General features: G+C 40.8%; 3 protein-coding genes and 1 long non-coding RNA gene across 11 annotated transcripts; 3 read left to right on the forward strand and 1 right to left on the reverse strand.

The window, feature by feature from the left end:
* The first annotated feature begins 7,414 nt into the window (after positions 1-7,414).
* taf5l (TAF5-like RNA polymerase II, p300/CBP-associated factor (PCAF)-associated factor) lies at positions 7,415-31,819 on the forward strand. Of its 4 annotated transcripts, none has more exons than XM_061230899.1 (6): positions 7,415-7,579; positions 17,269-17,356; positions 17,939-18,080; positions 20,157-20,261; positions 24,407-25,167; positions 29,091-31,819. In XM_061230899.1, exons 3-6 carry the CDS (start codon positions 17,942-17,944, stop codon positions 29,889-29,891), a joined length of 1,806 nt encoding a protein of 601 aa, XP_061086883.1. In that variant the 5' UTR covers positions 7,415-7,579; positions 17,269-17,356; positions 17,939-17,941; the 3' UTR covers positions 29,892-31,819. The 4 variants fall into 4 exon arrangements, with proteins under 4 accessions (XP_061086883.1, XP_061086885.1, XP_061086882.1 ...); XM_061230901.1 differs by lacking the exon at positions 17,269-17,356 and adding an exon at positions 28,008-28,050 and having other exon boundaries at positions 29,091-29,217; XM_061230898.1 differs by lacking the exon at positions 17,269-17,356.
* Positions 21,403-93,708, reverse strand: LOC133121602 (piggyBac transposable element-derived protein 5-like). Of its 5 annotated transcripts, none has more exons than XM_061230905.1 (8): positions 93,065-93,708; positions 76,480-76,907; positions 74,303-74,437; positions 68,332-68,512; positions 64,817-65,014; positions 55,952-56,057; positions 23,764-23,839; positions 21,403-22,169 (listed from the first exon to the last, which is right to left on the reverse strand). In XM_061230905.1, the coding sequence occupies exons 1-7, from the start codon at positions 93,357-93,359 to the stop codon at positions 23,812-23,814; spliced, it is 1,371 nt and encodes a 456-aa protein (XP_061086889.1). In that variant the 5' UTR covers positions 93,360-93,708; the 3' UTR covers positions 21,403-22,169; positions 23,764-23,811. The 5 variants fall into 5 exon arrangements, 4 of the variants coding, with proteins under 4 accessions (XP_061086889.1, XP_061086888.1, XP_061086887.1 ...); XM_061230903.1 differs by lacking the exons at positions 21,403-22,169; positions 23,764-23,839 and adding an exon at positions 48,786-49,240 and having other exon boundaries at positions 93,065-93,231; positions 93,441-93,708; XR_009708020.1 differs by lacking the exons at positions 21,403-22,169; positions 23,764-23,839 and adding exons at positions 49,108-49,240; positions 49,903-50,022.
* LOC133121604 (uncharacterized) lies at positions 66,078-68,840 on the forward strand. The gene is made up of 2 exons (XR_009708021.1): positions 66,078-66,187; positions 68,357-68,840. It is a non-coding gene; the product is annotated as an uncharacterized LOC133121604 (long non-coding RNA).
* Positions 93,709-97,668: 3,960 nt separating the features above from the next.
* cog2 (component of oligomeric golgi complex 2) lies at positions 97,669-118,377 on the forward strand. Its single transcript, XM_061231920.1, has 18 exons — positions 97,669-97,888; positions 98,438-98,599; positions 98,764-98,829; positions 99,027-99,107; positions 101,453-101,556; positions 102,450-102,558; positions 104,644-104,823; positions 105,089-105,213; positions 106,750-106,876; positions 106,962-107,101; positions 110,116-110,177; positions 110,402-110,553; positions 111,728-111,913; positions 112,448-112,520; positions 114,910-115,052; positions 115,154-115,293; positions 117,549-117,729; positions 118,079-118,377. The coding sequence occupies exons 1-18, from the start codon at positions 97,823-97,825 to the stop codon at positions 118,172-118,174; spliced, it is 2,193 nt and encodes a 730-aa protein (XP_061087904.1). The 5' UTR covers positions 97,669-97,822; the 3' UTR covers positions 118,175-118,377.
* Positions 118,378-119,891: the final 1,514 nt, after the last annotated feature.

The raw sequence follows: 119,891 nt of genomic DNA on the forward strand, positions 1-119,891 counted from the left end.
TCAGAGTAAAAGCTCTTCAAAAATCATATAAAACCATGCAGACCAAATTGGGATGATATAAATCCTTTATCTTCTTCTGTATAGCTCAGAAAAGAAATCAATCACTGGAGTAATTTTTTCAGTCTGAAACATTTTTTTAGTTCAAAAGTATGGTAAAAAATTATATATTTTGGCCAGGGTAAATTTGTAGTTTTGAATGGACTTCAATAGGGAAATTAGCTTTTTGACACCAGAGGCTTACAAAACTACAATACCTCGAGTAACCACTGGAGTTTCTCAGAGAATGGCAAACCCTGGCCCCCTGCCTGGAACAAATACTATCCCCCTTACAAAAACTGTCTCTCTGTAATGACGTCAATTATATTAATTTATTTACACCATATACACGGCCCATTTGGGTCGAGATTTAGGGAATGTATTCGCACAACTGATAAGCAATCAACCTCCGCCTGTGTTTACAGTCCTTAAATTCTATTTTCAAAATATACAGTTGACGGGCCATCACTCTGTACCAAAACATTGTATCACTGTACAATAATTCAAGCTCATCGGTTGAAAATTTCCGCAGCCAATGCCATTTCAACATCAGCGCGTATACAGAGAAGGGGGAGGGATAAACAGTGTTGTGGTTTGAAGATGTCTGTTGCTGCTATTCCTCTCTTGACCACTAGAAGTCTGAAATTACCTATTGTACCTTTAAGTAGACTGATGACAGAAATAGTGAAATGGAGATGGAGATCAAATCTAAAAACAGAACATGATTATGGGACAATTCTACAAGGAAATTGTATCTATTATTCATATCATTGTTTGCCGAGGGGAGATTTGAACCATAATCACCATTATAGAGCTCTTCACCGATAGACGACTGGCCCCTGTGTGAGAGCGCCAAGTCCTAACCACTAGACCACCAGGAAGGTTATGCCTACCAAACTGGTCTGAACCAAATGAGAACAATAGCATTTGCATCAGTTATTGCCATGATTTGAACGGGAAAAGAGCTGAAAGGTAAAGGAAAATGGATTTATTTTATCTGTCATTATATACACTCAATGAGAACTTCATTAGGAAGACCTGTACACCGAATTATTCATGTGATTATCAATCAGCCAATCATGTGACAGCAGTGGAATGCATAAAATCATGCAGATAGGGGTCAGATGGCTGGATGGGCTACAAAGGCAGAAGACCATGTCAGGTTCCACTTCTGTCAGCCAATAACAGAAAGCTAAGGCTGCAGTGGGCACAGGCTCACCAAAACTGGACAGTTGAAGACTGGGAAAACATAGCCTGGTCTGAATCTCTATTTCTGCTGAGGCATACAGGTGCATCTCAAAAAATTAGAATATCATGGAATAAGTGAAACTTTCATATATTCTAGATTCACTACACATAAAGTGAAACATTTCAAGTCTTTTTTTGTTTTAATCTTGATGATTACAGCTTACAGCTCATGAAAATCAAAAATCCAGTATCTCAAAAAATTTGAATATTACATAAAACCAATCAAAAAAAGGATTTAAAATACAGAAATGTCGACCTTCTGAAAAGTATATTCATTTATGCACTCAATACTTGGTTGGGGCTCCTTTTACACAAATTACTGCATCAATGCGGCATGGCATGGAGGCAATCAGCCAGTGGCACTGCTGAGGTTTTAATGAAGCCCAGGTTGCTTTGATAGCAGCCTTCAGCTCATCTGTATTGTTGGGTCTGGTGTCTCTCATCTGCCTCTTGACAATACCCCATAGATTCTATGGGGTTCAGGTCAGGCGAGTTGGCTGGCCAATCAAGCACAGTAATACCATGGTCAGCAAAGCAGTTACTAGTAGTTTTGGCACTGTGGGCAGGTGCCAAGTCCTGGTGGAAAAGGAAATCAGCATCTCCATAAAGCTTGTCTGCAGACAAAAGCATGAAGTACTCCTGGTAGATGGCTGCATTGACTCTGGACTTGATAAAACACAGTGGACCAACACCAGATGATGACATAGCACCCCAAATCATCACTGACTGTGGAAACTTCACACTGGACTTCAAGCAACATCTGTGCCTGGGACTTTGGACCACTGAGCAACGGAATTTACATTACAACTGACACTAGGAATGCGACACTTGTAGCCAATTTCCTGGACACATCTGTGCATGGTGGCTCTTGATGCACTGACTCCAGCCTCAGTCCACTTCTTGAGAAGCTCCCACAAGTTCTTGAATCGGCTTTGCTTAACAATCAAGGCTGCGGTCATCCCTGTTGCTTGTGTACCTTTTCCTACCACACTTTTCCCTTCCAGTCAACTTTCCATGAATATGCTTTGATACAGCACTCTGTGAACAACCAGCCCTTTCGGCAATTACCTTCGGTGGCTAACCCTCCTTGTGGAGGGCGTTAATGATCATATTCTAGACAACTGTCAAGTCAGCAGTCTTCCCCATGATTGCCCGACCAAGTATTGAGTGCATAAATGAACATACTTTTCAGAAGGTTGACACTGTATTATAAATCCTTTTTTTGATTGGTCTTGTGTAATATTCTCATATTTTGAGATACTAGATTTTTGAGCTGTAAATCATCAAGATTAAAACAAAAAAAGGCTTGAAATATTTCACGTTATGTGTAATGAATCTAGAATAGGTTTTAGGCAGGTGTGAAAAAAATGCTTTCACCCTTTGCCTTCAAGTCAGCATCAGTTCTTCTAGGTATATTTGCAGTTTTTGAAGGAACTCGGCAGGTAGGTTGTTCCAAATATCTTGGAGAACTAGCCACAGTTCTTCTGTGGATTTAGGCAGCCTCAAATGCTTGTGTCTCTACATGTAATCCCAGACAGACTCAAGGATGTTGAGATCAGGGCTCTGTGGGGACCATACCATCACTTCCAGGACTCCTTGTTCTTCTTTATGTAGGAGGGAGGCAAAGTGTGACTCGATTTGTGAGGAGCCTGTGAGCTGGGGCTTCTGGTATGTGTCAAAAGGGACAAAGGACAATGCTGTTTGGATTACCTTTTGGGGAGTTTCAGACCATCGATGCCAAGGAGATAAGGGGTAGATATATGATGGGTGTATGAGTGGTTCAAGGTCAATTAGGCCATGAGGGCCATTAAAAACTCATGGGAAAAGAATGTGCGCCAAAACATTTGTGACCTCTCCCGTGACCCCATACCTGGTCACTTCCAAGGGGAAAGACTCTGGACAGTACCACAGTGCCCTCCTTTGGGCACTGCTGTCATTACCTCAGTGAATGCTCTCCTGGATGAAAACTTCAAAACTGTTGTTGAGATGGTCAATAGACCCAGTAAAACCTTGTAAACATTGCCCATGTGATCCTTGTTGTGTCTTATGTAGTAATAACATGAATTGTATGTAAAATGGATACTCAGGAGGGAGGTTTCATGATAACTGCACCATAATAAGACATTAGGAAAATGTGTTTGGTATGGATGCGATCCGGTAAAATCAAGGAATCGGGTGAGATACATCCCATACCAAATGGAGTTGAATAAACCATAGTTTCAGGAACTCAAGGTAAAACTGGAAACAGTGGAATGTCCTCTCTGGTAAATCATCTAATTCTCAATTAACCCTTGCTTGGCAACCCCTAAAGGAGGGGGCCTAACTTTTAGATTTGACAACTCCACCAGGCTAATTGATGGCACTGCCGCCTGGATCAAACGCATGATTTGGCATAAAAGCAAGGGAGACAAGCCTATCAGGGAAGATCGCACTCGACTTCCCACACTGTGCATACTCTGTATATGTGTGTAGCCAAAGCAGGCTGGGTAAGACTATTTACTCTATATTTTTATTTTCAATTTGTCTATTCTGTAATTGACTATTGGTATTCTAAAGCAAATAACCTACCTGTCTGTGAATAAATTATTTTATTTGTAACTTGTAAAATTCATCTTGTACCTTTTCAGCCTAAATTACAACAGAATACTTGGGGAAATATTGACCAAAAGTCTGAGTGATCAGCGACTTAGTGCTTTCGTGGTTGTTCCCAAGCTGGGAAAGGCAGTCAAGTTCGGCCCATACAAAGGGTTGGTGGAGCATGCTAATCCCGGGAGCATATATTGAGTAATGGTGGCGCCGGTAAGAGTCGAGTGTAACCACTCCCGAGGTTCGCGCATGTTTCAAAACCAAACTTAAATTCTAATCTTAAATGGAGTCAGATAAACGAGTAAAACTATAATAACCACTAAGCTTACAACATGGCCCCGTTTGCGAAAGGAGAATAATAAGAATTTTACTGATCCGTTTCAGGCCAGCCGTAAGCGGGATATGAGGTAGGTCAATCCATATCCAACCCGTGACAACGAACCCAGTATATTCTTAAACGTAATTGTGCTCTGTTCTTGGACGGAGGATGATCATTAAAATCTCTTATTTACTTCACAACAGCCAGGGGGAAAACTCGTCGTCCCTTCACCTCCAGCTATTCCCTCATTGGTCTAGCTGTGTGGGTTCACACTGAAGATAGTTCTTAATGACATTGGCTTTATGTTTGGGGTCATTCTCCTCCTGCAGAATAAATTTGGGGCCAATCAGATGCCTCCCTGATGGGATTACATGATGGATAAGTATCTGCCTGTACTTCTCAGCATTGAGACCATTAATTCTGACCAAATCCCCGAATCCATTTGCAGAAATGCAGCCCCAAACATGCAAGAAACCTCCACCATGCTTCACTGTTGCCTGCACACTCATTCTTGTACCACTCTCCAGCCCTTCGGCGAACAATCTGCCTTCTGCTACAACCAAATATTTTACATTTTGACTAATCAGTCCAGAGAACCTGCTGCCATTTTTCTGAACCCCAGTGTTTTCGTGCATAGTTGAGTCGCTTGGCCTTGTTTCCATGTCAGAGGTATGGCTTTTTGGCCGCAATTCTTCCAGGAAGACCACTTCTGATCAGGCTTCTCCACACAGTAAATAGGTGTACCTGGGTCCCACTGGTTTCTGACAATTCTGAGCTGATGGCACTGCTGGACATCTTCTGACTGCGAAGGGAAATAAGCATGATGTGTCTTTCATCTGCTGCACAAAGTTTCCTTGGCCGACCACTGCATCTACGGTCCGCAACGTTGCCCGTTTCTTTGTGCTTCTTCAACAGAGCTTGGACAGCAAGTAAGTTTTATGTCCGATATTCGATTTTCCGACTTCAATAGCTCTTCAAACAAACAGGCCACAGTGCTAGAAATAACATTTCTGTAATCAGAGGAGCTCAGAGAACGCAGAAACAACACTTTGATTGATGTTTTATCACACTTTTAATATTACAAAATATTTTTGTCAATAACTTCGAAATCACAATTATAACACATCCCTGGAGAAGTGTGTTATGGCCTGGGACCTTCCACCATCAAGGCACAACATTGAATGTATCCATTAAGCCGTTATTTATTTTGTATTAATATTTATATGTACGCAACAATTCTTTGTTTTTGTGGCTCAGACTGCTCACATTTAGGGACCGTCTGAAAAGTGCAGTGTTGTCTGAAAAGTGGTTGTCAAATAAAATTGTCAATAACTTTCTAACCACAGCGCTCAGAGTGCTCAAATAACGTGCTGAGGATCAGGAGGACATGAACATAGCGGCATAACTCCTGGATACCGGCGGGAGTTCATGTTTGATTTTTTACAAATATTCCAATTATGATGTTAATATTTCAATAACTTAACAGACCACATGACCTATTGACCCCAAACCAATAGGAAAGAATCAAGGGGACATTGTGATAAGGGCACAACACTTACATTTTCCAGAGACTTGATGGCAAATATTTTAATTATATCAATATTTAGATAGCTTCCAGGTCACATGACTCACTGGTACCAAAGCAATGCCTGTTAATTCTACTGTTAATGCTTAATTTATATTAGGCTTTTACCTACGCCGTAGTCTATGCACACCTCCCCAGAAATGTAAATACGCATCACAGCGACACAGACCTTAGGAACTGTGATTGGTCCGCTTGGTAGCATTGCATTATGCATTTACGGCTGCTCCGCCATTGATCAGGTGACAATTCCTTCATGTTGAGGGGGACTTTTGACCCTTAAATCTGAATGTGGCCTATACATTATTATGTGCTATAAATGAATATGTTAGCAAACAAACAGCAGAGCTTTACATTTATTTTCGGTATTTGTCGCCCATCAGAAATCAGTTTGCACCATTACGAGCTCATTAAGCACTCACTGTACCACTTTACGCGACCATCTTTACAACCTTGGCACCCTGCTGACTGGGCCTAATAATCTTTTACTCTAGTCCAACAACACTTAACCACTTTATATGTTTCATTTATATTTACTATTGACTGCTCTAGTCCAACAACACTTAACCACTTTATATGTTTCATTTATATTTACTATTGACTGGACAATCAATTCTTCTAAACTAACTCTTCAAAATTCTCATAAACTAACATATACTTCCCATTTAGAATTGTTTTATTAGATACAATGATTAAAAGAAATTAAAAGAAATGATAAAAAAGGACATTATCCTCTAACATCCAAACAAATGGCAAATAAGCAGGCAGTATCTTCCTAGACTAACAGATCAGAACAGATATCCTACATACAGATGGTGAAGTCAGGACAAGTTCTCTTGCTCCACAGAGCTTTGCGTGCAGCCGGGTAAGGCCTGCCGATGGCCACGGTGCATTGTCCAGTATAGGGGAGTCTCTCCAAGTGTAAATAAAACCGCATTTGTGAAAATGTGCCACGTGCCCTTTAGCTGACATCCAACACAAAGGACTGTTGGACACGTTGTAGTGGGAGGCTAACTACAGTGGCCGAAATAAATGCGCAGCGACTTATGTGCCACTCATCGTGCTTCCAGAAAAAATAAACAATATCGCCAGCCAAACTACTTGTGATGAAACAATTAATGTAACAACAAACTGTGTGGTAGACTTGTGCAAAATGGGCAGTGGTAAAGCGTAACCACCGACGCACAGTTCTTCAATGGACGGAAGCTGGCCTCGAAGTTGAACTGTATTGTGTTGCTATTAACCAAATTCACGGGAATAATTCAGTGTAATTAAGTGGCATGTTCAATTTCTCTGACGCTGTAACCCGCCGACGCTTGTTAGCTGGTGCATATTAGTCAGCTAATGTCTAATTCTTTAGCTTTACTTATCATAGTTTTGAATACCACAATAAAACACGCTCCTCACCTGCATTTACCGAGTGAATGCGTTTCCTCAGAAATAGTTTTGATACACACGTCTTTGGAGGATACTTTTCATTGGATAATGTATGAGACCCACGGAATTATTGACCAATAGAAACATGTTTTCTACACACAAGTTTTAATTATTGACCAATGGAAACATGCTGTCGAAACGGTCCTTTTGCTGTGTTGGAACGCCCCTTGTTGGGGACACGCCCCCTATTCCAGTCTGCAGAAACTCCCAACTCGGTGCGGCCTCTTCCTCTCTGGTCAGAATGGAACCGATTCTGAATGATGGAGTTTGAATAGAAGGGAAGAAACAAGTTATCTTCAGTATTTTTGTGAATTTCTCCCTTTTTAAAAATTGACTCTCTCAGCGGGAGTGAGTTGACAACCCGATATGCAGTAAGTGGGGACGTACTTTATTTCATATTTTTCATATTTTTCTTCCTGATAAAAAAAAAAAAAAAAAAAAAAGCCAACAGCTTGGCGTTACATTCTATGTAGGCAGCTACGGAGGGGCCTAACGTTAGCTATGATATGATATGATGATGGTTGTAAGCTTGAGGGAAAGTTAGCTAGCTCGCTATACAGCGAAATACGAGCAGTTTCTCCACTGTGGTAATATGTTTATTTGCAGATTCTGATTATCCACTGTATATTGCTAGCTAATTCACGTTAGGCTTATTCACGTTAATTATGCATTTGGTTTGCTACCTCGCTGGTTAATGTTACGTTGCTGATAGTTAGCGCTTGCTACTAGTCAGCTGCTGGTGGAGCAGTCCGTTAACGATTATTTTAATGAATGTTGTCTTGATTCAGTCTAACGTTAATTGGCTAACATTAGCAAGCTGGCTACATTTCTAGTAAGTTGGGGAAATAAAACGTGAGGACGGTTTGAAAGACTACTAGCTAACGTTAGCTAGCTAACATTCGGTGAATTTTTAGTAGCTAAATTTAGCTTCCATTTATGTCACGTTAGCTGGTTAGCCGTGTGCCCCATATGCTACTGAACTAACTTAGCAAGCTAACTTCATCAAGTTACATAGCTTACGTAAACTATATTTATATTGTAATTGAGTGGTTAAATAAGGCCACATTGTACTTTGTTGCTCCGTTGCTTCGCTGTTATGCTTGATTTTTTCATTGAAAGGATTTGCCAGCTCGTGAACCAGCATCAATACAAGTTTGCTTGCAAGTAAGCTCGTTAGCTAGCTGGCCAGATATATTTAACTTCAACCCCTACCTAGCTACCGTGTTCGTTGTGCAATGGTGATGGTGCCTTTGAGAAATTAACTTGTTTTATTTCGCAAAGTTATCAAAAAGACAAGACAAGTGTTTTTTTTTTTTTTCGGTGCTTTTTATTTTATTTTTGAGCACAAGTAACGGTGAGTTGGCATAACTCAAATGCCACATCAATGTGATGGGAAAGCCTGTGTTTTCTAAATTCTACTTTTCGGACTGAACTGATGGTGTGTTCTGCAGAAAAGCTGCAGCCTAGGGATCAGAAATTGCGCGTTTTTCGACGCTCCTGGTGCCAATAAATACGCCATACATTCGTTTACACGTGCTTAAACGCCAGTGAACTAATTGTGATGCCTGGGTCTACAATGAACCATAAAACATTACTGAACGATTCCAGTGCTGTAAGTTGGATGTAAAAATGTATTTTTTGAACATTTAGCTACATCTAATTTTACAGCTGTATATTTATTCAATTTACTCGACTTCTCTACTGCTTGACACACTTCCATTCTATGGTACTCTGCATTTTTGCTTCATTGTAGTTGCTTGGCTGACGCTTTTATCCAAAGCGACTTACAGTTGATTAGACTAAGCAGGGGACATTCCCCCCTGGAGCAATGTGGAGTTAAGACCCTTGCTCAAGGGCCCAACACCTGCATCGTCACGACACTGGGTATGGCGCTACTTGAATGGGAAAAGTCGCGTGTGCAACAAATTCATTTAAGAGCAGAATTCTGCTTGTTTGCACAAATGTATTCTGCTTGCACTCAAAATTCAATTGCATCAAACCTGCTCCAGCATGAATTAAAGGCACAATAGGTAATTTCATTGACTAGGCATACTGATCTCTGATTGGTTAAGTGCAAAACACATTGGTTTTGTGCAGCAGTACTTGCATCAGCTTCATGTGATGGGGCCTAGCTCCACTGTAGCTTCAGTATAGTCTCCAAATCAACTGCCAGGGGTGTGAACAGCTAAACGTGTAAGCAGTTAGCCGAAACTGAGTTGCAAATATTTTTCAGAAGTTGCTCACGATAACGGAATAATAATAATAATAATAATAATAATAATAATAATAATAATTAATTCTGAAGCTATAATTGTAATTTGAAGATGAATGTTCTTACTGGCATTACTGGGTCCATGTTAAACCATCTTAAATTTATTTGATTAATTTATTTTATTTGATTAATTTGATATGCAGCCAATTTCAATCGTTGATGACGTTGGCTTCAACAAAGTAATGGCATAGGCTACTTATATGCTGTATTCAGGTTACATGGGAGACACAAAGGGGAAAAATGGGACAATGTTTTGCTTGATTCGATGTCTAGCCTAATTTAATGACCGCAGTTAAACATGTAGCCTGCTGCTCTTGTCAGAAATATCTTAGCTGACCATAGCTCCCTCCATTTCTCACTAACATCACAATCACAGCTGCACCGAACCAATTGAATTGGCAATATCTCTGCAATTAATAATCAGGTGTGTCTGCTTATTGGCTACAGTTCTTAATGGTCCCTGGTTTCGATTCCAATATGGTAACAAAAAAGGTTAAGTGTTTAGATCACAAAAAAACTCATTTACCCTACATCTAAGGGTATTATTTCATTAAAATAACTAAACTCAAGATTTTCTTTAACTGAATGTTCACAAAGTAAATGCATACAACAAAAATAAAACTGAGACAGTAGAGAACAGGCTTGTTGCATAAAATATCTTTTTAAAATCCCTGAAATCCATGGATTATTTGATAAGGTCCTAATTATTTTTAGCATATATTTACATTCCCCTACTTTTTCTCACTGTTGTCTTTTCTCTTCCTCAAAATGTGGGCATTTTGCCTGGTACTCATTTTCCCTCACGAAATGAAGCCACACTTGACCGTTTTTGGCAATCCATCGCTCACCCTATGGAAATGGAAATAGAATTTTTTAATTTATTTTTTTATATATATATATTTTTATTTAAACCTGTCGTGTCTACGAAACGACAGAGTCCAAATCTTCAATTTGTCGAAAAACATCTTCGCGAGGGAAAAGACGACACCAGGCAGCAAGATCTTCAGGAAAATCAGACTTTATTAGCAGACGTGCATAAAGCCGGATCAGCTCTCCAGAACTGAACCCCGACTGGCATTTGTACACCCATTTTATACACAGTTACTCCACCTACAACTCCTCCTCAAACCTCATTCTGGCAAATCACCCACACTTTTCTTATCGTAACTCCTCCCAACGCTCCTCCCACAACGTCATTGTGGCAAATTGCCAACGGTCCTTATGCTCTGCCAACTCTGTACAAAGTTCAGGGCATTCTGCCAACTACGTGTCCTCACTTCACCCCGCACCTGCTCTTGGCAAACTACCAGACCTCAAAGTTCTGGATGCCCTCCCTCTAACACGTCATCCATACACGTCACTCTGTATCTTTCGCTTTTATAAGACAAACTAAGCAGCAGTAATCATTGAAAATATACAGACAAACTAAACATTTCATTAATATTCACTTCTAATATACTTTTCTAATATACAGACATACTAAACATTTGATTAATTATTCTCTTCTAAGGGAATAAATGTATGTAGCATTCTTTGCTCTCATTTCAACAGTTTTCACTGTGGTTTCTTGCGTTTTCATAAGCTCAGCTATAATTAATGTTCTAGGTCAAATAGATACACTTCTGGCATAAAACATTGAGAGTCCCGGAGAAGTCAGCTGTACAGTCATATCTTGCTCTGCCCGTGTCCTTGACAGTTTGGTCTACACAGTTCAAGACGGCCCCCCCCTGCCAGCTGGCTGGGCTCACTGTGTAATCCTAGCACAATTTAGCAGTTAATCAGTTTGAAACTATACAGGGTACATATCATACTTTAATACAGATATATTGATAAACTTTTAGCACACATCATCGAGAGTTTTGGAGGAACCAGCCTGCTCACTAAGACGGAGTCTGATTTTGACTCGTGATTGGTTATCATGATTTTAGGAGGGAGATCTTTCGTTCAGTGAATTTTCCCCTACATTCCCCCCTTTCGGGGTCAAAACCTATGGCCCCGAATATCTCCCTTGGCCAATGCACCATACTAAGTTGGGTTCCTGCACATCCCCTGCTGCTATAGCAGCATCCAATTGCCTCAGACTCCTCAATATAATGGCGTTTCCATGGTTCCTCCAACACTCTCTGCACAAGTGCATCCCGCGTAATTTGACTGGCCATAGCCGTATCACAGCTGTATGTATTATCCTAAGTGACTCAACTATTAAAATTATCACACACTTCTTTTAATTTTGTTAACATGTTGATTCGTAGCACAAGGAATTGCCATAGTCCATGTAACAGGTGGGCTCCTGGATCCAACCAGTGGATGTGGTCTGCACGTCCCTCCACTGGTGAGCTGGCTTGATCTTCCAACCAGTGGATGTGGTCTGCACATCCCTCCACTGATGAGCCGGCTTGCAATTCTCGTACTGGGTCCGCTGGGGCACTGTTGGTGCTTCTGGCACTCCCAGCTGTAAGCTGGAATAAAGCGACCCTAAAAACCTAAATCAAAATAACTACATACAACCCAGAAAAAACACTAGGCATGGAAATAAAGAACCATGAGACGCAGCTCAGGACAAAACACAAACCAAAATACAAATACCAGGGACAACGTCCCTCACCCACAAGCTCACACGAGCAAGAAAATAAAAAGAGACAAAGAACCTTTAGGAAGGCGTCTGGCTCTGTGTTACTACTCTGTCTAAGTTCACCAAGTTTACTTTTATTTTTACTTTGATTATCTACTCCAATTAGAATCAGATAAATACCAGCTATCATAAATACTACCCCTACCAGCATCATCAAAATTGCGCTGACTCTGCTGCCCTTTCCACTGATTGGTTTGTCCACCATTCCCTGGCCCTCCCTTCATTTGGTTCCCACCCATTTGTAGTTCCCCCCCTTGTATATTACCTTGCATGGCCACTGGGTGAGGGATGCCGGAGAAGTTGTAGACCACCGCTGGCCGGGGCGCCATTGGGCTGCTCCATGGTTCAGGTGTCGGGGGTGCTTTTGTTCTTTGGCTTCCAGCTCCTTCAGCTGCACAGTAGTTTTCTTTGAATGTCTTTAGCTTGATCTTCCAGCTTTTTTCCTCTTCTCGCTGTCTCTACCGCGTGCGCCACATGATCCACAAACTCCCTGTGTGTCATGGTGTTCAGTCCCACCACCTCATCGAGGCGGCACCCCACTCCTGGTGACATCCCCTCCCGTAAGGCTTTATGGCATTATGGGATCTGTTTGTGCGTCCCTTTCGGTTATCAGCCTCCACCTGCGCAGCACGTACATTGTCAAATGGCCCACTGTCCACTGCTGTAGGTTTGCATCTGGGCTCTGACAACGCCAGCCTGCTCGAATATGTCCAGCATTGTTTCCATCCCCACAACCTTCCCCAGGAGAGCCTTCAGGCCCCCGACAGCCAAGATTCAGCCGCTCATCTCCTTCTCCAGCACCCTGAACCAGTGGCTCACTCCATTCTGTAACTCAGGGAGATTTGTTATTACATGTTGCATGCCCTGAGTGGACCAGGGAATGTATCGAGGTACAGCAACCCTAATTAATAATGGCCCTACTATTTTGGGGAGCTCCTCCTTATCGCAAAACCGTATGGGTTTCTGTGTTGTTCTTGTTTTATTTTTTAAAAATTATAGTTCTGTATCACCCAGCTAAGTCCCTCTGCACCTGTTTTGGCCCCCCCTTCTCCACACTCCTCCTTCCCAAGGCCACACGTCATATGGAGGCGGAGTCGCCTCTTCGCTTCAGTTTCTACCCGCCGCCATTACGCTCTCCTTCTCCTCCGCATATTTTTCTTATCAAACGGCCATTTTGCCACCATTTTCTTAGTTCTTTTTTTGTTTCCACTTATCGGAGATAGTTTCTATCTCCTGTATACATTTAAGATACACCCCCGCTATTATCTCAATCGCAGTTTTCTTTCCCTTTTTCATTTTCATATACTGCCCGTAATACTTTTATATTATCTATTTATTTATATTTTTTCCGCCTATTATTATCTATATTATTATGTCTTTAACCTTTATTTTCCCTATTATTATCTATATTATTATATATTTTATCTTTATTTTTCCGCCAGAGCCTGTATTTTCTCCCGTTAATACTTTTATTCACTCTTTGCGTTTCTTATCTTACACATACATAAATAACGATTTTTACCTCCGTTGTCTCAATACAACGTTATATCCGCACACGCACAAGCATTCTAAGCCTCAGCACAGCGTTACTTTTACCTTTGTTGCCTCAATACAACATTATATTCGCACAAGCCTTCGAAGCATCAGCACAGCGTAACAGTATTTTCTCTTACATCACAGCAATTTTTCTCTTACATCACACCTTGAGGTAACTACCTAGATATAGCTTGCAGGATCCCCTTTTTGGGTTTCTTTCCTTCCAAGTCTCTGACACCTCTTATCACATAACTTCAAATCGTTAGCAGCAACAATATAACTTCAGTCCGCAGTATCAATATACTTTTTAGACTTAATACAAGTTCTGCTAAAAAAACATTTTCCAACACAATTAATAAATTCCCACACCGTTTACTCACAGTTCACCTCGCGCACGTTTCCTGAAAAGTTTGCTACGTTTTTCCCCTTAATTTAGTTGCCGGGTTAGTTATACGAGAGAATGTTGCCGCCGGCGTCCGGGAGAGGAGATCAGAGTCCTTGAATACTTTCATTCCCTGATAAGCTGCAGCTGCAGCCTATCAAAAAGTACTCTCCACCCTGGTCTCCAGTCGCCGGGAGCTTCTCTTTCTCTTTCGTATCCCGGATGAGCCCTCAAATGTCGTGTCTAGGAAACGACAGAGTCCAAATCTTCAATTTGTCGAAAAACATCTTCGCAAGGGAAAAGACGACACCAGGCAGCAAGATCTTCAGGAAAATCAGACTTTATTAGCAGACGTGCATAAAGCCGGAACAGCTCTCCAGAACTGAACCCCGACTGGCATTTGTACACCCATTTTATACACAGTTACTCCACCTACAACTCCTCCTCAAACCTCATTCTGGCAAATCACCCACACTTTTCTTATCGTAACTCCTCCCAACGCTCCTCCCACAACGTCATTGTGGCAAATTGCCAACGGTCCTTATGCTCTGCCAACTCTGTACAAAGTTCAGGGCATTCTGCCAACTACGTGTCCTCACTTCACCCCGCACCTGCTCTTGGCAAACTACCAGACCTCATAAAGTTCTGGATGCCCTCCCTCTAACACGTCATCCATACACGTCACTCTGTATCTTTCGCTTTTATAAGACAAACTAAGCAGCAGTAATCATTGAAAATATACAGACAAACTAAACATTTCATTAATATTCACTTCTAATATACTTTTCTAATATACAGACATACTAAACATTTGATTAATTATTCTCTTCTAAGGGAATAAATGTATGTAGCATTCTTTGCTCTCATTTCAACAGTTTTCACTGTGGTTTCTTGCGTTTTCATAAGCTCAGCTATAATTAATGTTCTAGGTCAAATAGATACACTTCTGGCATAAAACATTGAGAGTCCCGGAGAAGTCAGCTGTACAGTCATATCTTGCTCTGCCCGTGTCCTTGACAGTTTGGTCTACACAGTTCAAGACGGCCCCCCCCTGCCAGCTGGCTGGGCTCACTGTGTAATCCTAGCACAATTTAGCAGTTAATCAGTTTGAAACTATACAGGGTACATATCATACTTTAATACAGATATATTGATAAACTTTTAGCACACATCATCGAGAGTTTTGGAGGAACCAGCCTGCTCACTAAGGCGGAGTCTGATTTTGACTCATGATTGGTTATCATGATTTTAGGAGGGAGATCTTTCGTTCAGTGAATTTTCCCCTACAAACCCTGCATTTTTCATTCCTTCAGCCACTAACTCAATTGTGTGTTTCACATGTAAACATGGCTAGATAATTTAGTTGGCAAAAAAATGTTAGTTGGTTAACCAACTTCATTACTTCAGCACTATACTTGATTGTCACTTGTCATTAGGGGGACAGAGCACATCTTGGCAAAAGCAAACCATACCATTCACTTGGTCCTTTTAGACTGGGAAGGTATCACAAATTCGGTGGTAACATGGCAACATTAGAAAGTCAGCCAGTTCCGGTTGTATCTGTATGGTCACGCTAGGACTCGGAACTGTACTGTGCTCTCGGGTCTTCTTCACACTTGTTCCTGTGTTTGATCTGCACTTCATTTTACGTCGCTCTGGATAAGAGCGTGTGCTAAATGCCTTGTAATGTATTGTAATGCTGTGAAGTAAGAATGCTTTCAAAAATGTTAATAGTTTATTTTTTATCAATTAACAAAATGCCAAGTGAGTGAACAGAAGAAAAATCTCATTCAAATAAATATTTGGTGTGACCACCCTTTGCCTTCAAACCAGCATCAATTATTCTTGGTACACTTGCACAAAGTCAGGGATTTTGTAGGCATATAGTCATGTGTGTGATTAACCAAACATACCAAACAGGAGCTAAGATAACGAAACCTTTGGCTCTCTGGACCTTTTGACCTGTTCTTACTACCCTTAGCATTCAGCCATGAAGAAGCCATTTGTTCCAGTTGTGCTCTGCAGTCATGAAATACAGCTCAGAAATACATTCAAATTTCAGAAAATGCAACGCGTAAGAGTAAAAAATATTTAAAAAATAAAAAATAGAGGTTGGATTTCTCGCAGTAATTGGTCTAATAATGCCAACCAAAGCAACAGTAGCCTATCTGACTTTTAATATTTTTATTTTAATAATAATTTCAATTATGTACAACTTATTTAAATTGTACCTAATTGTTTTTGCTACCAGGGTTTGCACCAATCCGATTTAGAAAGCTACATCTCTTGCTGGATAAGATTACAATCTAGGGTGTCTCGGTGGCGCAGCCTGTAGAGCACTGACCGCATGTTCATTGCGAGCCGGAACGTCGGCGGTTCGAATCCGACCGTCTGACATTTGTCACATGTCTTCCCCCCTCTCTCGCTCCAATTCCTCCTGTCTCTCTATGCTGTATACTGTCCAATAAAGCTGAAAAAGGCCTAAAAAACAATTTTGTGTCATTTCGCATTATGATTACATTTGTCTTTGTTATTTGGTCCAAAATCAATATGGGCCTTCGGCTACCCTGCTCCTAGTAATATAAATGCTGTCAGATTTATGCTCAGGAAACTTGAGGCTGCTTTTATGAATAATAAAAAGCAACTCCTGCTGCTACTACATTTACTGACATCAGCACAATGGTAGCACAAGGGATATAGTATTTATTTTGCTCCAACTGTCACAATGCTTGTGGAAAGCTTCTGAACTTTAGCTAGTTACATTAGGTCAGATCATAACTGGGAAAACGATAGCGAGTTGGGGAAATGGGTTGTGAAAATGAAAAACTGGTGACCAATGACTAACTCCGGTCTCCATCTGCCTTAACACTTAAAGGAGCACTGTCGCTTGTTTCAGTTATTTAGATAAAAATCACAGTCCGTGTAGCCGTTTCCTACATATGTGGCAAAACTTCTGGACATCTCCAGCCTGTGTTTCCCAGAAATTGACGGGCCCTTGAATGAAGAGATTGGTTTATGGAAGGCCACCCATCCAGACAATCACATGATACTCCCAGAAAATACTGTAACATTAGCATACAAATATCATGGAACCTACCTTGGCTTGCCTGAGCAATATCTGGCGGACAGCTCTGACTTCGCCAAGTTAGAGGACGAAGAAATACAACCTTACTGTTTTGAACTGGGATTTACAAAGGAAGATCACATAATAACTTCAAACCTTTTCTACATCCTGCAGTACTTATCAACTTCTTCTGCAGCCATAGGAGGATTAATTAGAAGAACTATCCACAAGCAAGGGGCCCAGGAGGGCAACTAAACAAAGAGTAAGTAAATATCTAGCTGTATCAAAATATTGGTTGTGGATACTTCTTCCAATTAATTTTCCTATTGCTGCAGAAGAAGATGGTAAATACTGCAGGTCGCAGCAAGGGATTTAAGTTAGTATTGACAATGATGCAAACTCCATGTTCGGTTACTGCCAACAGCCGTTGCCCTCGAACCCATTTGCAGCAGAAATGTCAAATTTACACCCAGAGGCACCATCAAATATAATCAAGGAAAATTAACAAAGACAATAAGAATAAATAAGAAAATAGTGTCCTGATGGAAGCTAATCTCAAACCACAAATCCAAGCAAAGTTTGAAGAGCTATTCCCTGGGGAAAGACAAATGGTGGGTTTTTCCAAACGGAGGCACCAGAGACAGAAATTGCCAATCTCTGGAAAATTGGAAGTAAATCAAGGATACTACTATAAGCGACAAAGATCAGCAAATGTAAACACTAAAGCTTAAGATGGATGGTGTAGTACTTGGGTTTGAAGGAGGCCATATGAGAACCAGTTGATGTCTCTCAGCTTTTGACTCTGTCTCTCTGTCTCTCTGTCTGTTGGTGTGCACCTGTGAAGGCAATGAAGAGGGTGCGGACTGAGCAGATCCAGTATACAGTGGCTCAGTACCTGAAAAGGCGGCAGTATGTGGACACTGAAAGTTCCCTGAAGGGGGCCAAACTTTCCCAGTCTGCTGAGGAGATGGCGGCTAACCTCACAGGTATGTGCCCACCCGCCTACTTTGCATAGTCCCTTTAGCCATAGGCTTTACCCTGAATATCTTCCTTTCAGCCAATCTTTTTTAAATTCCAGTGTGAAGTGATCTAGCTCACAGCACACTTGCTGTCTCTTATGCAGAATAAGACTTGTCTGTGGAAGAAAATAAGGGTCAATTTCTTTATTTAAAAACGCATTGAATTTGACAGATTTCAATTTTTCATCTGTGAATTTTTTTTTTTGTTTCAACTTAACAGTGAACCATCAAATACCCCCCAGATTTCAGTGCCCATCAGTCCCAACATTTAGCAATAGAATCAAACAGTCCATAAGTAAATTAAATCCCAAACCAAAGCGAAAATCTTTTGATAGCCTATCGGTATGCTGCTCCAAACTAAACGCATGTCTCACAATAAAACGCACTTTAGGAAAAAAAGATCCTTAACTTGCTGTTATCTACGCTAATTTGTTATTGTTCATGAAGGCGTGTCTGGCAAGTTGTTGTTTTATGGATTCTGGACTTGCATGTGATTTATTGTGTTTGAGAATATTTGCAATAAACTAAGTCTGTTAAGACTGACACTATGACTTACCAAACGGTGTTTCCTGATTAGCCTACACTAATTGATTTCTGAACGGTTACAGGAAGTGTTGAACAGTGTTGGCCCACTTTACAGTGTAGCCTTCTACTTTATTTCTAAGAATAAAATTCTACAACAGAAGCCTAATAAGAAATAATGGCCTGCCTCGAATACAAGCCTGCCCCAAATAAAGGCCTGTGCTTTGTGCAGCCTAAGTAAATAAAAGACCCCGGCCACAATTTGAGGATTTACGGTAGTAAAAATTCAGTGCAGAAAATTGATCCCGGTTACTCAGGAAAATGAGTAGAAGCTAAGATGTTACCACTAGATCACATTTTATAGTAAGGTTTATAAAACTTGTCTGCATCGTTCTGACAATTTCCCATATTGCTAATCTTTATGAATTCTAGTGGAGGCTTTGCATATGCTGATTCCAATGGCCAATGTTATAACTTATGCATATGAAAAGGAAACAAACAATACAAGTTTAACAAACTTCAGCCTATTTCTGTGCAGTCCTACAGATTTTCAAGATATTTTCACAGCATTAGAACAGTTGAGAAATGTGACTGCTGCAAACTTTTTTATATTTTCTTTGAACTAAAGTCACAACTTTTTATGGATATTTGAAAGGGGTAGAAAAAGGTCACACGGACAATTTGGTAGTCTTCACAACGAAAATAGGTTTTTTTTCTGGTAATCGGTAAAGCAACTGCTGCTGAAGCAAGCACACAAAGTTTATTGATAGACTTGACATTCTAGTTTCAGTTATTTTTTTATTTTTGTAGAACATTTTTTAATCTGTTAAATTCTATGGCTGTGTCCGAAATGGCTCACTACTCACTAACTAATACTAGATTGGCCGTTCTAGTGTCCAAATACAAAAATGAAATTTTTGTGACATTTTGAGGGCACTCAAATGCACCGTAAAATGTAGTGAACAACCGTGGTCACTAGAAAGGTGGATAAGAACCACAATGCTTTGTGACCAGCATTTTCTCTAACTTTATTATACACAAACCTTTTTTCATTCTCATTTTAAGCTGTGAGAGATGTAATATAGCTAATGTATTAATTATTCAATCATCCAAAACCCTGTTCGCCCAATAAGTGGCACTGTTTGTTAGCTAGCTAAAACCCTATAATTATAGTTGACATTAACATTATTTGTAACAAAGAAGTTACATCCAGTCTATCGACAAAAGGCGCCAACAGTATTCTTCTAGACCCATGTTCTGTTCAAATGTGTTGTGAGGATGTGTTGTAGACTCAGTGAAAATGTGTTCTTTCACATGTCCCGCACATAAAATTAGCCAAGGCATGCAATTTCTTTTATTTTATGTTTTTTAAAATAAAAATGTTCATTACAAATTGGATGCCACAGGGTTAGCTAAGTGAGCTGCATTTATTTAATGGACATCCATAATAATGGATTAGTAATAAATAGTGAGCCTTTTTGACCCTCATTTTCTTCCATACATCTTTCTTCCTCTGTGCAGTTCAGGCGGAGTCTGGCTGTGCCAACGTGGTCTCTGCAGCTCCCTGTCAGGCAGACCCACAGCAATATGAAACTCAGTTTGCCAAACTGCGCAACTTTCTGTCCGGTGAGTGCCATTTTGCAGCAAAGATTAGACCCCCCGCCTCCATGGCCATTTACCATGGGTTTACCAAGGGCAACCTGTAGCATAATGGAACCCAGAATGTTGATAGTTCAAGCATGCAGACTTCAGACTTATGTTTTTGGTCAATGCATTTGACCATCAGTTAATTTATCATCCATTAATTGGATAGAATCGGAGAAACCCAGGGACTGTGATGTTTGGGTAATCTGGACTTTAATGGGGTAATGCTTGCATTTGCATTTCATCGAATATCCAGTACAGAAATATTGAGATGATATCGAAGGGCTGCATGCTAACTGCTACCGCTATGAAGGCTGCAGATGTGAGCAATGTTAGCTTTACTAATAAGTGACAGAAATACACCTTCTCCAAAAGCTAAGTTATTCAAACTTGCATCTTGCATGTTAGGTAAGAATACAAACCGAAAACCAAATTTAAGTTGTTCTCGAGGCGGCTAAATTCTATACTATACTAATAATTGAAAAATAACCATGTATCCTTGCACAAGGTGCAGTACTATTGGAAACGGTGGGAGCGGTATGGGAGCGCAAGTTTGCAGTCTGACATACCTGACAAACCCCCAACTCATGCTTGTTTCTGTCCCTTCACTCAGCAAAGCTAACGTTGCTGCTAACGTCTGCTGCCATTTGTAGAGGTAGCACAGTTAGGATGCAGCCTGTAGATATTGTCATGATATTTATTATTGGATGCACAGTGTAGGGTCCTTGCACGGACCGCCAAATAACGTAGGGATTTTACTCTCTATGAAACCGGGGTGCGAATTAATGTAGTGTAGCAGTATAACTGCAAAAAGTAATCAGTCTCATAAAATTACTGTTATCAGAAATATCTAATCACAAATTTAGTATTTTAATTAATAATTAAAATAACCATTATCAATGATTAAACATACCGATAACCTGAAGGTTGGATGTTCTTCGAAAAACTGCTTTAACTCGGCTCTCATTTCTGTGACGCCAAAACAGACACCGGGTTTAATAAAATATATTTATTAAACAGATGTACAAACACAAAACAGATACCGGGTTGGACTAACGGGAGGTTAGTTGGGTAAGTTGGTAGGGTATGTGTGTGTGTGTGTGTGTGTGTGTGTGTGTGTGTGTGTGTGTGTGTCCCTTGAACAAAGGAAAAGCAAAAGTGGGAGTGTTAGCTGGGGAAAGAGAGATTACTTGTGTAGTTTTACTCTCATTACATATGCGAAAGACGGCGAATCAATTCAGGTATATATGTGGCTAACAATATGCATTCAAATGATCAGTAAAGCGAATAGAAAACCACTTTCACAATATCAGTCAAAACTAAGCAAAACACTGGCTATGCCTGAATGTTTGTTGTTGAGTCTTACTGAGTCCATACGCTTTGCTGGATCCAAAAGACGTGCTGTCCTTGTAGAAGCGGCAATGGTAATGTGAACTGTGGTCCTAGGCAGAGGCGTAGAGCTGGGATGTTCCCGTGGGCTGTGCGTTGTCGTCAGGTCTGTTCGGTTCTGGAAAAATGTGTCCGCTGGTCCTTTTTCCGTGTGTAAAAGTTTGTTGCTGTGGTTTGCAGTGGTAAACTGATGTAGCGTTCCGCGTACACCAGTTTCTACTCGCTATAGGCTGCTAAGTTACCGCAAGGTAACTAGGTGTGTCTGTAGGCCTAGTAGTGCGCCGTGTAGAATTCAGCCTCTGTCTGATTATCGGAGCAGATGAGGTGAAGAGAATGGCCCAAGCAGGTGCGTCGAAGAAGGGGCTTTTCCCAAGAACATACCTTGCTCCTATTTGGGAAAGTTTATTGCTCCCACCATTACGGGATTGACTGAACCAAGCTAGACATCATGCGGGGTGGATGTCGCGGAATTTTCCTGTGAGATTGCGGGAAATGTGGATCCTACAACAGGAATGAGATTGGTATCAATCATATTGTCTAACTATGGGTAAGATGGCCAAAAAGTGAATTTCCCAAAAAGTAGGACTGTCTCTTGTAGAGCAGTTAGCAGGGAAGGAGAAATATCAGATTAATTTATTATGACACTGCAGGCTAATCAACATTTCCTTTCACATTTCTATTAGAGGGTGATTTTGCAATTTTTTTGTTTTTGGCAATATACGATGCATTCCACAATATTAATGCATTCACTGAAATTGTGTAATGGAGTGATTTTCAATCAGTCATATACTTAATCTAAACCAGTACCACCCGAATAGTTGCAGGTTTTACAGAAAAAAATCATGGTGCAAATCAAGTAAATTCATACATAGTTTAAATATGTGCAGTTAAAAAAAAAAAAAAAAGAAGTTCATCAAATATTTTTCTTGACAGAAATGACAGAAACGGCACTTGCATACATTTTTACAATAGGTAATTTCGGACTATGTTCGTATTGCCTCAGATGGATATTTGTAAATTCGTCAATCTAACTATGGCTAATTTGCTTGTTGCTACCGATAGCGAACTGGTATTGTCTTATAACTATATTATTTCATTACATTAATGGCATTTGGCAGATGCTCTTATCCAGAGCGACGTACAACAAAGTGCCTACCCATAACCAGGGATAAGTGCGGTGAAGACCCTAGAGGGAAGTACAATTTCAACTGCTACCTGCACAACAAAGATAAGGACCAGGGCCTATTTTAATTTTTCATTTATTTTTTTATTTTTTATAATACCGCAACCCGCAAATGTATGAACAAACTCCTTAACTAGCCAAATACTGCTTACCTAGCCAAACTGAAACATCCTGATGCACAAGTAAATCACATAAAGACAACAATTAAGGTTTACAGGGAGGTAGGGAGGGACAGGGAGAGGTGCTGCTTGAAGAGGTGCGTCTTCAGTTTGCGTTTGAAGATGGGAAGAGATTCTACTGTTCTGACCTCAACGGGGAGTTCGTTCCACCACCGTGGAGCCAGAACAGACAGTAGTCATGAGCGTGAGGTGGAGGTTCGGAGAGGGGGAGGTGCTAAGCGGCCTATGGAGGCCAAACAAGGAGGTCTGGCAGGGGTGTAGGGTCTGATGATTTTTTGGAGGTATGCTGGGGCAGACCCCTTAACTGCTTGGAAGGCTATCACCAATGTTTTGAATTTGATGTGAGCCAGGACAGGCAGCCAGTGGGAGGGAAGTAAGCAGGGGGGTGACATGTGAGTGTTTGGGAAGGGTGAAGACCAGACGAGCTGCTGCATTCTGGATAAGTTGGAGGGGTCTGATGGCGGATGCTGGGAGGCCAGCCAAGAGGGAATTGCAGTCGTCCAGGCGGGACAAAACCATCGCTTGGACCAGGAGCTGGGTTGAATAGGGGGTGAGAGAGGGGCGGATTCTCCGTATGTTGTATAGGAAGAACCTGCATGGCCAGGTCTCCGCCGCAATGTTCTCGGGAGAGGGACAGTCTGCTGTCCATCACCACACCAAGGTTTCCCTTGGGAAATGGAGAGATCAAGATGGGGAGAGGTAATGGCAAGGATGAATCTCATTTCAGTCTTACCTGGGCTGAGCTTTAGATGGTGGTTGTCCATCCAGCTCTGGATGTCACTCAGGCAAGCAGAGATACGGGCTGAAACCTGTGTATCAGATGTTGGGAATGAGTTTAAGGTATGTAGTCTTCACTTGAATAATGAGCAGTAGTATTCACAGTTTCAGTGATAGCTTGTCTGGAGTGCAGTGGGCAGTTACACGTGAACAATCAGAATAAGCCCCTCCTAGGTCCATAGAAGTCCATTTTATTACAGCAAACTGCATGCAAAGTAGTCAAATTTAGAAAATTCTCATCTCAGCGAAACTATCTGGTAAGTGGAAACGTACTTTAATAAATGCAACGTGTCACGTATTGAGTGATTCCATAAGTCATGTCTTTGTCCTTGACCCTTTGTATACACGTGGGCTAACCTGTTCCAGGAAATGCGCCATCCGTGAGTCAATAGTGTGTTTAGGATCAAGCCAGACTGAACTCTGGACTCTTTGTACGAGGGTTAAAGACATACCTGTAAAGAAATCTCAAATGGGCTTAAAGGACATGCTCCAACTGTATAGTTGAATGTAAGATAACTAAAGTGGCATTAAAGTACAGAAAATTACAACTGCTGCGTTTGGCATAATTGTGGTGCTGAATCACCCGTCTCTCCCCACAGAAGCGGAGGTGCCTTGGAGCCGGGAGGTGAGCAGCATGCTGTACCCCCTGTTCATCTATCTGCACCTGGACATGGCGCGCTGCGGGCAGAAGAGTGCGGTGGACAGCTTCTACAGCCGCTTCCACGGGCTCTTCCTGCAGGATGCCGAGCAGAAGGACACAGTGGAGCAGCTGCGCCACGTCCTCTCCGCCCAGGATGTCTTGTCCAACCCCAAGCTCTGCACCTTCCTGGACCAGAAGTATGTGGTGCACCTGACTGACCCGTCCTACAGCTACCTCCTGCGCTACCTTCAGAGTGCCGATAACGGCGCCCTCTGCCGGGTGCTGAGCGCCCACGTGCAGGTGGAGGTGACTGCCGTCCAACGGACTGACTACCAGCTGTATGGGCCGGGCACCTGGGGCTCCTCCGTGTCCTGCGGCCCTGCCTCTTCCAGGGTCGTGGATCCCGGAGACGGCCTGGAGCCCAGCGACATGGCGCCGGGCCTCCCGCTGAACGAGGCAGCAGCCGAGGCGCTGCAGGACTGCATCAAGCGGGTGAAGGACGGCCCCCCCTCGCTCACCACAGTCTGCTTCTATGCTTTCCACCACACCGACCAACTGCTGAACGCGGCTGAGATCTCGGCCGACAGCAAGCTGCTGGCTGCCGGCTTCGACAACTCCGCTGTCAAGCTGTGGAGCCTACGGGCGCGCAAGCTTAAGGCGGAGCCACACTGCGTGGACATCTCACGCATCCGCCTGGCCTGTGATGTTTTGGATGAGGAGGTGAGGGACTCAGCCTCGTGCTGCGCTGTCAAAAATGATAACCTGAACTACTCTAAACACCCCTATGAAAAGTCATTGCCCTCTTAAACTTACACACCGTGCATTCACATTTTAGCCCACTCTTCTTTGCAGAACTGCTTTAATTCAAACAATTTGGCAGGATTGGCTGCTATTATTGCTACTGAAGGTGGTGCAACCAGTTAAGTTTAAAGGGGCAATTACTTTTTCACCAGAGTGATTTGGGTGTTTTTCAATTTATTTTAGGACCAGGCATAATCTGTATCTGGCTCTTAGTGTTTGACTACATATTTTGGGGCTCCAGAGGTGGGTAGCGTATCCAAAAACTGGACTGGACCTAAAAACCTTAAAATAATAATGGCTCAAGTAACAGTAAAAGTAGTCCTCCAAAAAACGACTTGAGTTACTTTAGGCTATAGAGTATGGTTTAATATTCAATAGAACAAGCAGTGAAATAGCTACAGAACTGCAGAATCACAGCCTGATATAGCATACATACAGCAAGATAGTTATAAACAAAATATATAGCCATGTTCAGGGCCTAAATCAAATACCATTATAACTGTTTAAGAGTTATGACTCATGGTTCTATCTGGATAACCTATTTTAAGATGCCAGTGCTTTAGCGACATTTTGTAACGTGGGTGGCAAAACTAGCGTTGGGGGACCTTGTCTTCTCTGCACTTTGGAAATCCATATACTGCACGAAATAAGGTCCCATGTCAGTGTCCTTTTCATAGCAAGGGTCCAGCAAACCAAATGCATAATAAGGCAATTAAAAAAATGTGTTAATTCAGAGAAACGTTGATAGATGTACGTTGTTGTACACGTTTACCAAAATCTGCTTAAATGGTAAGTTCAGTTTAATTAAATGTGCTTTCGCCACCAGTGACAAAATGCAATAATTGGTCAGAAAATTGAAAGAAAGATTCTGGTTGCATAATAGCTCTGTCAGGCTAGTCCTAACAAGCAGTCTTTGGCCATTTCCGGGGATTAAGAATGCAAACACCACAGGGAAATGAATTCTGCAGTATTATAGTTATCAAATAATTTCTGTGTGTTTTAAATCTGTAATTGTTCGTTCATTTATGGCGTATTGTACGGCGTTCAAGTTTTACTGAGTGTTTATTCGTTGACACGTGAATTCAAACTACTGGCATATTGAATGTAACTTTCCACTATGCCGTATAGGCCTATATAAAAACAAATAAAGCTAGACATTGCGCAGTTTGTCATTCTGACGTTTTCAAATTGGACCAACATCAAAGTGAGTGAATTATTAATCTTAACTCCATAAAATACCATCATAGCCTACTCCTAACATTTTGCTAGTTAGTAAGATAATAGTTCTCATGCTATTCCAAAACCATCACTTTTTGTACGTTTTATCAGTAGAATACCAGGCAGTCACGGTAGGCAAATTAAACATTTGAAATGAGTTCATTTCTCTCGGATTGTCAGGACAGAAGATAAAAATCAGCCCAAAATATCAGGCTTCTTCCAGCCTGCGTGAAACACTGCATCATTGGACAAATGTTGCACGCAGGTAGAAAAGTTAAGTAGGAAAGGCAAAAATGAAGGCGATAATTGAAAAATAAAGGCGATTTTTAAAGTTTTCTATCAATCTAATGTTGCCCAGAGCTAGCTTACCTACATTTTTTTTAGGACCGTGTAGTTTAACTATTTATGAAATCAAGTAGAATTGTTGGCATAAAAATCATTTATCGTATCCATTGGATAATGTAAGCCAGGGGTGTCAAACTGAATTCCTAGGGGGCCGCAGTGTCTCCTGGTTTTTGTAGTTCAATCAGCTGTCAATTAAGGCCTTGAGACCAAATTGTGTGGATTCTTTAGACAGTCAATAACTTAATTGAACCACAGGTGCTGGGAACAACCCAAAAACCTGCAGACACTGCAGCCCTCCAGGACTGGAGTTTGACACCTGTGATGTAAGCGGAAATTCCTTGCAATTTTTATATTTATACCGTTTCCATCGGATTCCCTGCCCAAAATAGACCAGATTTATCGTGTTGCCACCACAACAAGGTGTCATTATTGATACTTGACAGACATTAGCCTACATTTGTACCCAGTTATTCATGTCCGGGGTTATCAACATCAGTCCTGAGGATCACTGTTTACGCAGGTTTTCATTTCAACCACAATTTCAATCCCCACATTTTAGAAGCTTAATTTTCTTAATCGTGTGCTTTAGATAATTTAAAAAGTTTTTTTCTATTCTTCATGCCATGCATAGCTATGACATGATGTGGCTTAAGAGGATGGCTTGCTTGTGTATTCTAAAGATAGTAGCATGGTTATTAAAACCCTTCCTCATCATCCTTCATTTTTGACAGACATTATTTGCTCCCAGTTATATAGCCATGTCATGAGTGAATGTTATCTCCAGTTCCATAGCATATTTATCCCCCAAGCTAGCTAGGTCAACTCCATCCATGATCTATATGATAATTTCAAGTAAACTAGCTTTCAAAGAGCAACTCGTCTGATGAATCTCGATTTCTGCAGATGGTAGGGTCAGAATTTGGTGGACACCAAATCCTTCAACAGTCCAGGCTGGTGGTGTTCAGTGGTGTAATAGTGTGGGGAATGTTTTCTTGGCACCCTTTGAGCCCGTTAATGCCAATCAATCATCTCTTGAATGCAACAGCCTATTTGTTGCTGACCGTGTGCATCCCTTCATGGCCACAATGTACCCATCTTCTAATGGCTACTTCCAGCATGATAATGCACCATGTCACAAAGCAAAAGTTGTCTGAAATTGGTTTCATGAACATGACAATGAGTTCCATGTTTTTCAGTGGCCTTCCCAGTCACTGGATCAGAATCCCCTCGAACACCCTGGTATGTGGTAGAATGGGAGTTTCGCAGAATGAATGTGCAGCTGATGAATCTGCAGAAATTACATGATGCAATCATGTCAACTTTGAACAGAAAAAGGAATGTTTTCAACATCTTGTGGCATCCATGCCACAAAGAATTGAGGCTGTTTTGTGAGCGAAGGGAGGCCCCGCCCAGTATTAGTATAATATTCCTAATAAAGTGCCCAGTGTGTGTACCGTATCACAGAATCACCCGTATCGTGATACTGTCGTATCATGGGCAAAGTATTGTGATACTATCATATTGTATTGAGTTAGTCTGTGATTCCATATGATCAGTCCCTGTATCATTTGTTCAACTGTTATTTAATTTCTGTTACGCTGGTTAAAAAAAAAGAAAAAGGAAAAAAAAACAAGAAAAAAAAACGGGACATTATCTTTCATTTTTTTGTGTCAACGTGAATTGAAAAGAAAGAATAACCAGGTGTTTTCACATTTTCCTGTTGCAGTGGGTAATTCCGAGACCAGGGAACAATCTTTAGGTTTTTGTTTAATAAAATCATCAGCGAATATTCTTAATCCAATTCTTAATTCTTAATCTTTGCTATGACTATAGACCATCGGTGCAGTTCAAGGACATTCCTGGCGTTTAAAGTTGAATTGAAAGTGAAATTGAAAGTGAAATTGTTCTAACATGACACATCTACAGAAAAATGCTTTGTTTAATTCAAGTCAGATGTTGGTGAATCCAACATTTCTTCCCATTTACATTTTTCATCTGATCTGTATTTTTGGAATACATGGTACATAGTATACATGGAATATATGATGTTACATTAACTTCTAAAATGTAAAAAAAAAGTATTGTAAATCTGTCAGGAACCCAAACTCGCCTCTGGGTTTTAGGACTACAAGCTGTCTCACAATGTAAACATTACCATAGCAGTGCCCTTGGGGAGTGGGGAGAAGTAGCCTACTAGCCACCATTTTACTGACATTCCTACCGCACACACCGATCAGAACAGCCTTAATTGTGCAATGGTGTTTTTCTCTGCCCTCCAGGCTGACGATGTGGGCAGTGCTGGTAGTGAGATGAAGATCCTGCGGGGACACTGCGGACCGGTCTATCGCACCACCTTCTTGACGGACAGCTCGGGTCTCCTCTCCTGCTCAGAGGACACCACTATTCGCTACTGGAACCTGGGCAGCTTCACCAACACTGTGCTCTACCAGGGACATGCCTACCCAGTGTGGGACGTGGACATCAGCCCCTGCAGCCTCTACTTCGCCAGCGGATCCCACGACCGGACGGCCCGCCTCTGGAACTTCAGTCGTACGTACCCGCTGCGACTCTATACTGGCCACCTGGCCGACGTAGACTGCATCAAATTTCACCCCAACTCAAACTATCTGGCGACTGGCTCAGCGGACAAGACGGTGCGACTGTGGAGCACCCAGCAGGGCAGCTCGGTGCGCCTCTTTACAGGCCACCGAGGTCCTGTCCTGTCTCTAGCCTTCTCCCCAAATGGAAAATACGTGGCATCGGCTGGCGAGGACCAACGGCTGAAGTTGTGGGACCTGGCCTCAGGGTCCCTGTTCAAGGACCTGCGGGGCCACACGGATACCATCACCAGCTTGTCCTTCAGTCCCGACAGCTGCCTGGTGGCTTCCTCCTCCATGGACAATTCGGTACGGGTATGGGACATCCGCAACTCCCCTGGGGGCAGCAACCCTACTGACGGCTCCTCCAGCGAGCTGGTGGGCCTGTACACTGGCAGCACCAGCAACGTCCTTAGCGTTCAGTTCATGGCATGTAACCTGCTCTTGGTGACGGGCACCGCCCAGGAGAAACAGGAACATTAGGGCTGTGCTTTTCTGGGGTTAATATGGGGTAGAGGGGATGGTAGGGCGCAGAAACTTTCCAGTGGTTTGACCTTGTGGTCATGAGGTTAATCTGATGTCAGATCACGTCCAGGTTGATAACTTCAGTACTGGTTAAAAAATGATTTGCTTAATTGCATAATATTGAGAAAATGAAATTATCATGATTAAAAAATTTAAATGAAGTCCCTAGACCCAGCCATCATCAAATCTGGACCTCGAATCCAAATCTGCCCCGGGCTTTCTTTTCTCCCAGGTAATTATCTGAACAATTAGTGCTGCTGATTGACTGGACTTTCTTCACACCTGATTCCCAGGCAAAGGGAGGATGGAAAACCAGTAGTCCTCGGACCTCTAGGACCATGATCCCTGGCCTAGACCCTAGGCTCATTTAACTGTCATAGAAATTATTTTATTATACTGGTCAAATCACTTCCTGTTTCACTTCTCTGATGGTAGTCAGACTTGGAACCTGGGAAAAAGGATGACTGACCCCAAGGGCTGATTGGTTGTCCAATTGGTGTCCAGGGCATTGGAAAGTTTGCTAGCAGAACAGTTACCTGAGCCTAAAGGGACAGTAACACACTGATGTTTTATTTATTTATTTTCAAACCACAGAGCAAAATCTTTATTTAAGATGGATGAGGTGCCAAGCATGAGCATTCATTTAATCTTTTAAGGAATTTGATGCTGTGAAAACCGTCATTGTGCAAGACATTTCTCGAGCATTCACTGTTGGCTTAAACAATCCCCTTTAGTAGTTAATCAGAATCGAATTGAGGTTGACAAATTTTTGTCTGTGCAAAATTAAATTAAAATGAGCATTTCAAGTGTGCTACTATATATACACCAATTTGTTCCCCGAAAAAGGACATGTAGTTAGTGTAAATAGATCTTGGTTTTGATACAAAATTTAGTTAAGGTTAAGCTGACCGACAGTATAATGCCGGAGGTATTTTGAAGAAGAAAGTCATTTTTTAGTTGATGTGCAATTACTGATGGTGGATTACATTTGTGAAAACAGTAAGACCTTTTACTGCCTAATTTCATTTTTTATTTTTTTTGTTGGTCTGCAGACGCTCTAATTCAGTGCTACTGAACTCCATGTCTGCAGGCATGAAGTCATTTGCTTCAACTGTGCTAGACCACCTGATTTCACTCATTATTTTACCAGGTTCAGATAAGCTAATTAGTGATATCAGGTGGTGTAGAACACGGTTGAAGCAAACAACTGTGAACACTGTAGCCTGCAGGACGTGGAGTTAAGTAATGCTGCTGTAATGGAAGGCAAAGTCTTGAGCATGCATAAACCTTCCAGAGGATTGAACTTGGGATTTTCTAGTACAAGCAAAATTAAGCATTACACACATTAGGACAGTTGACATCAGCTGTTGCAGTGGCCACTCTTTTTCAAAGTGTTATATTAGTACAAAATGCAATTCCCTAAAAATGGATATATGTTCATTGTATTATATTTCTCAGTGAATAATTGTAAAATAAGCAGATCATCTCAGGAGATGTGAACGTGAGTGGTGGGATGCTTGATTAGTATTAGTGTTCACAAATTCATGTCATGCAAGTTGTGTAAATACATTTTCCACTGTCTTGAAAACAACAGTTTTTTGAGACTGAAAATTGTAAATATTACTGACAATTTGACTCCTTTTTCTGTAGTCCTTTTTTCTTTCCTTTTTTTAAACATGCCCTAGTTCTTGTCCAAATGGTAAAGAGGTTTTGTTACGCATTTTCAAAAAGCAGTTTTATTGCCAGTTATGTGTAAACTTCATATTGGTTATGCTTGCTTTAATTTAGGATATTCTGTAATAGCATAGAATAATGTCTCTTTTCTCAACAAATTTGAATGCTACAATATGATTTTGATCAATTAAAAGGTAAGTGGATGTCACAAACATGTCTTGATCAAATAACATTCTTTCGATTTTATATGGGGGGGGGGGGGGGGGATATTTTTGGGATTTGTCACTAAAGACATCTTATCAATTCTGTGTAAAAGTAAATTATCATTTTGTTTAAACTTTTACTTTACAATTTGAATTTAACATGTCTAACAGGAGTTGCAAGCACTCAACCCAAAAATAATTGGCTGGCTGAATCGTGAACCAAATGGCCAATTTCCATAAATAGTTTCTGCTGAAAGAAAAAAAAATCCAGTGAGCAGCAGTATATATCACTGAGTGTGTGTATATATGTAATATGCTTTTAGAATCTTGCCTGCATTTCAAAAGAACTTCCCTTCAGAACATTGCTGTGAACTATTCAAGTTCAAGCATTTTCTCCATCTTAACAATTATGAACGATTACATTACCTTAGTGCTGGCACATTACCCAGTTGCATCCTGACTGAAACGATCCATGAACAGTAACCTGTACAGATACAGATGTTGTCGCCCTGAACCCCACCCCCCACAACTTGGAAAACAGTCACATTTCTCAACCACCTCTTCTTGCCATTGTCCAGTAATATTGGAGCATATAGCAGTTTCTTTCTTACTTTTAAATGCATAAATGCACTATTGAACATCAAGGAATTATTTAGTTTAGTATGAGCTTTCCTGTCTTGGAAGACTGTTACTGCCTTTGTGGCTGTTTTTGCTGAAATGAGTGAAGGTCACTGTATAGAACCTGACCAAAAATGAGTAGGTATCCTGCCTTTCAAGCTTCATCAAACTCTTCCACTATCAAGTAACTGTTTGAAATCAACAAGATTATTGGAATGCTGTTGCTATTTTAGGGCTGTAGGTTATGCTGTCCATGTAGAACTATTGTTTTAAAATGGGACTTCATTACGGTTTGTTTAGGCATTTGAAATGGTGGCCGATTTCTCAAAGATGCCGAATATGGGTCTGCTGAATTTCTGCTAGTTGAGATTGTGTAGCGGCAAACTATTTGTATGTCAATTCAGCCATTTTGTTGACTTTTAAAAGGGGTGTGTCAAATGGTGTTTGGTATACACAGCAATATTTTTGGGGATTATTAATTTGCTACTTTCTTAAAGCTGGCTGCCTATGTTTTCTAAAGCTTTTCATTCAAAGGTTTTTGTTTTGTATCAAAATTTATATTAAAATATCTGTTTCTAACTAAATAATATGTGGCTATTATTTAAAAAAGGGCGGCACGGATGGTGCAGTTCGTAGCACTGCCACTTCACACTTCACAGCAAGGAGAGTGCATGTTCTTCCCATGTTCACGTGGGTTTCCTCTGGGTTTTCTGGTTTCCTCCCACAGTCCAAAGACATGCAGGTTAGGCTGATTGGAGAGTCTAAATTGCCCGTGGGTATGAGTGTGTGAGTGAATGGTGTGTGCCCCCTGCAATGGACTGGCGACCTGTCCAGGGTGTATCCCTGCCTTTCGCCCAATGTATGCTGGGATAGGCTCCGGCCCCCCTGCGACCCTGTTCAGGATAAGCGGGTTAAGATAATGGATGGATGGATCAATATTATTTAAAGAGGGTTGCATTGCTGGTGGGCAAACTAAAAACATGACTAATCAATTGTGTAATTTTAATACCTGCATACTATTGGCAACTGTAGCTGATTGTGGGGATTTAGAAGTCTTGAGTTTCAACATGACTTAACATTTAGGTTTTCCATCTTCCTTACCCTAATCAGACCTGGATTCAAATACTTTTCTGCATTTGACTAAGCTTGCTTGATGGTATTGGAACAAATAAAATAATCCCAAAAGTGTAAACCCCACCCATTGGCTACTCCTTGCAGGCTCAAATGCGCTGAGCACAGAATTTTTAATCCAAAATGAATACCATTTGAATCCAGGTCTGACCCTAACATCTAGTAGTCGACCATTTTCAAACATTGTGCATTTTTGGGGGTACTAAAATCGGCCAAGAGCTTTTGTCTGCACTCTGAGCTGCTCATGGTTTTCTTAATAGACCAAATTGGTGAATCCAGGTACTTTGAAGAACTTTGAAGTACACACCCCTTCTGCGGGAATACTACTCATGGTTAAAAATGCCAACTTGGTATGGAAATTCTCAAAATACTTTCAGCTTGTATTTTACTATAATAAAAAAGAAACATCAAATTTTGTTGTCAAAAGATATAGCTAATTTAAGTGTTGTGTTCCAAACACAAACTTAGCTCACTATGTTCTGAACAGTGCAACTTTCATGAAGTTTTCATAAAAACTTGGTACGAGTCACAGGTCTATACGCGATCCATTTCAGCATACTGTGACATGGTAATTGTGCTCCACTGTGACATTGTGGTAGGGGAGCTGTTGCTAAAGAGAGACCGCACCAGACAGGCTTAGGCTATACGGCGGTGTTCAGATTGTCAGCTGGTGACCATCGTGACCAACGGTCTTCTGAACACTGGGATGTTGTGCAGTTATTTGTTTTCTCTATAATTATTGGTCCAATTGCCATCAAGTGTTTTAGTGCCCGAGATATTCAATAAGAAACCATAATCATGAACCACGTGAAAAATACAATTGATGTTAACTTCTGCTGCTTTTGTGATTTCAGAGTTTGTGGTTTTTTTTCAAAATTCTAGGTGGTATTTTAGGCTATGATAGCACCCTAACTTTTCCCCAGGTGCTGCTATAGCTGCCTTAGCACCATCCATTCCAGCACCGTTGATTTTAGTGTAACTTTTGTGTACACTACTGTCTGTCTATCTGTCAATCGATCGATTCGGTGAGAATGTGTTGAAAGATTTAATGTAATGTACCGCCGGACTTGGCGATAGAGCAGGTGCAGATGGAGACTGGCGCAGGTGTCAAACAAAGCTCTCATTCTCTTGTCAACTTGGTATGGAAATGCTCAAAATACTTTCTGCTTGTCGGACATATGATGAAATGTTAATTTAATTTCAAAGTACCCGGATTCGCCAGTCTGGTCTATACCCACATTTCGACAAGGTCCGCTCCCATGGATTCCTTTGGGAGCTGCTCAATGGCGCGAGAAGCCAATTCACAGAGGCGGCCATATTGGACTATGGGGCTTTTGGTACCAGAGGAGTATGCGCACTTGGTACCTAAACGTGAAGGATCACGTTGACTTTTTCATACAGTAGTGCATACCAAAGGTCACTGGAACAAATACAAAGATTGGCTAAATTACTGAGCACATTGTGCAGGTAGGCAATAAATAATCCATGGATAAAATACAAAAAAATTAAAAATCTGTCTGATAGGTCAGGTATTATTGTATATGAATAAAGTTTGAATCTTTGTAATTGACAGGTTTATCATCATCATCACAACCACCTTAATCAGCACCATAGTGTATTGTTAAGAGCAAATTAAATATATTGAGCTCATTATTTGGCCTATTTATTTTTCATATGTGATTAGTCTTCATTATCATGCAAAGACAGAAATATTACAATTAAGAATGTTTTTAATAACAGTCAAAATAACAATGAGGTCAAAATAATAATATATCATTTCAACATAACAGCTTAAGAGGGCGGCACGGATGGTGCAGTGGGTAGCACTGCCGCCTCACAGCAAGGAGGTCCTGGGTTTGAATCCCCGTCGGCTGGGGCCTCTCTGTGTGGAGTTTGCATGTTCTCCCCGTGTTCGCGTGGGTTTCCTCCAGGTACTGTGCCCTGCGATGGACTGGCGACCTGCCCAGGGTGTATTCTTGCCTTTCGCCTAATGTACACTGGGATAGGCTCCAGCGACCCTGTTCAGGATAAGCGGGTTAGGATAATGAATGAATGAACAGCTTAAGAGCAACATATGCCAGCTTTATTTTTTATTTGTCGATTCATCACCATGAACAATGGACACTAATGATTTTGCAGGAAACATTATTATTAGTTATATTGACAGTGATAATGTCAAAATAATAACAGCATCAAAACAAAATAGGCTATAACACTGAATGTGGATTCATGTTATCCGCGGTCTCTTGGGCTGAGAAGCGATCTGTGCAGGGAACTCTCTCAACCCTTTTCAGCGTATCAGTCGATAAGCCCATCACGGGTGTGCCTGTGAACAGGTGTGTGCAGTGTGACATAAAACCATGCGGACCAAATTGGAATGAAATAAATCCTATATCATCTGTACAGCTCATAAAATTGGTCACAGGAGAGTAATTAGTTCAGTCTCAAAAAATTTTTGAGTTATATAGAGAAGAGTAATATATTTTGGCCAGGATAAATTTGTAGTTTTGAATGGACTTCAGTGGGGAAGTTCCCTCATATCTCCCCAATGGACCTCCCTAAACTGGGAATGAATGAAAACTGCCACCTGCTCTCTGGACCCCATCCCCTCCAGCTTTGCCAAGGCTTGTCTCCCCACTATTTGACCACTTATCACCAAAACCATACATTACTCTTTTAGTACTAGCCATGTCCCTCACCCATCTCCAATTTCTCCAAAACTGAAGCGTGTTGTCGCCACACAACTCAAACTCCACCTCACCTGCAATGATCTAATTGAACCATTCCAATCCGGATTCCGTACACAACATGGCACCAAAACAGCCCTCCCTAAAGTCACCAATGACCTCCTCCTCTCCTCAGACTCAGGCCAACTCAACATTCTTATCCTCCTCCACCTCAGTGCAGCTTTTGACACCATCAACCATGCCATTCTTCTCTCCCGTTTGGAAACTTCCATCAATATCACTGGCACTGCCCTTTCCTGGCTTAAATCCTATCTCTCAGACAGACAACAATACATTAGCATAAACAACTGAAACTCTGTTTCCACTGGGAACAAATATTCACGTCACCCCCCTCCTCGGCAACCTCCACTGGCTGCCGGTTATGGCTCGCATCAAATTTAAAACTTTGGTGCTTATCAAGACATATACACCATTCCGCCACTTCGGGCCACCTGGCACCTCCCCCTCGCCACACCTGCACTTCTCGGTCATGACTGCTGTCTGTTCTAGCCCCACGGTGGTGGAATGACCTCCCTCTGGCTGTCTCTGACCACTTCCAAATGCAGACTGAAGACTCTTCTATCCTTTTCCTCCCTACCTCACAACCATGATTAGCTTGGATATGCCTGATTTTACGTCTGTTTATGCTTTGATTGTAATTTTCTTCTTCTTTTTTGTACCATTTAATTGTATTTTAATCATTGTATCACTTTGTGTATAAAGTGTCTTTGAGTACCTTAAAAAGCGCTCTATAAATAAAATGTATTATTATTATTATTATTATTATTATTATTATTATTATTTTCTGTGCTCTGACAGTTTCGCCCATAGACTGTATAAAAATTCAGCATGGTTATTATAATAACATACCATAATATAATAGTATATATTATAATTGTTATATAATAATTATATAATGTAATGAGTATATAATTCGAGTCTTTGCCCCAAGTGAAGGAGTTCAAGTATCTCGGGGTCTTGTTCACGAGTGAGGGTAGAAGGGAGTGTGAGGTCGACAGGTGGATCGTTGCAGCGTCAGCAGTAATGGGGGCGTTGCACCGGACCCTCGATTTACTGGTCGACCTACGTCCCAACCCTCACCTATGGTCACAAGCTTTGGGTAGTGACCGAAAGAACGAGATCGCGTATACAAGCGGCCGAAATGAGCTTCCTCCTTAGGGTGGCCGGGCTCAGCCTTAGAGATAGGGTGAGGAGCTTGGACATCCGGAGGGAGCTCGGAGTAGAGCCGCTGCTCCTTCGCGTCGAAAGGAGCCAATTGAGGTGGTTTGGGCATCTGATCAGGATGCCTCCCGGGCGCCTCCCTTTGGAGGTTTTCCGGGCTCGTCCAACTGGGCGGAGACCCTGAGGTAGACCCAGAGCCCACTGGAGAGATTATATATCTCTCCTGGCCTGGGAACGCCTCGAGATCCCCCAGGAGGAGCTAGAATGCGTTGCTGGGGAGAGGGACGCCTGGAATACCCGGCTTTGCCTACTGCCACCGCGACCCGACTCCGGATAAGCGGGTGATGATGGATTGATGGATGGATGTAATAAGTATGGTTGTTAGATTGGTTCAAGGAAAAAGAGTCTGGGTGCTGGTGAATAGCAGTTTTCATTTATTGCAATAATATTCTGGTCCAGAAGAAGGTCTAGCAGCCCCCGCCAGCTCCTTCTGAGTTTTACTGATAATTTACTAAGTGCCTTAACTTTTCAGAAGGTCGATATTTCTGTATTATAAATCCTTTTTTTGATTGGTTTTATGTAATATTCTAATATTTTCAGATACTGGATTTTTGATTTTCAGCTGAGCTGTAAGGCGTAATCATCAAGATTAAAACAAAAAAAGGCTTGCAATATTTTACTTTATGTGTAATGAATCTAGGAAATATGAAAGTTTCACTTTTTGAATTAAATTACAGAAAAAAACAAACTTCTCCACGATATTCTAATTCTTTGGGATGCACCTGCATGTGCAAATGCACACTTCTTAATAAATATATAAAATATAGATAAAATATATTTATAATAAATGATAAATAATACTTGTACTTGTAGTTGAACGAATGAGCAATCAATCAATTATTAGAACTTGTCAATCGAATTATCGGTGTTGCTACGATAGTGGTTGGCGTTTCCAAGAGATGGTTTAAACTCATAACATGTCAATGCAGCTGATTAAAGGTAAAACATTTTTGTGTTAAAACATTGTTACAAGACCAATCCCTTCCAATTGTTGAAAAAGGCTCACTGACTCACCCTCTGCCTGTGTTTCTAGTCTTTAAATTTGGGTTTCAAAATATACAGTTGACGGGCCGACGAGCTGTACAATAATACAAGCGCATTGGTTGAAAATTGGTTCTAATTGCCACAGCCAATGGTGTGGGGTCTTATTCTGATTGTTTGCGGGTAGCTGCCCAAATTGCACTCCAGACAAGTGATCACTGAAACACTGAAAATGATCCAAGCTTAGACTACATACAGTCAGGTCCAGAATTATTGGCACCCTTGATGAAAATGAGCAAAAAAGGCTGTGCAAAATAAACAACACAGATAATGAGCTACAGTGGTGTGAAAAAGGGTTTGCCCCCTTCCTGATTTCTTTTTTTTTTGCATGTTTGTCACACTTAAATGTTTCAGATCAAACTAATTGAAATATTAGTCAAAGACAACACAAGTAAACACAAAATGCAGTTTTTAAATGAAGGTTTTTATTATTAAGGGAGAAAAAAAATCCAAACCTACTTGTGTGAAAAAGTGATTGTCCCCTAAACCTAATAACTGGTTGGGCCACCCTTAGCAACAACAACTGCAATCAAGCGTTTGCGATAACTTGCAATGAGTCTCTTACAGCGCTGTGGAGGAATTTTGGCCCACTCATCTTTGCAGAATTTTTGTAATTCAGCCACATTGGAGGGTTTTCGAGCATGAACCACCTTTTTAAGGTCATGCCACAGCATCTCAATAGGATTCAGGTCAGGACTTTGACTAGGTCACTCCAAAGTCTTAATTTTGTTTTTCTTCAGCCATTCAGAGGTGGACTTGCTGGTGTGTTTTGGATCATTGTCCTGCTGCCGAAACCAAGTTCGTTTCGGCTTGAGGTCACGAACAGATGACCGGACATTCTCCTTCAGGATTTTTTGGTAGACAGCAGAATTCATGGTTCCATTTATCACAGCAAGTCTTCCAGGTCCTGAAGCAGCAAAACAGCCCCAGACCATCACACTACCACCACCATATTTTACTGTTGGTATGATGTTCTTTTTCTGAAATGCGGTGTTACTTTTATGCTAGATGTAATGGGACACACACCTTCCAAAAAGTTCAACTTTTGTCTCGTCAGACCACAGAGTATTTTCCCAAAAGTCTTGGGGATCATCAAGATGTTTTCTGGCAAAATTGAGATGAGCCTTAATGTTCTTTTCGCTCAGCAGTGGTTTTTGTCTTGGAACTCTGCCATGCAGGCCATTTTTGCCCAGTCTCTTTCTTATGGTGGAGTCATGAACACTGACCTTAACTGAGGCAAGTGAGGCCTGCAGTTCTTTGGATGTTGTTGTGGGGTCTTTTGCGACCTCTTGGATGAGTCGTCGCTGCGCTCTTGGGGTAATTTTGGTCGGCCGGCCACTCCTGGGAAGGTTCACCACTGTTCCATGTCCCAAAAGTCCCAAAGCTTTAGAAATGGCTTTATAACCTTTTCCAGACTGATAGATCTCAATTACTTTCTTTCTCATTTGTTCCTGAATTTCTTTAGATCTCGGCATGATGTCTAGCTTTTGAGGATCATTTGGTCTACTTCACTTTGTCAGGCAGGTCCTATTTAAGTGATTTCTTGATTGACAGGTGTGGCAGTAATCAGGCCTGGGTGTGGCTAGAGAAATTGAACTCAGGTTTGATAAACCACAGTTAAGTTATGTTTTAACAGGGGGGGCAATCACTTTTTCCACACAGGGCCATGTAGGTTTGGATAAAAACCTTCATTTAAAAACTGTATTTTGTGTTTACTTGTGTTGTCTTTGACTAATATTTAAATTTGTTTGATGATCTGAAACATTTAAGTGTGAAAAACATGCAAGAAAATTTGAAATCAGGAAGGGGGCAAACACTTTTTCACACCACTGTATATATATATATATATATATATAGCACCCAGCATTAATGATCAGTAATCTCAGTGATCAATCATATTTTCCCCTGATAACTGACATATAAAACGCCATATAGCATAGGCTACGTTTCACTAATGTACAGAAATGTTTCTGAATTAGCGTTTGTGATATGCAACCGACAATAGCCAAGAACATAAAACTGTTACAGTACACAGTGTTGAAATCGGACACATTGGGATTCTGGGATTATTCTATGGAGCTGGTCCAACTGGTCAAAGAGCTGTTTCAATATCTATCTCCAGGTGTCTTTTTCAGCAGAGGTTCATATTCGATTGCAAAAATGGACAGGGACGTAATGTCATACAAGCAACGAGAAAACAATGTTATGGACCAGGTCACATTTGGCTGTAGCCTATCGAGATATCAAAGTATGCCTTTGAAGTACACACAAGCTAAATGACACGAAAAATACTGCCTGCTATTCACAATCCTGGATGTCAAGAGGCACCATTTTGGCTCCATATGGCTCTGGCAATGTATAATCCGTATGTTCCGTGAGGAGCGTGACTCACAGTTGCGCAATGCCTTACATTATAGAGTCATTGGCTAACAGACAAGCTAACTTTTCACCATTAATTTTCAACAGGGCCTCATTCTTAAAATATAAATTTTTATTATAACTGTAGCACATGAAAACCCGATTTTAGGAAATGGCACTAGTCCGCTTAAAGGTAGGACATGTTCTAATTGGGTGAGAAACTGTAAAACGCTTAAAAACGTTAGTAGAAGAGCGCAAAAAAAAAAATCTCTTACAGAAATGCTAATATTTTCACTTTTTAATAAAAACTATTATTTCAGGATTAATTGGAATAGCGTGTCTGCAGAATATTTTTCATGTATATTGGTCCCAGAACAGCGAAACGACAAGGCTGGCAATTGTTCATGTTTTGCATATATATATATATATATATATACAGTTCTGTGCAAAAGTCTTAGGCACCTGTATAAAATTCTGTGCAGATAAGATTCTTTCAAAAATAATTCAATGAAAGGTCCTAAACAAATGTACTGTACATTTTACATTACATTTGAGTAATTTGGGAAAACTGTGTGCAAGTATACCTAGAAGAATTGATGCTGTTTTGAATGCAAAGGGTGGTCACACCAAATATTGATTTCATTTAGATTTTTCTTCTGTTCATTCACTTCTTCTGTTCAGGCATTTTGTTAATTGATAAAAATAAACTATTAACATTTCTATTTTTGAAAGCATTCTTATTTTACAGCATTTTGTCACACCTGCCTAAAACAATTGCGCAGTACTGTATGTTCATTTTAAGGCAAATGGATTAACTGGCATAATGGATGCAAAGCTGTGAATGACAGCTACTCTGATTTGCAATCGGATTATATGTTTCCATAGCACAATGTGCCAAAGTTATTTACTGTTTTATTTAAATTGTTCATTCATTGGTCAATGATGAGAGTCCATTATGATATGGATGAGTTGCCATCTTAATATGTTACATTAAAGTTCCTCTATGGGAAAAATATCACCCTAGGAAAGTGATTTTAATTATGATGTGAAGTGATATTGGATGTAATAGGTGAGCAGGGAAGGTGGAGGCCATTGCAGTTGAGTGAAAGACTAGTTTTTATATATAATATGTATAAAATCAGTTTCATGGTGACTTGGTCTAATGTACAGTGTATGTAAATGTTGTTTTTTGTAGATATGGCAAAAAATATAAATGAACACCAAACGCTACAAAATTAAAGTTTATCCATGATTGCTTTGTCTATGCATTGTCTTTCAAACTCCAGACATTGAAGGCTTTTTGTGACAAAGGGCAAAAGTGACACTAATCGCATGTTGCCAGTATTTATATAATTTATAAATGTGTTGTTTGGCAGATGCTTTTAGCTAAAGTGACTTGAAATAATACATTTCACATGTAGTCAGTCCAGTATACAATGCCCAAATGCATACATGAGGTTTCATTCCTCAAACATCCACTATAAATTCAGGTGAATGCAAGCAAGTGCTTGCTCCTCAAGAAATATGCTGCCAAACATCACTTATCACAACACAACCAGTCGAATAATTAATTTGACAATAATTAACTTGCCTGAAGGGACCGAGGGTGAAAAACCATTCAAATTCTGGATCAGCGGTTTCTGAGATACTAAACCCACCCTATCTACCACCAACTAAATGAACCCTATACAGTTTATTAAGCCTTCAAGGTTAAGATTGTTAGAATAAATGTTTTGTAAATATTGGTGCTGGAGGTGAGTACTGGTATATGTCTATGTGCGCATGCTCACATATGTGTGTGTATGGCACCCCACCCAGGTAAATGGCCACCAGCCGCCACTGCTTGTGACATCACACTACCCTCATACTGGGATCAATAAAGGCTAACAGCACATAAGCACTTACTGCTGGTAAGTTTTATCACCACTGTCTTGAAAAAAGCGGCCAAATTATGTTTTCTGTGAGAAATGTGTTGTCAAGTTCAAGTGAACAGCCTTCAGTCTACGTTCTAAGGTCCATTTTGCTCTCCCTACTACTAGACAGGATAATCATCTGAGATTAGCCTTTTGACATTCGCCCCCAGGGTACTGTTAAAGGCAACAATATACAGTGCACTCCAGACTTATTGGCACCCTTAATAGAAATGGAGAACAATTGCATTTATTCTCATGTTTCAATGTTTTTTTTTGTGATCTCATTTATTCTGAAAACCACAGGTGCCAAAATTATTGGCACTCCTAGCAATTATTGTAAATATATTGAAATCTCAGTCTAAAGGAACTATATTGTGTCATTTAATCACTTCCTGTTTCACAAGAGTATAAAAATGAGGTTACATGCATGCAAAATCCCCTTGTCAACTAGCAGCATGGAAAAAGCCAAATAACAGTCAATTCACAAGACACAGATGGTAATTGACCATCATAACTCAGGTAATGGGTACAAAAACATACATGGTCAAACATACCACTTAGCACATACCACAAAAGTTGTAAAACATATGGAGTGGTTGCATTCATGCCAGGGAGAGGACGTAAGTGCATATTATCCCCAAGGATCACAGTTTAAGAAATGGGTCACCAAGTCATACCAACAAACTATTTTGAAGGGTGGCATGAAGTCTACCCTTACTGAGCACAATAAACAAAACCAAGCATTTTGTCTCATTGGAATTATGACTGGAATAGAGTGCTATGGTCAGATGAGATGCATTTTTTAGAGGTAGATTCAATATCATAGCTATAATGGTTCAGTACAATGGCTCATTGCATCATAAAGAAAGCTGACCAATTGGCTTCTACACAACTCACTTTAACTGGATTTGGAATAATCAATCTTTCAAATCTAAAAACAATCTGTATTTTGGGACGTTTTTTATGCTCTTATGTTCAAATTCTCACAACTACTTTATGTAAATCACAAGTTCTATTAGAACCTGAAAAATGATGAGTCATTAATTAAACAGAGTACCCTCTGTATGTGAATCACAAAATGATCCCGTTTAAAAGTATCTTTCTTCACTTCAGAAACTATACAATTCACTCAAAAAAATCGTAATTTAAAGCCACTGAAAGTTTTGAAAAGTAGTTTGGACAAAATTAACAGACACATATTTAAGCTTTGTTTGATAACAGCTTTTAATGCAACTTCAATACATATTAGTTAACAATGTAAACATTTAAAAAAACTCTGTGACTCTTGGTAACTATGACTTGCATGGAAAAAAGCAGGCACTGTGAAGTGATTTTTTCACACAGTTGACTACATAGCAATTAACTTCCACCGTGTGCGGCAGTCGTTATGAGAGAGCTTGAGTTGTAATAAGCATGCATTTCTTCATTACTAGTTTAGCAACAGTAAAGGACATCGCATAACTTGACCTGAGAGTTTAAATTAAATCAATAAACACATTTGAAAATTTGAGTCTCTGAAAATATTTCCAGCACCACTCAGTTAATTTCTCAAACACAACACATACAAACACACCATTGGTAAGTAATGGGAGACAGACAATAGTGAACTCAGCAAAGTCCAGTACTAGGCATTCCATTGATGTGGCCATTGATTCTCTGCAATGACACATCCTTTGGTTCTTTTTTTATCTTAGGAAACATCTTGAACATTTTCAGTTTGAAATGACATGTGTGGCATAATGGAACTTTATCTTCTCAGTTGTTATTGTTAATTAGCTGGGTGTTATTATTAACTGTTGCAGTTAATAACAGTGGCTTGACTGTTCAATGTATGAACATCCTTTTGGCTACCCATAATAAACACCCATAAATATCAGTCCTGATGGCAGACAATGGCAATTTTAGGGGCTTCCAGTCTTTCCTGACTTATTCCACGTGAATGACAATTACTGTAAACAGGCATTCAGAGAATTGTCCTTGGCAACAAGGAAGCCAAACATTTTGGTCAATTTGAGACTCACTGTGATCACACATGCACACACACACACAATGACATACTGTACATAGTTCACACACACAGATGACACTTTCCAAAGAGTAAAAGAAAACAAATACAACAAACCAGCAACTACACAATTCTGTGTACATGTAAAAATCTGTGATATAGATATATCTATATACAAATACATATTTTACACCCCAGTGCATACATACAGTGTATGTGAGTATTTTCTTTCTTAAATATTATGAAAATTATTTTTAAGATTAATTGTTTGTGTTCAATGAGCTGGCATACCATTGCAATCTACATTTCACAGTGCTCTTAAGAAATCATAGTGCCTTGAAAATGACCACACACCAAAGAACAGCAAACACCGGAACCAGAGAAGAAAATGTACATCAAATGCATTTGCAAACAATCCACTCCATATATGCAGATATGGCAGGCGCACTGACTGCCATTTAAAGTGCACCGCCTGCCATTTGACGACTTGGCAGTCTATTAGTTTGTTTATACTTAATGAGATGTCCTGTACTTGAAGGTGGCAGGTAAATGTGATGTTTAGTACAGATTCTTGGAAACAGATCTTTGCTCTTTGAGTGTCTCAGACACGCAGTTATAAGGAGGAGGAGCCTTGAGCTGTCCTGCCAAATCTGATCATGTGGACTGAAAAGCGAGCCTTTCTCCGGGTGTCATGTCCATCAGCATCACCACATACTTATTTTCCACTTGCCCTGTGCCTTTCTTTCAGAGAAAAGTGTCTTCCCATGAGGGTATTTGTACAGAACATCTCCTTTATAATGAGTTATTATGACAAATATTTACAATTAGTAATCTCCCTATGCTTAAGATTATTTTATGTTATCAAGTATACTAGTTTAATAGGTAAAAATAAGAGTTTAAGGAAATAAATATTTGTACTGTCAATCATGGATCATTCATATTTAACCAAACACCTTTAAAACAACCGTATAAACTTAAGATCAAAATATTAAAATGTTACAAAATGTACTTGAATGTGCCACAGGTTCATATATTATCTATTGCCTTAGTGTGTCACATTTTTTGCCCTGTGTCAATAATAAATAAACACTTTTAAATTACATTATTGTTATCCCCCTTTATGGTAATCTGGGATTGCATGTTTTCTCATGCCACAGGTGTCCTATCCCTACATGCAACCACACTATTTAATGTGCATTAACATTGCGTCAAACAATGACAGAGAAATAAAAGTTACTGTATGTATCTACATTGTAACAACACGTACAGTATAAAGGTTAAGTAATTTTTTTAGACCACAGCCCACATTGTATGCATGTATTGGAGCATCAGATAAACTGGAAGGCTATCACAGAATGTGGGGGTGCAAAAGGAGGAGTTATTTTTCATTGGCACTTTTAAGCAGTAGCAAAAAGAAATTTAAATCATGCCTACCTTATTAATATCTCTACATTTCCTATTTTCAGCCTGAACTAGGCTTGGTAGGGGACCAACAGGCGCACAGGAAATTATGATGGTTTACTTATTCAGTGCAACACTTATATGGAAAAAGGCAGTGGATTTCAGGCTGTATCTTACTGACGTTTGGGGAAGAATTGTTTGGTGAAGAAAAGTCAATTTTGTTTGCCAAGTTTTATTACTAATGTGTGAGCTGCTGAAGAAAAGACCCGGAACCCTCCGAAATCTGGAACATGGACCTGTGCGGAGCTGTTCGGGTTTTACTCAGCGCAGTTATGTAGCTAACTCCACAATCCAGCTTTGTGAAATACTCCTCGGATCATTCAACCTTGGCTCAGGCTACTAAAAGAAGTAAACCGAAGCAACGTTCTGAAGGCAAGCCTGCCAAAACAAAAAGTGACCTCCACTGTACAGAATGAGAATTAAAATTGGATATTGTTGGAATTGATTTAAAGAAGAGTAGAACGTATATGGACTGATGCAGATGTAGGCTAAGTTAACGTTAGTATATTATCTTTCAGTAGCGCTTATTACTTTCATAGCTAACAATATCAAGCACTAGTCTTAGAAGTGGATGTATTACCTCTTGAGATAGATAGCCATGTTAGATAGTTAAATAAGTTCTATCTGCATGTTGCTGCTGGTCGGGTTATATGGGAACCGTAAGCGTATGTTTGGATGGATGTATGTATAGAAAGTTAATGCTTATGCTTTTTTTCTGATGACGACGCTTGTCAGTCTTGCAATAATCTCTGAATTTCATGCTTTCCAGCAGTCAAAAGTTGGGAGCCCTGTGTCCACTAGTCTTCAAACTTCCAACACTATTCACTTGCTACAGGTACCTATCTGTCTTGATAGGTACCTGTAGCAAGTGAATAGTGTTGGAGAGGCTTATTTATTGTTGGTGTGGCTATTGAATTGCATCACAACATAGGCGACACTTGATTTCTCAAAAGCAAAATGCGATCGGCAGTTTCGAACTGCCACCTATCAACAAATCTTACATATTCATTGCCACTTTAAATACCATTATAACAAATAGCCTAAAGAGAAATTACTGAGTTTTTTTTATTTTTTTATTAATTGTACCCTCAGCCCACTCACTTTCACTGACTCATGCAGTGGAATCAAGGTACTTTGGCAGCCTGGACATGCAGAATGCTGGAACTCATTAGTGCCACTACTCTAAAAGTGGCATTGCCTTACAAAGAGCGATGGGCTCCTTCCAGAACTTGTGACAAGATTAACTTGCCAGAGTGTCAGTGAATGTGGTCTCAAGTGTGGTGGGGTGTTTGGCAGTTGGCAATGAAGCCATATTTTGATTTAGAGATACATCACTCGACATGAAAACAAAGTGCAGTTAGGTGGGAACATCAGGACTATGATCAAGACCAGAACTAATATCTTGGAACGAATTACATATTTTTCTGAAGCGATGCCATTACATTAATGGAAAACAAGGCCATGAATGTCTTTTCATCTCCTAAACCAGCCAATTATTGTCAAGACTGCTCACTTCCCAATAATTTCCCAATATATTACTGAAGTGGTTCAAGTATTTACATTTGAGCTTAATGGATCCGTTGGCACAGTATAAATATTTGTACTCTGCATACAAATCGGACTTCATGTACATTGCCAAGGGGTTAGGGCACCCTGCACTTTGAGTACTGTGTGTTGATCATTATGCACAGGGGTCAGGAATGAGAGCTATAGCCAAGCCAGTGATCTCAAACAATGTGTGAGAGTGCTAGGATTCAATTAACTCAAGAGGCTTTCTCCCAGCCATTTGTTTAAAGTGCAGCAGAAACCACACTGAGAATGGAGGAAAGAGTGTTCACTCGCCACCATACCTGCCATTATGCATAATGACAGGGCAGGACATTTTTTTTATCTGACTGTAGTTTCTCCTCATACCACTGGTTTTTAATCGGAAACCTCTTTATGTTCACTTTATTCCTGATTGCAAACTCTGCAGTCCATGCCAGTTTCAGTGCAGGACAGCCGGTGTGAAGCCGTTCAAACTGATTGTGCAAGCTTGATGGCAGAGTGAGATGGCCTTTTTATTTGCTGGGCATGAGGTCTCAGGTTGGTTCAATGGAAGATATCGCTTATTCACACCCAGTCTTGTCGTCAAACACAATTCATCAACATTCTCTTGCATGTTTACAGAGGTTCTTAAGTCCTCAGCTATCTTCTATTAATAACAACACAATGGACCATATTTTATATATGATTTTGATTTTGACTAAGACAATGACACACTAACAGACACTATGTTGCATTCCTTTGATTAGTGGAAATGAAAAGGTCACACTTTTGTTCTTTGCACTAATTTAAATATATTACCATTAATTTTAATGGCTGTGTGATTCAAACACATGCAGCATGTGTCTCTGAGGACATTACATAATGTATTCATGGAGGTGTTGTTGGCTTCACCCGAGAGGCACCCACAATTTCAGGGAATTGTCTTGCTGTGATAGTGTATATCCTTTATTTCTATTTATTTTTTTACACAGAACAATTGAGAAAACCTACCATCCACAAGAGGAAGATACTTTTCCAGAAAAAGTTGCTGTTGTATGACAGCAAAGGCAGGTTCTGTTCTCAGTGGGGCGGCTCATGTGAGCGAGTGAAATGTGCACATTACCAAGTGAGTGGTCAGTATTTGAGTGAGAGAAGGGCGTGCTAGGTTTTCTTTTTTCCTTTTTTTGTGAGCCCATGCACATGTCTGATCCTTCACGCAGAGGGGGAGCAGTCATCCAGGTCCAGCAACTCTTTTACCAGCCTCTCTCCAAACTGTGCCCGACTGTATCGCTTAACCTGGTAGACGTCGGACATCTTGTACAGGATATATGCATTGTTGATGGCCATGCTTATGGTCAGCCAGAACACCTGCTGCCAGGTCTTGTTAGGCTTATGGAAAATGAAATACCTGCCAGGGGGACAAAATCTTAAATGCAATTGTATCCCATAAAAGTTGGAGCACAGTACTTGAAAAGGAAAATGGAAACAATGATTACATAAACCGATTTAAAATCTCCATCTCGAGCAGCTTATAGTGTTAAAATAAATAAAAACATGAATTGGCATAGTATTCATAGATCTACCATAAAACAGGTTCACCAGGCAAGATTCCCAAAAAGACATCATCATCACCATCAACATCATCATCTATGATGCAGCCTACAGAGTAAGGCCAATCCCAGATCTGTCTCCTGCCAATACGTATTAGCAATGCTGTTATCAACTGCTATTGCTGTTGCCTGTTTAAAAGTCCCATTTCAGCCCTCAAAGTCCAGTTTCTGCCCTCAACACTTGCCTTAATATCTGCAGTAATCATGAGCAGAATCCAAGTATCCTCAGAAGCCATATGTTTTAAAAACAGATGGCTTCATACTAATGAGTGAATATTACAAGGATCTGCTTCTTCTTGTACTCTATATCAGCTTACAACTTTCAAAACTACATGTATAACTGGCCTGGTGTTATCAGAATTTTCAACAGTTCATAAGATGGCACAATTAAGAAATATGCCACATTTAACGGCTCACTCAGTAATTTCCAAATAACCTTTGTTGCTTTTCGACTACATACCTTGTGGATGGATCATGGTCCTCATCATGTTTAATGTCTTGCACTGGCATCTTGGTAACCTGGGCAACAACTCTGCTTACCTCACTTGAACTCTATGATACTGAGCCTTTGCCTTTGTTACTGTTGGGGCAATGTACATCTGATGTAGTAAGGCATGGTGTATTTGGCAAAACTTTAACTAACCATTATTTTTAGATATCTTGCCTGGTGAGTTTATTCCTATGGTGATGAGTGGAACAAGGACTACAAAACAGCTGTTATAAAAAAACTAAGAAGAAGAATGAAATGTGGAGGAAGGAAGATGAGCACAGTAGTGTCAGCCCGACACTTATTTTAAATACTTATTTTTCCTTCTGAAGTGCTTTTTAAGAGGATCTTTACCATTTTTATTTTATTTTATTAGGACAATAATTATATACTATACTTCTATACTTGTCTTTTTGCCATTAACATTTAACATTAACATTACTGAGTGGGCAGTTGATCATTTTTATATTTAATGCTTTACAGCTTGCACCATTCACAACTAATTGTTTTTCAAAATAATATCCTCGCAGTGCTTTACTCAATTCTCACTGCATTAATTTAATATTTCATACCAAATTACCCCCACCAAATAACCATACAGTAGCATTTTACAGTGGTTTCGCGTTTCATTTGGCGGTTTGCTTCTGCAGCAAAGCTGGCATTTATGGCTGGCATTTATATAGCACCTTTATCCAAAGCATAGTACACTCACACACACACCAACGGTGATTGGCTGCCATGCAAGGCACCAACCTGCTCGTCCCCAGGGCAGGATCAAAAAGGCAACCCTCCTACTGCCAGACTGCTCTTACCTCCTGAGCCAATATCCATATCCCCGTATACTTGCAAGGTTCTGATAGTAGGGGACAGCCACATTCTTGAAATATCTTCAGTGAAATTATCATCAATTTATACACGGTAGTACAGTAGCTAACCAAGACATGACTAGAATGTTAGCCATGTGTTTTACGCACAGGTTTACAAAATCTACAGAGCTGCGTTCCATTCAAAGTCGGAGGTCAGAATTACCTCCAAGCATTCCAGGTGCATGACACAAAAAGAAAACAATGTGGCAAGTGTAGAACCACTCAAACTGTCTGCATTCCACACTAACACAACGACAGAAATAACCAGTGACATTACTTGTTAGCTGTGCTCCCGTCTAGCTCTTCAAGTATAATAAGTCATTGTGGTAGATTATACTCTCACCAAGCACTTTGTTAGGAACATTTTTACTTTAATACACCTACATATTCATACAGTTATTTAATCAGCCAATTGTGTGGCAGCAATGCAATGTATACAGTCATGTAGATACGGGTCAGGAGCTTCAGTTAATGTTCACATCAACTATCAGAATGGGGAAAATTTTTTGACCATGGAATGATTGTTGGTGGCAGACTTGTAAAAAGTAGTGCAAAAAATACGACATTCCCATGACCCATATAATTGTATAAATCCAGTGCTGTTCCTGTATATTGCTGCATTCGCCAATCATGCCAACTGCAGGGGTGCTATGTATGGACAGCTGTTTATCCTGACAGGAACCCTATAATATTATGTTTTTCAACTTCTACTGTAGCCATGATTACTTAATGTAATCTTTACGACTTTCAGGTAGAAGCCTAGGCGTGGAATTTCACGTATGTAGCCTATGTTTATAAAACTAATCTAAATGCAGGAGGATGCAACTTTGAATTACTTCATCAATAAAGTGCCAACAAATGAGCTTACCAAACGGACTAAGTTGGACATGTAGTCTGTAATAAGAATACTTAATAGGAAGATCCATGGATATCAAGAACAACCTAGCTGTCTGGTACTAGCTATGTCAATTAATTTGATCTACCATGTAGAAGCAGTCTAATGTTAGGCGCCTAGCCTATATCTTTGGATATCCTCAGTTCACCACAACCTCCCAGAGGACTACAAAGCACATGCTGATGTTAGGCTATATTTAACAAATGAATGTCTATTTTGCCCGAAACACATGGAGCCTCTGTGTCTAATTTAGTAGAAAAAGGGCCTTGCTCAAGGGCCCAACGGCTGTGTGGATGTTATTGTGGCTACACCGGGGATCGAACCACCGATCTTGTAGGTCCCAGTCATGTACCTTAACCACTACGCTACAGGCCACCCTGTAAAATTATCCTTGTAACATTATCCACGATGCAACATGTAACAATCAATATTGTCATTATGTGCATATTGTCACTAGCTAGGTTCATTTGGATTGAGGAACATTCAATAATGTTAACATCATCTGTTAATATTAAATTACCCAAATCTACTAATCTGGTGGAAAGTATTGGTGGCAACATTGTTAATACAATACAAATGTGTTAAGTATAAAAATACTGTTGATTTGCCTTTGAAGAGAACATCACATTCAGTCAAAAACACTGAGAGACAATCTGCCATTGCCAGCTTCCCCCCCATTGTAGATAAAAGATGATTTGTTATCTATTTGGGCAAAATTTATTCAACCCATTACAGTCTGAAGGTCTATGTATGACACACCCCCTCAATTTGTTATCCAGTTAATGCGTGTAAGTAGTGCCGAATTAATGAAATGGCAGCACAAATGGTGAACCGTGTAACCGATACTGCTCATGACCACTAGGGGTCAATCGCGCATAATTTTTTAAAATGCATTGGTTAAAATAATAATTCTTCAAGGTTTCATCCCTCTTCCCTATGGCTTCTGTCTGACAGACATGATTGGCATGAAATCTGTAAATATGCTGCTGTTAAGATGCTGCTGTTACAGACGGGGTTGTGCACTCCGTTGGGAGTGCAATATTTGCCTGATATAATATGATAACACCGGGTCTATTTTACCTTAGGCAACTGGTCTCATGATTTTACATTTATACTAATACAGGTCTCTATACAATTTGATATACAGTAGTGTGTGGTGATGATTATACGCCACTACGTTTGTCTAAAAGGGGCCCTAATATATTACTTCTTTAAAAAATTTGGGTGAAAATGTATTGAACAATACTATTGTATGCAATGAGAACAAAATTGTTCCCACAATTACATTGGGGTAAAAGTATGGCTAATAAACAGAAACACTGAAAACATTATTTTTTTTGAGAAAAATTTAAATGATTGTTGATGCTAAACAATTTGTTTAAACTGTTTTGAAGCAACACTATTCTGCTGGTCAGTTGTTCCAGTATTTAAGGTAACACGAACTTTGAGCAGTGCCACAGTGTTAAGCACGATGGCATGACGGAAGGAGCTCTCTGGGACTGTTCATAGCCGCTTTGTAGCCTTACATGATGCTGATTATGAAAATAATCATCTGGTGACATAAAAGTTATGATTTGGCCCACTCAAGACCTTAATCCGATTGAGTAAATCTGGGAATTGCTGGATACCAAGATAAATAAATTTGTTGTAACATCAAAAGAATCTCTTTGGAATGAACTTCAAACCATATGGAATGGCTTAATGAGTGAAGAAATTAAAAAAAATGTGAACGATTAAATGTTGTAATCAAAGAAAAGGGTGGCCACACTAGATACTGACTTTTTTCTCCAAAAGAGACTATTATTTTTGTTTTCACAATATATTGTTATCTGTTTACTTATTTTCATCTACATGCACCAATATTACATGAAATAAATACTTGAATAGTACTTGGTTTCTGATTTATCTTCATTGTGTTAGGTGTATAATCACCACTGCACACTACTGTATTTTTATGTAACAGTAACCTTTGCCAATGCATTTTATATGCCACTGGACAATTGTGGTGGTGAGATTAACATGGTCCATTTTTCGCTGAAAGCAGGGAATTTTCGCTTTCAATATCCAATGGATAAATAGCCTAATGATAATGTATTGCCAAAGTTTGGACACACCTTCTTATTCAATGGTTTTTCTTTAGTCTAGTCTTGAGTTTCGAGAGGTGCTGAGCACTTGTTGGCTGCTTTTCCTTCACTCTGCGGTCCAACTCATCCCAAACCATCTCAGTTGGGTTTAGGTCGGGTGATTGTGGAGGCCAGGTCATCTGACGCAGCACTCCATCACTCTCCTTCTTGGTCAAATAGCCCTTATATAGCCTGGAGGTGTCTTTGGGGTCATTGTCCTGTTGAAAAACAAATGATGGTCCCACTATGCGCAAACCAGATGGGAAGGCATGTCGCTGCAAAATACTGTGGTAGCCATGCTGGTTAATTGTGCCTTAAATTTTGAATGAATCACCAACAGTGTCACCAGCAAAGCACCCCTGTAGCATCACACCTCCTCCACGCTTCACGGTGGAAACCACACATGCAGAAACCATCCGCTCACCTTCTCTGCGTCTCACAAACACATGGCGGTTGGAGCCAAAAATCTCAAATTTTGACTCATCAGACCAAAGTACAGATTTCCACTGGTCTAATGTCCATTCCTTGTGTTGGCCCAAGCAATTCTCTTCTTGTTGTTGTTCTTCCTCAGTAGTGGCTTCTTTGCAGCAATTTGACCATGAAGGCCTGATTCACGCAGTCTGATGTTGAGGTGTGTCTGCTTCTTGAACTCTACTCTATGAAGCATTTATGTGGGCTCCAATCTGAGGTGCTGTTAATTGGCGGTTTCTGAGGCTGGTAACTGTAATGAACTTATCCTCTGCAGCAGAGGTAACTCTTGGTGTTCCTTTCCTGGGGCGGTCCTCATGAGAGCCAGTTTCATCATAGCGTTTGATGGTTTTCGCGACTGCACTTGCGGATACATTCAAAGTTCTTGAAATTTCCGGATTGACAGACCTTCATGTCTTAAAGTAATGATGGACTGTCATTTCTGTTTACTTAGTTGGGTGGTTCTTGCCATAATATGGATTAGTACAGTAGTCGAATAGGACTATTCACAGTATACCAACCCTACCTCTGTCTCAAACACATTAAGAAGGCAAGAAATTCCACAAATTCCACAAGGCACATCTGTTAATTGAAAACCTTCCAGGTGACTACCTCATGAAGCTGATTGAGAGAATTGCAAGAGTGTGCAAAGCTGTCATTAAAGCAAAAGGTGGCTACTTTGAAGAATCTAAAATATAAAACATATTCTGGTTTGTTTATTTTTTTTTTTTTACTACTTAATTTCATATGTGTTCTTTCATAGTTCTGATGTTTTCTACAATGTAGAAAATATTTTTAAAAAGAAAAACCATTGAATGAGAAGGTGTGAAAAGGGTGTGTTTTTTATATGTAAGGCATAGTAGAAAGCTACGTTCAGTTTGCCGGTAGCTACTTTTAATTTTTTTGAATAGTTTGACGGATCCTCTGGAAACCTTAATAGACGACATAACGTTACAATAAGCCATAAGTCAACCAACAGCTACAGAAATTATTTGATAACTATAATACTGTAGTATTCAATTCCCTGTGGTGTTTGCATTTTAAACCCCCTGAAATGGCCAAAGATTGTATGCTAGACTTACTGTAGCTTGTCGATTGCTAGTTCAGAATGTTAACTGCAATAATACACAGAGCTTACCTTGTCAGCTTCAGAAAAAAATGATTGGTCATTGGTTTCAGTTAACCATTTAAACGTTCACATTCCTATTGGGGACCAAATAATGTGCAGCTTAGACAACAAGACAAACAACAACATCTTTTTTGGTTTGAACGGAAGGACTACTTTGGTTGTGCAAATTAGTTACTGAGGAAAAATGAAAAGATATACGCAAATTTGCCACTGCCCAGCAGATCTCCCAAGGCAGAAGTGCCAAATTAAACACGAAACCACTGTGCCTCTCACAGTCACTGCCACAATAATAGCTATTTAGAAGCATAGTATCTAGTACAATTTACATTATATACCTTACATTTAATAGCAAATATTGGTTCTGTACTCATTTAATTTAATGAGAGGCACTAGTAGGGCTATGTTAGTTTGCACCCTTCCAAACTCCAATGAAAACAGACGACATTACTCCAATGAGATGATCGGGCATTGAAGACATGTAAGCTACACAAGCTCTCTCTCAGCCTGAGGAAGGCATCCACAGCTAACAAGCATTACTCACTTGCTGTACTTGTCATCATATTTGCAGATATAGCTCAGATGTGCTGCGAAGGCCTCCACAGCCAGAGGGCAGGGGATCTCTCCTCTTTTCCTTTTAATGATGACTCCTGCAGGGACACAAATGAAGTCACATACAGCCCGCAAGTATTTAAATGATAAGCGACAATTGTCAAACATCTTGACAGCTTTCACTGGAAAACAAGACACTTCCCTCTCTTCACTGATGTTCTGGTGCCTAGGCTCACAGACAAAATTAAATAACAGGAATTAAAACAGTTCACCGGTCATTCTCAATCCATGATACTGTTACTGTTCTCAAATATGCACAAGGTTCTGTTTAATATCCCTCAACTTATTCAAGACTCAACTCAGTATTCAAGAGTTTACCCCATTCACTTCAATGATTTTACGGATGTAGTCCCAATGAATGAGAGAGGGGCATTGAGACATTCCACCTTTAGCCAGTAGAGATGCAAATGAGTTTGGGGGGCAAACAAAACAGGGCGGCACAGATGGTGCAGTGGGTAGCACTGCCGCCTCACAGCAAGGAGGTCCTGGGTTCAAATCCCAGTTGGCCAGGGCCCCTCTGTGTGGAGTTTGCATGTTCTCCCCATGTTCGCATGGGTTTCCTCCCACAGTCCAAAGACATGCAGGTTAGGCTGATTGGAGAGTCTAAATTGCCTGTGGCTATCAAAATTTGCGAGCACACTTTGAAGAATTATTGTTATACAGTATCTCAATAAGGAGAGCAGTTATTAGTTTTTTGAAGTTAAATGATAGCGGGGTGAGTCAGGGTTTAAAGCTAATTTAGGTTAAACCTGATATATGTATCCTTTCATGAAATTATGGTTTAAAATGCTATCCAAATCAAACCTATTAACATTATTAGCAAGCACTGGGTTAGGGAATGCACAAATATAACAATTCTCTACAATAATTTTGCCTTTTGTTCTCCTCTGTGACCACCGTAGTTCTGTTTTCTGTTCATTCATTTTATTCATTCGTTTCACCTGTGTCACTTCCTGATTGTCGTGCACGCCCGATTCTCGTTTCCCTTGTTATCTGTTCTATTTAAACCTGTCTTCTCTGTCTACTCGTTGCCAGATTGTAATGTGCTCCTGCCATTCTCTCCAACGGTTATTCCTTCTCGTTATCAAACTTGTTATCTATTCTTCAACTTCAATTTGTGCTCTCAGTCTCAGCAAAAGGTAGTGTTACGATAGAAACCGATTTGTGTTTCAAATGTTTTAGACTCTTCTAAAACACTTCTAAAAAACATTCAAGTAATATTTATCAACTAATTTTCCAGGCATTACCGTTTTTCTGGCTCAAGCGTGCAGATTGCTGCCTTGGTTAATTGGTATCCAGGTGCAGTCCAATTACCAAACCAATGATCTATTATTGGTAGGCTCTATTTAAGGCTCATTGTCCCTCCATTCTGTGCTTGAGTGTTGCATTGCACGTCAGACACCAAGCCAGTTAGAGCTTTGTTGTACGTCGCTCTGGATAAAAGTGTCTGCCAAATGCCATTAATGTAATGTAATGTAATGTAATGTAATGTAATGTAAAGGTAGCCTGGAAGTCAGATTTTTCTTTATATATTTAAAGGTGTGTTGCCCCAGATTCTGGTAACCATATCAGTTTTTCTTGTATACTCTCTTTTACCTATTAAGTCAAAATAGACTCTCGTGTACGGGTTTTAGGCCCTGTTTACACGACAACGGTGCCTACTGAAAAAGGCACATTTGTTGAATTTCGGCCTTTCGTTTACTTGACACCGGCATTTTGGAGGGCTGAAAATGTTAACTTTTGATAACGGGTTCCAGAGTGGAATTATTTGAAAATGCTGTCCTTCCCGTTTCCGTGTAAATTGGTAAAACGCAATTCTTGAGATAACGGTGGGAGGAGTGAGGGGAGGAGATGGGTGATGACATGAAACTGTGACGACACAGACCCTAATATGCATATGCAAATCAGTCTACATTACATTACATTACTGGCATTTGTCAGACAATCTTATCCAGAGCAACGTACAGTCGATTAGAATAAGCAGGAGACAATCCTCCCCTGGAGCAATACAGGGTTAAGGGCCTTGCTCAAGGGCCCAACGGCTGTGCGGATCTTATTGTGGCTACACCGGGGATCGAACCACCGACCCTGCGTGTCCCAGTCATGTACCTTAACCACTACACTACAGGCCAAACCCCTGTGAAACTGAACCTCTCAAGAGGGAGAGTCAAACAAGCAATCGAGTAAGCATTATTATCCCACAATGGGGAAATTAATTTGGCTCCAACACAACAAAATTAAACCAAAAAAATTAGCATACAGTACAGAATGAGGAAAGATATTCAGATCCAACACACACAAATAATTGTCATGTGTCATTATGTTACATAACATAACATCAAAGGGTAATGGTGAGAACAGGCCATTCAGCCCAGCAATGCTCGTCATGTGCTTGCGCCTTGCATTCTAGTGTTTTTTTCTGTCAGTTTCTAAGTGTACTGACCTGTTTCATTTTAGACCACTGCTTCCTGGATTTTCTGTTTGTATTTCTTTTACCCACTGTTTGTGGACTTTCTCACGCCCTACTCGACCCAGCTCCTGGTCCAAGCGATGGTTCTGTCCTGCCTGGACTACTGCAATTCCCTCTTGGCTGGCCTCGCAGCATCCGCCATCAGACCCCTCCAACTTATCCAGAATGCAGCAGCTCGTCTGGTCTTCAACCTTCCCAAATACTCGCACGTCACCCCCCTGCTTACTACCCTCCACTGGCTGCCTGTCATGGCTCACATCAAATTCAAAACATTGGTGCTAGCCTTCCAAGCAGTTAAGGGGTCTTCCCCAGCTTATCTACAAAAAATCATCAGACCCTACACCCCTGCCAGACCTCTTCGTTCAGCCTCCACAGGCCGCTTGGCACCTCCCCCTCTCCGAACCTCCACCTCACGCTCACGACTGCTGTCTGTTCTGGCTCCACGGTGGTGGAACGAACTCCCCGTTGAGGTCAGAACTATAGAATCTCTCCCCACCTTCAAACGCAAGCTGAAGACACACCTCTTCAAGCAGCACCTCTCCCCATCCCTCCCTACCTCCCTGTGAACCTTAATTGTTGTCTCTGTGACTTGCTTTGTGTATCGGTATTTTTTAGTTGGCTAGGTAAGCAGTGTTTTGATAGTTAACTTTGGTCACTTTTGCTCTGTTTGTTCGTTTCTTGTTTAAAAAAAAAAAAAATGAAATAAATAAATTGGCCCTCGTCCTTATCTTTGTTGTACAGGTAGCAGTTCAAATTATACTTCCCTCTAGGGTATCATGAGATGAGATTGAGATTCTGCTCTCATCGCTGTCTGGGATGGGTGTCACAGGTTCTGCACTCGCTTGGTTTTCCTCCTACCTCTCTGGTCGCTCCTACCAGGTGACTTGGAGGGGCGCAGTCTCCGACCCTCAACCCCTACGAACTGGAGTCCCGCAGGGCTCGGTTCTTGGGCCTCTCCTCTTCTCGCTATACACCATGTCTCTTGGTTCTGTTATCTCTTCCCACGGCTTCTCTTATCACTCCTACGCTGATGACACCCAACTCTTCATTTCCTTCCCCCCCGACACCCAAATCACCACACAGATCTCTGCCTGCTTGGCTGATATCTCTGCGTGGATGACTTCCCATCACCTGAAGCTCAACCTTGCCAAAACTGAGCTTCTCTACATCCCTGCCAAGTCCTCTCCGTCAATTGACCTCTCACTGACTGTGGAGGACTTTGTAGTTTCCTCCTCCCGTACGGCAAAGAATCTTGGGGTGACTCTTGATAACTGCCTCTCCCTGGCTCCACAAGTATCCTCCACTGCCAGAACCTGCAGGTTCTTTCTGTATAATATACGCCGCATCCGTCATCTCCTGACGGAGAAAGCCACCCAGCTCCTAGTCCAGGCGCTCATCATTTCCCGCCTGGATTACTGCAACTCCCTCCTAGCCGGTCTCCCAGCGTGCGCCATCAAGCCCCTCCAGCTGGTCCAGAATGCTGCAGCCCGCTTGATCACCAGTCAGCCCAGGTCGGCTCATGTCACCCCGCTTCTCATTGGCCTCCACTGGCTTCCTATTGCCGCACGCATCCGATTCAAGGCCCTAGTGTTGGCATTTCAGGCTGCTAAGGGGACTGCCCCACATTACATACAATCCCTGATCACTCCCTACTCCCCAGCTAGACCACTCCGGTCTGCCAGCTCTGGTCGCCTTACGGTTCCCTCTCTACGGGCACCTGGCGGTCGAGCTGCACGTTCACGCCTGTTTTCCGTTCTGGTTCCTCAGTGGTGGAATGACTTGCCTACCACTGTCAGGACAGCAGAATCCCTCCCCCTATTTCGACGCAGACTCAAAACACACCTCTTCAAACTCTACCTTAGTCCTCCCTCCTGACTTACCCCGCCCCCCCCTTCTGATACCCCTATCCCTGTCTAACCCCCCCCCAAAAAAAAAAAAAAAAAAAAAAAATTTGCACTTAGGATGACGACTACATGTTTAGAACAGCAGTCCAGGTGTATTTTCCTAGTTCTGGATGTGATGCTTTGACCTGTGGTAGAACCTATGCACTTGTAAGTCGCTTTGGATTAAAAGCGTCTGCCAAATGACTAAAATGTAAATGTAAATGTAGGGTCTTTCAGCGAACTTATCCCTGGTTATGGATATGCACTTTGTTGTACGTCGCTCTGGATAAGAGCGTCTGCCAAATGCCAATAATGTAATGTAATGTAATGGACTCTCTTTGGTTTACCAGTTTGTGTTTTTGGATTTCGAATTTGTTTATCTGCATATCTGAAGTGCCTTCTCTTTTTCCACCTTCTGCCTGTGACCTTGACTATCCACTGGATTGCCTGTGTTATTCCTGTTTGCCTGGCTATTGGACCTCTGCCTGTATTGCCACTCACAAGGGTTCCTTGTTCTGAAGCCTGACAATAATAAATAATACGTGGGGAATAAATGCACATTTTTGCTATGATTGAGTGCTCTTTATAGAGACTGTTCGCAGCTGGTATAAAGGAGGATATTGTTTAGTCCTTCACCTGTGTTGCAGGAGCCGCCCACTCTCCCTATGACTGTGCCTGCTCAGCTGGCCGTAGAGTGGGTGGCTTGAATAACCAAGAATTTGTGTGAGTTTATTTGCTTAACATAGAGCTCCTTAACAGAGATCTGGTCTACCCCAATGACCCGACTAGCCTTTCGCACCACTCGTCCCAGTTTGTTCTGGTCTTGTGCTTTCAGATTTCCAAACATACACTCAGTATGTAATTTATTAGGTATTTATTAGACTTATTTTTTTACTTATTAAGTTTGTTCCATTCCATTTTTACTGCTCTTCTGCACACCACTGTTGTAATGTGTGGTTATTTGCATTACTGTCACCTTCCTGTCAACTTTGACCAGTCTGGCCATTCTCCTCTGACCTCTCTCATTAACAAGGCATTTCTGCCTGCAGTACTGCTGCTCATTGGATGTTTTTTGTTTTTCTCACCATTCTCTACAAACTCTAGAAACTGTTGTACGTGAAAATCCCAGGAGATTAGCAGTTTCTGAGATACTCAAACCACCCTATCTGGCATCAGCGATCATTCCACAGTCAAAGTCACTTTTTTTCCCATTCTGATGGTTGATGTGAACATTAGCTGAAGCTCCTGACCAGTATCTGCATGATTTTATGCATTGCACTGCTGCCACATGATTGGCTGATTAGATAATCGCATGTATATGAGGCGAAAAGTTGTCTACATTAAAATAGTTCAGTCTCCTTAAGAAATACAAATGACTAATGACTTAGCACATTGATAACCAACTAAAGTTCACCCAATCTCCAAACCAAGATACTTGTACTCAGTCACCCTCAATTGGTTCCCCTCTAATGGTTGTTGGTGGGTAGGGATGTGTACCGAGAGTCGGTATTTTTTGGTACCGGTTCCTAATTGGTTGGTACCAGAGTACCGCTAAAGATTCTGGACAAACGATACTGTTTTCGGTATTTTTTTAAGAGTCTACCTAACCGTTGCGTAATTATGACACTGCCGTCGTCGACAGGTTATGACGCAGCGCCCCGTTGTTTTCTCTAGTAGTCAATATGTCGGCCGTAAGAGCTAAGCGCTCCAAGGTATGGGCTCACTTCATCAAACTCAAGGAATCCTCGGCTCAATGCAATATATGCAAGAAAGTAGTTGCGTCAAAGGGGGGTAACACCAGCAACATCATGAAACACTTGCAGTCTACCCATAGCATAAAGCTGAAGGAGTGCGGCGTGTTTGACTGCCTAAACAACGCATCTAAAGTTAGCAACCCGGCAGACGCTAACAACACCGTGCCCTCCTCCGTGCAGGCAGACTCCGATAGTGCTTCTTCATCAAGTCACGGTGAGCGTATGAATCATTAAAGGGGAAGTGAAATACTAGATTAAGTTAATAATTTACAAGATTGATTCCCTATATATACATCCTTAAAGGTTTAAGACTGCCAGTAAAGCTGGATTAAAAATAATAAGTAATTAAATTACCCTTTTTTAAAACATGCGCAGCGGCATTTTATCCGAGTGTATAGCGTGACGTCACTGTCCAGAGCAATCTCGGCTGCTGCCAGAGAAAGTAAATATGTTGCTTTTCCTTAACAAAAAGAGAAGCGCCTCCCCTACACTGTTCTGTTTACATGTATGTGTCTGTTGGGTTGAACATGTAGGCAAGGGCTTTGGTCATCTCCCTAGGTTTTTTTATTTATTTCATCTATTCTGAGAAGCATTTGTAATTTTAAGTTAAGCTTCTGTTCTGTTGAAGCATTATCACATTGACAGTTACCTTTAAGGCTGTATGGAGCTGCCTGCTCGTTTTTTTGACATACCTCGCACTGCACATGTTGACTTGCTAAGGGCTTAAAAGGCAGGTGCTGTAAGTTGTTTAATGATGTTGCTGGTGTTACCCCCCTTGTGGAAATAAAAAACGATTGAATCTTTTACCATCTTGTAACGTCTTTATTTTATACACTAAATTACACGCCGTGGTATTGATAAGAGTATCGATAAATACCGGCACCGATAAGGAGTATCGGTATTGGTATCGGTATCAATAAAATCCTAGCGATACACATCCCTATTGGTGGGTAATCAGCAATCCCTCTTTTTAAACTGATTACAATGTTTTTTTCACATTCATTTCTAAAAAGTTGGAGTCACACCAGTCCATAAAAGTTAGCATCTCCCTTTCAAAGGCGTCAAGTGACCCCTGGGATTGATTGAGAAGCCCAACAATTGCAGTGTCATCTGCATTTGATGAACAGGTGGGCTGGCTACTCTGCCCTACACTCATTAGTAAACACAGTATACAAGACAGGTGATTAGGATCTCCTTAAAAGAAAATCAACCGTCCACAGAATAAGATTGGTGTTTACTTGCAGCTCAATCAATTCAACAAAGTCAGCAAATACAATTTTAGCCAGAGTTTTAGGCATCTCCAAATGTGATGACTGCATCCTCTAAACTTCTGCAATTCGGCAATTCTTTTCAAGGCATTTCATGGGTGTGGAAGTCAGAGCCACTGGCTATAGGTCATTAATGCTCTTTACTCCAGGTTTCTTGGGAACTGGGACAATAACTGATCTTTTTCCACATATCTAGAACCTGGCCCTCATTAGGCACATGCACAGATGAGGCCCAAGGGGGGCTTGAGCCCCTGCCTTTTTGCCCTCAGACTCAAAAAGTGCCCTTTTCTCTTTGGCTGGTGTTAAATGTATTAATTCATTTATTTATTTGTTACTGAAATTCTATTAAATATAATGTATAGTAGTATCCACAAGAAAATGATTGACGCATGATCAATTTAAAAAGTTCTCAATCAATCAACATCGCATCTTCTGACATTCTGAATACAACTTGTCATGAAAAGCACCACATGCCCAGCCCTAGTTTGGTTAGCGTGAATTATATCACTTAGGTAGGCAATGTTTTCATTATGAAACCACGATTAAACAACACTTATTCACTTTTATATTATGTATCCATTGAAGTAAAAAAAAATGTATTACTAGCCTCAAGAGCAAGCAAATACGTAATTAATTTCTGAAGCAGGTAGTTGCATAGTTATGGTAGTTAAAAACGTGATGTTTAAAAGTGATTTCCTTGTTAAAATTTCAAAGTTTCAATCAAACAAATTTGATTTGGAACTAAGAAGCAGCATAAACACTGCTAGAAGAGGCAAATCCAATGAAAGGCAAAATACTTCTCACCTGCCTGACCCTGGATCAGTTTTTCAGCCATATGCATATATGTGTTTTTGAATATAATATAATACTGTGGTTTCTTTTTCTCTCAATGTGATGGTCAAAACCATGTTACTAAAATGAAACTAGTTCAGTAGTTGTACCGTATGTATCATTTGTGAAATATATGCAGTGTAACAAAATTATACAGAACCAGAAAACAAAAGTTTCAATAGGTGATGTTGCCCCCCTCATTTGCATATTTAGCCTCATTCTTGAACAAAGACCTTTCAGACCAGTAATCATTTGAATGCCTTGCCAGACTTTTTTTGAATCTCTGTTTAAACATATTTTCTATTTTATCGTTATACTCAAACTTACATCTTCTAACTTTTAATTTCAGTGCATTTTTACCTTGTTCTTTGGTTCCCGATTCTTATTTAGGAGAAAATGTAGTTTTTAGTTACAAATGGTTTATTATTTGCATAAATCTTTATGGTTTTTGTAGGGATAACTGCTTTTTCACAAAACCTAATATATTCTGATACAACAGCTATCGCCTCATCTGTATCTGCTTTAGGATCAGAGACAATGCCTCAGTCAGTGTCAGCATAACAGTCCCTCAGACGTTCCATAGAGTCTTACCTTGTTTGCTGGGTGAGTAGGCATTGGTGAGGAAGCGGAAGTTGCCCTTGTTGTACCAGCAGATCAGAGACATGTTGCCTTTCATCTTTGTCCTGGATTGGCCCCTGTGCTGAAGAACCTCAGAATTGCTGAGCATAGACTGGGGTAGGCCAGTACAGTCGCTCTTCCTGGAGCTCAGAAGACCACAGCAGTAGATGTCTGCAGGGGAGAGCATCACAAGCCTTAATCCATGTAAACATATTCTCTGACAAAAATTAAGCAAAATGCAAAATGGACTGAGCCCAGAGCCAGGAACCGCTGGATGGTAGACCATATTGTAGATCTCATCTTGCATTTGGGATGGGGAGGTTTTTTTATTGCAAACCCATAACATACAGTGCAGTCTGAGAGTATTTGGACAGTGAGAAAATTTTGTTGTTTGGCTCCAGCATATTGGATTTGAAATGAATCAATGAATATGATCGTTACACATAGAATAAGCATGGGGATGGATTGCCCAGAGCAGATTCGGACAGGGAACTCTACCAAAGCTGACCAATTGTCAGCTTCAGCAATCACAGTCACACGCATTCCATAATCAACAAATCACATTAACACAACATCACCTCGGAGCACCTTTCTTAAACCAACAGTCAGGCTATTTGGCTCATTGCCTACGCTGCCTCTGCGTGCTCGCATGCTTTACACAATTGCGCTCACCCTCCACCATCCCAACTACCACCTGTTGTTTTGATCTGCTTCTAGGTATTGGGGGTTCCGATACTCCCGTTTAGTAGGGGAGATGTATTGTGCTCCCTGTAGATGGGGTAGTGCATGCTGGTGCATGCATGGTGGTACCTGAAAGGTGGCACTATCCACTAAAACTGAAATATTTAACTTACATATTCATTAATATGTTTGTTAATAAATCATTTGGCATCATTTGTTGCATCATTAGTTCATCCAAAGCTATTTGTCTGGGCTATTGTCTCTTAACATAGGGACCAAAGAACTGTCAATGCCAATATAACAGGCCATCATGAGACTGAAAAATCAGAATAAATCAAATCAGAGACATACCCAAAATATTGGTTGTCAAAATCAACTGTTTGATACATTAATAAGCAAGAATGCCCTTGTGCTGATTAGTAAATGTATTTTGTCAATTACGTTCATTATCACTCATTTACTTGTATTGCTATCTGCTTTAATTACACGTGTTTGGCTCCATCTAGTGGTCAGCGCTGAGAGCAGTAACAGTGAAGTCATGTGACTTCCCATAGCCCATTTAGTGAGGAAGTAAGTTTTGTGGCATGGAGAATATCCACATTGGATCTGCTCAGTATCCAGCGAACATCCTGCAAATATTTTGCCCCCTTTGTTGCATTGTTGGTAGGTAACTGTAGCTTGATATGTCTTCATTCAGAATGCATTATTTGTGACCATTGAGTCGTTTTGTGTAAATTTTTATGTGATGTTAGCTACAGTAGCTATCTTGCTAGTTTAGCCACAAGTTTGTGCTAGCTCATTCTATACTAGCTAGTGTTTTATTGGGCTCTGAATTCATGACTTCTACGGTAATGAATAAATAAGTGATTTTATGACAGTATAAATAGTAATTAAGATAGTTAAAAACTGTAAAGTAACGAATACATGATACATTGCTATGGTTTATGATTTATTGTTAAAATACAAGCACGTGATTATAAGACACAATGGTAAATAAGTAAAAAGAGAATGTAACATTAGTCTAGGATTTATTTACAGTAATGTGCACGTAGTCATAAGCATTATTATGCTGGTTTATTCACACTTTCACCCTGTTCTTTTCATCAATAAACCTGTGGACTAAAGATCGCCTGTCTTCAGAGTCTTAATGGAGGGAAGGGTTTAGCTGGCTGCCAATGATTCAGCTTTAAGGGCAGCACAGCCCTTGAGGGAAAGCAACCTGATAGACCTAGCTAGCATTTGTATTAAGCATTAAGCTAAATTATTCTATCCAAATTGTTCAAGGTTATTCCAGTTCTTGAGGTATATTATAACAATGTTAAATTGTTTGTTTATAAAAGGAATATATGGGATATGCATATTATATCTTGTTTTGTGGGCCACCCCATGGACACTCCATTTTTTATAAAATTATATTGTATAAGGTGAGTATAACTTCCATAGACTTCTACTCAATACTCTCGCCTGTGTGTCCTAGCATCCTGTTGCCCTTTTTTCTGCTACCGTACATTGACCAGAACCTGGAAGGCTTTGGCCACAGGATCATAGGCTCTCATATCATATATCACATCAATAATTTACAGAGGGTTTTGCAGCAGTGATGGTAGCAAAGTGATTTGGCAACAATAACTGCAACCAAACATTACTTTAATAATGATAGTAGGTTGGTTTTTAAGCATGAACTGCTCTTATAAGGTCCTGCCACAGCATCTATATTTGATTGAAGTCAGGATTTTGTCTAGACCACAAAATTAAAATGAAATTTTGATGAATTACAATCAATCAGATGTGGACTGGCTTTAGTGTTTGGATCATTGTCTTGCTGCATAACACAATTATGCTTCAGCTTTTTTTTTACCGGACAGATGACCAGACATTTTGCTTAAGAATTTTCTGGTACAGAGCAGAATTCCTTCAATATGGCAAATTTCCCAGGTCCCGAGGCAGCAAAGCATCCCCACATCATCACACTATCACCACCACGTTTGACTTTTAGAATGATGTTCTTAAAGTGATGTGCGGTATTTGCTTTATGCCAGAAAACGTTACACATTGACTCCTCTGTCCATTATCCCAAAAGCAGCAGGGATCATCCATCCTTTTTTGCAACTGTAAGACAATCATTGATGCTTCTCTTGGTTAGCAATGGTGTTGAACTTGCTATCCTCAACTTGCCATTCTGCCCGGTCTCTATCTTATTGCATAGTCATGAGCAATTATATTAGCTGAGGCTTGAGAGGCTGTCTTTGGCTGTTCTTCTGGCATCATGCATCACCTCCTGCTCTCACTGCTCCTGGCTTGGGGAATTTTGGCAGGTTGGCCACTGCTAGGAAGATTCACCACTGGTCCAAGTGATCTCCATTTGAAGATAATGGCTCTCACTGTGGTTCTGTGGAGTTTCAGAGCCTTAACAATGACTTTGTAACCCCTCTCAGACTGATATACAACAACTTCTCTTCTGGAATTCCCTTTTTTCATGGCATACCAAACCTATGTATTTGTCTGAATTAAAGCAGTTCTCGAAAGAGAAGTGGGTTAAAATTCCTAAAAAGTGTTCGATTGCAGTTATTGCTGCTAAAGCTGGTGCAACAAGTTATTAAGATTAAGGAGACAATTACTTTTTCATCGGGGGGATAGGGGTGATTGATTTTCAAATAAATAAATTAAATAGTTATTTAAAAAATGTGTTTTGTGCTTACTCAGGTTCCCTTTGTGTAATATTACATTCGGTCTAAAGATCTGAAACAAGGTGTCTCAGTCTTTTACACAGTACTGTAGAGCAAAATAAGTTTCATCAAGAATTGTACCTTGTTTCTCAAACTCCTGGAACAGGTGAAGGCTGGTGATGCTGGGTCCAGTGAAGATGATGGCGTTGCGGCCTGACAGGTCCTGGCACAGCTGTTTGGCCACAAGGCTGTGCAGCTGTGGCTTGTTTTTCAGTGTATCCAGGCCGTCTGGACCTGGACCCTCCTTCAAGTGGACATAGATCTGGATAGGAAATAATGTGATAAGATGGACGAACACACCTGACAGATAATACTGTATTCTGCTTTGCAAGTGTTCATTTCCAGTGGATAAGTGTTTGAGAGTGATCATTTGCAAAGCACAGTGCAAAACAAACAAAAAAAAAACGTAATTTCAAGTATGATAAAGCTTTCTTTGGTTTGAACATTTTTCAGTTGGACAACAAACACAGACTAAATAAAAGAGAAAATGCTCTAAAATTAATCAGAAAGCAGAAACCTTTTTGATGTTTGCACATCTTTAACTCCAGTCTTTATTCACAAATAAATGTTGTAAATCGCGGTGGTCTAAATTAGCGGTGAGAAAAGTATTTGTTTCATACGAGTACTTGTAACGAGTATTGACTTTTTTCTGAAAACTAATGTTGTACGAGTAATTGGGTTCATTATCTGCGATCAAAGAATTGGCCTGCTTTATTTTACTTTTATTCTTTATATTGGTTGCAGTAGCTGTACATCAGTGACAAATGTGTAACATATAGTTAACACTGTTTCGTGATAGGCCAGTTCCTCCCTGGTTCCTCCCCCTCAGATCAGTAAAAACTATTGCCTGCTGTTATTTTCCTCACTTCTCTCTTGCGCATGTCAGGAGACTGCTGTATGAACTTGTTCCAATCGTAGATTAAGGATATAACTACTTAAAGGTAATGGTCAAGAGAGGAATTGCAGCAACAAACACCCTCAACCACAACATGCACTGGAAAGTTGACAGTGACAAACGAGCCTGCCGTCTTTTGTAGTGTTCTAGTAAGAAAATGTTCGCCAAACAGGTGACTTTATGAAATGTTGACTTTAGTGTGCTGCACAACACTATTTATATGTTTTGTCTTTTTTAAGTTTTTTTAAGAATTTACAAATAGCCACCTGAAAAACAACGCATGTGCAACAATGCTTGCAACCCTCACTACTATGTTCGTATTGCCTCAGTAAATTCGTTGAGCTAACTATGGCTAAATTGCTTGTTGCTACCGATAGCAACCTGGTATTATTTTATAACTAGATATGTAGTCTTGGCTTGAATGATAAGCAATAGTATACCGAGTTTCAGTGATAGCTTGTCTGGAGCGCAATTTGGGCAGCTACACGCGAACAATCAGAATAAGCCCCCATGCCATTGGCTGTGGCAATTAGAACCAATTTTCAACCAATGAGCTTGAATTATTGTACAGCTGTGAAATAGTTTGGTACAGAGTGATGGCCTGTCAACTGTATATTTTGAAACCAGAATTTTAGGACGATAAACACAGGCAGAGGGTCAACATGTCAGTGCGCCCTTTTCAGTGATAGGAAAGGAAAATCTTACTGATTGTACCTTTAAGGCCCAATCTAGACAATTCCTGAATCCAGCAGTTTTAACCATTAATGTCCGGCATTCTGAATACCAATTCACTTCAGTTAACCAACATTTAAAATATACTGATTCATTTAATTGGGTCATTACTATCAAAAATATCAATGAACAATTAAATCACCAATTTCTTTGATAGGCAGATCAACCTTTATCAAAATGCACAACTTGCAATCAGGTAAAAATCAAGACATTTATTTAGTTCACAAAGAATATACATGTGTAATCTAAAGAATGTGGTTCATCTACCTTAGAACAATGAAGGATACAGACACAGACAAGTTACATTCACAAAGGAAATGGATGAAAGAAAATACCAAACTCCAGAATGCTCAAAATCCAAGAAGACAGCCAAACATTCCAAAAGACTTGAAAATGTAGAATACCAGACCAAGGTGCTGATGGAAAATAGACAGGCTTGTTGCTGTGTCTTTAGAACAAACCTGCAAGAGTCTAGGTTTATGGTTAATTTTATGAGGATAACATGTATGTATAGTACTGCGCAAAGGTTTTAGGCAGGTGTGAAAAAATGCTGTAAAATAAGAATGCTTTCAAAAATAGAAATGTTAATAGTTAATTTTTACCAATTAACAAAATGCATGAACAGAAGAACTGAATGAACAGAAGAAAAATCTAAATCAAATCAAAATTTGGTGTGACCACCCTTTGCCTTCAAAAGAGCATCAATTCTTCTCGGTATACTTGCACACAATTTTTGAAGGAACTCGGCAGGTAGGTTGTCCAAACATCTTGGAGTACTAGCCAGTTCTTCTGTGGATTTAGGCAGGCTCAAATGCTTCGGTCTCTTCATGTAATCCCAGACAGACTCCATGATGTTGAGATCAGGGCTCTGTGGGGGCCATACCATCACTTCCAGGACACCTTGTTCTTCTTTACGCTGAAGAAAGTTCTTAATGACATTGGCTGTATGTTTAGGATCGTTGTCCTGCTGCAGAATAAATTTGGGGCCAATCAGATGCTTCCCAGATCTGCCTACTTCTCAAGCATTGAGGAGACCATTAATTCTGACCAAATCCCCAACTCCATTTGCAGAAATGCAGCCCCAAGCTTGCAAGGAAACTCCACCATGCGTCACTGTTGCCTTATTCTTGTTCCACTCTCCAGCCCTTCAGCAAACAAACTGCCTTCAGCTACAGCCAAATATTTAATATTTATTTTGACTCATCAGTCCAGAGAACCTGCTGCCATTTTTCTGCACCCCAGTTCCTGTGTTTTCGTGCATAGTTGAGTTGTTTGGCCTTGTTTCCACATCGGAGGTAAGGCTTTTTGGCCACAATTCTTCCATGAAGACCCATTCTGACCAGACTTCTCCCCACAGTAGATGGGTGTACATGGGTACCACTGCTTTCTGCCAATTCTGAGCTGATGGCACTGCTGGACATCTTCCGATTGCGAAGGGAAATAAGAATGATGTGTCTTTCATCTGCTGCGCTAAGTTTCCTTGGCCGACCACTGCATCTACGGCCCTCAACATTGACCGTTTCTTTGTGCTTTTTCAACAGAACTTTGACCAATTATATAATTTAATGTTTCATTGTGCTGCCATTATTAGAAAGCAAGTAAATCCAAGTATTATTACGATTATTTTATTTATCTGCAAAACTGCCCTGCCAGTTTCTCTGCTAATAAAAGACAGCATAGGTTACACTATGAGAGTTTGAAATACATTGCTTCGTATCGAGCCCCCAAAACGCAGTTATCTGAGGCGATTCAATGTTAGATTCAGTAATCAAATTGCAGTTCACATTTATTAAATGGAGTAAGGCAGAATTTAATTAATGTAGTAAAAAAATACTTGGTTTGCTGTAAACAGCTATCAAGCGGGATATTATTAATTCCGCTCTGGTAGGATGAGTAGGCTTATTAGTAAGCTATCTGTGCTCATTTATCTTTGCTGTTATACAGTAATAGTGCCATTGCTATTGCTGATAATAAAATGTGAAAAATGCACAGGAAAAGAAGTCATCGAGTCATTTGCATGTTCCTTCATCTTTGCATATCCCTTCATCATTCTGTAATATAAGTACATTAACAGTTGTTTTCTTGACTGTTTAATATCAAATATTGTAACAATGGGCTACTATCTCACTACTCAGCTCTCACTGCTGATGGCGGTGAATGAAATCCTATTGGAATTTTGAGTGAATTTGGATTGGGGGAGGGCGTGTAGCTGAATAGTGGCCACACACATATAAGCCATCTGGCGGGAATGGGGTGGATGAAGCAAACTGGAAATGCCCCCATCAGCTCCTTTGCCTTGCTGATATTACATTAAGTTATTGTTTGTCGTGATGAATTAATATTAACAACATCTGTAATGTTTCCCTTAGGCCGCACACAAAATTTTGGTTATTTGCACGAAATCAGCGAAGTTATATTTAGACATGCTACTGTCTTAACAAGGTCTTCAATTACCAATGGTGTGCGAGAAAGGCAGGTTTGTCATCAATGAGTAGGGAGCAGTCAGTCCGTCAGTCACCGTGTCATGGACATGGAAGCATGGAACATGGAAGCGAAGTTCATTCAAACTCATGAAGACATAAGCCTAATTGAGAGTGGAGTGAAAAATGAATGGAGATGGGCTTGTGTTGAAGAAAATGGTGGGGACGGGCAACCGCTTAAAACTTGGTGCAAGAAACTCTGTGAAGCTGGTTATTGTTTCTGCACTGTGTGTGACATGAAACTCATACACGGCAGTGGCAATGTTTATCTGACAAGTTGAATGAGTCTACAAGCCTGAAATGTTGATGAGTCTACAAGCCTGAACATGGATAGAATTATTAATGTCCTAGTTAGCTATTATGATTGACTATTATTATGATGATCTTGGCAAAGTTATAACACCGCATCTAGCATATTCAGTGTTTACCGCAGCGGGCCGCCTTAACAAAAAATGGATTCAGAAATGAAAATTGATTAAAAAGAAAAATACGAAATAGCAAATCTGATGTCGAACAGCAGCATTTGCCTGTTATAATAACATTGCGTAGTTTGTCACACGGACACGGTTGGTTCTATAGTTTATCTGTGAAAATGATTTGCTAGGTTAAGCCCGTTACCGTGTCGCCCATTGGCATCATAGCCCAGATGTTCTGACAAAATGAACTCCGTATGAAACGTCCCCCAAGTTTTTTGGTTAGGCGATGGGGGAGCCTCCAGTGTTGCCATGTCCGCGGTTATCACGGCAAATTGGGCTATTTTGATAGTCGCGGTGGAAATATTCACAGCCTGAATCCTGGGAGTGAAAATGAACAAAACATGTTCAAATAAGATCTCTCTTATCCGTTTAAAACAACTAAATGGAACATTATATTTTTAGTCGATTTTGGGATGGAATTTGGCAAGACCTTGGCAAGACCTCTCTTTTTTTGGCGATGCACGCTCACCACTGCAATAGCTTGGATGACTGTGTCTCAAACACACATTTTCTAAATAAATGCCTTTATTGTCCCACCATATTGGTCACTGTAGACTAGCGGAAACACTGACCGATCAGTCCATCTCCTTTTCAGTAAATTGAGCCGCGTTTTAAAGCATTTTATTTTCTGCGGACAGAGTAACATGAACTAGGGATATGACATATAAAGTGAAATGATAACCAGATAGGCTACCTTTCCAATGGTCAGACATATTACATTTCTGCATTTTCCGGTTAGCAGAACGCTACTAAGACTTTGCTGACAATGGCTTTGAAAAGTGAGCTAGTAGTAGCTAACATTAGACCTATACTTAAATGTACAATAGGTCATAAATTGTATGTGTGTCTTCAAAAAGACTGGATAGCTAACAGCAAATGTAGCTCATAATTTGCTTTTAAGCTTCCCATGTTTACTTTTTGGAGTACACACGGCAAGCCATTACAGAGAAAATGTGAACTGGAAACTCATATTGGAAATAGCTTTACCAAGCATAGACAGATTGACGCTAACATAACGTTAGCCTGTCAGCTTGAGGAGGGTAATCTTAGCTAATTGTAACTCCATACAGAGACAACGTTAAAGAAAAACACACTCACTGTCAAGAATTGTGGATTGTTACATTTTGTGGAGGACACAAGTTAGTTTGATCCTGCCCATCGCAGAGCTATCATATCATTAACGTTATACCAGGGCATGTTTCTAGACTTGGTCGACCAGTTTGAGGGATAGAATGTGGAAATATGTTTCATTGGAATAATGAGTTACATGGATGCCTTTTGGCCGTCCTTCAACACTTCAACCGGATTGTTACCTGAATTAAAGGGGTCTATGTGAAAAGATCAGAGAGGTCTGATTATCAGGTCTGTCAGCTGTGACGTTTACATTTACATTTTTGTCATTTGGCAGACGCTTTTAATCCAAAGCGATTTACAAGTGCAAACCTGTGATCTACCTACAAGTGATCTACCTGACAGATGAAGCCTGTGGATGAGCACTGGCGCACCCACAGGCTAAATTTCCTCTTTTTCCTCTTGCGCAGCTCCCTCTCCATGCACGTGGCAATAAAGACAGGGTCCTCATCAATCAGGGGTTCGTGCAGTACCTGGAAGTACACACCTGCACAGTTAGAACTCAAGAATTCAGCCTTCCTCAAGGGTACAAGGCAGTGCACTGTCCCACCAAAAATACACCCCGTGAGATTTGATCCTCTATCATTCTATCTAAACCCCATCTCACAGAGTGTGGACAGAACCTGGGGACTGTTCACAGTTCAGCTGTGTCTTGGGCAGAGTACATGTGCAGGAGCTACAAGGTACAGAGCAGCTGTGGAAGGATCTGTTTCTGGAAGTTGGTGGAAATGTAAATGGTCCACAGCTAGAACCCCAGGGCTCCGAGGGGCAGCCCTCTCCTGTAAAAGACCGGTTTATAGTCCAGCCAAAGGACTGTTGATGTGACCGGCAATGGATGCCTGTGCCTTTCCTGTTACTTCTGTTTGGAGTACCCATTCACTTTCAACTGGCTGGCTGAGGGACTGGCTAAGGAACGTCACTTTGAATGCCAGGAGCATAGTCTGAACACAGAATCCCAGAGCTTACTCAGGTCATGTAGAGGGCTTCAGAAAACCAGAACAGGGAAACCAATAAAAGCACTGGTTTTAACTAGCTACTATAGCCCATTATGTCGTTTTGGTAAGATAGCGTTAACTTTGTCCCTTTGGGCTGTTTATTTTAGATTTCAGATTTTTCATCAGTGTTTAATTATGGCCTCACTGATTGACATCTACGGTGTGTTTAATTATGTGCAATGATATTTTCTTATCTGTCTTTGTGTATTAACCCCTTAAGTCTCACCGGCCCAGGTTTTTTTTTGTGCATTCATTCCTTCTTTAAAGGTGCAAGTTTCAATCTCTATTGTAACAGGATATACCATTTGAAAGCGTCACAGTTCAATCCAGTTGTACAGTAAAGGCATGATCTCCATCCGTGAGCAAAAAATACAGTATTCCATTTAACAGACAATTTAATCCAAAGCGACGCACAGTTGTTAGACTCAACAGGAGGGTTAAGGGCCCAACAGCTGTGTGGATCTTATTGTGGTTCTAAGTGCGCCAAGCACCGGCAAAATAATCTGTATCCACTCAAAAACAGTGGCTAAAACTTCCACTGTGTTTTAGCTTCTGTAACTTTGATTTAGTCATACTTGGGTAATTATGACTCAAAACAAACCAAACTCCAAAGGGTTACCTTTCAAAAGATTTCCGGATTATGCCAGTAGTGAGAAGGGTTCAAGAATAGTAGCCATTTTATTTTGGGTATGTCATTTTCAAGCTTGAGTAAAGAAAAGGGGTAATACTTAAGGGGTTAAAGATATATAAAGAATAAATGTATTTCCAGCCCACTTATATGACATGAAATCATTCAACCAAATCTCTATATATCTGTTGCATCAACAGTAACTTTGACACTGAGATGGCACTGAATAGATGATACAATAGGTGAGATAATTATACAATGGAAACATTTCACTGTATTTTGTATTTAATAAAATTCATCCAAGAAATAACAGTGCCCCTATTTCAGCAAATCATAATGTTTGGGACAAATGATTTACATACGTTTCTGATGTCTAGTGTGTTCACTTGCTTCTTTAGCGCAGTTTAAGAGAGCTTCCAGAATCTAGTCTTAATTTGAGGCTTTTGACTGCCTTTGGCATTTGTCAGCATAAGTTGTGCTAATGAAAGTCCAGGAAGCCATTATGAGGCTAAGAAAAAGGGTGGGTCTCAAATTGTTGTTTGAGGCCCATTATAATCAGGGTAATGTCACTGAATGCTAAATTATTCAACCAAAAGCTTATCCTTTATTTTCCCACTTTTTATTTTCATTTTTACAGTTTATCAGCAGTGATCCGGTATTTGAATATTCAGACCCAATACCGATGAAAAGGCATATGTGCCTTAGCAGTAAGACCCCTAACTGAATCCAATTAATAATCCCTTCAAATAGACAGGTATAGTGTAATTATTAAAATATTGTGCAGACCCAGAACATGTTACAGGCCTGCTATTGTAATTTACAAACAACAATAATCACCAGAACTCAGCAGGAGAACACAATGCTAACAGCAGTCGATGAACAGAAAGCTAACCTGGGTTTGTGAAGGGTGTAAAGTGCTGCTGAAAGACTGCTGCAGGGAGTCCAGGAAGGGCTGGATCTTGTAGAGGCCCTGACTACCATGGCTGGAGCGGAAGGCCACCACGTGGAAGTATTTGAGGATCTTCTCGAAGCGAGCCTGGCTCATCTTGGGCGCAATGCTTTTGTTGGCAAAGAAGCCGCTGCTCCAGATGCTGAGCACTGACTCGCAGCGGTGCACGCTGGTGGAGATGACAAAGCCGAGGAAGGCCTTCATCTCAGGCACTGTCACATTGTGCCAGCCCTCCTCGCTCCCGAAGCGCTCCTGGTACTTCTTGGCATACATGTTGGTCTGCGTCACCATGTTCTGGATGACATTGTCTGGCACAAACAGTTGGAAGAAGTCAACCACTGAAGCTGTAGCTGGCATCTTCTGTGTGGGCCCTGAGGAAAAAGGGGGGGGAAAAAACGTACATTGCTCACAGCTGGTAACTGGGGTAATACAAACCATAAAAATAGTGCTGTTGTATGACAGAAGTAAGTGGTAAATGGCAGGCATTTATATAGCGCCTTTATCCAAAGCGCTGTACAATTGATGCTTCTCCATTCACCCATTCATACACACACACTCACACACCGACGGCGATTGGCTGCCATGCAAGGCCCCGAACCAGCTCGTCAGGAGCATTTGGGGGTTAGGTGTCTTGCTCAGGGACACTTCGACACAGCCAGGGCGGGGGATCGAACCAGCAACCCTCCGACTGCCAGACTACTGCGCTTACTGCCTGAGCCATGTCACCCCCCAGAAGTCTCTTAAAAAGCATACAATCCAGGGCTCCAGACTAACTTTTTGGACTAACTGGTGCCACAATCACAACATCTTGTGACGTCATTATTTTGCTACATTTTGCAGTGGTTACCAACAGTTTTGGCCACCCACCCCCACTCATAAATATTAATTAATATTGCATTTTATCAAAGAAAAGTCAATAATGTGCAAAACCTCAACATTCATAACGCAGAACTAAACTGGCCCCTTTTTTCTCTCTCTTCAATTATAAAAGGCTGCTACTATTTTATTTTCTCATTTTGTCCAATTTATCTTCATTTATCATATTTTCTTTGACTTTGTGTGGATTCTCTTTTGATTACAGATGGATATGGGGTTGTGCAATTTGCTGGGGGAATGAAAGACAAAAGAGCAAATAATTATAAACGTTGATTAACCTTGTAGTCGCACCGGTGTAGTCGCCTTTTAAAAAAATTTTTATTACTCACACTACCAGGAAAGTAGTCACTCTGGAGCCCTGTAATCATTCACATATTGTGATCTTTAGCTTGCTAAAGATATCAATTTATTTATAAATTATAAGCTTTTATAAAAACTACTATTTATTTTATCATTTTTATTAGAAATACAACATGTTCAAAACATTGACATGAATTTTGTGGAAACACACTTTTGTACAATACACTAATTTTTATTTTTTATAGTTGTACACTTATTTGGTATTGTTCTTAATTAACACATGCAGTGCAGTCTGTAAGAATTTGGACAGTGGTACAATTTCTATTCCTTTTGCTCTCCTCTCCAGCATATTAGATTTGAAATTAATATAAGGTTAAAGTGCAGACTTTAATTTAACCTTTAATTTGAGGGCATTTACATCCATATCAGGTGAACCTTGTGGGAATTACATCTCTTTTTATACAAAGTACCCCCATTATTTATGACCAAAAGTAATTGGACAGTTGGCTTCTCAACTGTTTCTGATTAGTCATGTGTATTACTTTGCTTCCTTTGTGCATGTATAAGAAAGCTTTCAGTATCTAGTCTTGATTCTAAGCTTTTGATTGCATTTGGAGTCTGTTATTGGTGTTTGTCGACATAAGGACGAGAGTTCTGCCAATGACAGTCAATGACGCCATTATGAGACTGAGAAAAACTGTTTGGAACATCATTAAGAAGAAAGTGGTGGGCCCAGTAATTGACCTCTACAGCTAATGAAGAATTTCAACATAATGGGAAAAAAAAACAAACATCAAACACCTTTCCAACAGATCGGAAACACTCTTCAGGAGACAGGCTTGGATTTGTCAGTGACTATTCTTTGCATAAGACTTCACAAACAGATATACAGAAGCTATACTGCAAGATGCAAACCATTAGTTTGGTAATACCTAAAAGAGCCTGCAGAGTTCCAGAAAAAGGTCTTGTGGACAGATGACACCAAGATTGACAAGTATCAGTGTGATGGCAAGAGCAAAGTGTGGATGCTAAAAGGAACTGGCCAAGAACCGAAGCATTCCCAACTCACCCGTGAAACATGTTGGTGAGAGTTTGGGCAAGTGTGGCTGCCACAGGTGCTGGCTCAATTGATAATGTAACTGCTGATAGTAGCAGCAGAATTCATTCTAAATTGTACAAAAGCATTTCATCTGCTTAAGTTAAATAAAATGCCCCAAAATGCATTGAACATTGCTTCATCCCACAGCAAGGCAATGATCTCAAACACACACCAGTGCTCTCTTTCTAATTAAGAATGTTAGAAACGGTTTGTTTGGTAAGCCTATTGCTTAGCCTATGTCTCTGATTATTTTTACCTTCTTCTTTTTTTTTTACCAGCCTCATCATGGCTTCATTGACTTTCTTTTTGGCACTCTTGTCTTCATCTTAACACCAATCAAAAGCCAAGCTTCTACCTGCACTAAGGAAGCAATTGAATACATTGGACTAATCAGAGGTAATGCTGAGGTAATGTTGCATAGAAACCCTTAGACGTTTTTCTTAGGTATGGGAAATAGTTAAGTGCTTTGCAGCAATGGCTGACGTTTTACTGTAGCAAAATTTGACCGTAACCATGGATGCTTCATCTCATCGGTAACCAAAACCAAAGTGGACGGATGAGGGGAAGTGGATACTGTTGGAGGAATACGTGAAAATGAAAACCATTTTAAAAAGCGAGCTCAATCCGACTGTGACAGCGACCAAGCACAGAAGATGTGGGATAAAATACTATCAAACGCAAATTCAGAACTCTGCTTCTAACCCCCGGAAACTTTTCTCCATTTTCTCCTCTCTCCTCAACGCACCGCCTCCTCCTCCTCAGTCCTCCTTCGCTGCTGATGACTTTGCTGATTTCTTCGATGAGAAGGTCGCAGTCATCCGCAGATCCTTTACAACCGCCGCCCCCCTCACTGTGCCCTTCCCCCCCTCTAGGCCCATCCCTTCCTTTTCCACTTTCTCCCCCCTTACAGACTCTGATGTTTCTCAACTCCTGCTCTGCCACCGCCCTACAACCTGTGCCCTTGACCCTATCCCCTCTTCTCTTCTCCAAACTATCACACCTGACATTCTCCCATTTGTCACCTCCCTTGTCAACTCCTCCCTGTCTTCCGGCTGTTTTCCGGCATCCTCCAAGAGGGCCCACATCACTCCGCTGCTAAAAAAGCCTACCCTGGATCCCTCCATCATCCAGAACTACCGCCCGGTATCTCTTCTTCCTTTCCTTTCTAAAACTATAGAACGAGCCGCTTCTACTCAACTTTCTTCCTTCTTTTCTAACAACAACCTGCTAGACCCCCATCAGTCTGGCTTCAGATCGGGCCACTCGACAGAGACTGCGCTCCTCTCCGTCAGTGAGTCACTTCATGCCGCACGAGCAGCCTCCCTCTCCTCTGTCCTCATTCTTCTAGATCTCTCTGCTGCCTTCGACACTGTGGATCACTCCATCCTCCTGTCTGCCCTGTCAGCAACGGGCATCTGTGGCACAGCCCTGGACTGGATTGAGTCCTACCTCTCTGGTCGCTCCTTCCAGGTTGCCTGGGCCGGTTCGGTATCGACACCTCGGCCCCTCGCCACAGGAGTTCCCCAGGGCTCAGTCCTTGGCCCGCTTCTTTTTTCTCTCTACACTCGCTCCCTTGGCCCTGTGATCACTGCACATGGGCTATCCTACCACTGCTATGCGGACGATACCCAACTCTTCGTCTCGTTCCCGCCGTCTGATACGCAGGTTTCAGCCCGTATCTCTGCTTGCCTGAGGGACATCCAGAGCTGGATGGACAACCACCATCTAAAGCTCAACCCAGGTAAAACTGAAATGATATTCATCCCTGCTAATACCTCTCCCCATCTGGATCTCTCCATTTCCCTCGGGGATACCACACTCACGCCGTCACCCAGTGCAAGGAACCTCGGCGTGGTGATGGACAGCAGACTGTCCCTTTCCGAGAACATTGCGGCGGTGACCCGGTCTTGCAGGTTCTTCCTATACAACATACGGAGAATCCGCCCCTTTCTCACCCCCTACTCGACCCAGCTCCTGGTCCAAGCGATGGTTCTGTCCCGCCTGGACTACTGCAATTCCCTCTTGGCTGGCCTCCCAGCGTCTGCCATCAGACCCCTCCAACTCATCCAGAATGCAGCAGCTCGTCTGGTCTTCAACCTTCCCAAATACTCACACGTCACCCCCCTGCTTACTTCCCTCCACTGGCTGCCTGTCATGGCTCGCATCAAATTCAAAACATTGGTGCTAGCCTTCCAAGCAGTTAAAGGGTCTTCCCCAGCTTATCTGCAAAAAATCATCAGACCCTACACCCCTGCCAGACCTCTTCGTTCAGCCTCCACAGGCCGCTTGGCACCTCCCCCTCTCAGAACCTCCACCTCACGCTCACGACTACTGTCTGTTCTGGCTCCACGGTGGTGGAACGAACTCCCCGTTGAGGTCAGAACTATAGAATCCCTCCCCACCTTCAAGCGCAAGCTGAAGACACACCTCTTCAAACAGCACCTCTCCCCATCCCTCCCTACCTCCCTGTGAACCTTAATTGTTGTCTCTGTGACTTGTGTATCAGTATTTTAGTTGGCTAGGTAAGCAGTGTTTGGATAGTTAACTTTGGTGACTTTTGCTCTGTTTGTTTGTTTGTTTGTTCAAAAAAAAAAAAAAAAAAAAAAAAAAAATGGCCCTTGTCCTTATCTTTGTTGTACAGGTAGCAGTTGAAATTGTACTTACCTCTAGGGTCTTTCAGCGAACTTATCCCTGGTTATGGGTATGCACTTTGTTGTACGTCGCTCTGGATAAGAGCGTCTGCCAAATGCCAATAATGTAATGTAATGTAAAAAAATAACAGATTAAATTAACGCTAGAAACATAGCTGTGAAGACAATTCAGGAGGTCGTTAAAAAATACGAGAATATACATATCTGTGAAAAAAGAATTGAGCAATTAGCTAAAGGAGGGAATCCAGCAAAACCACTAATGTAGCCTAATAGCTAGCTAGTTAGCCACCCATAGATAACTATAGCAAGCCATATTCGATCAAGTAACGTTAAAATTACATTTTGTATTAATGTTTGAAGCCCAAATGATCGGCTACAATTCTACGGCGCTGTTGAAGCCAAACTAATACAAGTTACATTGTTTAATAGGTAGCAGTTGAAATTGTACTTCCCTCGAGGGTCTTTCAGCGAACTTATCCCTGGTTATGGGTATGCACTTTGTTGTACGTCGCTCTGGATAAGAGCGTCTGCTAAATGCCAATAATGTAATGTAATGTAATAGGAAGTGGACCGCCCCCAGCCGATTTATCAGAGTCCACGAAAATGGTCAATTATATTCTTGGGAAGGACTCATCGGTTCTGGCTGGTATCCCAGGCGGTTTAGAGAGTGGACTCAGTAGTGGGTTGAGATGTGTGGGTTAAGATGAGTGGCCTGGAAGTGGTGAACTGCCAATGTGACACTACAACATTCCTAGCTGGCACCTAACATTCTCACAATGTTGCACAGACATTTTGTCAATGCTTGGCAATGGCAGCAGGGTTGAGGGGTACTGCTGAGTACCCCTCATATGTCAGATGTTCAGTTTGGAATTAAGAAAACTGCCTCAGGGACAGCAGACTGAGCTACAATAGTCCCTGAAGAACATTACACTTTGTATACAGTCGCCTGCAACAGTATTGGAACAGCAAGGCCAATTGTTTTTTCAATACACTGAATACATTTGGGGTTAAAAAGATGAACACAAGAGTTCAGAATTCCAGCATTTATTTCCATGTATTTACACCTAGATGTGTTAAATTGGTATCGGACCACCCAATTTTTAGGTGAGCAAAAGTATTGGAACAGAGTATTTAAGTAAATGACAGTAAATAACACTTATTTGGTAGCATATCCCTTGTTTGGAATAACTGAATTAAGCCTGCGACACATTGACATCACCAAACTGTTGCATTCTTTTTTTGTGACGTTTTTCCAGGCTTTTACAGCAGCCTCTTTCAGTTGTTGTTTGTTTCAGGGGGTTTTTCCCTTTAATCTCTTCTTCAGGAGGTGAAATGCATGCTCAATTAGGTTACGTTCTGGTGTTTGACTTGGCCAGTCTCAAACCTTCTACTTTTTCTCCCCAATGAAGTCCTTTGTTGTGTTTTGAGTCATTGTCGTGCTGCTTGATGAAGTTCTTCCCAATTAGTTAGGACGCATTTCTCTGTAAATTGGCAGACAGAATGTTTTTGTAGACTTCTGAATGCATCCTGCTTCTACCATCATGAGTTACATCATCAGTAAAGGTTAGTGAGCTCTCTCCAGAAGCAGCCATGCAAACCCAAGCCATGACACTTCCTCCACCCTGCTTCACAGAGATGTTTTGGATCATGAGTAGATCCCTTCTTTCTCCACACTTTGGCCTTTTCATCACTTTGGTAGAGGCTAATCTTGGTCTCATCAGTCCATAAAACTTGTGGTATAGTCTCTTGTGGTATAGCCTCTATATTGCTGCTATAGTCTTCAATCAAACGTTTGCTTGAGATACCTTCCCCCCTGCCCTATGGAGATTGTTTGTGATGTCACTGACTGATTGGGCTTTTCTTCACAGCTCTCACAATGTTTCTGTCCTCAACTGCTGTTGTTCCCCATGGTTGGCCTGTTCAATGTCGGTCTCAGTACGCCAGTGATTTCTTTCTTTTTCAGGACATTCCAAGTTGTTGTACAACCTATCCCAATGTTTGATTTCGATTTCCCCTCTTTTCTACACTTCAAAATGACTTGCTTTTCTCCTAAAGACAGCTCTCTGGTCTTCATGTTGGTTCATCTTTTCTAACACAAATGCAGTCTTCACAGGCAAAGCCCAAGGCTAAAACCAAGAGTAGACATTCAGAACTATTAATTGTTTAACTAATCAATCTAACAGGACACATCTGGGCAACAAGAAACGCCTGTCAGACACATATTCCAGTACTTTTGCTCACCTAAAATTTTTGTGGTCTGATACAAATGGTGATATGTTCTAAGTTGTTTAACAAATCTAGATAAAAATACCAGGAAATAAAAGCTGAAATCCGGATCTCAAACTGAATTTTCTTCACTGTATAGCAAAAACAAAGGAATTGACCTGTTCCAATACTTTTGGAGGGGACTGTATCACTCAGAGGTTCCTAATGCCATAAACCTTTCAGCAAAAACCACATAGCTCTAGGCAATATGTGTGCTGCAGTCTGTAGGGTACGGCAAAGAATCTTGGGGTGACTCTTGATAACTGCCTCACCCTGGCTCCACAAGTATCCTCCACTGCCAGAACCTGCAGGTTCTTTCTGTGTAATATACGCCGTATCCGTCATCTCCTGACTGAGAAAGCCACCCAGCTCCTAGTCCAGGCGCTTGTCATTTCCAGCCTGGATTACTGCAACTCCCTCCTAGCCGGTCTCCCAGTGTGTGCCATCAAGCCCCTCCAGCTGGTCCAGAATGCTGCAGCCCGCCTGATCACCAGTCAGCCCAGGTCGGCTCATGTCACCCTCCATTGGCCTCCACTGGCTTCCTATTGCCGCACGCATCCGTTTCAAGGCCCTAGTGTTGGCATTTCAGGCTGCTAAGGGGACTGCCCCACCTTACATACAATCTCTGATCACTCCCTACTCCCCAGCTAGACCACTTAGGTCTGCCAGCTCTGGTCGCCTTATGGTTCCCTCTCTACATGCACCTGGCGGTCGAGCTGCACATTCACCCCTGTTCTCCATTCTGGTTCCTCAGTGGTGGAATGACTTGCCTACCACTGTCAGAACAGCAGAATCCCTCCCCCTATTTCGACGCAGACTCAAAACCCACCTTTTCAAACTCTACCTTAGTCCTCCCTCCTGATTTCCCCTGCCCCTCCTTTCTGATATCCCTATCCTTGTCTAACCCCCCCCCCCCCCCCCCCCCCCCAAAAAAAAAAAAAAAATGCACTTATGATGACAACTATGTTTAGAACAGCATTTCATGTGTATTTTGCTCGTTTCTGGATGTGATGCTTTGACTTATGGTAGAACCTATGCACTTGTAAGTCGCTTTGGATTAAAAGCGTCTGCCAAATGACTAAAATGTAAATGTAAAATGTAGGGTGACACTCTCAAGCCACATGTCGGGGGCAGGGCTTTGATCCTAAAAACAATTAAGAGCGTGGACTGTACTAATTTCCTTTAATAAAATTCAGCTCCTGTGTCCAAGTTGAAAAACTGAAAAAAAGCGATATTTCATTCACATTAAAAATAAAATATGTTTTATTGTGGTTTTATACTGTATGTGTGCATGTGTGTGCACGTGAGAGTGTGCGTGTTTGTTCATGTGCTGGTGAGTGTGTGTGTGTTGCCACCCTACTGAGTTGCATACAGTATCTGACCAGGTTCCAAGGTGATTCATAAGCTTACGCTGAATCACATCAATGACTCTACTGCACATATATCATACATTCCCACTTTAATTAAAAAAGGCAACAGGGAAAGGCCCAATGATAAATGGTTTTGTGTAGGTGTGGGCAGTATGAAGGAACTCCCATGAGGGAACTGTTTTTATTGCAGGAATGCAATAAAAATATCTCCCCAACTTTATTTGCAGCAGAGAATCAAATAGATTCCAGTATTTAGTTTATTCAGTTCACCATTTCAGATGACAAAAAGATAAGTTTGTAGAGACATTCTGCTTTTGAAGTCAATATACCAAAACATCCAAGTAGGGGAACCTTTTGATGTGTAAACCAAAGATGGTGTGAGATTGATATGCACTAGAGATACCAGGGGTTCAACAAAGATTCAGCAGAACATAAACAGCGTTAAAGAAAGCCTGACTGTTCTCATTACGAGTTAAATAAATGCTCAGCACACCAGATAAGTGCTATTGTGAGAGCCATTGTGATAAATGCTTATATTTTCTCAGTTTTATGGATTTAGCCCATGGTGACATATGGTATTTGTTCATATGAAAAAACATTTATTACCACTTTAAACCACAAATGTACAAATGTCAGAAACCAGCTGATCATCCGAACCTACTGTAATTTCTGAAATGCCTCATCGCACCAAAAACGCACCATCAACAACATACACAAAAACTGAAAGAAATATTAAAATGACACCATCAGTGTCAAACTAAATTGAAAACAATTGGCATCTTCAGAATACAGAATACATAAAGATCTCTGCATTTTAACCCTTTCCACTTTGGCCCCCGAGAGGGTAATTTGCACCTATTTTGTACTAGCCCTATAAAAGTATCAATGTCTCAAAAGCTATTTACTACACACTCATGGTTGAAGACTTAAATTAAAAAAGAGACTTGTACCATTCATGAACTTGAGACAGAACAATTTATGTCAGAGCATGTACACACGTACACAAAAGTTACACTAAAATACAAAAGAATTACAAAAAGCCCGGTGAGCTGTAAAAGCGTGACGGGCTGCACCTGAACCGGAGGGGAACCTTTGCACTGGGTCAATGTATGCTTAGGGTAGCACAGGATTATTTAAACTAGGGACTTGGGGGGCAGGGAGGATAGAGAGTGTAATGGGCAGGGAGGTACAGACTACGCAGACGGAAACGGCAAAGGCTACTGTACTGTATTGGTGAGAGCAATAACAAAATCTTTTTAGAGTGATCAAGTAATGGTGGCAGGGAGTGAGGGAACCAAGCAATGGTCCCGTCCCGCCTGGACTATTGCAATTCTCTGCTGGCTGGCCTTCCAGCATCAGACCCCTACAACTGATCCAGAATGCCGCAGCCCTTCTGGTACTGAATGTTCCCAGACATTCACATGTCACCCCCCTGCTCAGCAACCTCCACTGGCTGCCTGTTATAACTCGCATCAAAATTAAAACTCTGGTGCTCACGTACCAGGTAGTTAAAGGATCAGCCTTCTGGCACAAAGTGACGGAACGGAGGGGTCTTTCTTGTGTATAGGTCTTGATAAGCGATTGAGTATATACAGGGGCTATACACAAGAAAGACCCCTCTGTTCCACCACTTTGTGCCATCTGGCACTTCCCCCTCGCCACACCTGTACTTCTCGATCACGACTACTGTCTGTTTCGGCCCCACAGTGGTGGAATGACCTCCCTGTGGATGCAGAGTCTCTGACCACTTTCAAACGCAGACTGAAGACTCATCTCTTCAGGCTGCACCTTTCCCTCCCTACCTCACCACCATGATTAGCCTTGTATATGCCATAGATTATACTTATATAGTTTTATATTGATATTGTTGTGTTTTATAGCTATTGTATTGTTGTACTTGGGGTATTCCAGTTGTCAACCATGGTAGTTGATGTATTCTTCAAGGGTTCCGATTGTATCTGTATGGTCACGCTAGGACTCAGAACCATACTGTCCTCTAGGGTCCTCTTCACACTTGTTCCTGTGTTCAATCTGCACTTCATTGTACGTCGCTCTGGATAAGAGCATCTGCTAAATATAAAAAGGAAAGGACTGAGAGTAATAAAGCTAAATGTTGTAATATGCGTGCTAAGGTTAAAAAATAACTAAGGTTAGCCAAAAGGCAATTTGAAAGGAAAATCGCAGATGATGCTAAATGCAATCCCAAATGCTTCTTTCAATACTGCAGTTGGAAAAGGAAAATTAAAGAGGAGGTCAAGTGCATTAAGAATAACAAAGGAGAACTGCTGTATAAGAATAAAGATATTGCTGAGGCCTTAAATGGCTACTTTGTTGAGAGTTTTACCAGGGAAGATTACATAAACTAAAGACAAATAAGACAGCAGGCCCAGGGTACTCAAAGAGTTAAGTGAGATCATTTTTAAACCACTGCCAAGTATTTAAAGACAGTCCTTAGAAACTGGAGAAATACCAGATGACTGGAAACAAGGTAATATAATACCAATATATAACAAAGTCTAGGAAAATACAGGCCTCTCAGTCGAACTTGTATCACATGTAAAATACTGGAATCTATAATTAGGGACAAACTGGAATTATTTATTGAAAAGAATAACATTCTAAGGGATAGCCAGAATGGTTTTCGAAAGGGTAGGTCATGCCTGACAAACTTTTGGCATTCTTTGACGAAGCTACCAAGTGTTTTCATGATAGCAGGGCTTATGATATTGTATACCTTGATTTCTAAAAAGCATTTGATCAGGTACCACATGACAAACTCATTATCAAAATGAGGACAGTAGGAATTGTAGGAGCCATTTGGAAATGGGTTCGGAATTGGCTACAGGAAAGGACACAAAAAGTAGTAGGAGGGGCCTTATCCGAGTAGGGTATTGTGGGAAGTGGAGTCCACAGGGATCAGAGCTGGGGCCACTGCTCTTCCTCATTTATAAATGACCTAGACATGGGCATTGAAAGTAATTTAGTTAAATGATGATACAAAACTAGGTGGTTTAGCTAACAGTATAGACTCTACTAAATTAATCCAGGAAGATTTAAACAGAATCCAGAAGTGGGCGGAAACCTGGCTAATGAAATTCAATACAACTAAATGCAACTAAATACAACTAAGTTCTACACAAGTGAAATACAAATATATGCCAGGATTCATGGGGGGGTACAAAATTGGTTAGTGCTCAAATGGAAAAAGACATGGGGGTCATAATTCACCAAAGCCTTTTGGATTCTAGTCAATGTGCGGTAGCAGTAAATACCTTATGTTATGTTATGTTATGTTATGTTATGTTATGTTATGTTATGTTATGTTATGTTATGTTATGTTATGTTATGTTATGTTATGTTATGTTATGTTATGGGAGAGCATGTTTTTATAAAGCTCTCCAAAGTGTTCAGAAAGGTCTCTGAAAAGGATTACTCAACCTCATGCTTTCTAACCTGCCTCACATTTATTGATTTGATTCAGTTTTTAACTACTCTGCCAAATTACTCAAATGTAATGTAATGCCTTATCTGTACAGAATGTTATATAGGTGCCTAGGACTGAAAATCCCTGATGTTTTATGCAAGCCCAACGAACAATACATCGTTGGAAACTAAATTTCATTAGCTAAAATCTTCCTCTGTCGTCAATGTAATATCACACTCGTAACTGGCTGTACAATGAGCAGAAGCTATACTGTAGGTTGTCTATACCATTGCATTACTGGGACTGGTCAGAGAACCTCAACCGCACTGGCACATTTTTGGAATTAGAAACTATTATGGATTTGGTTCGCTGGACACTCACCATGAAAAATGACATTATCCTGATTTGTGTAGCCTGTGGATTCCCAAAATGCAGAGAAGGTGAGGCCCCCCCTTGCTTATTTTTAAGTCATGCACATTCATGTAGCCTACTGAAAAAATGGTAGCTGCCGTGCTTATTTAGAGTCTGGAAATACATAAACCAGCTTCCCCGTCTTAAATTGCAAAATTTGTTTGTAGGATATGAGCCACAAAAACAAACTGATATTTGCTATACTGCTATCTGGGTAGGATGCTATGCATGATCTTAGCATCTTGCATAATTTGGGGAATTCAAGTTCTCTGCCATCTCCGTTTCTGGATAGTGCCAGATTTTGTGGGGTGGGCTTACATCGTACAGTACTGTGCAACAATTTGGGCACCCCTAGTCAATATTCAAGTGAAAAGAAGTGAAGCTGACCTCTGAATGGTACAATGTTAAACATGACACATTTCTTAACATTTTGAAGCAAGATTACTTTTTATTTACATTTTTTAGAGTTTCAAAATAATTAACAAAAGAAAAAGGCCCAGTGCAACCTCAAGAGCCACCATTATGGCCTACATCTCCTGGGAGGGGGCTCGCCACCAAGTGCGAGTTCTGATCGACCCCGGAGTTGATGCCAACCTGATCTGCCCTACTCTGGTCCGTCGCCTGGGGGTTCCCACATCCACACTCTCCCAAGCCCTCACTGGCACCCCCTTGGCCACAGTCGACACCATCACCTCTCCAGTTTGGCTGCAGATCTCCGGCAACCACCAGGAGGAGATCGCCAACATAATGAAGTCTCCTCTCATTCCGGTGGTTTTGGGCAGACCCTGGCTTCTCCAGCACAACCCCCAAGTGGACTGGGTCCGGGGAACCAGTCCTGTCTCCAGTCTGCCTCCAGCCAGCCTGATTCCTGAAACTCCTCCGGACTATCCTCTGTCCCACCTGTCTACCACGACATTGGACAGGTCTTCAGCAAAGCCCAAGCCTGCTCCCTGCCTCCTCACCGCTCTTATGACTGCGCCATCAAGCTTCATCCTGGCACTACTCCCCCTAGAGGTCATGTCTTCTCCCTGTCGGCCTCGGAGACCCTGTCCATGGAGAAATACATTGGTGATTCCCTGGCTACCGGCCTGATCTGTCCCTTATCTTCTCCACCTGGAGCCGGGCTCTTCTTCGTTGAGAAGAAAGACAAGTCCCTATGCCCCTGCATCAACTACCGTGGGCTCAACGACATCACCATAAAGAATCGCTACCCCATCCCACTCATCTCCTCGGCTTTCTCCTCTCTGCAGAAGTGCCAGTACTTCGCCAATCTCAATCTCTGCAATGCCTACCACCTGGTCTGCATCCATGATGAGTGGAAGACGACCTTCAATATCCTGAGTGGCCACTATGAGTGCCTCATGATACCTTTCAGGCTCATCAACGCTCCAGCTGTCTTCCAGAACCTGATCAAAGATGTCCTGCCAAGATGATCTCCAAATGTGTTTGTTTACCTGGACAGCATCCTCATCTTCTCTGTTACCCTGGAAGAACATGTCATCCAGTTCCTTGGCTTTGTCGTCTCCAGGGGGCAGATCGAGATGGACCCGGAGAAAACCTCGGCAGTAGCAAATTGGCCTCCTCCCACCAACCGCAAGGGCCCTCGGTTCTCCAGTCAGTTCTGGATGGTTTTCTGCCTCCTCATCGGCACCAAACCACAACCGGCTTCCACCCCCAGACCAATGGGCAGATGGAGTATCCCAACCAGGAATTGGAGAAGACTCTCTGCTGCATGGTGGAGAAGTCACCAGGCTCCTGGGTGGTATACCTCCCATGAATTGAGTACGCACACAACTCACTACCTGTCTCCTCCACTGGTCTATCTCCTACTGCCTGGGATATCGGCCACCTATGTTCCCAGAAGAGGAGAAGGACATGAAAATACTTGCGGGCCCAGCTCCTTGTTTGGCGTGCCCGTCAGGCCTGGAAAGAGACCCGAACCGCATCTTTTGAAAAATGTTTCAGAAATAAAATAGTTTGCTGACGTTTGTCGGCCAGGTCTGGTTGTCCTCCAAGGACATTCCCCTCCGCTCCACCTGCCCCAAGCTTACCCCTTCACATTCATTGGCCCCTTCACCATCACCCCATCTGCAGTCAGCCACTGCAGTTGGAGTTACTTCAGAAGTTCAGCCCAGGAATATACTCACCTGGGTCATTGATGCCTGGGTCTGGGCCTTAGTAATCACCTTCCAAAAAAGTAACCCAAACTTTTGCACAGGACGCTTTTCCTTTTTTTATATAATTTACAGTAAAAAAATTTAATTTAATTAATCTTGCTTTAAAATTTGGAGAAAGGTCTCATGTTTGACTCTATACCCTTTAGAGTTCAGGTTTGCTTTCAATCACAAACCGATTCATTGTAACAGACATTTAAACCAGGATCAAAATTTTTGCACCCCACAGTATGTGTGCGTGAGCGTGATGAAGTGACCCAGAAATCTGAAAAGACTTCTGCTGAAGCCTACATTGTTGTACACTTTGCCGGGGGAGTAGAAGAGGACGTAGTTGAAGTTGCTTTGCTTGTGTACTCTAATACTGAGACAGTGGAGGGAGGGAGTTCACAAAGAGCAGTTTCCGGAGCACGGAATGGAGGAGGGTGGTAGTGGAGTGAAGGATTATGCATTTTCAGAGTAATGGGTCACACCAACTAATGAGTTAGACCACAGCTTCCTGCCTCTCTGTCACATGCCGCATGGATCAAGTCTCTGTTTGTATGCCCTTTCTGCCCTTTAACTGTTATTTTTCTGTTGCATTTAAAACAAAAAATCTCCAAATGCTACAATGTCATCAGGAGCTTGCAGAGCCATAACATATAGACTATTCACTGACATAGAAAACAGCCAGGCCTGTTATTCAACTTGTTGGCTGCTAAAAAGGATTAAATACTGACTTAGGTCTCGCTGTTTTCTGAATTGTCTGTATTGTCTGTATATTTCCCTTTGTCCTGAAGTATTAAAGCCCTCTTGTGCAAGAATTCAGACTGCATGCAGGCTGGCATGACCATGCAGAGTTAACAAAAGCTTTGTAAAATGTAATATCCATATAATAATTTTCATGGCACAATTAAGACATCTAGCCTATGTTTGGTAAGGCTTAGTTGTTCAATATTTAATTGGCGCTGCGATTTGTTAGCCTTGAACTCTCAAACTCACAATAACCCCCAGCTTTATTTCACGTAATTTCTTCACGTATGCAATCTGTGTAACTACATTATGAACACCGTCATCCTAACTTTGTCTACTTACATTAACGTATTGGCACGTAAACTCACCGTGTTCAGAACACCAAGTTAGCTCACTATGCTCCGAACAGTGCAACTTTCATGACGAATAATTTATTTAGATCAATTTAAATTTTTGTGCATGTAAATTATTATTTCTTGGTATGAGTCATATACGCGATACATTTCAGCATACATGGTAATAGTGCACCACTGTGACCTTGTGGTGGGGAAGCTGTGGCTAACGAGAAACTACGAACCTGGCAGGCTTAGAAGGCGGTGTTCGGACCACCCTGACTGATCAAACCAGGTTTTCCGAATACAGGGCAGTTATTTGTAGTTTACTCTATAATTATTGGTCCAATTCACATCAATGAAAGTGTCTAAGATATTCAATAAGCAACCATAATCATAACCCACATTCCTAACTTCTGGTGGAAGCGGCCGCTTCCTCGTGTTTTGTTCGAAACACGGTGAGTTTACGTTATGCTTATTAAATATCCTCCTGAGCACGTCTGTTTAGGGCAGCAGTGCCTATAACCTCGAGGAAATTGCGGTCGTTTACATTTCGTTCTCAATGCCACGTTTGTCAAGAAATCTATCTCGAAAAATTAATTATTTGATGGAAGCTATTTACGTTGTAGTATAAAGCAGTGGGCTAGCTCTCGCACAGATTTAGTTTCGCTAAGGAAGGCAATAACGTTACAGTAGCACTATAAATTCATTACAGCTCCTCGACTGTTGAGCCAATAGCCTACTAGAAATCATTTTCATACAGTCAAATGCCCTCCGTTATTAGTAAGGGAGTCGAAGTAGCCTCTCGTCTGGAGTTAGTCTGTTCAGTAATTCATGAATGTATTGGCACACAGTCGGCTACATCAGGCCAATGATTGTATTTTTACATAGACATACCACAGGTATCCGTGTAGGAGGGGATCGTGATGTCTTGGACTGCGTCACTCCAGCCCTCCTCCTCTGCCTGGGTGTTTGGGGAGCTGGGCGGTCGGGGTTCGCCTGTCCTCCGCTCGTCCCCACAGCATTCCGGGGTGTTGTTGTCCGAGTTAGAGTCACCCGATGTGCTGTAGAAGGGGTTATCACTGCTGTCGTCACCAGACTCCCCGAAAACATCATCCGAAATCTGCAAACTCTCGTAGCGTGAGCGGGCCGCTTCAAGGAGTGACAGTGCCTTCCTCCCGCACTCCGCCATCACTAATACTGGTGACAACCCTCTAAGCCGGGCGAGATCACGATGTCAGGCTCTTCCTGGGGGGGACCTAAATGCACACACCTTTTACCAGGCGCCTCGTCCTGTCTGATAGAAATGTCAACCTTCTCTGTCCTCTCACACCGCAGACGTCCACAATGTAACCGGGAATAACCCAACATCCAGCTGAAGTTAGACGGAGCTGTTCTCTACAACCTAGTACTGAATTTCCCTTCGCGCCGCCTACGAGACAAAATTGTATCAATGTTTTTTTTTTTTTTAATCCCACATTCGGAATCGGAGAGCAACTATAACTGTGTAGGACTCAATAAATTCCCGACCTCCTCCACTGATCACCTGACCTGGGTCTTCTTGTACTCTCCAATAGCGTCTATATCCTCTCCCGCCCCTCCTGAAAGGAAGAATGTTTTCGCCTGTTGAACCATTAAAAAAGTAAGGTAGCCTATAAGGCTCAACGTCAAGTTTCCTTATGGCAACAACAGGCAACAGAATCAACATTTATTCATAAATAATCGCATATGGATTAATTTATTTGCACGTTAAATACAGCGATAGCGGTTGCAGTGTACACTAGCCTATTAATCACAAAATAATACGTTTTAAGTGAAACATTTGAATTCGCTGAAAGCCTCAGAAGACCGGAAATGAAATCGATCAGCCCTAACGTTAACGTCAGCCTGCTCTCCATCAAGGCGCGAATCTTTACAGCCCTGTAGTTATATTCAGTTTGTGCAGGACAATACTTTCTCATTTACAGGATTAGCAATTATTTGCATAATATTAACATGACAGCACTATTCTGATAAATTCAACAAATACAAGATACATTGTATACATTCTGTTCATGTACATGTGCGTCAACCTTGCTGCCCCCTTTTGGCCGCCCTCACTTTACTGTATCGGACACTTTTTCACAAATTGAATGCTTGGTACTTTGGACAGTCAGGGAGACTGGCTGCTGTTAGCCTGTCGGTGTGCTATGTAATATCTTGCTACTACCTGCATGCGATAACATTTCCGAACATAGCGGTCTCATGTTCGTTTAGAACATTAGATTAGTCTCACCTATGTTAACATTGTGTCTCCCCATGTTACAGTGGTGTGAAATAGTATTCGCCCCCGCCCCGATTTCCTTTATTTTTGCATATTTGTCACACTTAATTATTTAAAATCTTCAAACAAAATTTTATATAAGCAAAGGATAACCTGAGTAAACAGAAAGTACAGTTTCTAAAAGATAATTTCATTTATTGAAGGAAAAATATTATCCAACAGCAGTGGCTCCTGTGTGAAAAAGTAAGTGCCCCCTTAGTTACTCAATCAACCAATAGCCACATTTAATTGATAATTGGGTTCAATTAGACTAGACACACCCAGGCTTCCAACAAGCGGCGCATTCTGCCACAATCAAAATAAATTCCAGAAGAGATGAGAAAGAAAGTTATTGTCAGTCTGTTTTATCAGTCTGGAAAGGGTTACAAAGCCATTTCTAAGGCTCTTGGATTCGAGTACACCACTGTGAGAGCCATTATCTCCAAATGGAGAAAACTTGGAACAGTGGTGAATCTTCCCAAGAGTGGCCGGCCTACTAAAATTCCTCCAAAAGTGCATCGACGTCTCATCCAGGCAGTCACAAAAGAACCCAGACGAACGTCTAAGGAACTGCAGGCCTTACTCGCCTCGGATAAGGTCAGGGTTCATGATTCCACCATAAGAAAGAGACTGGGCAAAAACGGTATCCATGGAGAGTTGCAAGGCAAAAACCACTGCTAAGCAGAAGGAACATAAAGGCTCGTCTCACATTTGCCAAAAAACACATTGATGACCCCCAAGAGTTTTGGGATAATGTTCTGTGGACTGATGAGTCAAAAATGGAACTTTTTGGACGAAATGGGTCCCGTTACATAGCTAACACAGAATTCCACAATAAGAACATCATAGCAACAGTCAAACATGGTGGTGGTAGTGTGATGGTGTGGGGGTGCTTTGCTGCCTCAGGACCTGGGCCACTTGCCATAATTGATGGAACCATGAATTCTGCTCTCTACCAGAAAATCCTGAAGGAGAATGTCCGGCCATCAGTCCATGAACTGAAGCTCAAGCACAATTGGGTTATGCAGCAAGACAACGATCTGAAGTACAAGAGCAAGTCCACCACTGAATGGCTCAAAAAAAACAAAATGATGGTTTTGGAGTGGCCCAATCAAAGCTCTGACTGATCCCATTGAGATGCTGTGGCAGGACCTTAAACAGGGAGTTCATGCTCGAAAATCCTGTAATGTGACTGAATTAAAGCAATTCTGCAAAGAAGAGTGGGCCAAAATTCCTCCACAGCGATGTCAAAGACTGATCTCCAGTTATTGGAATCATTTGGTTGCAGTTGTTGCTGCTAAAGGTGGCACTACCAGTTATTAAGTTTATGGGGGGGGAATTACTTTTTCACATGGGTGATATAGGTGTTTCATAACCTTTTTCCTTCAATAAATGAAATGATCATTTAAAAAGTGTATTTTCTGTTTATCCGGGTCATCTTTGTCTTCTATTAAATTTTGTTTGCACATAATTGTTTCAAATGTTCAATCTATTTGCAAAAATAGAGGAAATCGGGGGCAAATACTTAAAATGAAAACCACTGTCTACACAAGTCTATGGACAATTGATTGTCGAGATTTTGAATTTTTAGTTCTAATTCAAATGAATTAAACTATACAGTCATGACATTCGAAAAGCCACATACACTCACCGAGCACTTTATTAGGAACATTTCTACTTTATTACACCTACTTATTCATGCGATTATCTAATCAGCCAATTGTGTGGCAGCAGCGCAATGCAATCATGTAGATACTGTCAGGAGCTTCAGTTAATGTTCACATCAACCATCGGAATGGGGAAAAAATGTGATCTAAGTGACTTTGACCATGGAATGATTGTTGGTGGCAGACAGGGTGGTTTCAGTATCTCAGAAACTGCTGATCTCCTGGGATTTTCAAAGAATGGTGCAACAAACAAAAAACAAATCCAGTGAGCAGCAGTTCTGCAGACAGAAATGCCTTGTGAATGAGAGATGTCAGAGGAGAATGGCCAGACTGGTCAAAGCTGTGTAGATATGTTAATCTACTGAGAACATACAACCCCTGCCAAAATTATGGAATCAGCACACTTAGTGGATGTTCATCCAGCTTATTTACTTCATAGCAAATAAACAAATCACAGATCTGACAGATCTAACTATTTTAACAGCTGAAGATCCTGGCTTGGTGAAACATAGCTAAAATAAATTAAATGCATTTATTTTAACTAATAGGATATTTTTTTCCAGATCAAGTAGAGGGAGGGAATATGGAATCACTCAATGTTGAGGAAAAAATGATCAAATCACTCAATGTTGAGAAACAAATGATGGAATCATCATCATCAAAAAAAAAAAAAATCACAATTAATACTTTGTTGCTCCTCCTCTGGCTTTTATGACGGCCTGAATTCTTTGAGGCATGGACTGCACTAATGAAAAACAATATTCTCCATCAAGCTGGTTCCAACTTTCTCGAATAGTGGTTGACAGATCAGCTTTGCAGGATGGAGCCTTGTAATGGACCTTTTTTTCTATTTTATTTCCACCATAAATTAAGATTAAGATCCGGACTGTTTGCTGGCCATGTCATTGAGTTGATATACCTTTCCTGAAGAAAAGCTTTAACATTCTTTGCTCTGGGACAGGATAAATATCTATGTACACCTGTGGATTGACTGCTGAGGTAAATGATTGCCATCTCCCCTTTGGTCCTTTACCTGACATGCAACCCCATATCATAATTTGCTTGTTTTCTTTTAGCATCTTTTAGCATCATTGCCTTGGCCAATGCAGATTCGTGATTCATCACTGAATATCACTTTTGTCCAGTCATCCACACTTTTCTGTATGTAAATCCCATTTCATTCAGACGATTTCTTACAGTTCTGTTTCAGAAGGTCGACATTTCTGCATTATAAATCCTTTTTTTGATGAGCTGTAAACCGTAATCATCAAAATAGTTTTGAAATATTTCACTTTGTGTAATGAATCTAGAATATATGAAAGTTTCACTTTTTGAATTCAATTACGGTGATATGATATTCTAATTTTTTGAGATGCACCGGTAGGTTAGTGGTATCATTTCTATTGACACGAAATTACCCACGTCTCACCGTCATATTGCAATAGTGCTTGGTACCCTGCAGATGGTGCTACGCTGCCTGATGGTTCATAGTTTTCTGTCTTGGATTTCGTCTCTCTGCATACATAGGCTACTACTCGTTGATGCGTCCGCGTTATGTGCCATGTTGGCGGAAGTAAATGTGTTTTCTCTTGAGGCGATTAATTACGGGGAAGTAGCTAAAGATATTACTGTCCGTTACATAGCGTTATACATTAAAGTTATGTTTACAAGTTCACTAGTTAAAGGATGAATATGATGAATCTTCCAAGGGCACCCGATTCTCTATGCTTCGATAAAGACGAATTTATGAAGGTAAGCAACCTAGCTAGCAGCTGTAGCTAGATGGCTAACTAACGCCTAAAAATAAAATGAAACAACTAGTTTCTTAGCAGTTACCAAGTTAACGTTTAGATAAAGTTAAGCAAAGGTTTGGAGCTTTATCGTAGTTTTACGTCGATTAAATTAAATCTTTGCTAGGCTATCCTACTACTAGCTAGTTAACTCGGTGTAGTTAAATTGCCTTGTTTTTACAGTTTTTGATTGGGTGTATGAAGTAATTGGATGGTTAAGTTCCAAGCTAATATTTCTGTCCAGTGTTGTTACTTGCAATCCATACTGGTACGTACTCGGAAGGTAGTGCATAATGTGCATCTCAGAATAATAGTGATGACTGACAAACCCGACAGTATTTGTTTACATGTAATCCCAGCGAATTGGTCTTCAATCTGCAGTAAAACCGGGCCATCAATCCGGTTTTCAAACAATTGCCCTGTCATTGGATACCGATTAGAGGTGTTAAATAGCTGTAAGGTTGATTTCTAAGTTTTATCTTGTTTATTTAGCCTGCATTGATGTTTTCAGGATGACTTCGATGTGGACCACTTTGTGTCGGAGTGCAGAAAGCAAGTGCAGCTGGAAGAGCTGCGAGAGGATTTGGAGCGCTACTACAAGCTGTTGAAAACTGCAATGGTAGAGCTCATCAATAAGGATTATGCCGACTTCGTTAACCTTTCCACAAACCTAGTAAGTACCTATTATCAGTTTTGCGATTTCAGAGGTATTAATATGAAGTCTGATTGTGCCTATTAGTACACTAGCCGTGAACATAGTTTTGCTATTCCATGTTAGTGAACACAGGAGAGCAAAAAATGTTTATTGGTGTATGAAATATGTTTTACTTGCCTCAGGTTGGAATGGACAAAGCACTCAACCAGCTCACTGTCCCCCTTGGCCAACTACGAGAAGAGGTGTTGGTATGTCATTTCATTGTCATACCCCTTCTCTCTTAGTTTCTGAAGATCTCACATGGGGGTGGGGGGGGTCTCATTGAGTCCTTAAGACTCATTTGGTCTTTTGGAGTCTCATTGAGAGAGCCTTGTTTAAAGTGTTCCACTACTTCCATGCTTTAATTTGACAAACTTTCAATTGTTTGATTTAATTGTGTTTTAAGAGCCTCAGATCAGCTGTAAATGAAGTAATTGAAGCTGTAGATGACCGGCTATCCAAGCAAGATGATATTCAAAAGAATAAGGTAGGCAATCTAAATTATATAAATATAAATAATGTGCATGTTCTATTCGTATAAAGCACAAATCTTTTACATATATGCAGATGTGTACATACATACATACAGGGCAGTCTATATGTATTTGTACAGTTTGTTCAATATCTGTTCTTTTGGCTTCTGTACTCCAGAAAATTGGTTTTGAAATTAAACAATAAATGTCAGGGTAAAGTGCAGACTGTCGCCTTTAATTTGAGTGTTTACATCCATATTGGATGGTGCGTGTAGAATCACATCCTTTTTATACATCCCCCCCCCCATTTTAGGGTATCAAAATAATTGGGTGTATCCAATTGCTTCCTTTTCGTGCAGATATAAGAGATTTCAGTATCTCGTCTTGATTCTAGGATTTGATTGTTATTATTATTGCCGTTATTCAAGAGACAAAAGCTAAACAATAGACTTAATAAACACCATTAAGGTGAAAGTGAGCACAGATGAGCTCAGTATTTGCAAAGAGGCTGGTAAATTGATGGCCAAATGTGTTCTCACCACAATGAAGAAAAACCCCAAAGACCTGTCCCACGGATGAGAAGCACTCTTCAGGAGGCGGGTGTGGATATGTCAGTGACTCATCTGTGAAACATAGAGCATTGGATTTAAAATGAAGCATAGTTTAGCTGCCACATGTGCTGTTTTGCTTGCCTTCATTGATAATGTAACAGCTGATCACAACAGCAGAAGTAATTTTGAGGTCTGCAGAAACATCTTATCTGCTCAAGTTAAATCAAATGCCTCCAAAGTCATTCCACAGCAAGGCAATGATCCTAAACATACAGCAGTGCTCTTTCTTCTTAATGATGTTCCAGACAGTTCATTTTGGTAAGCCTATTGTTTGGCCTAGCTCTCCGACTTTTTAATTTTAATTTTTAATGTTGTTTTTTATTTTGGTAAAACTTTACTTGAACCCCTCGCCATAAGGCTGACATAACACTGTCGTACACATGAGATAACAGCTGTCACAAGATGATGTCATGTCAAATGACATAAAACTGTCATACTTTTATCTGTACATTTTATGATGGTAACATCTGGCATAACATTTACTGATATAAGTATGACAGTTTTACATAATTTGACATCAACTGACATAATCTGTTATGCAATATTGTGACAGCTGTTATGTCATATGTATTACAGTGTTGTCAGCCTTAAGCTGCTTTCACATGATCAAACTATGTTCAACACTGAGTAAGGCATTAACACATGAGAAGAATTGAGTGCCACCAGCTTGTCGTCATCCTTCGAGGAAGCAGTTAGTTCGTTAAATTGTAACAAGCTGCGACAATATGTAATGGTAGTAGGTTGTCTGCGGCTATAGAAGGCTAAATTTGTACTTGCTTTGTGAAAGCAATAATATTGTGTTTATCCCAAAACGTTAAGAAACGAATCGGGCTGTGGTCTGTGTTGCTAGGTAGCCTATGCCTGTTTCATACAAAACTGTCATGTGACTGGACACGCCACGAAAGGTCAGCTTCAAGCAAGGTCACAGTTTATACACCTGACTAATCAGAGATGCCAATTGTCCAATTACTTTTGGTCCCCTAAAATGGGGGGACTGTGTATAAACAGGATATAATGCCTACATGGATCACCAGATATTGATGTAAATACTCTGAAATGAAAGCTGACATTTATATCTCATTTATAAATGACTAGAGGAAAGACTAATTGCTGAGAGATGTCTTATACCTGCATTAAGGAGGCAATTAAACACACCTTGGTGATTACAAAAGAATGTGAACCCATGTGTCCCAAACATTATGGAACCCTGAAATGCGGGGACAAACACCACTGTTATTTCTATATGGTGTAACCAAAATGTGTAAAAATGCCCTTTATTAAAATCTGACAATGTGCTCTTTAACCCCATCTGATTTAAACAATTTTTTTATTACAAATCTCAAATTGTGGAGTACAGAGGCTAATAAATATATCATGGGTCTTTATCCCAAACATTATGGAGGACACTGTAAATCTTGACTGAAATAAATATTTTTCATATTTGCTAATCTTAACTAAATATATGTACCAAATTAAACAAGAGTGCTGTTCATAACTCCCAGTTTGGGAACCCCTGCTGTAGAATTGTCCTTTGACATTTTTACTTTTTACTTGTAGAACCAGTGTCACAGACACAGATTAAGTCTAGTCCTTGAAATTGCCCTTTGTATGAATACAATGGAATTGAATTTAGTCTAGGACTAGGCTTAATCTGTGTCTGTGAAACTGGCCCATAGTGTTTCATTTTGTGGAACCAGTTTTAAATGGTGAATGTCATATTTTCACATTGATCTTTTTTCCCCAACAAGATTTGTGTTCTGAGACTCATACAAGTTGTGCGATCAGTTGAGAAGATTGAAAAAATTCTTAATTCTCAAAACTCTAAGGATGAAACATCTCTAGAATTAAGAAGGTAAGCTTGCTAATGAGTTTAACATTGAATGTAATGGAAAGACCAGACTTTCAGTCCTTGGGTCTTCATTTGTTTGCCTAACTCAGAATAGTATTTGATTAAAGGAGGTATGTGTAAATTCCGTGGTTGAGTTACCTTCTGCATGACCACCTGTTATCCTCTGACATGTGGTCTTTCAGACATGATATGTTAAATTGTTTTCAGAAACATGTAATGTCCTCGAGAGGAGAACTTGTTAGAGCCTACAGTGTGGCTACTCAAACTTTTTTTCTGCCAATAATTCAGGAGCCCACTGTATAAATATAAATAGGGAATTAACATATTTTATCTTGGATGTGGTTTTAAATAAAACTGCTTCTGATCCGGATTTGTTTTTCCCACAAAAAAGTCATTCAAATGTATTCTTACCGATAATGTGTTGCATAGACTACACAAAAACATTATTGGTGTTTTCTTCCAAGTATGAGTGATGTAAAAACTTGTGGAAGTCTACTTCTTTTGAGTCTCATTTGCTTGCCAAGTTCTTTTTGATCACAAGAGGGCAGTGTTGATCCAAAATCTAATTTGCGGTTAAAACATAAATGTTGGAAAGGTTATTGATCAATAAAGGAAAAGGAAAGGAAAGTTGTATTGTATTAACGTATTTCCTCTGAATATTACTTGCTCGCCAATGCTTAGGTTATTCCATTTGGAAGCCATTGAACCATATTTTGGGGTTCAAGCAGCATTCTTATGCTGTTTTGGTTATTGGCAAGAAAATGCACAATTTGAATTTGAATTGCCACCCTTGTTTTCTGAAATGTATTTAAAGATAGACAGGGCTGTTGGTTGTCTGATGTCCCGAATAGTCTCATTGCTGAATTGTGAGAGTGGTGGTTGCTCTGTTTCTACAGCCCACTCCTGGCTGGACAGATTCTGGAACGGATCGCCACAGAGTTCAACCAGCTGCAGTTCCATGCTGTTCAAAGCAAGGGGATGCCACTTCTGGACAAAGTGCGACCTGTAAGTCACTGTTGTCAAGATCCCGCAGAGGATCTCTTTGATTCGGTCAGCATTTGTCCTGACCTTTGACTCGCAGTTGAATTCAAGAGTCCTTTATTTTCTGTGCATGTGCATTTTTACTTATTCAGCAAGTAACAAAATGAATGAATAGAGTGGTGTTTGCTTTGAGGAAAGGTGATACCGTAAATCCTCAAATTGTGTCCGGGGTCTTTTATTTACTTAGGCTGCACAAAGCACAGGCCTTTATTTGGGGCAGGCTTGTATTCGAGGCAGGCCTTTCTTTCTTATTAGGCTTCTGTTGTAGAATTTTATTCTTAGAAATAAAGTAAAAGGCTACACTTAAAGTGGGCCAACGCTGTTCAACACTTCCTGTAACCGTTAGTGTAGGCTAATCAGGAAACACGTGTAGCAATTACAAAACGGTTTAGGAATTACAACAGTTTCTATATGTGCCTCCCACTTTTTAAGGGACCAAAAGTAATGGGACAACTGGCTGCTCAGCTGTTCCATGGCCAGGTGTGTCTTATTCCCTCATTATCTCATTTACAAGGAGCAGATAAAAGGTCTAGGTCTAAATAGTGTGCTATTTGCATTTCGAATCTGTTGCTGTCAACTCTTAATATGAGATCCAAAGAGCTGTCACTATCAGTGATGCAAGCCATCATTAGGCTGAAAAATCAAAACAAACCCATCAGAGAGATTTGGCCACATTAAATGTGGCCAAATCAACTGTTTGGAACATTCTTAAAAAGAAAGAACTCACCGGTGAGCTCAGCAACACCAAAAGACCCGGAAGACCACGGAAAACAACTGTGGTGGATGACAGAAGAATTCTTTCCCTGGTGAAGAAAAACCCCTTCACAACAGTTGGCCAGATCAAGAACACTCTCCAGGAGGTAGGTGTATGTGTGTCAAAGTCAACAATCAAGAGAAGACTTCACCAGATTGAATACAGAGGGTTCACCACAAGATGTAAACCATTGGTGAGCCTCAAAAACAGGAAGACCAGATTAGAGTTTGCCAAACAACATCTAAAAAAGCCTTTACAGTTCTGGAACAACATCCTATGGACAGATGAGACAAAGATCAACTTGTACCAGAATGATGGGAAGAGAAGAGTATGGAGAAGGAAAGGAACTGCTCATGATCCAAAACATACCACCTCATCAGTGAAGCATGGTGTTGGTAGTGTCATGGCATGGGCATGTATGGCTGCCAATGGAACTGGTTCCCTTGTATTTTTTGATGATGTGACTGCTGACAAAAGCAGCAGGATGAATTCTGAAGTGTTTCGGGCAATATTATCTGCTCATATTCAGCCAAATGCTTCAGAACTCATTGGACGGCGCTTCACAGTGCAGATGGACAATGACCCGAAGCATACTGCGAAAGCAACCAAAGAGTTTTTTAAGGCAAAGAAGTGGAATGTTATGCAATGGCCAAGTCAATCACCTGACCTGAATCCGATTGAACATGCATTTCACTTGCTGAAGACAAAACTGAAGGGAAAATGCCCCAAGAACAAGCAGGAACTGAAGACAGTTGCAGTAGAGGCCTGACAGAGCATCACCAGGGATGAAACCCAGCGTCTGGTGATGTCTATGTGTTCCAGACTTCAGGCTGTAATTGGCTGCAAAGGATTTGCAACCAAGTATTAAAAAGTGAAAGTTTGATTTATGATTGTTAGTTTGTCCCATTACTTTTGATCCCTTAAAAAGTGGGAGGCACATATCAAAACTGTTGTAATTCCTACACCGTTCACCTGATTTGGATGTACCCTCAAATACCCTCAAATTAAAGCTGAAAGTCTGCAGTTAAAGCACATCTTGTTCGTTTCATTTCAAATACATTGTGGTGGTGTATAGAGCCAAAAAGATGAGAATTGTGTCGATGTCCCAATGTTTATGGACCTGACTGTACATAAGCTTTTAGCAAGAAAGGTCTACATGCACTTCATCGTAGAGTTTCATTCCATGCAGTACAATATTGGTGAAATTATTCATTGTTAGAAAGTATTCCATGCATGCCTGTGGATTAGATGATGAATTGCGCTTGCGGTGTTTATTATGTGTGCCCCCCCTCCAGAGGATCGCCGGTATCACAGCCATGTTGCAGCAGTCTCTGGAAGGCCTGCTGATCGAGGGCCTCCAGACCGCCAATGTTGACATTGTGCGCCACTGTCTGCGGACCTATGCCACCATTGACAAGACCAGAGATGCAGAATCACTCGTGGGCCAGGTTCTCGTGAAGCCCTACATGGATGAGGTCAGGCTTCCCTTTACCAGCATGCTTCCACAGACTTCTTCATTATAAACATTTTCTTTTTTTATATTGTGGTTTCAGGAGGTCAGGAATACCTAGGCAGATACAAATAATTTATTTGTTGTTTAAGTAAATGATCAGTGTGATGAATAGAATTTTCCTGTGTGCGTAAACAGAATGGCTGCTGTGTATAGTGTGTATTGAGTATTTATTTAGGCTGAGTCTTGGTTGAGTATTTATTTAGGCTGAGTCTTGGCCTTCTCTACAGGTGATTGTTGCAGAGTGCGCCAAGTCTGGTCCCACTGGGCTACACGTCATGTACGGAAAAGTACTGGAGTTTGTGCCACATCACTGTCGCCTGCTGAGAGAGGTGACTGGAGGAACTATTTCAAGGTACATGATCACTACAAAAATATCAGTCATTAGGTATGCCATCAGTAGTTATAGTGCATATTGTCAGATTTTAATAAAGGGCAGGTTTATACATTTTGGTTTGGTTTTTGGTTTTGGTTTGGTTTAGAAGTTACAACAGTGTTTATACATAGTCCCCCCATTTCAGGGCACCATAATGTTTGGGACACATCAATGTTATGTAAATGAAAGTAGTCATGTTTAGTATTTTGCGACATGGCTCAGGCAGTAAGAGCAGTCGTCTGGCAGTCGGAGGGTTGCCGGTTCGATCCCCCGCCCGGGCTGTGTCGAAGTGTCCCTGAGCAAGACACCTAACCCCCAAAATGCTCCTGACGAGCTGGTCGGCGCCTTGCATGGCAGCCAATCGCCGTGAGTGTGTGCATGAATGGGTGAATTAGAAGCATAAATTGTACAGCGCTTTGGATAAAGGCGTTATATAAATGCCAACCATTTACCATTTACCATATCCTTTGCATGCAATGACTGCTTTCAGTCTGTGATCCATGGACATCACCAGTTGCTGGGTGTCTTCTCTGGCGATGTGCTGCCAGGCCTGGATTGCAGCCATCTTTATGGATTGCAATTCCACAGTCAACCTGAGCATGAAAAAATTTACTTACTTACTTCCCAATTAAACTTATTATGTCCCAAACAGTTGATTGGCTAACAACAGGAAAAGGCTTAAAAATGGGTTTATTAGTCCCATTACCATTGAAATCGATTCAAAACCATTTCAGCAACATTAGCTCAGGCGGTAAGAACAGTCGTCTGGCTGTTGGAGGGTTACCGGTTCGATCCCGCCCTGGGTGTGTCCCTGAGCAAGAAACTTAACCCCCAAATGCTCCTGATGAGCTGGTTGGTACCTTGCATGGCAGCCAATCGTCGTTGGTGTGTGACTGTGTATGAATGGGTGAATGAGAAGCATCAATTGTATAGCGCTTTCTCTATGTCAAAACTGATATTCAGAACCATTTCAGATGACAACAAATGTGTTATGATAAAATTTGATTGGGAAGTAGATCTTCAAACAGTGTGCGTTTCAGACATATCACATCCATAAGGCAATGGTGGCATATCCATAATGCTGGTATCTCCTCATGAAAATCAATACGAAGATATAAATATTTTCAGACAGTCTAAATGTTGGAAGACGGACTGCAAAAATGCCTAGTTTTAGTCAGAGGTTGGTGAATCCAGTGATTCTTATAGTTTACATTTTTCATCTGGCAACTGTCCTGTAGAAATGGTATAAATACTATCTGATATATTAGTAGTGTATACTAACTGCATATGACGACATTAATAATATGTTCTGGGGTGGGGGGAGGGGGTAGTTCATTGGCATCTCAGTTTTTATTTAACATGTGTACTTAATTGTATCCAGGAAATTGTCAGCCAGGCCCAGATATGTTTTAGCAGGTCCTAGCACAGCATTGTTCCAGATGTGGGAACGGCATGTAAAATCTGTGTTTCGTAACTAATGGGTGACACGTTTTTTCTGATGTAATTTATGTCTAGTGACAAGGCGGACATTGTCCCCGGGTACGACTTCATGGTGAATTCTTTGTGGCCAGAGATAATTAAAGGCCTGGAGGAGAGGGTCCCCACCCTCTTCAACCCTGGCAACCCGGATATCTTTTACGAGGTAATGTTCTGTCTGCTGCTTGTATATTGGCTGTGTAAATGTGTGAAGCAGTGCTTACTCTCCATGTCTGTGGTCTATGTTGTAGAAGTACACCATCAGCATGGAGTTTGTGCGCAAGTTTGAGCGGCAGTGCGGATCTCAAGCCAGCGTGAGGCGCCTGCGAGCACATGCCTCTTATCTGAGCTTCCAGAACAAGTGGAACCTGCCAGTCTACTTCCAGCTGCGGTGAGTGTGATTGGGCAGCACTGAAAAATCTGTTGGTCTGCTTTCATTGTCCTATGATTATTAGATAACTTGGTTTGTAGTTGACAGATTCATGTCCCAGGAGTGGAATCGCCATTGTAAGCTTAAGTAATATATATTTTTTTTTCCTTGGTTTTCGATTTTCTCCCAATTTGGTACCCTATCTATTTTCTCACCCATGTTTGCTGAGAATACACCACTTACGACCCCATCCCCCGGTGTCCCCGGGAAGATTTAATGATCCGACTGTGATTCCGAGGCGATCATGGAGCTGTTGTATGCAGCGATCCTACAGACCCTGCTGAGTCCCTCCCCCCGCCCTCAGAGCGGCGGGCCAATTATGCCGCTCCATGTGAGCTGGCCAAACTCGGCTTGGATGTGGAGTCTGTGAGTGGATAGTATATAAATATGTCAAATGTATTAGCTTTCTCTAAGAAATTGAATATAATAACCGACTCCAAAGGCAATCAAAAGCCTACAATCAAGACTAGATACTGAAAGCTTAAACTGTACCTGCACTAAGGAAGCAGTTGAATACCTGATTAATCAAAAACAGCTGAGAAGCCAACTGTCCATTTACTTTTGGTCTCCTAAAATGGGTGTGTGTAATGTGTATAATAGGGGATGTAATTTCCATATAGATTACCTGATATGGATATAAATGTCCTCAAATTAAAGGTAGCAGTCTGCATTTTAACCACATTATTGATTGCTTCATTTCAAATCCAATGACAATGAGTACAGAGCCTAAAGAACTGAACTGAACCACATACCACATGGACTGCACTGTATATGTCCAATGTATATGTAATATTTTTTTCATCAATAATTTCCAAGGAAATGGGTGGCATGAACACAGTCAAACCTGCCTTGGTGGCCACCTACACCTTCCAGCATTTTCTAAATTCCTCGACCTAAGTTTCATGTTGCTTAAGTTGTTCTCTTATGCTCCTGTAATTTGGATTTGTTATATTTGAATAGTTTTAAGTGGGGACACCACATTGCCACTTGTACCATCCCTTCTTTTTGTCCACCCTTTTTCATCCATGTCAAATATTCATGGTTAACCATAACCATGCAGTGGTCAGCTGCTGTCCATTTCAGTGACATTTATTATTTTCTCAGGGGTTAATTCCACTCCAAAGTATATCAAGGAGAGGAAGGGCAGGGAGCATTTTGAGCTGCTTTAAGTAATTGTGAAGGTTGAGATTTACGCAATGTGTCCGCAATGTTTGCATGCTATGTCGTGTGTACACTGAATCATTTGCTTTACAGTGTACACTCAGTCCTGATAAAAAATAAAGCACACACATACACACGTTCACACCTTTTACCTAAGGGTTGTTGACACAAACGATCATTGTTGTTACTTTCAGTTCTTGTGTAAAGTATGGATTTCCACTGTCAAAAGCACACTGGTAAACCATTCTGAATTGTTCTGTATTATTATTTACACATTTGTATTTAAATGCTTCTCTAATGTGTTATAAATTGGTCAATTTAAAAAACTTGTGATAGGAGTTAAACCGTCTCTGCATATGCATTTCCCTTGCTACCTGTGTTTTCTCTAAATTACACATCAGAACACATGCTTTGTTCTAAATCATACAGATTTCACATACAGAATTTCTGTGAGAAAGAAGTTAAGGGACTTCACTGAACAGATGGTGGTTATCCAATGTTGTGTCAAAATATTTTTTGTGCTATTATAAGATTTTTTCCCCTGTTATGGTTTGGCCTCTAATACGTCAGTAGCAAAACAGATTACTCATTCCTTAACTTTGTGCTCAGTTTTCCAACCATTAACCTGACCTTCCTGTCAAGTACAGGAAGTGCCCATTTGCTCAATCATTAATTGCAAGTTCATATGGCTGTTTGAAACCACATACTAGCATGCTACCCGTATTACATTTCAGGCTGTTTTTCATTGAAATGTAGTATGAATATTATGCGGTTTTTAACACAGCCTTTAAGTTTCTTTTGTTATATTTCGAAATGGAGGTGGTGCATGTGGTTGCTTTGCTGCAATGTAGCATATAATATATATATATATATATATATATATGTATATTTATTGTTTTGTGTGTGTTAGTATGAAATTACACATTTGAGATTTCCAAATATTCATTTTCCAAAAGATTTCATTTCACAGAGATGTTTTTGTATTTCATTTAAAAAAGTAACATGTTACTGTATGCAATTGACTACTTTTTACATAAAAACTTGATCAAAGCAGTCTGAGATCAGAAGCAAGGACCCAACCAAGGACTGCAGAAGAACTGTGGCAAGTTCTCCAACATGCTTGGAACAGCCTCCCTGCTGATTGTCTTAGCCAACGCTGTCCTGCAGTTCTATATCTCAGAGAAGTGATGCAGTTTTAACACCGAAGGGTGGTCACGAATAATAGTGATTTGATTGCCAAATTACTAAAATGTAGTGTAAAATGTATAGAATGTTTATTTAGGACCTTTCATTGAATTATTTTGGAAAGAATCTTATCTGTACCAAATGTTATACAGGTGCCTAAGACTTTTGCACAGTACTGTATATAGAAATGCCAACCATTTACTATATAATTGCATGTGATAGCTGAAAAGGGACAACCTTAATTTTTGATCAATAAATATATGTATGTTACTGTTGTTATAGTGTTGTATAGTGTCCTAATTATGCACATGTTTTTGATCTGCGGTAGGTTAAAATCCTCCTTGAATTTTTGTGATCTCTGTAAAGTCGCCCATTTTGAAGGGCCATTGATTGTCCTTTGAATTGATGTGATGTAATTTTGCTTTGCTTTATTGTGTTTGTAAACAAAGACCTCAATTTTCTGAACTTAACAAAATGAAATATTTTGAACCAGTTTTCATTTACATTTCTTTCATTTTGTATTCATATTTCATTCACTGGAGGTTCCCCTTTAATATGCAGTTTGCATTTGTCTTGCGAGCTTTAATGTCTATTGCTGTTATAGCTTTGCTGTTCTGTTTGGATTGCAGATACAAGGCGATTGCAGGAAGTTTTGAGAATACAATGGCCGATGGATTAGAAGCAGCACCAGGTCAGCGCCTTTATTTAACTAATTCTGTTTGCATTATCAACATGTAATGTTTATACCAAACTCTTCTGTGTTATGGTTATGAGCAAATGGGTCTGCCTTGAGCTTAAGTGGAAATAATTCAGGGAATGATGGTTTCCTCTCCACTCTGATACATAGTTTGGAAAGCTCTGCTTTATGGCTGTGTCCGGCTAACCATTGCACACCTTCATGTGTGTCCTGAACAGCCGGGAGCTCCTATCGGCTGCTGGTGACCCACGTACTGTGGGGCTGCCTCCTCAGGTGCTGGGAAGAGTGGATCTATCTGCCCCTGCTGGCCCATCGCTTCTGGAAGCTCACACTGCAACTGCTCTCCCGGTACTGCACCTTTGTGACTGAGGTGAGCCGCTCACCGGATCTCTGCTGCTTCAACTCTCCAGCTAAAAACTAGCTAATCACACACCTTCATTTGTAAATGGTACAGTTACCCATTGGAATAATAAGAAAGCAAGCCATTCTAAAGTGTGAGTTAAAGACCATATGCACTGACCTGTATGTCACTGGTTTATATAGACAGTCTGAAGAGATTCCCAAGACCATTAATTTTCTGTACTTGCACTGTCAATCTGGAGATTATGCTGAAATGTATTTTACTCTTCACCCATGTGAATAAAACATTGTCTGGGAAGTGAGGTTTTACTAAAATGTGTTCTAAAACAAGCAGTTTTAAGCGTCAACACCCTCATTTAATGTGCTGCACTTTGAATACCATACACAAGTGTGCAAACAGTTAAAACACCTCACCAACATGCAAAATATATTTGTCTGATTTAATGTGGTAATTATTATTATTGTTATTATTTCAATTGCCAAATTCATTGATGCAAAGCAACATGTTGGATCAACCTTTATCCAAATGTACATCCCAACCAAGTTAAATTTATGAAATAAATTGTTACAACAAATAATAATGTCTAAGCGAAAGTCAAGGTTAAACTACCTTAAAGACATTAAAGATTACAGACATAGAAAATACAAAACTACAGTCCGTTTCCTCTCAAAATAGTCCCAAGAATACTAAGCGCAGAGCTTAAAAAAAAAAAAAAAATTTAAAAAAGACAGGCAAAAACTCTGCAGAGACCTGGGATGAAATGTAGAACCCCAGACCAAGATGCAGGACTTGGAGGCTAACTACCAACCCAAACAGAAATTCCAGACCTGTTGCAAGGTATGGAATCTTAATAGTAGAGGTATGCCAGCAGGAGGTTTGCTATGCCACTCCCATTGAGACAGACGCACACACAGACGCACAGACACTTACACTCACGCCCACGAATACACACACATTTACATGTCCAATGGCAGCTCTTATCACTGTTTCTTATGTGATGTAAATGTAATGTAATGTTATGTGCTGACCACTTTGGGTTGGTCCATTTCCTATGGCCAATTGTTGAATTAGTTCCCTGACAACATGTAAAATGTATGAAACTTAGATTTGCTGCGGTTTAACACTGGGATTCTGAAGTGAACAGATTGTGTCAGTGCTTCTGTAATGGTCTCCTTTGCTGTAGGTTCTGAATAAAGTTCCTCCTGTTGAGGTCACTAAAGATCCCATGAAGCCCCTCCCCAGCTCAGCCTCCTCCACTTCCAGCAGGGCTTCTCAAGAGGACACAGGAAGCGACACTGGTGTCCCAGCGGCCCTCTCTGTCAAGCAGCTGGTCTACATCGCTGCTGATGTGGATTTTCTGCAGGAACAGGTATATAAGCATAGCCTACCAATATCAAACCTTTGAGATGTGTGATCTTTAAATAACAAATCAGGTGGCTACACTGCAATTTCATCTACTGATATAGGAGGAATATGAACCAAATATTAAACATTTTTACTCATTGACAAGAAATTTCTAACATTTTAGTGTAATTGAATTGAGCCGGAATACTGCTCCAAACGGCAAGCAATCCAGCGACTACCAGGTTTAATCTTGTCACTAATCGTTTTGGAGCAGTCATTATTTCAAGAATTAATTTAAGTCTGTGACTGCTTTCTACTCTTCTGGGAAAACTTCAACATGCAAATTATTTTACAGAGACTATATATATGAATCTGACTCATCTGAAATCACAGCCAGGGCCTTGCTGCTGTACTTTTAAGCATTTTCTGCACCTGAATTAGTGTACAAAAGTGTACAAAATGGAAGAAAATATGGAGATTATAAACTATTCTCCATTTACTTGACAAGTAATCCTAATAAGAAAGAACAGAATATGTCCTAAAGTTGAGTCTGTCACAGATTCCAGAGCTCGGGGACATTGTCAAAAGAAGACTGGAGCTTATCGGCTTCACCAACTTTCAGATTGTTTCAGGTAAGAGCAGAAGAGCAGAAATATCTTTCATGCTTAGTCATGCAAGTGTTTGTCATGAAATGTATATTTAAAACTATTATTGCAAATGTCCTTCAAGTTGACGCATGGTGGTGTGCGATAAACACGGTGACATTCGGGAAGCACTCAATTAATGTGTGCTGGCTTTTTTGGTGTTACTGAGTTTGTATTATTATGAATAACTATGAACCTGAGAGCACATGCAGTATTTCACGACTTTTTTATGGAGTTTTTTTGCAATTATAATTTTTTGCAATTATAGTATAAATATTCAAACTCGGTCGTGGGGGACACCTGTGTGTGCTGGTTTGTGTTCCCTCAAGCTGGTAATCTTTCTACCCACTTACACCACATTATGTCAGAAATGCCTATGTCTACCATGAAGAATAAAAGTCTCATATTGCCATTATGCTATATTGCAAGAAATGACATAAAGAGAGTAACTGAACTGGGGGGGTCAGGGGCAGGAGCCCCAGAAAAAAGAAAAGAAGAAGGAAGTTGGGCACTGTAGAAATGATCAGTACATAGAATAAGATGTTGTTTCTGTGCCAAATTTTTATCTTGCTTTCAGTTTATATCGCGCTGAAGTGGCCTCTCTGGCCATGTAGGAATTAAATAAGGCTGCGCTACCTTCCTGCCGCTGTGCCATAGCACCACTCATTGGGCATCAGCTCTGGAGTAAGTGCTGATATGCTCATGCCTATATTTCTAGACCTAGTTCCTAGTAAAGATGGGAGCGGTTGCATTCTGCACAAGCTGGACATTCTTTAGTGAGGTATTATGGAACCTAGATAAAAAAAATTAAAAAAAAGCATGGTTCAGTTTCTCTGCATTCCCCACTGATAGGAAGTGGCTCATTTTAGCTACATATGTTCCGTAACTAAAGGAAAGTCTCTGGGTATGCTTATTAATTGCAGTTTAAATAATGTTTGAAATATTTTGTGGATTGAACTAAGGTAAGGTACTAACTTGCTTTGCCACTGCTTTCTCCCGTAATTTTGATGACGCTTGTCATTTTTGACATTTACTTTCTTAAATCATTGCTGAATAACCGCCACTTTTACTGATTCTGCTACATATTTTGTTTCTAAGGATGTGTTAATGGTTTTAAGCATGTGATGGCCTAGTACAGGAACAATTTTGAAGGGATCACTTATTTTAGCTTGGTCATGCTGTACCCAGTTCATAGTAAAGGAAAATGTATTCCTACACATAGGGGTTAAATTCACCTCAGTCTATAATTTAATCAGTTAAAAAATATATGTTGCCTCATTTTATGTAATTGTTTGCAGTATATATAGCACAATATTAACATGCACATTTTATTCTTCATAGCATGCATAGCAATTGCAGACATAATGTAATTTAAGTTTAAGTAAGAGGGTAAATAATCCCTAAGAACTTGACAATTACCTAATTTAGAAAAATGGCTTGTTAAAAATCTGGGATTGTGGTTGGAACACAAACCAGCATACACAGGGGTCCTGAAGTCTGTGACTGATGGACATCACCAGACGCTAGGTATCTTCCCTGGTAATGCTCAGCTGGGCCTGTACTGCAGCCATCTTCAGTTCCTTTTTATTTCTAGGGCCTTTTGTCTTCAGTCTTGTCTTCAGCCGATAGTTTATCGGTTTATCTGGATTCAGGATGGGTTATTGACAATTGTCACTGTCCTGCTGCAATCCAAGACAAATGTTTTTGCATCAAGACTGTGTGTGCCAGTTACAGTTACAGAGTGAAACTGAATAGTAATGAAGAAAGTTAGATAGAAGATACACAAACAAGACTCCAAAGCAAGTTATGGATTATTTTAGCGATCTCGTAAGAAGACATTGTTTCACTGATGGAACAGTGAAAGGGGAGCTGAGGTAGATTGTACATTGTTTTGCTATTAATAAGAAAAAACAGTAGTGTAATTTGATACAGGGAGGCAGCAGGAGGCAGTGGAGGCAGAAACACTGGGGGGTTTTCAAGACCGGGCTTGATAAGGTGCTAGATACTATTTATCTTTTAGGCAAACTCAGCAGTAGGTACACTAGTGGTAGGAAAAGGTGAGCATTGCTGGGCTGAATGGCCTGTTCTCCTCATTATGTTATGTTACCTTTGGCATTGTGTTTCTGTTCCTTTTGGATACTGCATTTCAAAGTACATGTTTATAAATTATATATGTATTAAATGTAACAGTTGTTACAGTTGTGATGTGTTGAGTTTTTCTTGTGTTCCACTGCACATCTTTAAGGCATAGCTAATTTTGAACTGGAGAAAGTGCAGTAGTTAGTGCTAAAATACCTCTGTGGACATGATGGACAACACACAAGTATGTGCATTGGACAATACATGTTGCAGTCCACCCCTTGCTCTCTTTACACAGATTCCTTGGCAGACTCGAAAGCCTCCTTGTCCGCTTGCATTCCTGCACTCAACTGTAGGGTGACGCAGCTCCTTAGTGAAAGGTGCTTCAGATACCTGAAAAGTGCCTCAGAAGTGCCCCGCCTGTACCGTAGGACCAACAAGGTGGGCAAGGCTACTCGCCCTTAATTTTGGAGCAGTCCTACACTGTAGATTATCAGATAATATTATCATATAATGTCCTGACATGGTCAATTTCTTTGCAGCAAGTGCCTACAAGGGCATCAGCATACATGGAGAATGCACTGCGGCCACTGCACCAGCTGCTGAGTGACCACAAGGACACGCTGAAGGCCTCCATCATACAGAACTGGCTGTGCGTCACACTGTGCGACTGCACGCAGAGGTACAGCAGTCAACGTATGACCAATATGCTACTCCATTGTGAGCATTAACTACAGTGGAAATGCATACAAAGACTATCACAATTACCCCTTCACTGAGTTTCTCTCAGGTTTTGTTCATTTTTATTGTGTAAGGAGATTATTGGACTCGTTTCTCAGATCACAGGATGTATATACACTCACTGAGCACTTTATTTATACTAATATAGGGGCGACATGGCTCAGGCAGTAAGAGCAGTCGACTGGCAGTCGGAGGGTTGCCGGTTCGATCCCCCGCCCGGGCTGTGTCGAAGTGTCCCTGAGCAAGACACCTAACCCCCAAATGCTCCTGACGAGCTGGCCGGGGCCTTGCATGGCAGCCAATCGCCGTTGGTGTGTGAGTGTGTGTATGAATGGGTGAATGGAGAAGCATCAATTGTACAGCGCTTTGGATAAAGGCGCTATATAAATGCCTGCCATTTACCATTTACCATTTAATACTGGGTAGGGCCTCCCTTTGCTCTCAAAAAATGTTAAATTAATGGCGGCTGAAAACAGCAGCCGTGTTCTCAAAGAACTGTAAAAGAGCTTGATGTTTTGTTTTAGTTGTACTTTATAAACAACATTTTAATTGATTAACACACTGAAATGATGTATGTATTGTTTTAAGCCTCTGTGAGCTAGTCAGCTATATTGCTTGTAATTATGCAATCACTTCACTTTCACTCTGCTCTCAATCACGTGCTGCGAACACACCTCCGAAGTCGCCTTTTTTCGAAGGACAGATTATTAATCAGGCAATGAGGCATCAAGTTAACTTATTTTGGTTTCGGACACAGCACAGGCGATTGAAACTGATCAATGGTGGGGCCATTGCATAATGCAATGCTACCAAGCGGACCAATCACAGTTCTTACGGTCCACGTTGCCGCAATGCGTAGTTACATTTCTGGGGAGGTCCGTGTCAGGCTACACCGTAGGGTACAGCGTAGGGTACGCGTCTACGTGTAGGCTATGCCACAGCCTCCGCGTCAGCTCGACGCAGAAGTATAAATCAGGCTTAAGTGGAGCATATTTAGCACATACAGTATCATCTTTGATTGATTGCGGATAAAAACAAGATGGCAGCACCGCAAAAAATCTGGCTGCTGCCGGATTGTTAGTTAAGTTTTGCAGTGTTTAGTCAATTATTTTGATCACTTGGATTTAATCCTGATGTGTAAATCGTAATAGCTGTTATCTTATTTATGCTTTCTGCTTTCTGTCAGCCCATTGTTCGCTCATGAGCTTTGGTAGGTGCAGGGGTTGAATTGGGCCATAGCTCATAGAAATTCTATGAGATGCTCAATGAAATGTTCTTGTAGGCTAATTTAATTTACATTGACAACACTTTTCAGCCACAAATATCTTTGTTCATCACGCCCAGATGTTTTTAACTTGCTCCTCATGGACATACCACGTTGTTAAAGGTATTTCAACTTTACTTCTTTCCTCTACGAGAGTGCCTTAAGTATCATTGAAGTAAGCCCAGTTCTACTTTCACTACACTGTGGTGTCAGTACAACACATGACAGCTTTCACTTAATTTTTTTGATGCTCTAGTGTAGGCTCAAGCAACTTACAGTACAAATTGACACAACTGCATGATTGCATTTCTTGGATTTCTGTAGCCATGCTTAATATGTCATTTAAAGATAATAAATGGGTGTAATTGAAGGAGTATGCCTTTTGTATATAGATCAAATGGGGATAAAGCACAAGAAAATGCTGAAAATTGGTTTTAAGTAGGCACAATGTTTCTGTGGGAGAAACCCCACACCCCTCTGCCCATAGTGGGCTGGTTGGCATGTGACTCCCAGGCTGACAATGAGTCCCAGCCAATGACACCCTGGCATTACTTAAGTGGTTAATGCTCTATATATATTGATTTATAATGGTATAAGAGGGTATATTGAGATTAATCTTGAAAGAATACTGCATGTGTTAAATCCTCAGTATGAGTATTATAGTGAGCGCTACCATTTGTTTGCATTGGTTGGCACTTCCATTCAAAATAGCTAATAGCTGAACCTCAATATCTCACCGGTATCAAAACCAATCTCTTAATACATGAATTAATTAGCTTTTAGCTTTGCTTTGCTATCAGCAAATTAATTTATGTATTTTGATTGCAATAGTCTAAATCAGTACCAACCCACATTAAATATATTTCAGCTTATGAAAAAATGAAATGAAAACAGCAAACAGAACATGAATGATCAATGTGTAATTTTGGCAGGTATTACGAAACAGTCTCTGATGTTTTGAGTTCTGTGAAAAAAATGGAGGAGAGTCTGAAGAGACTGAAGCAGGCCAGGAAAACCGCATCCTCCATCAGCACTGGTAACAATGGAGGCCCCACCGATGATGCCAAGATCCGTATTCAGCTGGCACTTGACGTGGAATACCTGGGAGATCAGGTCAGGGCTGCTGTCTAACTTTAGTTGTAAGGTCTGAATTAATAATCTCAAAGTTCACTAAACCAGAAAGCTACTTTGAAACCCAAGCAATTTAATACTGTGATATTCATTCTGAGCTGATTCTTGACTAAGCCTAAGCTTGTCACTTTTGTCAGTTTTATCATTGTATATCACCTTTCGTTTCTGTCAAACTGTTGGTATGAAATTGAACTTGCTTTATTTAGTATCTAGCAGACACACTTAGCAGAGCCCTAAATCATCGATAAATGGTAGTCCACAGTATTGCAGCTCAAGGACATTTAAGCTTAAAGTGAAAATTATTCACAAGTGTGATTGTTTTCTGTTTCAGATCCAGAAGATGGGGCTACAGACTGGGGATATCACACTTTTCTCTACCCTGCTTGAGTTGGTTCAAGGGGCTAGGGACGGGGTTTTGTCAGAGTAGACTGCCTGCTCATAAATATGCAGTTGGTTGTGGCTTGCTCTGATCCCTGTAGTAAAAGAAATATGGTGACTCTGGTTTGGGTCTTACAGAGTGGGCTAGCCTGGGAATTCTTATTTATGTATGGAAATGGGTGATCAAATTGTAAATTGTGAAAGTTTTACTTGTGAATGGAATTAAATTGTTTTGCAAATTGCAAAAAAAAACACCACTTGTATGATGGTCTCATTTTTGTCAGTAAAAGCTTTAATACATTTTTATCTTTATTTCATTTTGTATACATTTAAATTGTAAATGGAAACCATTCCACCTTAACTTGGGATTTATAACAGTAAATCACATCCCTATGGAAAACTTGATTGTTTTGATGATTGTTTATGTAACTCAGTGGGCACCTTATTAGTTGCACCTACAGTGGGCTCCAGAATTATTGGCACCCTGGATAAATATGCGCAAAAAGTGCTGTAAATTAAAAATAAGGCTGTTACTTTCCAGCATACGTAAAAAGTAGTGTGCTTTATTAATGATGCAATGGAAGTCTTACATTTTATATATATATATATATATATATATATATACACACACAGTACTGTGCAAAGGTTTTAGGCAGATGTGAAAGAATTCTGTATAATAATGCTTTCAAAAATACAAATGCTAATAGTTTATTTTTTATCAATTAACAAAATCTAAAGTGAGTGAACAGAAGAAAAATCGAAATCAAATCAATATTTGGTGTGACCACCCTTTGCCTTCAAACCAGCATCAATTCTTCTTGGTACATTTGTGCAGGGATTTTGTAGGCATATAGTCAGGTGTGTGATTAACCAATTATACCAAACAGGAGCTAATGATCATCAATTTAATATGTAGATTGAAACACAATCATTAACTGAAACAGAAACAGCTGTGTAGGAGGATTAAAACTGGGTGAGGAATAGCCAAACTCTGCTTCCAAGGTGAGGTTGCTGAAGACAGTTTAATGTTCGAAGTCATACACTATGGCAAGACTGAGACATGGCAGCAACAAGACACAAGGTAGTTCTACTGCATCAGCAAGGTCTCACCCAGGCAGAAATTTCAAGGCAGACCCGGGTTTCCAGATGTGCTGTCCAAGCTCTGTTGAAGACAGTAAGATCCGCACAGCCATTGGGCCCTTGAGCAAGGCCCTTAACCCTACATAGCTCCTGGAGGGATTGTCTCCTGTTTAGTCTAATCAACTGTACGTCACTCTGGATAAGAGTGTCTGCCAAATGCCAATAATGTAATGTAAAGTAGCACAAAGAAACGGGCAAAGTTGAGGACCGTAGACTCAGTGGTCGGCCAAGGAAACTTAGCGCAGCAGATGAAAGACACATTGTGCTTACTTCCCTTGTCCAGCAGTGCCATCAGCTCAGAATTGGCAGAAACCAGTGGGACCCAGGTACACCCATCTACTGTGCGGAGAGGTCATAAGTGGAAGAATTGCGGCCAAAAAGCCATACCTCAAAACAAGGCCAGGCAACTCAACTATGCTTGAAAACACGAACTTGGGTGCAGAAAAATGGCAGCAGGTTCTCTGAACTGATGAGTCATAATGTGAAATATTTGGCTGTAGCAGAAGGCAGTTTGTTCGCCGAAGGGCTGGAGAGTGGTACAAGAATGAGTGTCTGCAGGCAACAGTGAAGCATGGTGGAGGTTCCTTACAAGCTTTGGGCTGCATTGTTGGGGTTGGGGATTTGGT

The sequence above is a fragment of the Conger conger genome, chromosome 2 (genome assembly GCF_963514075.1).
Source record: "Conger conger chromosome 2, fConCon1.1, whole genome shotgun sequence".
Lineage (NCBI taxonomy): Eukaryota > Metazoa > Chordata > Actinopteri > Anguilliformes > Congridae > Conger > Conger conger.

Coding starts and splice junctions, on each gene's coding strand:
- taf5l (XM_061230899.1), top strand. CDS start 17,942: ATGAAGAGGGTGCGGACTGAGCAGATCCAGTATACAGTGGCTCAGTAC. Junction 18,081..20,156: donor GATGGCGGCTAACCTCACAG/GTATGTGCCCAC, acceptor TCCTCTGTGCAG/TTCAGGCGGAGTCTGGCTGT. Junction 20,262..24,406: donor ACTGCGCAACTTTCTGTCCG/GTGAGTGCCATT, acceptor CTCTCCCCACAG/AAGCGGAGGTGCCTTGGAGC.
- LOC133121602 (XM_061230902.1), bottom strand. CDS start 93,359: ATGGCGGAGTGCGGGAGGAAGGCACTGTCACTCCTTGAAGCGGCCCGC. Junction 65,015..68,331: donor CCAGGAGTTTGAGAAACAAG/GTACAATTCTTG, acceptor TCTCCCCTGCAG/ACATCTACTGCTGTGGTCTT. Junction 56,058..64,816: donor CTACTCACCCAGCAAACAAG/GTAAGACTCTAT, acceptor GTGTCCCTGCAG/GAGTCATCATTAAAAGGAAA.
- cog2 (XM_061231920.1), top strand. CDS start 97,823: ATGAATATGATGAATCTTCCAAGGGCACCCGATTCTCTATGCTTCGAT. Junction 98,600..98,763: donor TTAACCTTTCCACAAACCTA/GTAAGTACCTAT, acceptor TACTTGCCTCAG/GTTGGAATGGACAAAGCACT. Junction 110,554..111,727: donor ACTGCACCTTTGTGACTGAG/GTGAGCCGCTCA, acceptor CCTTTGCTGTAG/GTTCTGAATAAAGTTCCTCC.